This window comes from Pectinophora gossypiella, chromosome 21, assembly GCF_024362695.1.
Source record: "Pectinophora gossypiella chromosome 21, ilPecGoss1.1, whole genome shotgun sequence".
Lineage (NCBI taxonomy): Eukaryota > Metazoa > Arthropoda > Insecta > Lepidoptera > Gelechiidae > Pectinophora > Pectinophora gossypiella.
Window position 1 is genome coordinate 2207710 of NC_065424.1, and position 114035 is coordinate 2321744.

At 38.2% G+C, this 114035-nt stretch overlaps 5 protein-coding genes and 1 non-coding gene across 8 annotated transcripts in view; 1 reads left to right on the top strand and 5 right to left on the bottom strand.

The window, feature by feature from the left end:
- The window catches only part of LOC126376809 (uncharacterized), a 1902-nt gene extending 261 nt beyond the window's left edge, over nucleotides 1-1641 (bottom strand). Inside the window, exons 1-2 of the mRNA XM_050024356.1 lie at nucleotides 1235-1641; nucleotides 995-1084 (exon numbers count right to left, since the gene is read on the bottom strand). Coding sequence (XP_049880313.1) covers nucleotides 995-1084; nucleotides 1235-1366 — 222 coding nt within the window. The 5' untranslated portion in view covers nucleotides 1367-1641. The remainder of the gene's footprint in view (nucleotides 1-994; nucleotides 1085-1234) is intronic.
- Nucleotides 1642-16683: 15042 nt separating this feature from the next.
- On the bottom strand, nucleotides 16684-18188 carry LOC126376736 (uncharacterized). Its single transcript, XM_050024299.1, has 3 exons — nucleotides 18072-18188; nucleotides 17793-17882; nucleotides 16684-16857 (listed from the first exon to the last, which is right to left on the bottom strand). The coding sequence occupies exons 1-3, from the start codon at nucleotides 18183-18185 to the stop codon at nucleotides 16696-16698; spliced, it is 366 nt and encodes a 121-aa protein (XP_049880256.1). The 5' UTR covers nucleotides 18186-18188; the 3' UTR covers nucleotides 16684-16695.
- Nucleotides 18189-25101: 6913 nt separating this feature from the next.
- LOC126376810 (trypsin delta-like) lies at nucleotides 25102-32844 on the top strand. Its single transcript, XM_050024357.1, has 8 exons — nucleotides 25102-25118; nucleotides 25579-25653; nucleotides 29113-29189; nucleotides 30102-30263; nucleotides 31326-31419; nucleotides 31540-31698; nucleotides 32159-32229; nucleotides 32679-32844. The coding sequence occupies exons 2-8, from the start codon at nucleotides 25636-25638 to the stop codon at nucleotides 32842-32844; spliced, it is 747 nt and encodes a 248-aa protein (XP_049880314.1). The 5' UTR covers nucleotides 25102-25118; nucleotides 25579-25635.
- A 5173-nt stretch (nucleotides 32845-38017) lies between these two features.
- On the bottom strand, nucleotides 38018-96115 carry LOC126376528 (eyes absent homolog 2). 2 transcript variants are annotated; one of them, XM_050023980.1, is made up of 15 exons: nucleotides 95980-96115; nucleotides 73374-73639; nucleotides 63932-63975; nucleotides 53334-53656; nucleotides 52370-52481; nucleotides 50226-50330; nucleotides 49469-49619; nucleotides 48961-49114; nucleotides 47760-47862; nucleotides 42728-42878; nucleotides 41379-41468; nucleotides 40671-40882; nucleotides 40075-40197; nucleotides 39017-39138; nucleotides 38018-38413 (listed from the first exon to the last, which is right to left on the bottom strand). In XM_050023980.1, the coding sequence occupies exons 2-15, from the start codon at nucleotides 73446-73448 to the stop codon at nucleotides 38232-38234; spliced, it is 1947 nt and encodes a 648-aa protein (XP_049879937.1). In that variant the 5' UTR covers nucleotides 73449-73639; nucleotides 95980-96115; the 3' UTR covers nucleotides 38018-38231. The 2 variants fall into 2 exon arrangements, with proteins under 2 accessions (XP_049879937.1, XP_049879936.1); XM_050023979.1 differs by having other exon boundaries at nucleotides 42728-42899.
- Trnal-cag (transfer RNA leucine (anticodon CAG)) lies at nucleotides 41829-41900 on the bottom strand. The gene has a single exon. It is a non-coding gene; the product is annotated as a tRNA-Leu (tRNA).
- Nucleotides 95132-103034, bottom strand: LOC126376631 (ethanolaminephosphotransferase 1-like). Of its 2 annotated transcripts, none has more exons than XM_050024156.1 (9): nucleotides 102709-103034; nucleotides 102376-102444; nucleotides 101600-101758; nucleotides 100643-100796; nucleotides 100263-100371; nucleotides 99148-99305; nucleotides 98586-98766; nucleotides 97802-97978; nucleotides 95132-97066 (listed from the first exon to the last, which is right to left on the bottom strand). In XM_050024156.1, exons 2-9 carry the CDS (start codon nucleotides 102392-102394, stop codon nucleotides 97001-97003), a joined length of 1023 nt encoding a protein of 340 aa, XP_049880113.1. In that variant the 5' UTR covers nucleotides 102395-102444; nucleotides 102709-103034; the 3' UTR covers nucleotides 95132-97000. The 2 variants fall into 2 exon arrangements, with proteins under 2 accessions (XP_049880113.1, XP_049880112.1); XM_050024155.1 differs by having other exon boundaries at nucleotides 101600-101768.
- Nucleotides 103035-114035: the final 11001 nt, after the last annotated feature.

The following is a 114035-nucleotide window of genomic DNA, read 5'->3' on the forward strand; positions in this document are numbered from 1 at the left end:
CTCATGTAGCGATTACTCACTTACATCAGTAAAAAGTAACCGGGACCAACGGCTTAACGTGCCTTCCGAAGCACGGATTATCTTACTTTTGGATAATCAGGTGATCAGCCTGTAATGTCCTAACCAAACTAGGGGTAACAAAGTGATTTTTGTGATATCTCCCCACCGGGATCCGAACCCGGGGTCTCTGGATTGTGAGTCCAACGCTCAACCACTGGACCACAGAGGCCGTTTTATATATCATTAAATACAATAACGTCAGCGAAGAAAATTTGGTCTTACGGTCAAACGGGTTACGTTCAAGTGGTCATACTAACATAACGAAGCTAACAAGGCCACATTAAATCAATTCCTCTTCCATCCAGCAGACCGATTTTTTTATGGTGGTGTACCATTTTAAAAAATCGACCTGCTAACATGCACAACGTGATCAAATTTTGTCACTGTCATTTTATAGATTCTGACGATATAATTGTGTCGTTTTGTCTATTCGTGCTAATATGTGAAATCAAATAAGTCATGTCAAAATACGATCAAAATCACGTGCATGTTAGGGAAAAAACAATTGGTTTCGACATCATCATCACCAGCCCATTAACGTCCCCACTGCTGGGGCACGGGCCTTCCCTATGGATGGATGGGGAGATCGGGCCTTAAACCACCACGCGGGCCCAGTGCGGTTTGGTGGTTATTAACGACTGAGAATGCAGCCGGGACCAACGAATTAACGTACCTTCCGAAGCACGGAGAAGCTCGAGATGAAAACTTTTTCTTTTTTTTGTGGTCACCCATCCTAGGTCCGGCCTTTGCGAAAGTTGCTTAACTTCAACCCTCGCAGACCGAGCGCGTTAACCGCTGCGCCACCGAGCTCCTCAACATATTCGACATAATTTATTGAATTGATCGATAATTTTATCACATTGCGCATGTTTGCCAATGCGCATTCCTGTTTTGTTGTTCCAACGAAAGAGAATACGAGAAAATAATTACTTACTACAGGAGAGATGAACTGTTTCCTCAGTTGTCTGACCACGTGGTCTCGAGGTCCCCAATATGGCTCCGGTGTAAATAAAACCCTCCAATTCTGAAACAGATGGTGGTGGGCAGAGCCATAAGTAAGGAATATTGATGGAGGAATTTCATTTAGGAATAAAGTCACCTAATAATTGTTTTTTATTTATTTATAGGTAGGTAAGGTAGGTAAGGTAAGGTACTAAACGCCACCGCCACGAACCTTTTTCCGTATGCACATGTGTGTAACAACTGCGTACACGCAGCCGGCGAGCAGCGGCACCACTGGCACCACCCACGCCCACTCCACACACGAGTAGTCCATTGCTATGCTACTCTTCATCTCTTCAACCATATATCTATGGGATGTCGCGTCGTGTTGCAAGCGAAAATATATGCTAACGAATGTAGCATATAAGCCATACAATTTGTACTGAAAAAATAAATGTTTTTATTTAGTTCGCAATGGAGTAGTCTGGTGGAGCTTACTTTGAAAAGGCGAGGATTCGATCTACTAATATACAGGTTAGTGACATCGTAGCGAATACTGAGGGGATGATTCAGACCATGATTCTGGGTTAATATCAAGTGGAAAATTCCGTCGGAAAATTCACGAAAAGTTAAGTGACTTTTTCAGTTTCACACTTTTGCGACGGAAAATTTCACTTGATATCGGCTCAGAATCATGGTCTGACTCCTCCCTGAAAGTTTTCGTTACGATGTCACTAACACTCTGTATAGGTATGTCATTTTTTATCAAATCTGTCCAACTATTTTGACGTGAAGAACTATAATTTCTTGGTATGTTCCTCCAATAATAAAATTAAAACTGCTTCTTTTATGTAATATTTCGACCTTTGACAACGAGGAAACTTCCAGGCCATGTTCCCCAAAAATATATAGATGGCGCTGTATAAGCTCCCCGAAAAAAAATAAAATAACAATGCCTTCGTTTAACCTTCTAATTTCAAGGATAACAGACATATGCATTTTTTATCTTTGTTTTTTGGTATTAAATGATGACCCTTCTTATATTACTGGTTTTTTTTTATGTATTTATTTTGAGGAAGACTTAATTTTAAAGTGCCTCATTATACCTACCTATTCTAAAAACACATCTATTCTCTCCGGTTTAGAAGCCTTGACACCAGGCACTAGCGCACTCGGACACTTCGTACAAATAACCCTCGTTTTACACAGACACTACACATTGGCGTTATCGTACCCACGCATCTGTGTGTGTGATATCTGTGTGATATCTCATACGATTGGAGATTAAATTAAGACAGAGGAGGGTGAGGTAAACCTAGCGCTGGGGAGCGGAGAGTTGCTGTTCTATACGCAGTATTGTTCCTTATTCTAGGGAAGCGATTAGGGTCCTGTGAAACCATGCCGTGCAAGTGGGACCGGTTTACCAGCGAATACAAAGGCATTATCCTCAGCAGCCACTTGTGCACGGTGAGTGGCTGGACTCCGTAGTGGAATTCTATGTCCTCGAACAGCCGGCCGTTGGAATACAGCCAACAGACGACGGCCAGCTCTGTCATGCAGGTGATGGACGTCGTGAACACGTACAGGAAACGCTTCTCCTGGGAGTAGAATTAATTAATATTTATATCAGACAACAAAGCCTTAACCTCAAATATGTATAACTACATTTATTTATTTACTATAGTTATTCAAATACAAATTCAAAAATATCTTTATTCAGTAGGTAACATAGTTACACTTTAAATCGTCCATTTTTACATAACGTACGTCTCATCCGCCTAAAACTACTGCAGCTTCTTACAACCTGTATAGCCGGGGAAAAGAAGCTGCAAGAAAGACCGGGTGCTTCCCATAGCTCGTTCCACCGTCGATCTCTGCTTCACCTCGTGGAAGAATGAAGTCAAGAGCAATCCCATATTAATTAAAAAAAAAAAAAACAAATAAATAACCTCGTGTCTCAAAACAGTGCTGAGAGTCAGTCCTACAGCTGGTAGAACAACACATCCCATCCATCTGCGTATTATAGTCCACTCTGATATCACAACCTCGATGATTATTTGGAACGTTATAGTCTGAAAACAATGCAATATTTTTTTTTGGATGTTGGATTCAGTGATGTAGAAAATGGAGCTAATTCCTGTAAATATCATCTAATTTTATTTTAAGTTACCTGTCATTTTCTTATCCGCCGAAAAGGAAAGGGACGGGTAATCGACAAGCATAAAATTTATGAACACACGTCAATTTTAAGCACAATTCTAAAACAACGCCCACTGCTGGGCATAGGCCTCCCCCAAGGATCTCCACGACGATCGGTCCTGCGCTGCCCACATCCAGCGGCTTCCCGCGACCTTCACCAGATCGTCGGTCCACCTTGTAGCGGGCCTACCCACTGAGCGTCGTCCGACACGTGGTCGCCATTCGAGAACCTTTCCGCCCCAGCGGCCATCGGTTCTCCCCGCTATGTGTCCTGTCCACTGCCACTTCAGCTTGGCAATTCTCCGAGCTATATCGGTGACTTTAGTTCTCCTGCGGATCTCCTCATTTATGATTCTATCGAGCAGGGAAATACCGAGCATAGCTCTCTCCATTGCCCCATAGTAAGCGGCCACTCTCACTATGAGGTCGGAATTTCGAATCCCAGTACCAGTGATATTTTCGAGCTCATGTTTGGATCGTACATGAGTATCACGTCACGTGCTCTGCGGTGACGGAAAACATCGTGAGGAAACCTACCTTGTGGTCCAAGGCAGATTAATGTTGCTAAATTCTAGGCTAAAATTACACGCCACGAGCCCATTAGCAATGTCCATTAAAATATATAATAAGCTCCCTAAGTACTTAAGAGATGAAACTAAAACTAATTTATAAAAAATCTAAAAACAATGCTATTTAAAAAGAGCTATTATACATAATTAAAGCACATAATAACGGGTTCTTACCGCGTTTATATGGGGATAGAACCCGTTATTATGTGCTTTAATTATGATAATAACCGCGTAAACTTAAAACAAAGCTATTATACAGTAGACGAATTTTTTAATGATAATTTTTAATTTTAATGCGCACTTCCTCTCTTCCCTTCAACGTTGCTGTGCCCTACAGGGTCAATGTTATAGTTCCTATGCCTATGTAACACCCCATTATACTACATGGAATGCAATAAATAATTGAGAATTGGTATACCGGCTCAAACAGGGAGTACAGTCATGATCAATATCATGTACCCACTTTAGAACCCTGTCGCACTATCATATTTGACATTTAATGAGACTTACGGTTCAATTTGTCAAAAAAGTTAATGTGATATGGTTTCAAAGTGTATACATATTAGTACTCGTGACCGTACCGGTTCGAACCCCGGTATCGGACTTACACCAATGAGTTACTAATTTATCTTAAATGCAGTTTTTTGCTAACACAGTTGGCTCGACCATTAAAGAGGCTAACATTGGTCTAACAGATGACTCGATGAAGCGTGGGTAATTAGTTCATCTTGCGATGCATGTACTTTTGACTACGTGGACTTATGTAACAGCCTCCGTGGTCTAGTGGTTAGAGCGTTAGGCTCACGATCTGGAGGTCCGGGTTCGATTCCCGATGGGGACATTGTCGAAATCACTTTGTGAGACTGTCCTTTGTTTGGTAAGGACTTTTCAGGCTTGAATCACCTGATTGTCCGAAAAAGTAAGATGATTCCGTGCTTCGGAGGGCACGTTAAGCCGTTGGTCCCGGCTATTAGCCGTAAATACACCTCCACCAATCCGCATTGGAGCAGCGTGGTGGAGTATGCTCCATACCCCCTCCGGTTGATTGAGGGGAGGCCTGTGCCCAGCAGTGGGACGTATATAGGCTGTTGATGATAATGATGATGGGCTTATGTTATGTGTACAAATAAAGTAAAGTTATATTATTCCCTTATTGCATGAATTATGAAGATTGTATATAAAAAAATATTCTTTTGCGAAATGTGTTTATATATTTATTATTTGAAAAAAAAAACAAGACAATGTTTTTTATAGTTATTATTTATAAAAATAAATTGCAGAGCCTTATTTGGCTTCGTATGTGTTTAAGCGTTTGTCAAACGATGTTTTGTTAGGCCCTGCGCAGACGACAGACTATCCGTGACGCACTTTTTAGTCTGTGAAAATATAACCTATGCAATTATATGCAGTAACGCGCCGGACTTTTTGCGCGTCGTGTGCGTTACTGCATATAATTGCATAGGTTATATTTTCACAGACTAAAAAGTGCGTCACGGATAGTCTGTCGTCTGCGCAGGGCCTTAAGCAGTCAGTTTTAAAAATAATTTGATGGTATACTCACAAACAATATAAATTCTAACGTAAACGTCGTTAAGTAGAATATTCTCAGCGCAAGCGTGCCCAAGAACTTGTCATGGAAAAAAAGATTCCAAAACGTAAAAATTGGAAATGGATCTGCAATAATAAGGAACTAATTAAGAATAATTATGATCACGACCTCTGCATCCACCGTCAAGCAAGTAAGTAATTTCAAATATGAATCCATTGCTATTTGCGCTATTTTTAGGGGTGTTGTGCTCACGATCCGGAGGTCCCGGGTTGGAATCCCGGCGGGAACATATCACAAAAATCACTTTGTGATCCCTAGTTTGGTTAGGACATTACAGACTGATCACCTTATTGTCCAAAAGTAAGATGATCCGTGCTTCGGAAGGCACGTTAAGCCGTTGGTCCCGGTTATTACTTACTGATGTCAGTACGTAGTCGTTACATGAGTCATGTCAGGGGCCTATGGCGGCTCAGTAATAACCCTGACACCAGGTTCGATGGAGTTGGTAATCCACTACACAATCCAAACGATAAAAGAAGGGGAAAATAGGGCAGTAGTTTCCCTCTTGCCTTCTGCCCCGCTGTACTCTTTCTGACGCGAGTGGTTGCATGGAAAGGAATGCTACACCGACAAGAGCGTGGCTCTTAAATTAGTGGTGACTCATCATCATCAATTTAAGAGACACGCTCTTGTCGGCGCAGCATTTTCCATGCTACTTTTTTAGGGAAAAATAAGGCAGTGGTTTTCCTCTTGCCTTCCGCCCCGCTGTACTCTTTCTGACGCGAGTGGTTGCATGGAAAGGAATGCTACACCGACAAGAGCGTGGCTCTTAAATTAGTGGTGACTCATCATCATCAATTTAAGAGACACGCTCTTGTCGGTGCAGCATTTTCCATGCTACTTTTTTAGGGAAAAATAAGGCAGTGGTTTTCCTCTTGCCTTCCGCTACTCTGTCTGACGCAAGTGGGATGCCGCCCAGAGTAGTCTATTACAGTCATACTAGCACTCCTGTCCTCCGCCTCTGAATAGTACTGACAGTTACTGCTTTCGGCAAGGGTTCTACATTATACCTCGTAGGTCTGGGTCCCTATTCGAACTCAGCCACCATCTCATTCCGTCCTACTGAAGTAGTGGTAATTATTTACTCAATTTGGTTATTATAAAGTTAGTGATTATTTAGAAGATATGAATGCATGGGATTAACTGTCTGAGAACTGATATTAGGCAGCTAAATTACTCAATTGTATATCAATATTTAATGTTTATTTTTATTTTTTTTTAAAGAACGTCTAGGGCCCTATGCCGAGGTTTTTCTTGCAGCTTCTTTTCCCCGGCTATACAGGTTGTGAGAAGCTGCAGTAGTTTTAGGCGGATGAGACGTTCGTTATGTAAAAATTGACGATTCAAAGTGTAACTATGTTACCTACTGAATAAAGATATTTTTGAATTTGAATTTGAATTTGCAATACTCACTGAACCACGACAGAATCAACGGGATTCGTGTAAAGGATTCCACATATGTTTTAACCCTGTAATTGACGAATGATCTGAACAAGTAGAACAGGAGGTTTGAAGCCGTGATCACTAAGCTGTCTCGACCCGGCTGTGCCTGTAACGTGGTTGTCGATTAGCTTATTTTATACAGGGTGTTTAACCCACACGATAAGAAGACTATATACACGGTGTTAGTGACATCGTAACGAAAACTTTGAGAGTTGATTCAGACCATGATTCTCAGTTGATATCAAGTGGAATTTTCCGCCGCAAAAGTATGGAAATGAAAATAATTAATAAAAACAAAGAATTTTTTGAATTTTCCGACAGGAAATTCCACTTTATATCAACTCAGAATCATGGGTTGACATCCCCCTCAGTATTCGTTACGGTGTAACTAACACTCATACCTATTTGTATGGCTACCTGTGTAGGTACTTGGACGGGGTGTAAGTGACATCGTAACGAATACTAAGAGGGATGATTCAGCTCATTATTCTGAGTTAATATCAAGTGGAATTTTCCATCGCAAGAGTATTGAGTTGAAAATATTAAAAAAACAACAACAAAAAAACATCATTAATTTTGCAACGGAAAATTCCACTAATCATCCTCCTTAGTATTAGTTACGATATCACTAACACCCTGTATTGTTATAATAGATATAAGATTAGTTATTTTTTAATTTGCCGCCGTTTCTCTTGAACATCTTTCGCCAGCCAGACTCTATTTCCGAATCTATTGCCGAAAACGACTTCTAACTATATAACATCAGACTCAAATCATCACCTGTCTGCCAATCTTCCGTGACGTCAGCAGGTGCATCACTGGGGGACCAGTGACTGTGTCTGCCAGCATGTTGTAGTCCCACCCCTGCAATGTGGATAAAAACTAGAAGCTCAAAAGACGGCAGCATTATTGAGTGTCCCTAAATTTTGACAGTTCTCTTAATAATGTCCAGCTAAAATACGACACGTGATAAATTGCTTTAAAATGCTTAGAATGTAGGATACATTAGAACGTAGGTCTAAAGGATGAGTTACGAAAAAAAAGTTAGGTAGTTTTGATTGAAAATAAGAAAAAAAAATTCAAAAATATTTATTTTTCAAAATTGGCTTACAAAGTTAGCGCCTTTTAAACGTTAAAAATTAAATAACATATTTTGAAACTAGCTGTAAAACTATTACCACATCGGAATCTGTAACGCTGAGGGAAAGACGTGGCCAGAAAACCTCCCAGCACAGGGCCCTAGTCCTACTGTTTCATGTAATAAGTTTTTTATAGTCTTCTTATTTCCATTCTTTAGGGAATTAAAATATAACACTATGAATTTGCAGATAAACGCTTCGCAAAGGATTAGTGTGAATATATCACCAAAACAATTGTTTGTTTACTCAAATAGTTTATGGAACTGTCAAAATTTAAGTACACTCAACAGTAGCGACACCTGGTGGGAGAAACAGGCAGAGTTGAATCCCATTGGGTAGTTTCCATTTAGACACTGATCAGAAGAAAGAGGTTAGAAAGGGCCTAACTCACATTTTGTATGAGAACTGCTGTCGCCGGTTCAACCCCACTCTCATTTAAGTACCACTAATCTTGCAAACACGATAGCTCTATTGCTTCTCAAATTCCATAGCCACTTTCCCGACAATGTATATTTTATATGACATGCTGCAATGTTATCGTTACTTTTTGTAAGATACTGCATGCGTAATTTTGTTGCGTCGTAAAGTTGTGTTGAGTGGAGTGCAAAGGTATGAATTATTTGCTTTCTGTATGGCGCGCGTTTCGCGCTTACTTGTCCCTTCTAACCTCTTCCTTCCGTGCATTTGATCAACTCAGTTACGATTTCGGTATTTTTTGTTAGAGAACGTAGCCTGGAAAGACCATCATTACCTTAGCAAGACGCGCGTACATTCCGCTAAAATATATGCTATGTTGTTTATTGTAGGTGCCGGGGTCGGCACACACCACGACCAAACCAGTCACTAGATATATCAAGTTCATGAACATTTGAGCATAATTGAATACCTGAAACACAACTTGAACCAATGAGGTATTCATTTATCTTAAACGACCTCCGTGGTCCAGTGGTTGAGCGTTGGGCTCACGATCCGGAGGTCCTGGGTTCGATTCCCGGTGGGGACATATCACAAAAATCACTTTGTGGTCCCTAGTTTGGTAAGGACATTACAGTCTGATCACCTGATTGTCCAAAAGTAAGATAATCCGTGCTTCGGAAGGCACGTTAAGCCGTAGTCCCGGTTACTACTTGCTGATGTAAGTAAGTAGTCGCTGTCAGGGGCCTTTGGCGGCTCAATAGTAACCCTGACACAGGGTTGATGAGATTAGTACTCCACCTCACAACCCACACGATAGAAGAAGATCTTATATGCAGTTTTTACTGTTGGCTCGACCATTATATACAGCTCAACGCACCTATCACGTTGGTCTAACAGAAAACCGGTGAGCTGTCGGTACTTGGTTCATCTTGCGATGGTTGTACGTCTGACTACCCCAATTGGGATATAGTCGTTTCCCACTAGTCAAAAAAATAAAAGCATACAAAAACCAATGATAAAAAAAATGTCAAAGGAAGTCTAAGTATGAATACGCTAGTTGTATTTTTTTCAATATGCACTTGTTCAAACTTTAAAGAAGACATATACAATAAAATAACGCCTGTAATCCCTAATGGGTTGAGTTCATAGACGACCTAACTTATAGCTAATGTTGATACAAAGTCCTCAAAGGCTGTTAACTTTGATGAAGTAAGTATAAAGAAATAAGGGAGTTTTCGACCCGTAAAGTATTTAAAAAAAACTGCTGCATTTAATATCATTATCTCTCCTGTATAATAACCTGTATTATTTAGTAAGTGATATCGTCCTGAATACTGAGGATGAGGATGATTCAGACCGTGATTCTGAGTTAATATCAAGTAAAATTTTCGTCGCAAAATTCATGTTCTTTTGTGTTTTATTAAAATTATTTTGTAATCTATAATTTTGCGATGGAAAATTCCACTTGATATCAGAATTGAACTCAGAATAATGAGTCAAGTACGCAAGATTCTGAGTTGATAACAAGTGGAATCTCCTCCTTCCTTTTTAATTATTTTCAGTTCCATAATTTTGCGACGGAAAATGCCGCTTGATATCAACTCAAAAGCAATATCTGAATCACGCATTAAAATGTTTCCTTTACGATGTTACTAACACCACAGGGAGTTATTATTATCTATGATATAATGTGTACCTTCCAAATAGTAGTTTTAAATATAGCTTTATATAATAAAGCCGGTAATATCCACAACACTGCAAAATATATTATCCACTCATATGCGTTGTATGCTAGTACACTAGTTTTGACCCAATGGCGCCTGAAATAATAGAACACTGTTAGCCCATACCACGCTAATCTGTCTCTATCCCTCCCCCCACCATCATCTATCTATCTCTCTTCACCACAGCTATAGCTCATTTACCTATTTACATAATAACACACCCCTGACACTTCATACAAAATACCTCGTTTTACGCAGACACGCGCATCTGCGCATGTGACATCTGACGCCCATACGATTAAAGACTAAAGTAAGACCGAGGGGGGTGAGGAACCTAGGTAACACAGCCGCTGGTTGCGAGCGGATATTTGCCGTTCCATGCGTAGTATTCCTTTATCTATGCTAAAGCCAAACATATTGACTACGTTGCATTGCATACCCTTCGCGAAGAATCGAACTGTCTCTGATGAGTCAGATTGACACAGGGCTGTTTAGGAAAAGGCTCTGTGAAGAAAAAGGGTTGCAAGTCGAGTCAAAAGAAGTGACAGCCCATATACCTTCCACTGCTGGGGCACAAGTAAAATAATACTAGTATCATTCCTTATTTTTGATAATCATCATCATCAATTTAAGAGCCACGCTCTTGTCGGTGCATCATTTTCCATGCTAGTTTTTTAGGGAAAAATAGGGCAGTGGTTTCCCTCTTGCCTTCCGCTAATGCTCTTGCATTTTTATTAATAGCTACATGAAATCATATGCAATTTCATCATGCATCTAATCGCGCCGCGCAGCACGAACCGCATATTGCCGCAAAATGCAATGACTTGGGCGCATGCGGCTCCTGTGGCTTGGCGCGTCAAAGTGCGCGTTCACAACACGTCTCCTCTGGCGCTAATACGGTACTCCTACATGTTTACATTTGTCCGGCCAAGTAGTTAATGCCATCTGCGGCAAATCTACAATAACTCAGAAAAAAAAATCTCATTTATTTTTACGGCCTCCGTGGTCAAGTGGTTTGAGCATTCGGCTCATGATCCGAAGGTCCCGGGTTCAGATCCCGGTGGGGACATATCACGAAAATCACTTTGTCCGTAAGTAAGATGATCCGTGATTCGGAAGGCACGTTAAGCCGTTGGTCCCGGTTACTACTTACTGATGCAACTTAGTAGTAGTTACATGAGCCATGTCAGGGGCCTTTGGCGATTCAATAGTAACCCTGTCACCAGGATTGATGGGGTAATCCACTTCACAACCCACACGATAGAAGATTTCTCATTTGGTTATACCGGCAGTATTATATACAAAAAAATAATGAATAGAACCATTGGTACTCACAAGAAATATGACAGAGGTGCTGTTTGGAAAAATACTTGTCGGTTGTTGTTCATATAGATGTAATAATTGGTCTTAAAGTAGATTATCCTCTGAGCATTTTTTGGAATGTTAAAAAATGCGGCGTCTTTCGTTATGTTCAAAAATGCTGGTATATTGACACACTTAGCTCGAATGGTGTTAGGAGGAAGTATGTACGAAGCATGGGCGCATCTGTCGAAAAAAGAAATTAGGTATTAAATATCCTAAGTCAAAAGTAAATTATGAAAGATTGCTAAATAAAGACCCATCTAAAAACTGAAACATTTTCTTTTTCTATTTACTCAACTTATTTATGAAATTTTATCAAGAAAAATGATAATAAGTCCGACATTTTATCACGTTTTTCTATGACATCACAGTGTGCTTTTCCGTACAAAGTCTGTGTTTTGACGTTTAGTAAAAAGTAAATGATTTGACTAGTTTGAAACTAGCTTATTCTGTAGCATCTACGTAATTGAATGTGAATTATTTTACATAGGTTTACTGCAAAAAAACATGTAGGCTCACATGCATGACCGGATCTACCTATGGGCTGATTGGGCTGCAGCCCAGGGCCCCGGGGTCACAAGGGGCCCCCAGATCCCGCTAAAAAGTAAACCATAATTTGAAAAAAAAAATTTCTGTTAAAATATTTTTTGCTATTAGTTGAGTATTAAAATAGGCCCCCAAGTAGTTTCAGCCCAGGGCCCCACAAATTCACGATCCGGCCATGCTCACATGGGACGATTCAAGATACCTATCCATTAAGTAGTAGAGTCTTAGGAGCCACTGGCGACTTAGTAACAACCCTGGCACCAGGGTTGATGAGGTTGGTAATCCAACTCGTAACCCACAGGATAGAAAAAAGAATAGAAATAGTTATCAAAAGTGGCTGAAAGTTATCTTTCGAGAACGTCGGCTTCTAGCCGGCGGATTGACCGCCTCCATGGCTAATAATCGGATCAGGACCATAGTACGGTCACGAGCATTACTATGTATACACTTTGGTACCATGTCACATTAACTTTTTTGACAAATTGAACTGTAAGTCTCACGAAATGTCAAATATGTTAGTGCGACAGAGTCCTAAAGTGGGTACATTATATTGCTCTTGACTGTACATAATCTACGTACCTTAGCGTACCTACTATTAATCAGAACATCTAGTTCAGTACATTAGTGATTATTATTTACGAGTTAGATTTGTCAAAGTACAGAAGCCAGTGTTGTGACGTTCATTAGCATAGCGATGTATCAGTAGAGATTAGGCCGATCGATTCCATCTAACACTACTCACTTATTCCATGGACTTCGAAAGAAAAATCCGAAGATGGCATAATGAAGGAACAACGATAATATATCTGCACTGCTGACCAGTTGTAAAACACCACAGAGAATGACTTGCCAGCTGACACCTGGAAACAGAAACTAGTATAAGCGATTCCTCAGCACATGACTGATGATAAAAAATTGAATAACTGCTTACTTAGTACATTTTTTAGCTGTCCAGCAATGTAATGGTAGCGTTGCCGTTTGCCACGTGCTTCGAAATGGCAACTTTAGTCTACCAACTGCTTCGGAATGGCAACTTTAGTCTGCCACATACTTCGGAATGGCAACTTTAGTCTGCCACGCGCTTCGGAATGGCAACTTTAGTCTGCCACGTGCTTCGGAATGACAACTTTAGTCTGCCACGCGCTTCGGAATGACAACTTTAGTCTACCAACTGCTTCGGAATGGCAACTTTAGTCTGCCACGTGCTTCGGAATGGCAACTTTAGGCAAACTTGGACCAAAACCGTAGATTAGCTAATAGTTAGTTAGAATGATCGAATCTTTATAGTTGCTGATCGATGCTACGATGCACAGAAACTTCGTCTGTCAGATTGCTGGACAACTAAAAAAATAATAATTACACATTTTCTTAATGAAATTTTGAGAATACTCGCCTTTGCATATAGGAGCCATCTTTGAGGCAAACAGATGGTGATCTGGACTGTACACTCCAAGGAATATGTGCAAGTAGTTAACTGGGAGGGTTTTAAACACCACGTTAGTTATGTATAGCCACAGGAACCTAAAACGACATAATTCAACCACTTTTTATAACACTTTTGTACATAGTAATCGAACCATAATGTTCCTAAGTCTTCAAAATCTACACCTGATTGTGGAAACTAGTGTCTGGAATTGTAGGTTTGATTTTTAGCAGAGTTCATTCTATCTACTAGCTGGAAGTGGGGTGTAGAAGTTGATCGGCCCACTTAAAATCTTCGTTCAAAGCTCACAACTGGTCGAACGTCGTCGGGTGGTATCTCGAAACTATTAGTCAGATGTGTTGACAGAACCCGTCTTAGAGCTCCTCCCCACCAGCGGGTGACACTCCCCCCCCCCCCCCTCCACGGACATAGTTTAGTTTTTAATCATATGGCAACAGACGTCACACACACAGATGTGCGTGTACGATAACGTCAATGTGTAGTGTCTGTGTAAAACGAGGTGTTTTGTATGAAGTGTTCGGGGTGTGCTGGAGGTTGTGTCGGCGTGTTACTCACCCAGCGTAGTTATACTGTTGGAGATACACGATTTGGATCTTAAACGGTGACGTGGCGTAGCCGCGGAAGAAGGACAGCCTCTGGGCTTCTGTCGCTGGTATAGTCGGCTGGTTTGTTAGCGGGGCAGTCTTTACATGGAAAAAAGTAAAAAGGTATAAGCTAATAAGACAAACAAGCAAACAAAACACAAATACAACAAACGCTACAAATATCTACTATTTATTTTTTGTTCCTGGGATGCAGTAGTTATTTAACATTTTTGAATCTACGTCATTTCGCAAGGTATTATGGCTGACAAGAAACTCCAATAGCAACACATCTTTTCAAACATAATAACGAGTTCTTACCGCGTTTAAAATGGTCAGTCATCCCGTGATCATGGCACTTGCAACAGTGTCGAAATATCGGGAGTCTCATATCCCCATTTTAAACGCGGTAAGAACCCGTTATTATGTGTTTTAATTATACTAATAACCGCGTAAACTTAAAACAATGTACATCTTTTCAAATCAATATTTTCAATACATTACAAGTTACTGAATAACTAGAGGAACACATTTAATACCAGGCATTTTTATCTTTTTAAGCTTTCTTACATAAAGTAAGCTTCACGTGTGATTATGTTACTTAATGAATCGAGATATTTTTGAGTTTGAGTTTACTTGTAGATACTTATAATCGTTCAGCTCGCGCCAGGACTCCGAATTTTGATAATTACGTGACGCACCTTACCTTTTGCATCACTTGAAGAGTATAGTCCTTGTGTTTCATGTAGGCCCAGGACTCGACATCAAAAGACCTAGACGTGGTACTTGTTCCCATACTCCAAGTGCGGGACTTGGACCTGGTGGATGAAGGAGCATCTATCTTCACTTCTCTCATATCCTCATTCTCGGCCATATTTTCTTTTTTTCTTTAATTATTCTTTCGCACTAAAGTAAACGTAAGTATGAAGTAAAATACGTAACAAATAAATGCTTAAAATATACCGTATATTTTTATCTGAAATCTTCGTAAACTATGTCAAAACTATGGAACATTAAAACCATTACATTCTCTTTGATTAAAATTATTTATTCACTGCCAAAATAGTGACGGAATTATGTCATAAACATTTTTTTTTAATGGGAAAACCAAAGACCATGTGGGTAAAACCCATAAATTTACGATTTTTCATATAATGACCGCGGAGGTCCGTGTCCATTTATGGGACTTTTTGGCGGGAACGGGACGGTTGCATTCTTCATTGAATAATTTATCTTGTCTTGTTATTAATACGAAGTGGTGTTTTGTGGTTAATGATCGCATTAAGTTAGTCGGAAAACATTCGCGATAGTGTTATTATATCGGAATATTCAATAAACAAAGTGTTCCTATCTATTTCACTTCGTGCCAACAAGCCGCTTTATAACTTAAAAGTTTATGCGGAGGTTTGAGTTAATTCGTTTGGGGTTCAGAGTAGAAGTCTGCTCCGAGTATGGGGGCTTAGGTTTCATCATTCATCCTCATCACCTTTACCTTGCCCTTCGAAGAAAACCAAAATAAACAAAAAACTCTATGTGTATATCTCTTATCCACGCTGCGTTTATTTTCTCCGGGTAAGCGCAAAAATCGAAGTCTATGGGCAAACCGCAAATTTGACGTTATCGTACACGAGCATCTATGTGTATAATGTCTGACGCCCATACGATGGAAGATTAATAAGATCGAGAAAGGGTACGTTAAACCTAGCTCAGCCGCTGCTGGTGGAGAGCGGAGAATTCTATATGTAAGTATATAGTTATTATGAATTCCTTATTATATGATTGTACGTAGTAGGTAAAACTCGAGATGATATTAGGCCATGATCCCACCCCGTTTCCCACAACAAAAAAAAATCTTTAAAAAAATAAATATTATTTATTAGTTGTAACTACCGAAAAAATACTTTAAGTAATAATATAAGACATTCACCCCTATAAGTAATAAAAAGGAACTAAGTACGTACTACCCCAATTAGGATATAGTTGTGAGCATGTTTAAAAGACGTTTTTCCAGCTCTGCATTTAATTGATTCTGAGTTGATATCAATGTGAATTTTATAATCATGAGCCGAATCATCCCCCTCAGTATTCGTTGCGGTGTCACTAACACCCATACGTACTCGTACGGCTACCTGTACGTACTTGTACGAGGTATAAGTGACATCGCAACGAATACTGAGGGGGATGATTCAGCACATTATTCTGAGTTAATATTTAGTAGAATTTTCCATCGTAAAAGTAATAGAATTAAAAAGAATTTTCAAAAACAAAATAGAAACATGAATTTTGTCGACGGAAAATTCCACTTGATATTAACTCAGAATTATGAGCTGAATCATCCCCCTCAGTATTCGTTACGATGTCACTAACAGCCTGTATATGTATATATACATAAATAATTATTATATAACTATAACAATCCGTGCTTCGGAGGGCACGTTAAGCCGTTGGTCCCGGCTATTAGCCGTAAAAACACCTCCACCAACCCGCAGTGGAGCAGCGTGGTGGAGTATGCTCCATACCCCCTCCGGTGATTGAGGAGAGGCCTGTGCCCTGCAGTGGGACGTATATAGGCTGTTTATGTTATGTTAACTATAACAATACAGATTATCAATTGCAAAGCGATGAACTGATGATAAATTGCTTGATGATCTTTTTTTGTTTCAATCTGTTTCTCTGTCTCGTTTGTCTTCCACCTGCGGTTCTGCTGCGGCGGAGGGTCTTTCGGTTTCCGTCGCATATTTGACATCCAAACGATAAGTTTTAGTGTGCGCTTTCTCCAGCAAATGACGGCTCAAATACCGGGACGCCTGCGACCCCACATACTGCAAACAATTAAAAACAAAAAAAAAACATACAAAGGAGGAAGGAGAAGACGAAGATAAGCTTACATGGAACAGATTAAAGAGAAGGTGAACGTCGTGTCTTAGGGTGGTATTAATAAACTAATCTCAGCTGAGACTGCCCTCAAGATCATGCTCAAGTCCCTGTTTTTATATAAGAACTGTCACATTGACATGATCTTGAGAGCAGTCTCAAAGCTGAGATTAGTTTATTGATACCACCCTTATAATGAAGTAAAAGAATTGCGCTTTGATAGACAAGAATGGAGAATGTTACAATGTGCGAGTGGCTCTGAATTGCGCTTTGATAGACAAGAATGGAGAATGTTACACTGTGCGAGTGGTTGTGAATTGCGCTTTGATAGACAAGAATGGAGAATGTTACACTGTGCGAGTTGCTCTGGATTGCGCTTTGATAGACAAGAATGGAGAATGTTACACTGTGCGAGTGGTTCTGAATTGCGCTTTGATAGACAAGAATGGAGAATGTTACACTGTGCGAGTTGCTCTGGATTGCGCTTTGATAGACAAGAATGGAGAATGTTACACTGTGCGAGTGGTTCTGAATTGCGCTTTGATAGACAAGAATGGAGAATGTTACACCGTGCGCGTGGCTCTTAATGATGATCATTAAAAAATACATACAAATACACCTGTCACGTTGGTCTAAAACTGAGGTCTAAAAAGGTTGTTGAGATGTGTGTACTTACTATAGTTCATCTTGCGATGGATGTAAGTACCTCAGACTATACCAATTGTTCAAAAAGGTGCACTCCGGGTTTTGACACATAAAAAAACCCGTTACGTTGCACAGGGTTTGACCCTATATTAGAAATATCTTGTATAGATTTTTACGATCTGCTCGGGGGTGATAAAAGTTTTTTGGGACACTCTAAGACAGGAAATAGTACACATACTTCTCTAGCCTCAAATTGCTTCCTTAACTGTCGGATTACATGGTCAGATGGACCCCAGTCCGCTCTCGGCTTCACCAGTTCCCGCCAAGTCTGTAATAAATTCGTATTTACTTGTCTTTACACATAGTACTTGTCTTTAGCTTTTACCCTATCAAGGGGGGTTAATATTGCCACATTTAAGCTTCGATGTGGCCATATTAATCCCAGAATCATGGCCTGAATCATCCCCCTCAATATTCGTTACGATGTCACTAACACCTTGTATAGGTACTTACTTACCTGTTTTTGCATAAATATGTGTTTGATGACACCAAAAGCAGCTCCAAGAATCAGTGGTGCCGTTGCAACGATCCAAACCCACTTAGTCGACGAGTAACTCCATAAAATTTTCATTTTTTCTTCTGCATACAAAGTTGAATTATGTACTTTCAAATAATTATTTCTTGCGACAACGTCACTAAATGTAGCAATTAGCAAGTACAGTTTGTACTGAAAACAAAATCACTTGTTAGTCACTTATGGGTATAGGGACCCTAGTCTGATTCCTATATGTTACCTGGATGGCGTACGTATAGCGGATTCAGTGTAAAACGTAAATAAATTAATATCTTTTTCTATTTTATCATTATATCTGTGGCTTCATTTTATTTGTGCCACAAGAGGTAAAATAATAATATATATATTTTTTTCAAATCTTGATTCAATATATATTCCCATACAAAAGGATTTACTAAGTTTCTATAGTTCACGATCCGGAGGTCCCGGGTTTGAATCCCGGTAGGGACACATTCCAAAAATCGCTTTGTGATCCCTAGTTTGGTAAGGACATTATAGGCTGATCACCTCATTGTCTGAAAGTAAGATGATCCGTGCTTCGGAAGGCCCGTTAAGCCGTTGGTCCCGGTTACTACTTACTGATGTAAGTGAGTAATCGTTACATGAGCCATGTCAGGGGCCTTTGGCGGCGCAATAATAACCCTGACACCAGGGTTGCTGAGTCTGGAATTCCACCTCACAACCCACACGATAGAAGAAGAGTTAACAATTACTTCCGCACAATATCCCAGGAAGAGGAAATGACTGAAAACCAGCGGTGGATGGCGCCATAGCATGGCTCCATCACAGCACAAGCTGAGCCATTTCCTTTTGCCCGTATTCGTAATATTCATAATTACCTAGTTGTTATAACAAATGTAAATTGTTGCAATAAATTTATTTTATTCTTATTCTTAAGAAGACAAAACAATTGACGTTTAATTTTAATTTTAGGAATAAAGAACAACTTGCCATGGTCCAGCAGGGCATAATCACGAGGCTTAATTTGCGCCAATTGTTCGGCTTGGAGCCAAAATGGAAGTTCATGTCATCGAAGAGTCGACTGAGCGGATACAGCCAGCATACCACGGCCAGCTCCGCCGTACAGCTGATGGCCGTCGTGAACACGTAGAGATAGCGCTTCTCCTGCACATAAACGATGAAAAGAAATGAGCCGTGGTAGTCCAGTTGGTGGAATGCCCAGGTCGCAGGTCCAGGACACTTTGAGGTCGCAGGTTCGAATCCAGTAGGACCCTGATACCGACCCCGCCGGCGTGGTCGACGACTTCCCTCAATCAGTACTTATCGCTATTGACCCGTTAGGGTCGATTAATTCTTTCAAATAATTTTCCTCTCAGACGACGCCCTGAGGTTCGCCCCCAACTGGGCACCCTCAGGTTGTCTTAAACGTTGTACCGGGTGAGAGCCTTCATTGCTCCCAATTTGTCCGGCCAAGTAGTTAATGCCACCTGCGGCAAATCTACAATAAGTCACGTCAAAACAAAAGAGGCCAACCTACAATAAGCCACGTGAAAACAAAAGTCGTGAGAGCTACTACTAACTAACTAAACTAACTATTTATTATCGGGAAAATATTGAACTTAATAAAAATTAAACTCGTATAACATTTTACCAACCTCATTCGATAGAATGGTACTGAGTACTATCCCTACAATAGGGAGGACGACTGTCGCCACCCACCGTTTGATCACCTGCCACTCTATGGAAATCACTTCCACGATTATTTGGAATGTTATCATCTGAAACAGACACCACCTGAAGCTGTAAAGCATTTAAAGTGCTGGACGGTTCTGTAGCTATTTGAAAAATATTTGGCAAATTTTCATTTAGCAAAAAAATGTTGGCAAAATGACACTTTCCAAATATATACTTCGAGAAAATTTAAATCAAAAAATTTCTGACTCTGAAGGGTTTCTGACTCTAGCTTGTGAGTTTCCCTAAGCACGGGTAAGTGCTATAAAAATAAAAATCACATAAGTACTTAGTTCACTTGGCAAATCCATAAATAAGTACGCATAACTTCGTCAGGCACATTTTCATTGTGCCTGAATTTAATTAATCACTTGCCAAACTATCATATTTTTGTTAGGCATTAAGTTTTTGCGTGTTCATACAAACGCCAGATGTCAAATAAGAACAAAAATATGTATACCTACCTACTGATTATCTGTCAGTCAATTTAGTTGTGAAATGAAACAGATGACAAACATTATTATATGCGAAACATTTTGGGAAACGTTGTATGGGCAATGAATGCGAGCGCTATACCGCGCCTTAGATGGCGACCGGCATGCGGGAAGGGAAAGAGAAAGCACGAGTTCAAGTAACATTAGTTGCTGATAGGTACTTACGAATATTAAAAATTCCACAATGAACGTTGAAAGATAATACATTTTTAATAAAACAGTGCCCAGAAATAAGTCAGCAAAAAACATATTCCAAATGTAAAAATCAGGGTAACTATCTGTAATAATAAAGTCATTAGTGCGCATCAATTTATATTCATTATTATTATTCTTTATAATATATTACACACTGTTACAGTACCTACAATATGCGACAGAAAATAATTTAAAGAAACACAAACTTTTTCATTAATATTCCGACGGGACATTCCACTTGATATCAATTCAGAATCAGGGTCTGAGTCATCCCTTAAAGTTTTCGTTACGATTTCGCTAACACTGCTACTGCTACTTATCTATTTAATACTTACTAAAGATTGATACCATTACAAAAAAATTGTATTCTGCCTCGACGTGTTTTCGTATCATGTCGTATACTACATACTTGAACACGTGGTAAACCGCATTGGAAAAAACAATTAGAATGCTGTCGCGGCCCGGTTGAGTCTGCAAAGTGTACAGGTTATTAGTAACATCGTAACGAATACTGAGGGGGATGATTCAGACCATGAATTAAAAATAACAAAAATATTCATGAATTTTCCGATAGGAAAATCCACTTGGCAACAACTCAGAATCATGGTCTGAATCATCCCACTCAGTATTTGTTACGACGTCACTAACACCCTGTCTATTTTTGTGGCCATATGTATGTACTTGTACAGGGTTTACCTAAGTCACATCGTAACAAATACTGAGGGGGATGATTCAGCTCCTTATTCTGAGTTAATATCAAGTGCAAATTTCCATCGCAAATGAAAATATATCATATATCATTGAAAATTATTTCAAAAAATACTTACATGAATAATCCCACTTGATATTAACTCAGAATCATGGTCTGAATCATCCCCCTCAGTATTCCTTACGATGTCACTAACACCCGGTATAGGTTCATATTTGGTTCCAGTCAAGTGCCTAACTAGTGTTCGTTTAATGTCATCTTATTATAGGGGTTATTACACCAACCTGTCCATCAGGCTAGATGCGTCAAGGTCACGAATGGTTACCATGGTTACTCCCCACCAACTCCCATTTTCCGATCACATCGTGTAGTCTAATAGCAAATCGGCGGGGCGTAACTATGGTAACCACGATCTCGAGCGAGTTGTCATGGTAACCACCCGTGGCCTTGACGCATCTAACCTGTCGGACAGGTAGATGTAATAAGCCCTTATGTCATGTCATCACCTGGTCATTACTCCGCGCAGTCAACAATTGGACCACTGGGGGTCCGTGGATAGTATCCGATAGCCCGGTGAAGTCGAAACTCTGAAAATGACAATGGGCACATTTGTATGAAACTTGGGCCAAGAACCTCCACTGATGAGACTTATATGAAATGAAAGCATATGCTTTCTTTTTTTTTTCTTTCTTTTAATTTTTTTTTCTTCTTTTCTGATTTTGCATCCTTAACCAGACAAGTTTTTTTTTTCTTATTGTAGATTTGCCGCAGATGGCATTAACTGCTTGGCCGGACAAATGGGGAGCGCTGAAGGCTCTCACCCGGTACAACGTTTAAGACAACAGGCCTGAGGGTGCCCAGTTGGGCGCGAACCTCGGTTCAGGGCGTCGCCTGAGAGGAAAAATATTTGAAAGAATTAATCGACCCTAGTGGGTCGATAGCGATAAGCGCTGAATGAGGGAAATCGTCGAATACGCCGGCGGGGTCGGTATCGGGGACAACAACAAGTAAATAAAATAGATAACACTCCGATAGAGGCTGCGTAAGCTATGGACCTATTGGAAGACATTATGATACATAATTTTATTATTTATGTAGAGTTAGTTATTCAGCAACAAATTTTGCGTCGATTAATGATTTGTTGGTTTCTTCTCGAATTTTTTAAATTATCACCTTATTATCGGCTTATACCAGGTTTAACTATTCCTAGTATAGTCTAGAAATAAGGATGGTTTTTTTATTTGTAAGGCCGATAGTGTTGTAATCAAATGAACATTGCATCGTACCGTTATTAAATCCATGTCGTCTCCAATATATATTCTTGGATATGAAATGACTTGTTCCTCTTCAAACTTTGACAACCACAAGAAAACAGCGCTACAGATGAAAAATAAATTGAGGAACTGCTGTACACTACTAAATATCTGAAACACATCATAATGAGTTTGGTAGCCGTGGGAGCCCAGTTGAAAGAACGGTTGACTCTCACTGTGTAGTCACAGGTTCAATCATTCAATCAATCTTTATTGCATATAGACTACTAGCTTTTGCCAGCGACTTCGTCGCGTGGCGTGTTATAAAATAGAGATCTTTGTGTGTGTGGGAGTGCATGTCAAATTTCAAGCATCTAACTTATGCAGTTTAGATTTTTTTGATACAACATTTTTTTCCCGCTAACTCCCATTTTTCAAAATACAGCCATAACTAAACTTTATATTTACTAAGGTATGCATGCATGCGAGATTGAAAATGTCTACTCGTATCTTAGGCGGTTTAGATTTTTTCATACAAATGTTTTTTCCTGCTACCCCCCGTTTCCGTGGGAATTTTGCAATATCCTGTTGCAACTAATCATTAATATATTTATTTGCATGTATTTATTGGCAAGTTGTACCTGAAACCTTTATTTTTTTTACATTTTTCATCACCTTAGGGTTGTTTGGAAGAAATCGCTTTAAGCGATAAGGCCGCTATTTGCCATATACTTAGTTAAGACCCTTTTTGTAATTATTTCTTTTCATTTTGGTGCAATAAAGTGTATTTGTAGTGTATTGTATTGAGGATAAAAATAAATACACACCGTCCAAGTAACTCTTCTGAATATTCCTCTGTAGCATAGGGCTGGCAGTATCCACAAAACTACGAAATATGTTAACCATTGGTGTGATTTGTATATCAACACGCTTGTTTGTGTCCATTGGTGTCTGAAATCATGATCTTCTTCTTATCGTGTGGGTTGTGGAGGTGGAATACCACCCTCATCAACCGTCGTGTCAGGGTTATGATTGAGCCGCCAAAGGCCCCTGACTTTATCAAGTTATTTTGACATAACTTTTGCGCCTTTTTAGTACTTACTGGGAACATTTCCAAAGTGGAAACGTTCTGTAAACGACACGCGACGAATTAAGACGTACAACATGATTGAAAGAGAAAAAGAACAGAAAGACAAAAGCCACACTCACAAAAAGTACACTATAGGAGCCATTTGAAAATATATATTTTGCTTTGTTGTCGGATGTTTTCCATGCCAGTAGTTGGCCACTAAATAGAAATCGCGAATGTTGTGTTTTTTATTATACTCCGTAACGTTTTTAAACTCTGCCTTTTCAAAGCAATAACACAAGTGCGGGTTTGGTTTCAGATAAAATGTTTCACTCTGGCACCTGTCGATGAAGAAGGTTGCAGAATTAATTATTTATTTAGGTCTTTTTAAGGGTTCTTACAGACGAGCTGCAAGTTGTGAATGGCAGAGGCTACTTCAGCCGTTGCCGACAGGTGGCGACTTTTGCAGTTGCGACGTGTTTCGTCCGCAAGAGTTGTCGCCTGTCAGCCACGGCAAGGGCAACCGTTCCCGCCTCTCGGCAGCAGCCGTCGACGCATTGACCGCCGCCGCAAACGCGTCGACGGCAGCCATCGACGCATTGACCGCCGCCGCCAACGCGTCGACGGCAGCCATCGACAGGAGGCGACGGCTGAAGTAGCCTCTGTCGTTCACAACTTGCAGATCGTCTGTAAGAACCCTAACGTGTGGGTTGTGAGGTGGAATATCAACCTCATCAACCCTAGTGTCAGGGATATTATCGAGCTGCCATAGGCCCCTGACATGGCTCATGTAACGACTACGTACATACATCAGTAATCGCGCGATGAGGCGGTGCTGGTGCTTCAACAATCACAGGTTTACATACAAGCCAATATCTACCTTTTCGGCCAAGTATTTAGTGCTATTTGTGGCAAATCTACATTAATAGCTATCATATGTTAGTGACACCGCAACGAATACTGAGGGGGATGATTCAGACCATGATTATAATTTTGGTTATTTCAATTATTTTCCACCAACCCGCATTGGAGCAGCGTGGTGAAGTATGCTCCATAGCCCCTCCGGTTGATTGAGAGGAAGCCTGTGCCCAGCAGTAGGACGCACATGGGCTGTTTATGTTATGTTAAATTATTTTCAGTTTTATACTTTTGCGACGGAAAATTTTACTTGATATCAACTCAGAATCATCCCTCAAAGTTTTCGTTACGATGTCTTTAACATCGTGTATATTGTATGGGCCTTAGTTGCCTTAATTAGATAAATAATAATAATAAGTCACGTCAAAAAAAATGGCGATCGCTTCGGCGCCAACCGCGACCGCCTCGTGTGAGACCCGCCTAAGCCTTACTGTTCCGTGCTTCGGAATATACTTAAACCCCTTTGTCACACGGCAACTATCTTTTTATAAAACGATTGTGAACACGTACGTGTCCCATGGCGTTTTGGAAATGATCCCGTACACGTTGTAATGCAGGTACAATGACAACACGTCCATGCTGCAGACCAGCTGGAAGACCCCGCAGAGTACGATCTGCCAACTAACACCTGGGAAACACGGTCGTTGTAAATAATAATAAGTAAGTAAAATATTTATTAATAAATAAATATTATTTATTTTTTATTTATAATTAAAATTAATAAAATATACAATTATAATTTATTAAAAAATAAATATATATTAATTTATTATAATATATAATAATATATATTTTTTTAATAGATTTCATCATCTCCCGTTTTTCGCGGGGTCCTCTTACCTAGATAATTTGACAGGTCCGGTTTTATACAGAAGCGACAGCCTCTCTGACCTTCCAACCCACGAAGGGAAACCAGCTCAACCAGCCCAAATCAGGTTAGGTCCCGAGAAATGTGTTTCGGAGATATTTGACCTAATCTGTGTGGGGCTGGTTTTCCCTTCGTGGGTTGGAAGTCTTCTGTAAAAAACTGGACCTGACAAATCTTTAGGTTAGGTAAGCGGATTCTATGGAAACGGGATAACGCTAGGGAGATGATTCGTTTTTCTATAACTTTGTCTAGGCTCACCTGTACCCAGAGGTGCCATTTTAGCAGCAAACAGAGGTTCCGCTGGATTGTATGCCGCAAGGAATACGTGTAAGTAGTTGATAGGGATCGTCTTTAGCAGAAAGTTCTTAATGAACGTCCAGAAGTATCTGAAAACACGATTCTTTATTCAATACGAGGTCAATGTTCTTATAAAACCTTCTTTTTAAGTCCGCCCCTGAAAGGCGCCCTGTATTGGCCTACGAGTTCTAATCTATTCATCATCATCATCATTATCAGCCGTACGACGCCCACTGCTGGGCATAGGCCTCCCCCAAGGATCTTCACGACGATCGGTCCTGCGCTGCCCGCATCCAGCGGCTTCCCGCGACCTTCGCCAGATCGTCGGTTCACCTTGTAGCGGGCCTACCCACTGAGCGTCGTCCGACACGTGGTCGCCATTCGAGAACCTTTTCGCCCCAGCGGCCATCGTTTCTCCTCGCTATGTGTCCTGTCCACTGCCACTTCGGACTATTATAGCACTATTTCTAATCTATTATAGGTCAATTTTCAGTCAAATTACACGTGGTACTCCATACCATTCGTACAACGCGCCGTCTTAGGAAAATACGCGTGATCTTATCATTATCATCTTCCTAGCACTATCCCGTTTTTCACAGGATCCGCTTACCTAACTTGAAGATTTGACAGGTCTTGTTTTTTACAGAAGCCTAAGCTTCCAACCCACGAAGGGAAAACCAGCCCAACACAGGTTAGGTCACATGTATCCGAAACACATTTCTCGGGTCTGCCTGTCTAACCTTTTAACTCGCGAAGGAAAAACCAGCCCAATATTTTTTTTTTTGGCGTGACTTATTGTAGATTTGCCGCAAATGGCATTAACTACTTGGCCGGACAAATGGGGAGCGCTGAAGGCTCTCACCCGGTACAACGTTTAAGACAACAGGCCTGAGAGTGCTCACTTGGGCGTGAATCTCGACTCAGGGCGTCGTCTAAGAGCAGTAGTATGTTTGTATATAACAAGTACCGTGTTTTACTTACATTATCCAAATGAATATTTCTTATACTTACATAGAATATTGCCATAAATTCATGTATGTGATTTGTGTCTTGAAAGGAGATGTCACGTAACTTCTGAAGAAGGCCAACCTCTGGGCCTCTGTCGTGGGGATTGTGCCTACAATTCCTGTCTTGTCCTGGAAAAATATTACTAAGGTCACTCCCTGACCGCGACCGATTGATACTTACTTTAGACGTTAAAACATTGACATAGTAATTATATGAAGTAATCTCTGGAACTAGGATCCCAATACCGACCCCGCCGGCGTGGTCGACGATTTCCCTCAATCAGCGCTTATCGCTATCGACCCACTAAGGTCGATTAATTCTTTCAAATATTTTTCCTCTCAGACGACGCCCTGAGCCGAGGTTCGCGCCCAACTGGGCACCCTCAGGCCTGTTGTTTTAAACGTTGTACCGGGTGAGAGCCTTCAGCGCTTCCCATTTGTGCGGCCAAGTCGTTAGTGCCATCTGCGGCAAATCTACAATAAGTCACGTCAAAAAATCCTGCCTCTGGATTTTTGGAAAACGAAAAATACAGATCGACAGAGAATCTTTTCACAGTTCAAAGTCCGGGAACTTTTGGTTTTTGAGATAATAGCTTTTTGACAAAGTAACCTTCTGCAATATCTGAAGAGTGTAGTCCTTATGTTGGACGAAGGACCAGGACTCGAGTGCAAATGATCGAGATGTAGTGCTTGTACCCATGCTCCAAGTGCGGGCTTGCTTGTTTGGTTCCTGTGCCATGGTTTTACCACCAAAACAGTCCACTACACACTAAATTCACTTTATTATCTTAATCCTGTCAATAAACGTTATACAATATCTTTCACCTGAGTCTTTCGCTAGAAATATTTGACAGCCATTACGTGATACTGGCAGAATTTTGATCACATGACACAAAAGCATAGAGTAACACGGACGGTGAAGGTTTTATGTAACGTCGAGGAAGGGAGATAGGACTTAGAGAAGGGCTCTAAGCGATAGGAGCTCAGAGTTCATTGGGATTGGGAGCATTGACAAGAGCATCACGAACCTCTGGTGGAGCGGAATTGTATAATTATACGTATAACGTATAATAATTATACCTACTTATATAGTAGGAGAATAGGTAGATCTATTTTTCTACCGGGTGTTAATAACACCAATTGGGGGGATGATTCAATTCACGATTCTGAGTTAATTAATATACTTGAAGTGGAATTTTTCGTCACAAAATTAATCGATCTACAGTTACATAAAATATTATACATCAATGGATCTGAGGTATATCATATCCCTTGGTTCAATTTCATTAAGGCACCTATCGTTATTACATGTAGTTTTCAACATATCGCCAGAAAGACACTAGGCGTAAGTTTTATGGAACTACGCAACTTCTGATACGAAGTTTTAGGATACTACGGACAACTGTATCGAACAAAATCGTCGTAGAAACCTTTACATTTTAAGCCAATCAATGTACTCAAAGATAAAAAGGAATTTAAATATAACGTCTGTAATATCTGTTTTTGAAATTGGAAACTTATCGGTCAATTGCCAATGCCATCACAAAACTCGTAAAATTGCAGTAAAATAAATTCATTCCAATTTTTGTCGACATAACGTTAGATGTTGCAGCTATGAAACCATTGCTTCTGCTGATTTTTTGTATCTATTTAATAGACAATATTGTGTGCGTTGACGATGAGATGCTGCAAAAAGCTTCGCTTTTAGTGGAACCATCCCCAAAGAAGTATAGCGCTGTGTTGCAAAAGAATAAATTCCTCAACAGACGATATGAAAAGTCTACGACAGAAAGTCCTCGCACTAAGAAGAAGAGTATCGCAAACGCGTACACCGTGTTCCCAAACCATCTTCACAAGAAAGCTATGGACGTGCCCAGCAGCCTTTACTTCCCAGTAGAGAACCAAGACGAACCAAAACTGAGAGTTAAAAAAGTACTGCCTGATTTCTGGAACGAATCAATCAGAAAGAAAAGGTCTGCCGACAAATTAGATACACCAAAAGATGACAAAACAGATAACGCAAAAGCGTCTGCAGCAGCAAATCCTTCAAAACCTAAGCTTACAAAAGATGATGTACAAGAAAACTTACACTCGAAAAGGGATGTTGTGGAACCTATCAAAAAGTCCAAGAAAGGCGTTAAAAATGAGAAATCGGTATCAAGCCTTAAATCGCCTCGCACAAACCTCACAAGTGGCGCGAAACATAAGATAGGGAGGTCCGGCTCCAAGAAACTGAGACATGGAAAGAAGGGGAGTCATTCTCAGAAAGGTCAAGGAGCCAGAAGGTCGAAGAAATCCTATAGCATTGACGCGGCGGTGAAAAATCAGAAAGGTAAAATGTAATTGTAAATTGAGTAATAAAGGATGTAAAATTGATTTTTATAGTTTTATTTATCCCCATTTCCCAGTGAACGCAAGTCGGCGGCTCATAGCTGCGCGCGACGCGATTATTGAGAACTACCCGTATGCGGTGTCGATACAGAAGGATGGTGAACATTGGTGTACGGGCGCGCTGCTGAACCAGCGTCTGATCATCACCACAGCCAACTGCGTCTGGAAGTAAGCCACTTTATACTACCACTCTCAGGTACCAATGTTGCTTTTATTAACATCGATAAGGCGCATATACTCGTGTGTATACCTTGTATAATATGGAATACATAAAAAAAAATAATCCTTGATCTGAATTTAAACCGATAAAAGTACACGAAATATTTTATAACACGAATGTTCCGTAGCCAAATACGAGAAAGAAGGCTGTGTTTAATGACCATCACATAAACAGCCTTATACGTCCCACTACTGGGCACAGGCCTGCCGTCAATCAACCGGAGGGGGTATGGAGCATATTCCACCACGCTGCTCCAATGCGGGTTGGTGGAGGTGTTTTTTTACGGCTAATAGCCGGGACCAACGGCTTAACGTGCCCTCCGAAGCACGGAATCATCTTACTTTTTTCGGACAATCAGGTGATTCAAGCCTGAAAAGTCCTTACCAAACAAAAGACAGTCTCACAAAGTGATTTCGACAATGTACCCGTCGGGAATCGAACCCAGACCTCCAGATCGTGAGCCTAATCAACTAGCAATGTTATGTAATAATGTGTCTGTTTGCATGTCTTAAGCCAATTCTGTAATTCATCTTCATGGGGTCATGATGGCGATGTTAAATATATTTATTAGACCCATTTGTCATATATTATCATCATGAACATGCTACCAATCTACTGTAGCAGAGACCATAATAAGTGGTCCATCAACATTCTGCCTTACCGCAGAAGCCTTGAAGATTTAGGCTCTATCTCACTAGGACACCTTGGTGGCTCCACCACCGAAACATATGCAGTTGTACAAAGGAAACCTCGGTTACGCAACCAATTTGTTGCCGGCGACTGAATCCCGAATAATTTCCCTCTGGTGCAACCATGGCATCCTGGTGGGATCCCTTTAGATAAGTATCACTCTATAACAGATCCAACCGCATGAGCCGGTTAAAGATCCGCGCGGGGTCCAGGCACGTGCAGCAGGGGGGACAGGTGGCCGAGATCGCCGAGGTGATGAAGCACCCCAAGTGGAGCATCCGGAAGAACCCTGACAACGACGTCGCCTTACTGCTCACTGATCGGAACATCAAGTAATGTGTGCTAGATTATTTGACGGGGATTTTCATGTTCATGTACCTACAAAATTCCCCCGCTTTCATTAACACAGTTGGCTCGACCAGTATAGACGGCGAGACAGTTGGTCTAATAGAAAACTCGGTGAGGTGTGGGTACTTAGTTCATCTTATGATGGATGTACATCTGCCTACCGCAATATAGTCGTAAGCTTATGTTATGTTGTTATATGTGCTCAAGCTGCCCCGTCACACGCCTCGCAAAATGTGTGTATAGGTGTTCCAGAATTTCATGGTAAATGGCGAAATAAAATTTCTATAGTAAGCAACACTCGAGTAATTAGATGAAAACGTCTTGACGGACAATATGGACAGATGGACAGATTCTGGTAGACCTATAAGTACTCGCCTTTATATTCGTGGCGAGGCATTGTCTACGCACGTTTAACACACTTAGCAAGGCATGCGGCGGTTGGCGTGCGGGGCACGAAAGAAAATAATTAAAATTATCATTAAAATAAAATAATAAAAATGATCTTATTCAGTTTAGATACGTACCGTAGCTATCCTATTTGCTTATACCAACTTCAACACTTCGCAACTACAACATGTGCTTAATGTTTTTTTGAGTTGATACAATGTTGGATTTTGGCACGTGGTAGCCCAGTTAGTAGAACGCTTGCCTCTCACTTTGAGGTTGCAGGTTCGAATCCAGCACAGGCTTAAACCGAATGTCGAATCAGATTATCGAATTTGTTTTCGAATTCATGTTTGGATCATAAATGATTATCACGTGCTCAGCTGTGAAGGAAAACATCGTGATGAAACCCCGGGAATGTGGATTTCATCAGATCAGAAATGCATTTTTGGGGATGTGTGACCTAACCTGTATTAGGACTGGTTTTCCCTTCGCAGGTTAGAAGATCAGACAGGCAGTCGCTTCTGTAAAAAACCGGACCTGTCAAATCGTCAGGTTAGGTAAGCGGACCCTGTGAAAAATGGGATCAGGCTGGGGGGATGATGACAATGTTGGATTTGAGAGGGTAAATTCTTATTGTTAACATATCGTGTTATCGGCAGGTTCTCCCACTCATGCCACGCGGTAGACCTTCCAAATCGCGTCATGATGCCAGTGTTTGACGACGCATGGATCGTCAGCTGGGGTACAGAACGGGTAAGTATTTACTTTTTAATTATTTTGCCCCATTTACAATGTCATATTGTTTTCTTTTGTTTTCGATAACTGTCCGACAATAAAGAATGTTTCTTTCTTTACCTATAATTATGTTTCCAGCGCGATGGCATCTACGATAGGCAAGAAATGACACTGCAAGTATTCCACTCGCGGCTGATGAACCGTGACAAGTGTAACAACATTACCATGCGCTTCGGTGTGTTTGTATCGGACAACTTCATCTGTCTAGAGCAGACTGGACGGCGCGCGCCGTGCACGGTGAGATCCTTCTATTTCTGCAACCTTGGTACTTCATTCACCGGGTACTCCACTGGCGTCTGATAAACCGACGTCACTATTTGCGGTTCGGTGTTTTTGTATTCGATTCTCTTTGATTTCTGCGGCCCTGGTACTTTGTTCACCGGGCAAGAGCTCTCATCAGACGCCATTTGTCCGGTCAAGTATCACTATACCTTTTTTTCTATGTTAACTCACGTCTGATGAACAAAGATGACCAGTTGTTGGCAACCCCAACATTTCAGTTTCTAATTATTTTTTAACCATGGCAATACTGTAACATATACCCATTTTCTACTGGTGAACAATATGCGCGATTCCTAAAACTTCGGGCCTATGTATTATTTTAACCTGCACCCTACAACTAAATGATAAAAAAATATCCAGTATACTCATTTATAAAAAAAAATGTAGTACTTAGATACATTTTCGTAATGTTCAGAGAGACACTGGAGCGCCTGCAGTGAGTGATGGCGTGCTCTGGGGACTGGCGTCGTGGGGCATACGGAAGATGTAAGTATGCCTTCTTCTCTCGTATGAGTTGAGGTCAATGACCGAGCCGACAACCGAATGTTCATCCTATCAGGGTTATTTAGACCAGAAAGTCTCCCCTCACATTGGTCATATTGTAACGACTTTCAATAACTTTGGTTTTCTGTCGGAACACTTCATTTCGGATTCTAATTCTGAGAGAAACTTCAAACATAACTCTTTTTATAGCTTGCTGAGCGGGTTTTAGCTTGCGGATTAGACCCACTGTTAGTGTTCATATCTCGGGTCACCCTCTGCCGTCTTCTGTAAGTAAAGTATTTCCGAATGCATATAACCCGGATACCTTCTGGGCGAGCGAGCTCCATTTAGGCCTCGTCAGTGCCTTTGGGCAAGACTGAGGCCAAGAGCAAACCCATCAAAGGTGAAAAAAAAATGGTGAATCTACCGAGAATCTCTAACCATGATGTCAGGTGCGGCACGGAGCGGTTCCCGGCAATGTTCTCGTACATCGCGTCAGACAGCAACATGGACTTTATCATCAATGCGACACACTTCATGATGGCTGAAGAGCGGCTGTACCCCTTCCTGGACCGGTACCAGGCGCAATCTGACATACTCAGGCCCGTCAGACACTGAAAATAAATATATTACCAACACAACAGTGATATTTTTTTACAATTTATATCTGATACTTTTTTTACGTGGCTTGTTGCTGTTTTGACCCAAATGGCATTAACTACTTGGCCGGAGATTACTACAATCCTTAACGGCCTCCGTGGTCCAGTGGTTTGAGCGTTGGGCTCACGATACGGAGGTCCCGGGTTCAAATCCCGGTGGAGACACATCACGAAAATCACTTTGTGATCTCTAGTTTGGTTATAGGACATTACTGACTGATCACCTGATTGTCCGAAAGAAAGATGATCCGTGCTTCGGAAGGCACGTTAAGCCGTCGATCCGGTTACTACTTACTGATGTAAGTTAGTAGTCGTCACATGAGCTATATGGCCTTTGGCGGCTCAATAGTAACCTTGAAGGGGTTAGTAATCCACCTCACAACCCACACGATAAAAGAAGACTACAATCTTGTTTAGGGTTCCGAAACTCAAAATTAAAAGACGGAAGCTTTAGGGTCAAAGCACATGTTATATTCTGTCATCACCTCATCGCATTTTCATATGCCTCTTATCCTTCGGGTATTGAATGAGTTCCTCTAGTTATTAAATAACTTGTAATGTATACCCTCATTGATTTAAAAGATGTGTTGCTGTTGGAGTTTATAGTCATTTCTTCTCAGCCATAACTCCTTGCGAAATGACGAAAATAAAAAATGTGACATTGACCTTCAACAAGTTTATCCATGATAATTACGTTGAATAAAATGATTCTGATTTCTGTTTCTTATGAATAATAAATAGGATCACTTTGTTGTCCGCCCGCGTCGCGCGCTGTTGTTCAATGTTGCCATATATGATGAGCGTTATGTGTTGCGCGTTGTTGCCTAATGGATACGAGGCTTAAGTGTCATCTCAATAATATATTTACACAAAATAAAAGAAACGTTTTAAATTTGTCAAATAATATAATTTTATTTACAGTCGAATAAACCGTAACATTCGAATCTTTTATTTAGCATTACAATAGGCTATATTTCGTCTAGAATTTTCTATTTACACCTTTGTTATTGTGGCTATTTCTAATTCTCATTACTTTTAAAGATACAATATTGCTGGTGAACTATTTTATTTCAATGATATAATTATATTTTAGGTCTTTGTTTAACAATTTTGAAGTAAATATATCAAATATTGGCCAGAACGCAATACGTCTCATACAAATGACTCATGAAATTGATGACATAAAACAGAAGTACCTACTGGATAAAACGATAAGTATGAGGTATGTGCGCGTTACCAAAATGCTTGCGCAGTTAAAAACAAACCATTGTATGAGGTTTACGCGATTTATGGCCTTGATTTCAGCAGAGACCTCCTAATTTTAAGTTCTTACATTTTCTTATACGCCGAAACGGAAAGGGATGGATTATTGACAGCTGCTATTTTTAAAATTAATGAGTGAATGAATGAACTGGACCGATCAAACAGGCATCTCGCTAATGAGCAACCCTTTTGACGTCTACTGTCAACTTAATTCTGTCGGGTTATTGGCCTATGTAAAATTTTGAGAGAGTTGTTTTATCTGCCTAAAATAGACGAGTGTTCTTTAAATGTCAGGCTTGTCATCTCTTTCCTTTTCGGCGGATAAGAAAATGACAGGTATATCTTAAAATAAATTTAGGTGTACGCTGGAATTCGGGCCAATATTATCATTAAAACATATAATACGGTACGCGTTTACAAAAACCCAACATAAGCTGCCAATATTTGGAATACTCACTTTTATTTTGATGGCCTGAAACTGTCAATTTTCCTAAAGGATAGATACATAAATTACAGTGATACCAAAACAAAAATGTGCGAAAAAATTAATGTATCTCAGAATTACCTACTTACTAACCATCTCACGTGTACAGAACTTTAAAATCGACATACCGACCTGCACTTGAGCGAAAGTATTCACGAACTGGGGAGTTAAAAAATGCTACATCGAAGCATTTGTCACGATCAGTACTATAGTGACATAGCAGCATTGCTTTGTCACACCATCTAACACCATCTAATTTTATTTTAAGTAATATCTGTCATTTTCTTATCCGCCGAAAAGGAAAGGGACGGGTAATCAACAAGCATAAAATTTATGGAACACACGTCAATTTTAAGCACAAACAGTCTAAAAATTTTACATTGGCCAATAACTTGACAGAATTAAGTTGACAGCACACGTCAAACGGCAGCGAGATACCTTTTTGATTCGCCCGGGTTATTCATTCATTTATTCATTCTTCCTAAAATTAAGAGCTGTCAATCATCCGTCCCTTTCTTTTTCGGTGGATAAGAAAATGAAAGGTATAACTTAAAGTAAAATTAAGAGGTGTCTGCAGGAATCGGGACCAATATTGATCTAAATGAGCTATCGATATGCTATAGATGATTTTCAAGGTCATGTAGGAAGACCATAATTTCCTTGATACATGTGAGATGAGACAGTTCACAGTACGAGAAAAATTTGACACTCCACATTTATTGACACCCTGCAAAACGTAACATGATTAGTTAGAATAACATATTTTCCGTCCTCTCCGTACTAAGCTGTTCACCGTTAGTGCGAAAGAGACATTATCTCTTGTCTCTTTCACGCTAGGCGATGCACTATATTTTTGTCCTGTCGTATTAATCATGTCACGTTTTAAAGGGTATAAAAGAAGTTTTTCTATAAAACTAAATTAAACTGTACATTGTATAGAATATAAAACTTATGTAGTAGGAATGGACTTACAAATCGTACATTTATATGTAGATAGTTTCTACAATATGCTTTTTTTTTATTAATAAATATTTACAAAAAACTAGAATACATTTTTCCATAGATTTTGAGCTGACTTTGAGCTTTAAAACTAAATAATATAAACGTTACAAAATTTAAAATAAAATAGTTTGAGGCTCCGTGTTAACTTTAATATGAAAAAACTGTACTTAGAAGGAGCTTTACAATTTACTAACATTTGTATGTGTTGATATGGCTAGTTTCAAATCGGCTCCTTATAGTGAAAACCACATATTTTCGAAATACCACATTCCGATGTGATTTTTAACAAAACCTCTATAACTTTCAATTCATTTAAAGAGAAAAACGCAGCACTGGCGCCACTACGATTTTGTGCCCGTTGCTGTGGAGACCTTTGGCAGCTGGGGAGCAGACACCAGAATCCTCATTTCAGAGTTAGGTCGCTGCAAAAGTCCAATCAGTTTCTTGCAAAATAAAAATGGTTACATGTCGTTTCCGTAATACACCAAAAACACCTACAAAAACATAAATTTTATAATTATAACTAATGTTAACTTACGTTATCTATATATTTGTACTCTCTTGTGTAAGTTGTTTTTCTTGCGTGTTTTGATAGTAAGTTATGTGTTATTCCATGTTTTGTTTTATATTTGTTACTGTGGTGTCCCTTTATAATAAACGTTTCATTCTTTCTTTCAAATGGTTCATAAATTCACCACTTTTACAAATAATTCGCTGGGCTCAGTGACTGAACTTTTGCACTCTGATTGTACATCGATCGCAAGATCAACTAAGTACCCACACCTCACCGAGCTAATAAAAAAAACCCCCGGAATGAACTTCATTCCGAGTAATAATTGAGACTACAATTTTGTACCTGGATTGAAACAGTTGCGAGGTTTTGTTAACAAAAATCACCCCCGAATGTGTTTTCAAAGAGGCGCTTACGTGATTTTGTCTATAAGGCGACTACATATAACGAACAAGTTAAAAATTAAACTATTTTATACAAACTTACAAGTCGCTATTTACTGCTTTTTTGTGTTGTATTCCCTAGCAATGGTGGTAATTCCGTAACCATCTATTTTTTTTAAGTTATATCTGTCATTTTCTTATCCGCCGAAAAGAAAAGGGACGGATAATCGACAGGCATAAAACACACGTCAATTTTAGGCAAAAATCTAAACCAAACATCCAGAAATTTTACATTGACCAATAACCCGACAGAATTAAGTTGACAGCGGTTTGCATACTAGCGAGATACCTGTTTGATTCGCCCGGGTTACTCATTCATTACCTCGTTCTTTTTAAAATTAACAGCTGTCAATCACCCGTCCCTTTCCTTTCCAGCGGATAAGAAAATGACAGGTATAACTTAAAATTAGATGGTGTTTACAGGAATTAGCACCATTGTTCCTTTAAAAGTTGTCCCGACGGCTCGTGCCCGATCAATCGCGTAATGTAACAGGGCTTACTATCAGGGGAATGAATAACCAAATATCTTGAACTCTCAGCGAGCTCCCCGCAGTATTACTTTTTATTTGACAAATCCATGTTTTGATGAAACGAACATAACATCACGCCTGTATCTCCGAGGGGGTAAGCAGCGGTGTATAATATAAATTGTATACAATATACACACAGCTGAAAATGAGGTGAATATTTTTTACGACAACAAAAAATACTTCCATCGACAGTTTCAAAACGATTCTTAACAAAACTCCCATACTATGTGTAGGTACAGTTATGAGCAATAACATGTACCCACTTTAGAACCCTGTCACACTAACATATATTTGACATTTAATGAGACTTACGGTTTAATTAGTCAAAAAAGTTAATGTGACATGGTACCAAAGTGTAAATATATTAATGCTTGTGACCGTACACACGCGAAGCCACAGGGATGGGTTTTTTTAGTTTGAAACAATTTTCTAACTTGTTATATAGAACGTCTGTAGCTATGTCTCTTCCATAGAAATGAAACATGCACCCGCGGCACGGGTATCGGCCCATAGAACGATGTTTATCTACGTAGATAGCAGTCACTGTGTGTATTTGGACGAAGCTTGATCTCAGTATGCTTCCCCGTGCCCGTGGAGCAAGCGACCAGAAAAAAATTGAAGCTTCCTACAAAATTAGGACCAATTCTCTCTGTACCAAGACAACATGACAAACGAAGAGTTTACACTGTTTAGAGCGTTGTAATCAATGCCACATTCAAACAATTCATCAAAGCAATATTACTATGTATTTGACATTGCGCACAGATGTCAAATTGCAATATAACTTTTTAGACGAATTGTTTCAATCTGACCTTTCATGTGGCTTTCTGACGTATAAACGTAGTTGCTATAACTCACGTCACGGCCCCCCCCCCCAATCATACCCCCATCCCCCCCCAAACCCCCATCATACGGGTTTGGGTTGGGTTTGGGTATGGGTTTGGGGACCCTGATACCAGGATTGATGAGGTTGGTAATCCGCCTCGTAGCCCACACGATAGAAAAGTGTGACCTTTTAAACCCCCATCGTAGTCACTCAAAATGGACTTTTGACATAATTTTGAAGAAATTTCCTAAAATAGAGTGTATGCGAGGTACTAGGACAGCAGCAGATCATAAGAAGCCCATGTCGAGCGCGTTGTAGAGCGCGGCTATGTCGCTGTGGCCAGATATACGCCAGAATGGGTAATTCTTCGCCTTGGCCGCGGCTTCCTCGTCCTGCCCATCACCGATCACCACGTACGTGCACCGCTCGCCGAACCTCTGCTTTATCTTCTCGAAACATGTTTCTTTACCTGAAAAATACGATACATAACTGTAATAATCATCATAAGTCCACTGCTGGACATATGCTATTTAATGTCCTGTAACCCTCGTTAACAATTACTTCCGCATAATATCCCAGGAAGAGGAAATGACTGAAAACCAGCGCTGGATGGCGCCATAGCATGGCTCCATCGCAACACAGGCTGAACCATTTCCTTTTGCCCGTATTCGTAATATTCATAATTACCTATTTGTTATAGCAAATGTAAATTGTTACTGGCAATAAATTTATTTTATTCTTATTCATATGCCCAAGGCGCCACAAAGCCCTATCATCTGCCTTACGAATCCAGAGGCTTTCCTCCATCTTTTGCAAGTCTGCAAGTTAGTGACAGTGCGGCCTCTGCGGTCCAGTGGCTGAGCGTTGGTTTCCCGGGTTTGAATCCCGGTGGGGACATATCACAAAAATCACTTTGTGATCCCTAGTTTGGTTAGGACATTACAGGCTGATCACCTGATTGAGATTATTATATAGATATGAGAGAAGGGAGGCCTATGCCCAGCAGTGGAACGTATATAAGCTGTTAATGTAATGTTAATGTATGTGTGAATGATGCATGAATACAACGCACCAGTCTTGGTGGCGGAGTAGATGTTCTCGATGGGGAAGACCCCGCCGAGCCCGTACAACAACACCTTCACCAGCGCCGGCACCAGCTGCGTCGTCGTCACCAGCACGTTCACGCAGTTCTCCCTGCAATCACAGACACAGTTGGCATAAGTTTTTAATTACTATGTCACTCCTACTGTGTACTAATACCTACTTATACCTAAAATAAATGATTCTATCTATCTATCTATCTATCATTGGGGGCTTGACTACTTACGTACCTATCGTTATTTGTTCTAAGAATGGTTGGATACTATCAGTTACAGACGTGAAACGATGTGACTTAAGGTTTTAGAGGAAATGAAAGTTTATTGTCATAAATGTGGTAGGTACGGTCACGAGCATTAATATGTATACACTTTGGTACCATGTCACATGAACTTCTTTGACAAATTTAACTGTAAGTCTCACTAAATGTCAAATATGTTAGTGCGACAGAGTCCTAAAGTGGGTACATGACATTGCTCACGACTGTACCATGTCGCGACATTGTTAGCGAAATAACAAGATTAGATACACGAGTACTAATATGTATACACTTTGAAACCATGTCACATTAACTTTTTGACCAAATTAAACTGTAAGTCTCATTAAATGTCTAATACGACAGTGCAACAGGGTTCTAAAGTGGGTACATGATATTGCTCATGACTGTACCTTCATATCCATTCCATTCGGTCATTTTCTTATCCGACGAAAAGGAAGAAGCAGAAATTTAATAACCCTCCCAAAATGAGAACTAAATTATCAGAACACAAGATGCCTATTTATTCCGCCCGTGTGATCAATTCATTGACTCATTCATTTTACAATGAACATCCATCGCTTACCTTTATTTTATTACGGGAGTGTTTGCATGTTTCAAATCGAAGTACCAGGGCACCAAAAATTACGGAGAGACCATATTGAGACACTTGCGGGCGAGAGTAAACCTGTTGTTGGTGGTGGCTTGCTCGAGGTGTGCGCGCTACTGGCCACGCTGGTACCAGGGCGACATAAGTGACGTAGAGCTCGGCTTACCTGGAGTTGATCATGTTGAGGCACTTGCAGGCGAGCGTGAGCCAGTTGTCAGTAGCTTGTTCCAAATCCGCGCGCAGTTGCAGCCACAGCTCCCGCTTGGCCGGGCCAAGTAAACCGCCCACGCTGGTGACATAATGTACTAGAGTTAGGAAATGTAATGTAGGTATGTAGTGCGCGCTGGATTCGTAATCTTGAATAAATGATATCATCACAATACAGGTAGAAACTGTAATTATATGCATATTTTGACATCTGTCTGGTTAAAATGAAGACTAAACATTAACTAGATTTAAAATAAACTTTCGAATCTGTTACTAATACTAGGTTAAACTTTCTGTTACTAATATAATATGGACTAGTTTCCAAAATATTTAAAATTTGGATAAGAAATCCACAAAATGAAAAAAATCGACGGATTTTAATGAAAACTGACAAGTCATATGAAATCCTGTGCAGAAACTACGACAGTAGCGCCGCGGTCGCGGAACTTGATCGTCACACGGATCACATATTTAAAATATGTGTATATCTATTGTATATATTTGTTTTTTATTTTTATTTTATTTATTTCACATGAGTCTAAAAACATTCCTCACCTATTCCTATAATTATTGTATGTCTCCTTGATCTTCCGGTATCTGAAGGCCAGCTTCCTCATCCAGTCGACCCCGCCGCGCACCCCGGGCGCGCACAACCCCGCGTTAGGCGCTGCGCCTGCATGGAAGCCGTCCGCCGCGAAGTTGTACGCGGAGAGATCCTGTCCGTTGTCGTCAGCCGCCACTGCGTCTATGTGCTCCTGGTCGCAATCCTGAGAACATGGTGTTCATTGGCCAATTATTCAACCATGTATACATAATTTACAAACCCCCGACCAAAGCAAAGTACTCAATTATTATGACAAAAGGTTAAAAATGCCTATAAAAGTCCCCTAAAAAAGCAAAAAATTACTTATCCCACATATTTTATGCTTGCAAGCAAACTGAGCGTGTAACATTCCTATCACACTTAACAAACGACCTGATGATCTTGAAGACCTGAACCGATTTCCACCAAACATAGCTAAGAATACTCTCGACTGATATAACTTTCAAACAAAAAAAACCGCATTAAAATCGGATCATCCGTTTGGGAGCTACGATGCCACAGACAGACACATGTTTACACACACACACACACACACACAGACACATGAAACTTATAACACCCTGTCGTTTTTGCATCGGGGGTTAAAAAGACAGACACCATAACAAATCACGCAAGCGAATTCCCACCTTATAATGTTAAAGAATATGATTTGAACTCACCTCAACATCGTTATAGAAGAAATGCGTGTCAGACAGGCTGAATACCATCTCCTCCATTCTAAAACCTAATTGAAGTATTTGTTGTGTATCCTGAAACAAAATTATTAAAATTAAAGCTTCTGCTTGAATAAATAAAATCTATAAAGGTGTGTCAGTCATTCCAGATGTTAAGTGCTGAAGAAATCTGATAATTAATTCTTCTTCTTCTATCGTGTGGGTTGTGAGGTGAATTACCAACCTCATCAACCCTGGTGTCAGGGTTACTATTGAGCCGCCAAAGGCCCCTGACATGACTCATGTAACGACTACGTACTTACATCAGTAAGTAGTAACCGGGACCACCGGCTTAACGTGCCTTCCGAAGCATGGATCGTCTTACTTTCGGACAATCAGGTGATCAGTCTGTAATGTCCTAACCAAACTAGGGACCACAAAGTAATTTTTGTGATATGTCCCCACCGGGAATCGAACCCAGGACCTCCGGATCCTGAGCCCAACGCTCAACCACTGGACCACGGAGGCCGTTAATTACGGAGGCTGATAATTAATTGATGAATATAGAACCAGTGGCGACCCTACCAAATATTTAGGTGATGCGCGACCTTACCGTAGCTCCCCTCAAAATACAGTTTTTTTCGATTAGTTTCCGGCTTCTCTTCTTCTATCGTGTGGGTTGTGAGGTGGATTACCAACCCCATCAACCCTGGTGTCAGGGTTCTTACTGAGCTGCCATAGGCCCCTGACATGACTCATGTAACGACTACGTACTTAGATTAGTAAGTAGTAAGCGGGACCTACGGCTTAACGTGCCTTCCGAAGCACGGATCATCTTACTTACTTACTTTTGGACAATCAGGTGATCAGCCTGTAATGTCCTAACCAAACTAGGGATCACAAAGTGATATGTCCCCACCGGGATTCGAACCCGGGACCTTCGGATCGTGAGCACAACGCTCAACCACTGGACCATGGAGGTCGTTATGTGGCCTTAGGCGACTCAATGGTACTCCAACACAACCCACACGATAGAAGAAGAAGATCTAAAAAACAATATTGCTATTTGATATTTTGTTGACAAATTGCAATATTGCTGTTTTAGATGGATTGCAACAACGGGATTTAGACCCCTGGGGGGGTTAAAATGGCCACATCGACGCGATTCTTGTAAGAAAACAATATTGCTATTTGACATTTGTTTGCATTACGCACTTACTTTTATATGCGCAAATGGCCATTTTAGCCCCCTGTACTCAGCATTGCAGCGTAATAAGAAGTTTTATGCTTATATGGTATTTAATAATCCTGGCTTATGAGGGCTAATCTCATGGGGATCTTAATAGGATTCTTACCTTATTGTACTTAGTAGCGTATGTGCCGGTGAGCAGCGAGTGGAAGATGATGATGGTTTCATCTAGATCCCAGATGAAGACGCGGTCAGTGGCCGGCTCGGGCACGTGCTGCGCAGGCGACGACGACGTGTTGCGACGCCCGCGCCCGCGGCTGCGTGAGGAGGCGCTCTCACTAGATATACGTCATCGTGATGTTTAAATAAGGGAATTGGAGCAGTAGCTATGCGTAGTATTATTCTTTATTCTATGACAGTAGTATGTGGAAAGTTCTTCTCTGATTTCTTGTGGTTCTTTCCATCGAAGATCATGCAGTACAGAATAGACATAATCAGCCTATAAGTCCCGCTGCTGGGCACAACCCTCCCCTCAATCAACCGGAGCATATCAGAAATCTTAACAGACTAATTTTTACCTTTTTATTTATTTATTTATACCCTTTTTTCAGACACAAGTTACATTTTAAAGTTTTTCCTTAATCTATAATCTACAATAACCAATCTGTGTGCCTTCGGGCAAAGGCCGGGGAGGCCTTTGAGAAATGGGGATTTCTCTCCATTCTTTTTTCTTTATTCTTTTTTCTTTTTTTTTTTTAAAGAATTTTTACTTATCGCACCTTTAGAACTAAACTGACTTAACTCAAAATTTATATTTTTTGTGTTTTTGCATTAAAACGACATTTTAAAGCATAATTCATAACCCTACAAGATTAAAATGTCGTATTTCATAGTGTGAGTAAAAGAGACGCTAGTTCGGTCTCTTTATTTCGTCGCAAATTACTTTCGTCGCTTCAAATCAAAACCGACCAATTCAGTTGTCCGCCGACCGTGAGTGAGTGCACGCGTGTGTTAAGCTGCCGGATTTTGAGATGCGTCACTTTATTGCAAAAACTAAAGGTAAGTTTCATTAAGTATGTTTTAGTCGTAAAGTGAAACTTTATCGGTTTGAGTCACTTTATGTCTTAAATTTTGGAATCGTATAAAGGAGTTTTTAGTGATGCGTCGTTATTTTCTAAAATATATCGTTATGTTTTGTAGCCGTTTTTTGATTGTGGCAATTTTTTATAAAAATATGTTTATCAACGCGTGTCAATTCTTACGCTTCTTTTTGATTTTATTCAAACTCTTACCGTCCGTTATTATTCTGTTTTAGGTTAAGTCAAAAAGATGTCGAAGAAATTTGTACGAGCGAATAAAATATTCAAAGCCATGCACTTATCACCACCAAGTGTTAATACCGAACCTGAGCCTCCTCCTCTTCGTCCATTACCAAATAACATAACATTACATCGCGCATCTAAAACAATTGCTCCTTATCCTGAAAAAGCCGACTTTGACGAAAGACTGGAACCCGCTTCTCTCGTTTCTTTAGACCTCCAGCAACCTGCATCAAACACAAATATCTCAGATCCAGTACTAGCTACAAAGCATACGACGACGTCAACTCCTATGAAACAAGAAACGCCTGCTGCACGTGGGAACTCCATGAAATGCTCTTTGAATGTAACAGCTTTACGACCCGATCGTTTACCACTAAAAGTTTTTTCAAAGCTTGCCTCTGATCATCCGCTGATAATGAGTGAGCTGAAATCTTCGACGCATTCGCCTCCTACTAACACGCCTAAATCTTATTGTGACCCTGCAGAAATAACTCATCCCCAAGAACAGACCTCTCATAAGCATGCAAATGTCTCTCCTATATCTCCTACCTCAGGTCACCTGTCATCTATGCCTTCTGCTTCAGTGCAATTTACAGGATCGGTTCCCGCAACGAAATTTTCTTCGACAGTACCAAGTTTAATGTCAATAACCTTAAATAACATATTAAATAAAATTCCCGATAAACAAAATATATTAACTCCAATGGAACATTTTGGCAATAAAGAAAATACATGCCCAAATATTGGCGAAGTAGAAGACAGCTCGCCGTTAGACATTTCCGTTAAGATACCCTCCAAAAAACTACCAACGCAGCGCACATTAAGAAATCATTCTCGTTCTCCAGAATATAGAGTTTCACCTATAAATACAGATGAAAGCGATCCTGATTTAAGTGATGATGATCCTACTTACCTAAAATCGGAACCTGGACGAAAAAAATCACGTAAATACCTTATAAGATCAAGCAGTAGTAGTTCAGAAAGTACTTCTGAAAGTACCTCTTCTTCAGGTGATGGTTCTTCAAACACTGAGAACTCGGAAACCGAGTTCGCTGCTATCGATGTCAGTGCCAAAAGCAGGAAACGAAAACGTAACATGTCAAAATGGAAGCAAAATGCTGCTAAGATAGCTAAAAACACAGGAAAAGCTTATACTTCGTGTTCTAAAACAAAAAGGGAAATGCCAGCTCGTCGTGTGAAACCAGCGTGTCCTCAAAAGTGCAGACTGAAATGCGCTGAAAAAATTAATGAACAACAGAGAACAGAGATACATCAAAGGTTCTGGACACAAGGTAACATAAACATTCAACGTTCGTATATTCGCTCCTGTATGGTACCAGTCACTGCAAAATATAGATACACAAATGCAGAGAAACCCAGAGGCTGTAATTCTGCGTTTTATTTTACGGTTGACAATAACAAATTGCGTGTATGTAAGACATTTTTTATTAATACGTTAGATATTACTGACCGCATGATTCGGACGGTCAAAGATAAAACCGATGAGCATGGTTTTGTGGAAGATGACCGTCGTGGTAAACATCGAAACCACAAAACTACGAGCAGCGATTTAATTCAGGATATGATAGATCACATAAACTCAATACCTCGAATTGAATCCCATTACTTGAGAATGCAAACTTCTCGCGAGTACATCGATGGATCCAGAACTATAGCCGATATCTACAGGGATTTTCAAAAAAAACAAACAGAACAGAATAAGCCGTTTGGCAAATATTGCACTTTTTACGAAGTATTTACAACACGTTTCAATATAAGTTTTTTCACACCTAAAAAGGATCAGTGCGATCTTTGTTTGCAATTTCAACTTACCAATGACACTGCCCTTAAGAAGAAATATGATGCTCACCATGAAGAAAAAAAAAATTGTAGAAAAGAGAAACAGACTGATAGACTTAATATTGGCGAATGTACTGTTTGCGCTGTTTTTGACCTTCAAGCTGTCATGCAATGTCCCGTTGGCAACACCTCATCATTTTATTACAAATCTAAATTAAATTGTTTTAACTTGACCGTGGTAGAGCTTGACCAACCTAACAAAACTCGAGATGACTATTGCGCTTATAAAAACGTGCATTGTTACTTTTGGGATGAGACTCAAGGAAAAAGAGGGGCTATAGAAATAGGTTCATGCTTGTTCGATTTTCTTAAATCGGTTGATGAAAAATCAACGGACAAAAAAGTTGATGTAATATTATACTCAGATAATTGCGGAGGACAGAATAAAAACAAGTATATAGCCAGCTTACTCTCTTTTGCAGTTATTTACTTTCAAAACATTAAATCAATAACTCACAAATTTCTGATACAAGGCCACACACAGAACGAAGGCGATAATGCCCATAGTTTGATAGAAAAAGAAGTAAAGCGAAACCTAAGATCTGGTCCAATTTATAATCCATCGCAGTATGCGACTCTAATAAAAAGTGCAAAGAAAACAGGAACTCCTTTTAAAGTGCACGAAATCGATTATACTTTCTTTCTTGATTTAAAAGACTTACAGTACCAATGGGGCTATAACTTTAACGAAAACGAAAACAAGGAACACGTTACCTGGTGTGACATAAAATGTTTAAATTATTTAGAAGACGAACCATTTGTAGTATATTACAGAACTTCCTACTTAGAAACTGAATACAAAAAAATTTCGCTTCGTAATAAGAGGAAAAAGATGAGAAGTCTGGAAGACGTGGAGGTTGGAAAAGCCTATTCCCAACAGTTGGTACTGAGCGCCAATAAAAAGAAGGATCTCAAAGACCTCATTAATAAAAAATTAATACCACCATACTCTTCCAATTATTTTCTTAATATTTTAGACTAGTTATAAGCTAAAAGCCTAAGCCTAGTTTGTATAAGAATTTACATATAAAAAAAATGTTTTGATATTACTTTTTCAGAAGATACTCAATTTTTTTTTTTATTTAGTTAAGTAAAACTTAAGTTTTGATATTACTTTTTCAGAAGAAACTTTAGTTTAGTTGCTAGATTTTAAGATTTTCTACAAATTATTACTAAAATGTGACTGAGATAATAAAGACTGATTAATGATTATTCGTTGTTTTGTATTAAGTCGATAATCTCCTACTACCCAAAAATAATAAAGTGTCCCGAACTTAAAAAATACATAGTTCTTATACGTAGTTTTGATACTAAACTGACCTAACTTATATTCTGTCTAATAAAGTAATAAATGGTTTTCCAATAAATTGACCTAATTTGTATTGTGTCTAATGAAGTAAAAAGTGTTTTAGCAATAAAGTGACTCAATTTCGAACTGATCTTTAAAAAAAGAAAAAACGTACTAAAATAATCAATTAACAATCTACTTTAGTTGTTTTTATATACTTTATGAAGAAAATTACAATATACAAATAATCTATTTTGATAATTTCCAATATTTAAAAAAATAGTAGATCTCGAAAGTTGTACTGCAATTTTCCAGTACAGTGTTTGGCGTTTTCCCTAAAGTTGCATTTTTTGGATTACGTCAGTTTATTTTTAAGGGTGCGTTATGTCACATGAAACAATTGAATGAGTACTATTTTCAAAATCACTTTTAAGTTAGTAAAATATTTTTTGACATAAAACATAACTATACATAATTAATTAAGATATATATTTGGGCAACATAGACTCACTTCTAGTTACAATAACTTGTAAGCTGTCTAGTTTTATTTTTATTCACATATTTTTCGAACAAACCGACCCATAAGTTGGTTGTTTTGAACCAACAAAATCAATGGAGCACTATAGCGTAATGTTTAGAAAACGCCTAGCTACTTATTGAAGTATGAACTACAGGAGAAAATAAATTACAAATTATGTCAGAATTACAGTTCCGATATGACTTCTTACCCAGAATTCTCTCGACACCTCCGACTGGCTGCGTGAATTTCATTCTTAATAGGAGACAGCGGACTGGCATCATTTATGGCAGGGAGTATGGATGACGGAGATTCTGAAAGAAATATTACATTAAAATATTTAAAATGACAATTCTAAAGTTACATAAAACCACCGCTACATGACTTTTTCAACAAACATTTTATTTACTTTTTCTTTATGTTTCTGTTATGTCATTATGTGTATTTTTTTTTTATGTTTTTGTATTGTTACCTACTGTTGCATCCTCTAACAACAAATACTTTTTTCTTTCTAAAACCATTACCTTACTGTTTCTCGTAGAATAACAAAAATTGTGCTGAAAATTTCAATTACCTCAACATAACCTAACTTACTTGTTAACAAATTGAATATATTGTTTTTTTAGGAGTAGCTTAAAGAAGTAGAAGCTTGATATGATGATAGCTATTTTGAGATGTTTCTACCTATAAATATTCAATAGTATTTTACCAGACAATCAAAGAGTATTAAACGACGCACTCCCATAGCAAAACACAGTATAACTTTCATCTTTATAAGTAAGTAAGTAACTATAAACATCCGAAAGTATAACTAACAACTTTACAAGTTATATATTGTCATTAACCACGTACCGTTCTCGGCATCTGAATCAAATATGTCAGAATTATTGTCGGAATGCCTATCAGACTCATCAGCATCAAGTTTTTGCCGTTTCTTTGGAATATATTCTTTTTCCTCAGTCATTTCAGTAAAACACTATCAACCAATGGAAAATTTTAAATAATCGTCAACTTTACAACACATTCACGTCACTAAAGTTCACACAGATTGTTACAATGTTATAATTATATCAGTTTAATCGCCTTGTGAAGAAAGTTATCAAGTTTTTATGATGTTTGTAAACATTTTTCTTATAGGTATAGATAAATGTATAGATGCATGCATAGCAATTTTGACTTTGACAACTTTACTCTTTTCGACTGCGACTGATACTGTCACTGTCAGTCAGACAGTGGTGTCAAAATGTCGGAAGTATTCTTTGTGGTAATGTTGGTGTAATAAATTCGTTTTCATTACCGTAGTTTGTTCAAAAAGATACAAGATGGCAGTATGATAACTATTTTAATTTATTTATTTTCATTGTAATCTTTGTTATTCGAAATGGTATTATTTCATCATAATCATCGTTTACCTGACAGAGCGCCTCCTAAATGGTAGGACGTATGGCCCGCGCTCCCACTACTGCTGGGTGAGCTAACATAAGGCGAGTAACTGGGCGCTGCGTAGTATCCACTGTATTGCGCCGCCACATTGTGTTCCGCATAGCCGGCATAACTGCTGTATTCCTACAAAATATAATAATAGTTTATAAAACAATGAATATAAATCGGAAAAGATGGTTTCATAAACGTCTTAATGATTTTAATTTTACTACTGCCCACTAGATGGCGCTACTATGTAGGAATAATCATTTATATCACTATAAATAGGTATATTATGCACATTCCAAATTACTTTTTATTGATAAGAAAATTATAATATTACTTTAGTTGTCTTCATAAAAATCATGATAAATGATACAAATATTTAAAATAGCTATTCCCAAGGATTAACCTAGCTCAGCCGCTGGTTGGGAGCGTCGAGTTGCCGTTCGATACGTAGAAAATAATTCTTTATTGAATGGTTTTTAGTAAACTTACCTGTTGAGTAGCAGGGAACGACTGTGCCAGCCCCCCATTGTAGGAGGAGTAGGCGTAAGGCGATGGTTGCGTGCTGAACCCTCCGCCAGACACTGTGCCCACGCCGCCTACGCCGTAGCTTAGGTACGTCGGCGGCGCCTTGCACGATGACCTAATTGGGTTAAGAGTGATTTATTGCAGGTATTAGGGAAATATTATACTAAATTTAATTTGAGAGCGACGCTCTTGTTGTGTAGCATTCTCTATGTTGCTTTGTTAGGGAATAATAGGACAGTGGTTTCTCTCTTGTCTTCCGCGCCGCAGTACTATGTCCGACGCGAGTGGGCTTTGCATTAACTGTACCCACCTTAAATATTGGGTGCACCTGCTATAATAGTGATATAACTTAGACCACCTACAGGTAGCTGGTTTACTTATAAAAGTAATATGTGGTCGCCTTATAGTGTGATAACTAGGTAAGCGTCTTTCTGAAAAAATACATTCTGATGTGATATTTTTTTAGCAAAACCTCGATTTATTTAAATTAATTTCAATCTGAGTTTTAAAATTGAGACAAATTTTTGCTCGTTTATTATTTTTTAATTCTTAGACATTAAGGAGTAGGTAGCTTCTCGTCGGTCCTCAGTGTGCACGTGTTGTATGTTGCCAGGTGCAGTCGTAGCGCAAGACCGATTGTCGTGGAAATCCTTGGGGGAGGCCTATGCCCAGCAGTTGGCGTCGTACAGCTGATGATGATGATGAAGGAGTAGGTACTCACCTATTATTGGTGTTATGCGGAGCGGAGTACGCAGCGTAGGGCTGGTTGTAGAGAGACGAACTGACATACGAAGACGCCGTGCCGCCACCACCATACTGCTGCATACTGCCAACATAGAAATAAATTAGAATAATAAGAATATAATAAGAATAACAGCCTCCGTGGTCTAGTGGTTAGAGCGTTAGGCTCACGATCTGGAGGTCCGGGTTCGATTCCCGATGGGGACATTGTCGAAATCACTTTGTGAGACTGTCCTTTGTTTGGTAAGGATTTTTCAGGCTTGAATCACCTGATTGTCCCAAAAAGTAAGATGATTCCGTACTTCGGAGGGCACGTTAAGCCGTTGGTCCCGGCCATTAGCTGTAAAAAAACACCTCTACCAACCCGCATTGGAGCAGCGTGGTGGAGTATGCTCCATACCCCCCTCCGGTTGATTGAGGGAGGCTTGTGCCTAGCAGTGGGACGTATATAGGCTGTTTATGTTAAATAAAGTCACTTCTTTCACCCTAATGTTGCCTGGCAGAAATTGCTGTTTAGCAATAAGGCCGCCTATTGTGCTTATTTTTAATCGTATGTATATGTCCTGATGTTTTGTGCAATAGAGAGTTATTGATTGATTGTAAACTATTAATGATAACAAATATTTTTCATCATTTTAGGTAAGTAAGCAGCACTACTACAGCCTGGATTTCCTTTTCTATATAACCTTCTGTCACGTTATTCTCTCTCCCATAAAATGTAAGTTTTTAATATGAATGTATTCAAGTGTAGGTAAAAGAGTAAGATAATATAAGATGAACGAGTAAGAGAGAGACAGGTAAGTGAGACAGAGATGCAAGATACGTGTGTGAAAGACAAAAGATTTGAGTGAAGACGTATTCGGTTGAACAGAGTGGAAGAGTGAGAAGTATGAGATAAAAAGAGGTTAGAAAAGGAATGAACGGTAACGTGGTGCGCGTCGCTGAAGGCTTTTTTCATTTTCTCTAATTCGAATATTTATTCTGTGCTGTTAAAACATTTTAAGATAATATAGTGGGTTATGAAGACATAGTTCAGTGGCAATAGAGTTTTACAAATACAGCATAGATTGTAAATGAGTATTTACGTTTTTACGTCAATGCCCTCAATGTCAAGTCATAATAACGAAACTAATGTCTAAAAATAGTGAAAATACGTAGAAATTCACACATTAATCACCCGATACAATTAAGTACGCTCCTTATATTGGCTTCCCATAATCCTCGAGGGTTCGTCAACCCCACACGTGGACTAGGTCAACGAACTTGACCGGTGGAAGGCCACATCAATCACGTTATTGAACAATTAAAAGAAAATGGCATTAAGTAAATCTCACAAGACTGGAAGACAATAATCATTAGCAACCTAGAATATTATTTAGTCTTTTTGTAAACATGTACTATGGGTAGTACATGCCAAAATGTACTACCCACACCTCACCGAGCTTTCTGCATCTACCAACGTGATAGGTGGTGAACCGTAACGACATCTGTAAATGAAATTCAAAATCACTTATTTCGGATCTAATAGTAGTAAAGGTCGAGCCAACTGGGTTTGTGAAAAATGTCATAATATAATAATTTTAATATTAGCAGTAGGCAATGGACGTATTGCCGACTTGTGATGTTCTGAGAATTAAATTTTTATAAGCTGTTCAATGTTTCATTCCGTACTACTTTCGCTATCGCCCGCTAGATGGCGTAACAAGTTAGATTACAATTTAGAACCATGGGTAAAACCGTGTTTAATTTGTTTTATTTTAGATTGATTTAGGTACTTCAAATCTCAGTGAGTTTCATCGTTATTAAACACGATTTTAAATCACCATTTTGATTATGATAGACATTAAACATTGTTTAAAGTCAACAATACAATTTAATTATGTATAAATTCATGAATTATTTATCATTTTTCCGTAGACTTATTATATACAATTAAAATAGCGTGACACAAACACCTGATGAATATTAATGGTTTACTAATTAGGAATCTGCATGATTTTTTTGTATTTTATGGGTATTATATCGCGGTTCCGGGCGACATCGGCGGCACGAAATTTGGGTTTGTTAGGTTAGGTTAGGTAGGTTAATGTTATAGGTACTTACGTAGTCAACACAAGTCCTTACCTATTGTAGTATTGGTACGGCAAGGCGGTCTGGTCATACGGCAGGGTTTCTCCGTACAGCGCCACGTCTGCTTCGCACAACCCCGGGCTGCGCACCTCGCTCTTAACACCTCCTGTGGAAATATAGAGTAAATAAACTTCTATAACTTCATCATCATCTCATCTCAGGCCTTTACATCTTTATCAGATGATTCAAACAGCGTTTCTGTGGCAGCTTTTAAAATGGCTGTAAAGTCCGATGCGAGAGCGACAGTAGCGGCCGCACGACTGGCATTGTAGTTGAGGGTTATTAGATGGTGCAGGTGGTAAATCGGCCCTTTCATTTCTGTGTCGCCTCTCGCGCTTGTCGGCTATAACATCAGGCTGTTAGAAAAACAATTCACCAATATTGTTTAGGTATTTTGATGGTAAGTATCCCTTTGGAATCTGCCTCGTCATTATAGTAAAAGGATTCGCCTATCTGAATAAACTGTGTCGATATTTATTTATTTCTTCTTCTTATCGTGTCTATAGGTTGTGAGGTAGAATACCAGCCTCATCAACCCTGGTGTCAGGGTTATGATTGAGCTGCCAAAGGCCCCTGACATGGCTCACGTAACGATTACTCACTTACATCAGTAAATAGTAACCGGGATCAACGGCTTAACGTGCCTTCCGAAGCACGGACCACGGTGATCAGCCTGTAACTAGGGATCACAAAGTTATTTTTATGATATGTCCCCACCGGAATTCGAACCCGGGGCCTCCGGATCGTGAATCTCGCTCAACCACTGGACCACAGAGACGGTTAATATTTATTTACTTAATAGTTAATAGATACATTTATTCATCTGCATCTCTCTCTATTGAGGCTAGCGTTAGGTACCCGATATTTCTAAAGCCTTCGCCTTGCAAGACCCGTATGTATTTACCGTAGATACTTCTTAAATCTCAAGTACATTCTAGAAAAATCTTTGATAACTCACCCGCACTATCGTCATTCATCAACCAGGCGACCGCGGATGACGAGGAGGTGGAACAGAGCCCGCCGGATGACGTCAGAGGCAGAGCGAGTCCGCCGAGCGAGTTCGACGCGCATCCGTTCGGCAGCTCCACGTCTGAACTACCAGGCAAGCATAGGCTATCAACAGCTGACAGGCTCAGGTTACTCGTTGTTGGAGTGTTCTGGAAGAGCGTCGAGCTGCCAGACACTAGGAGCGCAGGGAGCGAAGCATCCTGCAGTAATGATGGCGGGGAGTTTGACGTTGATTCCGACTCGCACGGGCTTGTGTTGACTTCGCCTGATAGTCTGGAATGGGGAAATATTGGGTTGAATTCAGAGTTTCATACAAATACGTACACCTACTATGTATACCTATACATGTAAATACGGGTAGCCAAAAACACCCATAGAGTAAGTCAGCTTATTCCTAATAGAAATATCTAATAGCATACCTAAGATAGTAATGTTCAATAAAAAAGGCCAGAGTATAGAATCTATCATCCTAATCTATTTTAGTCGTTATCCGCCCACAGTTATCTAGTCATGACAAGTGAATCAAGTCTCATCTATAAGTAGTTTGTCGTACGTCACAATTCTATATGCAATCTAGCTAGAAGAATGAAAAAAAGAAAGGGTATTTAACGCTTAACGTAAATAATAAATGAAATTACATACATAGTATCTATCATAGTATCATAGTATCTCTATAAAATCGTGCCTTTTGTGAGGTACTCTACACCGAGAGAAAATAAATAAGTAGAGTCAGCAGGTAACCCTCAAAATGTAATTATTTTTGAGACCACTAGACATAATTCGCATCCTTTTAACCTCTTGAATGTTCGAGCATAGATTCATTCATACTAACAAAAAACATGAATCTATTGTCCGATATCTATTTAAGATAAGGTAAAGGTCCGTTTACATTACGCGATTGATCGGGATAAACCTACCACCGGAGCGTTGCCAGTGGTTGCGCGTTGGGCTCACGATCCGGAGGTCCCGGGTACGATTCCCGGTGGGGACATATCACAAAAATTACTTTGTGATCCCTAGTTTGGTTAGAAAATTAACTGGCTGATCACCAGATTGTCCGAAAATAAGATGGTCCGTGCTTCGGAAGGCACGTTAAGCCGTTGGTCCTGGTTACTAATTACTGATGTAAGTAAGTAGTCGTTACATGAGCCATGTCACGGGCCTTTGGCGGCTCAATAGTAAGCCTGATACCAGGGTTGATGAGGTTAGTACTCCACCTCACTACCCACACGATAGAAGAAGAAGAAGTAGGTAGTATTATTCCTTACTCTATAGCATCGCGTAATATGCCTCTAATATGCCCGATACTATAGTTCCTTCCTTCAAAATAAATGCTATACTTAGTGTAGCGTGTATGAAGACATAAAATGTTTAACAGCTCTCCAAGTGTTCCACCGCCGGCTGGTCACAAAGCATCCACAAACATTCTTATCCCGAATGTCTTCATCTCAGGCACGGGAAACAATTACACTCTGCCATTAAGTTTGATGCTTTATTTTTTTAATGGCGCTATTTTTGACCGGGTTTTCAATTTGATGGAATTGGTAATTATTGTGCGTTTGAAGTGCTTTGTTGGGAAAAGCGAAAACTGTAATGATAATGTTACTAATTCACCTTATAGTTATCTCCCCAGCGGCTGAGTAATCCTATTTTTCACGGGCTATGCTTGCCTAACCAAAGACCCAAACTAAAAACAGGTCCGGTTTTTTACAGAAGTCACTGCCTGTCTAACCGTCCAATCCGAGAGGAAAACATAAGTTCAATTATAGAACAAAGGGTCTTACCAAGGAATCGCGGAGGTCCGTATGGCTCTATAGGTCCTACCCTTAGTTGACTTTAACTTTCCGGTATGAAAATCTGTACAGGGCATTCAAATATTTACTTAGATAATTCTAATTTTTTTTTCTTTCTGTTAATGGCCATAACAGCCATTAAATCCATAAAAGTAAATGACACAAATGATCAAATAAATCATGAACCCAGCGAGTGAGTGAACACGACACGTCATAAAACATATTTCACCAATCATCCGACAATCAGATGTTTACACTAAATTACAAATTATAGTCATTTACATTAATGGACCAAATGTAGTGACACACACAACATGTGCCATCGTATTTGTGGGCTAGGGTTGCCTCTTCCGTTTAATATGATAACAACTAGTACACCTTCGGCCCGTGACTTCCTTACCGTCTAAGTAGGTATTATTTAATATTACAACTGCGGCAGTTATAGGCGGCTCCTCATAATAAATAAAAAAAAATATATATCTTAAACTCACGCCTGTAATCCCTAATGGGGTGGGCAGAGCCCCAAGTAATCAAACGCTACTTGCAACCCATGTTCATACGAAAAATATTTCAACCAAATAAAAATATTTTATATATTTGAATGCATTTCACTGGCGTGTTATACTTGCATATTGATAAGTAAAAAGTTAAATTCGGCTTTTATAAAATACACTTTTTTTGTAATGGCACTAGTGCTGCTTTGTGCCAATGACAAGTTTTAAAAGATTGGGAAACCAAAAGGAAGGAAAATAACATTCGGGAACGGAAATTTACACAAAAATAGGATCAGGTAAATGGGATGAAAAATAAATATGAGTCTATAAAATACACTTTGTGTGTTTGTATTGAAGCAATTGGATATTTGATATTCTGTCCTTGGTACAAAAAAAAATATAGACCACTAACTAAACATTTAAAGTACCAGGGCAACATAACTTGATAGCAACAGTTCAGCCCTATGTAAAGTTATCTAAATATGTGCATGTGTTCTGATTAATTTAAATCATTATCACTGGCAGTGAGTTCTGTGCAATGATGACGTCAGAGATGGGTGGTGTACTGATTAGCTGATGGTGAAATACTCAGTGAGGTTGGATGACAGGTTTCTAGGGAAATGTTATATTGCTGTTTTATCATAAACATTATGGAACTCTTATGAAATGATGTCAGTTCCTTTCCATTAGTTAATCGTTGCCGTAGTTTTTTTTTTACATAACCTATTTTCTGTAAACTATTCGAAGAGATATAGGAATTGGTGGCGCAACTCGCATTACTCAGTCGAATAAAATCAGAAAGGAAAAACTGTTATTGATTCTTCTTCTTCTATCGTGTGCATTGTAAGATGGATTACCAACCTCATCAACCCCGGTGTCAGGGTTATTATTGAGCCGCCAAAGGCCCTGACATGGCTCATGTAACGAATACATACTTACGTCAGTAAGAAGTAACCGGGACCAACGGTTTAACGTGCCTCCCAAGCACGGATCATCTTACTTTCGGACAATCAGGCAATTCACCTAGAAAACAATATTGTGCATATACGAAAGCAAGACCTAGAAAAATAATTCGTAATTTCAAACCTAGTTATCGTCGGCTTATAGTGAAAACCACAAGCGCTTTTGTGAAAATTCACGTCCCGATGGTATTTTCAGCAAAACGTTTTCAACAAAAAGATTTCATTCAATTTATTTCAATCCGGATAAAACTTGAGACTATAATTGTTTACCTACCTGGATTGAAAGTATTGAAACCAGCCAGTATATTGCGAGTATTTGCGAGGTTTTTGGTTACAAAAATCACATCCAATGTAATTTTTCAAAAAATTTCGTTTACATGGTTTTCACTATAAAGTGACGATATGTAGATTAATGAAACCCCAGGTGGCATTATGGCGTCACTCTCGTGCCTAATTTATAAAAAAAGCGAAGGCTAGTTTCATAATGAACGATATAATAATGTTAGAAGAATGGACGCGCCCAGATATTCATATTTTATAATAAAATTAATATAACTACTTCACTAATGAGGCAAAATATATGCTAATGATCGAATATGACAACTTCTTAACAACACCTGTTCGTGGAATTTTTGTTTTATTCCCAAATATGATTTAATAATATTTGTGATTCATAGTTTTTTTTTTCTTCAATAATTATTTGGCAATTTTGTCGTGTCAGACGTTTTAATTTTTTAAATTTGGAATGAGAGATAAGTAATTGGCGAAAAAATATAAGTATTTTAGACTGGGTCTAGAATCTAAATATATAAAAGGAGAAACTGACTGACTGACATATCAACGCACAGCCTAAACGGCTAAACGTAGGCACTTGAAATTTGGATGGAACGTAGCTTAGGTACCGTAGAGGTGCACTAAGAAAGGAATTCCCGAAATTCCCACGGGAATGGGAATTAGCGGGAAAATCCTTTTGTATGAAAAATAGTTCTCTTTTATAACACGCCACGTGGACGAAGTCGCGGGCAAAAGCTAGTGATTTATAAAATGCTAATTTAGAAATAGAAGCCAGTTCAGATGATTGAATGATTGTCATTTTTAATTTTGATTGACTTAGGAATTTTAATTACCTAAATAAAAGTTTGTACATTATGTCCGTCATACGGTATTTCTTATACAAACTCCATAGAAATTAACTAAAAAAGTATCTCATTTGACTAGGTAGTCCTTTTGCCTATTTAACCGGGCATGAAATAAGCTTACGGTCTATGTAATTGGGTACTTGAGTTTTCCGAAAACTATTTAAAAAATTACAAACGCTTATTTTAGGTATTTACTTATTAACAATATTTTATTTTCTTGAAACCCCTTTAAAATATTTATTAGAAAAATAAAACATATTTTCTTCATTATTAATTTCAAATTTCGCGCCACAAAAAAGGTTTCTGTGTGTTTCTCTACCAACTACAGACTGAATTAACTTACTGATTTAGTATTTATCTAATAGGATATCTTTTTATTTAACAGCAATAAAAATGTAAGTATTCGTAAGATATATACTACCATTCAACAAAATTACAACATCACAATTATCAACATTTGGCTAATTATAACATTATCATTACTAAAAAAACTGAAACATCAAACTAAAAATGTGACACTTGTCTATGAATCATCGTCACCATATGGCCGAAGACGGAATGACAACTGTTTTATTACTCTTTCTATCGGACGTTTGAAGTCTTTTGTTGGATGCATGCAGTAAACGATTTACGATGACTACTGAAAGTAAAAAGAGCTGAAAAAATGCTTTTGCTGGGTATTTTTTAGGATACGGTTCCGTAGGGTGAAAGTTGACGAATAATTTTGCATGTTAAACTTGCACGTTAATAAATTTATATAGATAGGTACCTACTTCTACTGTTTGATTTTGATACAGTCCATTAATCTAATAATATAGACCGTATAGGTAGATAGATAATCATATAAGTAACAAATTAAACAGACAAGAGCATTTACATAAAACTTCAGCAAAGGATATTCTTCTATCAAAGAAATATTTTCCAGACAAAAATGTGTGGATTAAAAAATACCACAACACATATTTTTCACAACTTCTTGTTATTTTTTCTTCAATTAAATTCTATAGGAAAAAATAATTTAATCACGATTTAAATTCCAAAATAATATTAAAAGGACACACATATTGTATTCTATTATTTTACTACGCAATCCTAGCACAGTAAAAGGCCACATTAAAAAGCTTTCAATTAAAAAGATAGCGACAATGGTGCCAACATTAAAAAAATAAAGCGTTCCTTTTGATATCCGATAACGTTGAACTGAAGGCGGCAAAAGTGACACTTGAAAATGGCGGGAACTAGTATAAACAAGGGTCCACTTTTTAAAACAAGGACTGGCTGTTATGAACGGTACGTTTGATAAATATTGTATTATTTATGCAAGTTGTAAATGTTGTATAGCTTGTTTCCTTTGTTAGTTTTAGTTTATAATTAATTACAGATTAAGTTAGTTACGATAAGAGTTTTTTGACACTTCATAATAATATTGAAGTAAGTACCGTACTGTTAAGTTCATTTATTTTTTTTGATTGCTTGTTAAACTTATTTTTTACCATTCTATTTCAGTATTTCGAACACAATTCTTGTAATTGTTATGCGAATAAATACTCATACTCATACTCATACTCATTATAATGCCTCTGCCGCCTTTCGAGCTTTTATTTTGACTTCAAATTAAATTTTCTTTAAAAATAAACTTGACCAAATTGAATGGAATTAAGTAAGTAATTGGTATAATTTTAAATCGCAATTTTTTTTCTTATTTATAAGATGTGTTTGTTTTGTTTTTAATTGTGCAATAAAGTCCCATATTGTGTTTTAAGCTGCATAGAATCGCAAATATATATTTTTTTTAACTTTCGAAAATATTCTCTACTTTTAAACGTCAATTTCATTGCTATCGAAAATGCAGTCGTTTTAAATATATTTGTGATTGAATAATTAATGATGGTTGAGGCGATACAGAGCTTTGGGATGACTGTACTAAAAGCGCATGGAGCGTCAATAAATGTAAAACTGTGGTAAGTAAAATGTTTTTAATTTTTAAAATCATATTTATGATTTCGTGACGTGATACACGTGGCCGGTGGCTTTAAACCCGTGCCTCGACAAGAACAATGAGTTCTCTCTGCCCTTCGCAAGGGCAACAGTCGGACCCGACTGATTCTAAATAGAATTAGAGCGGGTTCCGTATTACTTCAAGATGATGCTGAAGAACTTAAAATAATCGACATGATAGATTCCATATAACGGGAACATGTCATTAAAAGGCATGCCATTTTCGATGACATGGTCTCGTTTTTTTTTAGTCCTTCGTATCAAAAGTGGCCGAAGTTCTCGGATTTCTAGTTTTTCTGCTCACTGCATTAGTGATCACAGGCGCGAGTTTATGTATGTCTGTACACAACATGTATAGGTACTTATCCACTTAAATCGTAACTGCGTATAAAATAAGCCATTTTACTCTGATTTTTGCCGACAATTCGTATAGAGCTTACTTTTGTACTTTGAATGTACCTAATTTAGAGTCCGCGTTAAGTTAAACCAGATACTAGGTACTTAAAGAATCAAAACATAGCATCACGCCTATATCCCCGAAGGGGTAGGATAAAGTGTATAGTACAATCATGAGCAATATATAATGTACCCACTTTAGGACTCTGTCGCACTAACATATTTGACATTTAGTGAAACTTACAGTGCAATTTGTCAAAAAAGTTAATGTGACATGGTACCAAAGTGTATGCATATTTGAGGCTCGTTACCTTACACTATGCCAGCTATGTTTAAGTCCCATGTAAAAGGAGGCGAACATGAATTCAAACTCATCGAATTTAGTGGTTTAGGGCCCGACCCGGGCTATACGATACACATACTTCGATATTGTAAGAAATACCTACGAATGCATGGTAATCTCTTTTCCCAACTCGTAGGTTATTCTTTTTTGTGGTGTGTTGAAGTGTTGACCCCAAAACCAGGGATCCCCAAAAGGCCAGTAGGCGTATGCAACCGCCATTTGGACCCCACGTGTCAACCATGATGTAGATTTTTATTAATTGCTTGTTTTTGCCGCCAAAAGTGTGCTCGAAACATCACAGATGATCCGTCAAACGTGACAGTCGCGTCCTTGTGTCGAGGAATGTGCGATAAAAGGGTTAATAATACTTTCCGGTTGTGTTGTAACCAGTTTGATACTGTTTTTAATTAGTTTAGATACCTACATAGATGGAAAACATAAATATTTTTTTTAATATAAAAGTTGATGACTCTCGTAATTCGTAAAACAAATTGCGTTATTCTAAAATGATAAATGAAAGTTAAAGATTTTGATGACAATCTTAACGATATCCACATTATCATTAACCTTTAGAGATTTCTCTACCATTATGTATTTTAAAAAAATATGTCAATTCCGCTCGCGACAGTCAAAGAAACAAGACTAATCGTTTTCCATTCCAAAAACCGTTTCCATTTTGACTTATACCCGGGTTAATTAGTGTTAAACATGACTATTTTTTTTACTTAAGCAAGCCGTGAGTTTTAAAAATGGTCTAAAAATATTGCGTACCATGTTTTGAGTGGTATAAATCAGTTTTTTGACGCGATTCCGTTCCGTTACACGGTACGATTTCTTTAACTGTTTGACAGGCAGGATCTAAAGTATCGAATGTCGTTATAAATACGCGTTTTAGTTTTTTCTTCCATCCGTAGTTTGGTACGTAGTAAGTATTGTTTTTTTTTATAGTTCGGTTCTATATTTTTGCTGTTTATTGAAGGTGTGTTTTTGAATGCTTTATATAGGTATACATATTTATGATAAAGGTACGATAGTATCAAAAAGGAAAGTTACCTAGTAAAATATGAAAATGTAATCACAATACATTTTCTATTTTGCATCTAATTTACGGTTAAATAGCATTCCTTGTCTTGTCATATTTTATATAATCGTAGGTATTTTATATAATCATATCATATCTTCTCGTCTATATCCATAGTTTAAAAGGACCGATTTCGAACATTATATTGCCTACAACATTGCACCTAAAAGTGTATGTAATAAGATCTATCTGAAAATTCGCGTCTTCCATAAGTAAATCAATAAGAAATATTTGTCACCATTTCGTCGGATTAGCTGTCGAAGCGGGAAATATTTGAACATCTTGAATGGAGTCCCTCAAATGGTAACACTAAACCTATTGTGTGACATCCTTTGATCTGGGCGTGATAATTCGCGAAGCTCCCGATTGCAGGGGCGTTGTCAGGGTTGCAAACGTTAAAAATAATCTAAATTAATATTATAAATTGTTTTTTTTATTAAGTGTTACTTGTGTCAGTATCGGAAACTCTTAAACTAATTTAGAAGATAATTTGGTTTCTAAAGTTGTGGCAAATATTGTGGATACATATCTACTTAATTCCTATAACAAAGTAGATGTAACAACCCGCATATCACGCGAAATGCGATAGATGAGCCATAGCATTGGTTCACTTATGCGGTTGGCGTGTGACGGCTGCTGTTATATTATAATGGTTAAGTTATCTTGACCATCAAACCAAGATTCGATTCCTGAATTATGGAAACAAAAAATCCAATTTGACTCAGGCAGATCTGAGTGTCTCTTTAGCAACCTATAACTTCTAACAACCAATGGAGCAAATCACTAGTGGAACACGTCTCTAGCGACCCGTAAGAGTCCTCTTCTATCGTGTGGGTTGTGAGGACCTTAACCCTGGGTAATTTAGTGAGAGTTAATATTGATCTGCCAAAGGTTCCTGACAGGCGCATGTAAAGACTACGTAGGTACTTACATAAGTAAGTAGTAACCGGGACCAAACGGACCATCATACATCAGGTGATCCGCCTGTGATGTCCTCTCCACACTAGGGATTACAAAGTGATTTTTATGATATATCCTCACTGGGAATCCAGAACCTCCGGATCGTAAGCCCAACGCTCAACCACTGGGCCACGGAGGGCGTTAGAACCCCTAGTGGAGTATCGACAGCCCTAATATCGGTCCCGGGATTTTATTAAATAGCTCTTTTCACGGCAATTGTGTGCATACAATACCGGGATTACACGGGATTATGTCCCGTTTGGAGAGCCCTTGAATGTTTAGCAAACTTTAATTCAGTCCCGAAAAGGTACGGGATATGAAGTGGGTGTGCACCTTTATAAAAAACATTGAAGTGGGTGAAGTGGATAGTGAACTTTATGTGTAGGGGAGTCAAGAGTGCTTTATTGAATGAAATTAAAATATATTGATCGTAAACGTGATTAATTATTTATTTATTGTTTTGGGCACTCGCAAACTTCGTGTTGTTTGAAAAAGGTCGGTTGGATGATCTAAACTAGCGGCATGTATATAAATAAAGTACTCGTAGGTAGGTACGGTCACGAGCATTAATATGTATACACTTTGGTACCATGTCACATTAACTTTTTTGACAAATTGAACTGTAAGTCCCACTATATGTCAAATATGTTAGTGCGACAGAGTCCTAAAGGGGGTACATTATATTGCTCATGACTGTACCTACTGTTGCTGGCAACACAAGTTAAAAAAATATACAATTTAGAATATTTTTATATGACAATATCGAACAGAATTGAATGGCCGACGTCTCCCGCAAAAGTGTAATGTTTATAATAATTTAAATCAATAAATAAATAGTGACAAGGACCAAAATTTTATTAGTTTATTATTTTACTTGGCAAATTTTGCGCCAAACTTACTTGTATCCCATTGTCCACGGTTTCCCGAGATACAGGCTCCGTCTAGTTTAGGAACTTCTGTTCATTTTGTTAAACTTATAAAGTGCCCCTAACATATGCCTGATGAGGACCGATCACATTGGATCGCCATTGGATGGTCATCGACTCGCAAAGAAGAGAAGAATATATGCCTTCTTTCTTTTTGTATTATTTCTGATAATAAACACATTTTTGATTGTTTTTTATTTTAATGACATAAATGTTACATGCATGAGAGTTGCCATTAAATTGAATAAAATAAAATTGAATTACAAAAATTAATCAAAATGTATGTGTTGAGGTGTGCTATGGTCGTCAACATTCATTTAAGAGGCGTAGCATTCTCCATGTTACTTTTTTAGGGAAAATAGGGCAGTGGTTTCCCTATTCCCTTCCGCCCCTATACAAATGCTATTAGTAGCATAGAGTAACTAGTACTTAGTTAAAACTATAGAGTTGACTCACCGGTCCGAAGCATCAGGGTTAGTGTCTCCTCGTGCTCGTTTCGCCTGTAACAACAATAAATATATAATAATAAAATACATTAATTTAATGTAAATATTTAAAAGATGCACAACAAATAAAGCGACGTTTTATACCTCTAGGCCACTAGCAAGTATTTATACAATGGTGCTAATTCCTGTAAATACCATCTAATTTTATTTTAAGTTATATCTGTCATTTTCTTATCCGCCGAAAAGGAAAGGGACGGGTAATCGACAAGCATAAAATTTATGGAACACACGTCAATTTTAAGCACAAATCTAAAACAACCGTCTAAAAATTCGCCCGGGTTATTCATTCATTTAATCATTCTTCCTAAAATTAAGAGCTGTCAATCATCCGTCCCTTTCCTTTTCGGCGGATAAGAAAATGACAGGTATAACTTAAAGTAAAATTAAGAGATGTCTCCAGGAATCGGGGCCATTATAGTGTTATGAATGCTAATAAATATTGTGTTTATGTTAGGCATGTACAGTCATGAGCAATATAATGTACCCACTTTAGGACTCTGTCGCACTAACATATTAGACATTTAGCAAGACTTACAGTTCAATTTGTCAAAAAAGTTAATGTGACATGGTACCAAAGTGTATACACATTAATGCTCGTGACCGTATATTGCCAGTACTCCATCCTCTATCTATTACACTACTAAAACACATGCTAGATATAATAATACTACATATACACTACAAGCAAAATTATTGATGTGCTCAATTGGAAACTCATTATTACGAGTACTTACCTAAAACGCCAACTATTAATTGTATAATTTACATAGGTTTATAGCCCATAAACGTCCCATTGCTGGGCCTCTCAATTAACCGGAGGGGATATAGAGCATTCTCCACTACGCTGCTTTAGTGGGTTGTTGGAGGTGATGGCTAGTGCCCGGGACCAACGCGCCTTTCGAAGCCCGGAATCTTCTTACCTTTTCGTACAATCAGACACTGAATTAGAGTGAGAGATCAATTATTTATTTTAATGTAAGTAATTGATTTCGATAAGACATACACTAGAAGCTTACAGAAATTTAAGAACCACGTAGGAAAGAAGAATGCGAAGGAACATCTCACGCAGCTTGGTGAGAGCCCTCTACATTGCAGCCTTAATAACCGCATGACCACTTTGGGGCTAAAGGACTTTAAGTTGCGCAGATTCTGACGCAAGGAAACTGAAACCTCCCTTCACATACTAGGGGGTATGAGCTCCTGATGGGCAAGAGTTGTGTCATCTTTGGGGGATACGTAATGACTGAGGCGCTCAAATATCTAATACGTATAAGTCAGCGATCACAATAGATCTTACAGCTCGCAGTGATAAAGTGCATGAAAAACCAGCCAGCCAGCTTTAAAAAAAAGAAAACCCTGTATAGCAGGCGTTCGTTTGTGAATGTACTTATATATGGATGGATGTAACATTCAAACTCCTATGAAAGCGATTACTAGCCGCATCGCGCATTGAGCGACATATTTTTTCAAACATCTGTGTCCTTCTTAGAAACTCATTGTGTGTGGAGAATGGTCTTGCATTGTTGAACACACTCATTTGGGTAAACCATCTGATGAATCATTGGGAACCTTTTATTGCTTTTTAATTGATCTGTAGTTTTCACCTGTGGTCAAATTCAGTTCTTATTCAACGCCGAACTTGTCAAAAAAAAATAGGAATAGAATAGTATTATTTAAGTACTTGATTCGAATTGAAGTAAGAAAGATTTGAAACAGAAAATTTATTGGAGATTCAATTTCTGTAGTTCTAAATGTATAATCAAAATTGTTTATTTTCGATGTTGCTTCTATGCTGTTCTGGGAGCAAATAAAAAACATAGAAAACGTTCAGCTGCTTGTCTTCCCGGGCATGTCGTAAAAACCGACAGAGGGATTGTGTCATCTAACATGATGGACTAATGTTATGGGCGATAGGCTGATCCCTTATCACCATAAGGTTCATCACATCCAGCTTACGACATCGTATCAACAGTGGCTGCATTTTGTCCTTGATTACTTGTGGCTCTGCCCACCCCATTAGGGATTACGGGCGTGAGTTTATGTATGTATGTTATTTTCGATGTAGGGTCATAACAGATATATTTATAGTCAAGATTATCATCTCCCTGGCGTTATCCCGTTTTTACAAGGTCCGTTTACTTAACCTGAAGATTTGTCAGGTTCGGGTTTATTTTATTATTTTAGTTCCCTTATCCTACAAACACTACAACGTCGCTAGAATACCTACACGGCTGAGGTGGTAAAACGATGCAAAAACTCACAATTTAGTTTTGATAAAGTGACTTCGGTGATTATAATATGCTATTTAGTCGTTACACTGTGCTTGGACAAGCATAGAAAGTACAATACCTATCGAAGCTAAATAAAGGCTTATTATTTTAATCATTATACATACAAGATGTTAGTGAGACCGTACCGAATACTCAGGGTTATGATTCGGCTAATAATTCTCAGTTAATATCAAGTGGAATTTTCTTGTTAATTATTTGTAGTTCTATACTTTTACGACGGAAAATTACACTTGATATCAACCTAAGTTGAGTTGAGTTGTTGTGTTGTTGTTGAGTTGTTGGTTGTTGAGTTGATGATTCTAAAATCATGATCTGAATCATGCCTCAAAGGTTTCGTTACAGTGTCACTAACATCCTGTATACCTTTGCACAATAAGTAGTTCCAAAGGTAGATCGTAGGTCTAGAGTAGAGTGGGCGTAATCGTTAAGTGAGTGACTCACAGCTCACAGGCTTTGTGTAAACATTCTGTTATCAATAAACAAGAGATTTTATGCGATTTCTAACGATACCGCGCAAAATGCACATCGCTATAACTCTTATTGACAGTTAAAGTTTGAACTTGGAACAGTCTTTTCAATAAACGAATAAATTATTTGTCAATGGAATCCTACCAAAAACATTTTCATGAAAAATTTTGCCCAGGCGAGATCATATCGATCGCAATATCAAAAAGTTATCAGGGGAGTTGAAAAGGCCACATTAAAGCAAATCATCTTAAGAAGCAATATTGACCTTTCGTTTTGATATTGACGGTGTAATTTGACGTTAACGCTTATAAAAGTAAGTAGAGCCAACTTTCTAACTCTACACGCCCTAACTACACAAGCCAATTCTACATTGTGTTTTTACAAATGGACACTATCTGACATATCGAGAAATCGGCCGTCAGGAAACTAGCTGATCTAAACATTATTACTGATAAATATTATGATATTATCATTTATAACAGTGCATCTTTATAATAGACTAGAGGAGAGCCTAATATAGTCAAAGGAGATATTTTTTACGAAACGTCGAAACGATACATTTCTATGCAGTGTGTGTGAAAATATACACATATGATGTCATTAATGGTCAAACGTCGTACTTTTTGAAATTCGTAAATCAGTCAAAAAGAGAAATGAGATTGAATTTTCATCGTCTTCGACTGGCTACTTCTAAGATTAATATTTTATAATTCTTTGACCCAGTCTAGACTATTGTGTGTACATGGTGCTAGTGACACCGTATATGAATACTCAGGGTTATGATTCGTCTTAGACTTCTAATATTAATATTTTATAATTTACCTTTGTCCCAGTGTAGACTATTGTGTGCTTGTGTGTTTGTAAAAATTGAATGGTTACATCGATTTTTAGCGATGTCTAACGATTGCTGTGAAAATAACCAGCAATCGATAACTATCGTTGTTTCATTTTTATTTGTTTAGGTTGGCAAGTTGTTTAGCGCTATTGGCACTTATCTTGTATATTTATCTTGTAAATTCGATCCCACCCGATCTAATGACTTCTTTGTCTATTTATATAATTGTAGGGATTATTTTCAAACTGCGTTTTATAGTTTTACTACGATGAGTATTGTAAGATGATAATTATTCGATTTTGCTTTTTAGTTGCAATCGAAAACATTTTACCGATAATTATTTTTACTTGTAAAGAGATCTCAGTTTAAAATACGGTAACAAAAGTAAGCTTTTTTTTTAAATGTTTATTTTTGTTAGTAAGTAGTTACTAGTTACATGACATAATAAAAATGTCAGAGTGTCTGACTTAATTTAATGCTGTATTCAAATCACGAATGTCGTCAAGTCTAGCGGGGTTATGTGTCTCGCGCTTCGCGTCTCAATTTCTGAATGGCGATAAATTTTATATGTCCACCGATTTGAGAATCGACCCCGACGGAATCGTGATTATGTACAGATTTTACGCTTGTTACATTTGATTAGGTTGGCTGCTCGTAATTTATGTTTTCCTAGTAGATACGTTTAAATATGTGGATTAAAAAAAGTATATAACGAATATTCCCTTTATGTTTTTTTTAAAATTGTTTTACATGTTAGAATTTCAAGAAAAAATTAATGTGTTAAAAAATGGTAATCTAACCACGGTCGTAAGTAGATACCTACCTAGAATAATGTGTGTGTGTGTGTGTGTGTGTGTGTGTGTGTGTAGTAATCATGCGCCTAGAGTAGGTATATTTAACAGTATAAAAATATCAATTCAAAATACCTATTAATTAGACTTTAAAGAATTTCTTATTAGTAAAGGGGGCTTAGATACTATCAACTTTTAGCGCGATCGTGTAGATATCTATATAGATTATACACATAGCTGCTTAGCTTATAATATCATTAAAGCGTTTGAGCAATCTGACAGTGGGCGTTCAGCTCAAAAATAATTACAAATCCCCGGTACTACGATACATATTTTATGAGACTACTCCGATCAAACTCTTCTATCTCGAAACAAGCCTACCAAAATGCCAGAACGTTATATTGTAACGGTCACCAATCCCAAGAGATTCCAGATAAAACACACGTATAAATAATAAGACTCCTAAACGTCCAAGATATAAAGATTAAGGCAACAACATTAATAAAATCGACTCAAATTTATTTAACGGCTCGAAAATGGCGCCTCCTCGTCTGATTGATATACGGACTTGGGGTAAAGATCTCTATGTTATTAGGTGCTTGTTAATCGGTTGTTAATTAGGGAGCATTTTAATAATGCGTGTTTCGAGTTAATTATCAGTAAGTAGTGTCATTATTGGAAGATCTATTTAAAAAAAAAGTGTCATTGTTTCGTCGTAACGTAAGTGTTCTGAACCTTCAGAAAGTCATGTACTCCTGGTATTTTTCATACAACCACTTGTTAATAATGTTGCCTTGTCAACAACCTCGATAACTATTGTAAAGTTCATATAGTACCAGGGTAGCAGAATTTGTTTGGAAGTTCCCCAAAAAATATTTAAGTATTTTTCTCATACTATAGATTCCGACAGGAGTTTGGAATGGGCAGCTGGGCAGAATTTGAAGTCTCCTGAAGTCAACTCGCTGCTGTTTGTGTTCCCTTTTATGTATCCTATAAAGTCTATCACGTTAGATGACAGTTAGGACTAGTCGATGCTATGCCATCCTTTGTATTGGAACTTCGTATGATTTATTTACTTACTACTTACATTACTGTACCTATTAATAGATATCAACCGATTAGTTAAAGTGTACCCAAAATAATAATAAGTACCTACATTCCATACGATCTACCTCCTAGCATCCTAGAACACCAATTACAGGGGGATCCGACATTACCAGGAAAGCATAAGCTTTGCAGCGCACATGAGAAAGAGCGTAAATCACAAGGCGCATTCCATTCGAGGTGTGAGGCCGGCCGATCTCGCGATAGCGCGCTTAATTTATACGTTTTACGCGGCGACAACGCGCTTGCGCGGTTTGGGATCGTTTGTAACACAGGCTGTTTTAATTCACGTCCATTCTTTTATGTTATGGTTAAGTATATTAGACCCTCTGAGCTCTTGGTTCTTTCTCTATTTAGTTATTCATCGACCTGCAAGTCCTGAAGGACGATCAGTTATTTTCGTTTTAGAATTTGTCTTTGTGTTGTTTGTTCGTATGACAGTGGTTGTCTGTTGCATAACATACCTGGTCTAGTTGTTGTGCATTCAATTGTTCAAAAAAATAAAAATCCTTTTTAGCTAATGTACCTAGTCACCTATTTGTTTTTTCAAAGCCTCTATAAGTTTCTTTTATCATCAATGTGTTAGCAACTGCGCATTGTTTATGACTACAAGTTTTAATGTGACAACTTGACAAGTAATAAAGTGAAATTAGAACAGCCTGTATCCCCTAAACACGCAACGAGACAAAACGTTCCTTTTATTTATCTGTAATTCGTTTATTGTTTTATCTCACTTTATATTTATGGCCAGGGACTCCTGCCTCGCCCCGTCCTGCTCCTTTACGAAATAAATTTTCAAATTTATCGTCAGCCATATTTATGGTCCCCCGGTTATCGTTGATAATACCAAAGATACTCCCATATTGGTGTGATATTAATTCGATTGGTAGTTTTTTTGAGTCATCGCGTGAAATGTCAATTTTAATAGTGATTTATTTTAATGGCGCTACACATTTTTTATTGTTTTACTTTAACATGTTTGTAATTTGTCTCATGCGATGCAGTTTTGTTTTGTACGTGTGTTTTGTTTTTAAATCACGATAACTTCGAATAAATGTGAGAAACACCTTTACAATGTTTTAAATTCCTTTTGTCACTTCTTTGAAATGTCACTTAGGTCTTTTTAGCTGACACTTGCAACGCGAATTACCAGGGCGACATGAAACATGAGGAGTATAGCTCTGATAAAGTGCACTGTCGCCTGAAGAACACGACTATATCTATCCTTATCTAGCGCGAATGAACTGTATATCTTTATCCTCATTTCAGTTTTCAGATAACAAACGATTGTAATCACTTATTTGCCTTCGAAAAAGGCGGGAATAATAAGTATGTTTTCGTTGGCAGATTGGCATTGACTTTTGAGTTAAGACTTAAGACCTATAGCAGTTGTAAGGGCTTACAATTTAAGGTGTATCAACAGAGACATCTTGGTCGATAAATCGCATCGTGTTAGCTATCAAGTTGAACAAATTCGTTTTATTGCTGTTAGCCCTGGGTGGCTTCATGTTTTCCATACCTTTACTTTCTTTTTTAAACGCTTGTTGTTGTTTTGTAATAGTGCCTATTACTGTTGATATTTATTTTATCATTGTAAGCGAAACTGTAAGTTAGTGACAGCCATTTTATTATAAGTAGTTATTTAACGTTAGAGTTTTATTTAATACCTGAAAATGGACATAAGATTGATAATATACTATAAAATATACTATACACCCTCCTCTGCCTACCCCTTCGGGGATACAGGCGTAATGTTATACTAATGTAGTAGACGAGATTAATGAGCATTGTATCAGTATGTTTAAATACCTTCTTTTTTCATTTAAAAAGGCAATTTCACTAATCAACACGTTTATCTATCCAGACACATCAAACTTTGCACTTCTAAATTGACACAATCACGAGATTGTTCACACAACCTTTTTTATCTACGCACATTGTTCCCGCTCGCACTAATTATTATTTAATCTGTGGCCGCATTCCAAATTTGAACGATGGACGTTCCTCGCCTGAAAACGAACTCTTCACGATTATGATAGCTTGGTATCAGGTGGCTAACGACGCTCTGTCCCGTAGGTACGCCATGACACCAACTCAATGTATTACGACTTTTTAATGGCCCCTAAAGATTAACGTATGAATGGGTAACCCGAGCCCGAGCTCCGTTCAGCATGGAAAACATAAACAGTTTGTCCGTACGTATGTTTGTGTGTTCGAACGATAAAATTTGGTGTTAGTTACGATGGACACCTCGAGTAATTGGTATGGTCTGCGATTGATGTGGCGAAATTACTTTGAGTAAGCATTCTGCAGACAGCTGTTTTATTTGGTATTATGTAACGATCCTAACACGGGTGTATTTTAATAGTTATCTCAGTTACTTATGGTTTAAATTAAATTAAAGCGTTCAACACTTTAAGACTTTTTTGAAGTCGTACGCATTGAATATGAACAATATTTTGTTTAATTTTGTATGGAACTGTGCATCTACCAATATATTGATCGATGTTTAGGTATTATCAAAAATACTATAAAAGTAAATACTACATTAGCCAAAAACAGAATGCTAATAAAAAGGATACTTTTGGTGAATAATTCTATTTTCCTATTATGGGCCGTCAGCATTGCGAACGTCATTGTGATTCATAATATGAAAATTTCTCATTTTGAAAGTTTGCTAAGGAGATGTCAAGTAAATGTTTAGTAGCAGAATTGGTTTTAATTTTTAATTAAATGATTCAATGTGGCCTCTTTTGACAACCTGACCTTTATTTTATTTATTAATCCTATATATTATTAAACAGAACGACTAGGGGGATTAAAATGGCCACATCTAAGAAAGCAATGTTGCAATTTGACATTTGCGCATATAAAAGTAAGTGCGCAATGCAAACAAATGTCAAATAGCAATATTGCTCTCTTAGTTGAATTGCTTCGATGTGGCCATTTTACTCCCCAGTTCAGTACAATTAGTGATTATATTTCAATAAGATAACATTTTACAATCGTCTCAATCCGCGGTAAGAATTAGATCTCTCAAATTACGTAAGCTAGTGTTGTGACGTTTATGAGCATAGTGATGTATCAGTCGATATTAGGTCGATCGAGTCTTTTCTATCTTACAATATGAATGGTAAGAAGGTTCTTAGTGTTGTTGTAACTATCAACCTTGTTACCATTTAAACGGTATACACACGGGAACAGAAACTTAAAAGTACATGCAAAACGTGCAATATTGGAAGGAATGCACACAACCATGCAATTATGACAGTCATGCGTGAACAAAGGGTGCACTGGTGCTACTACTCAAGGTGCATTTTGTGCTGGGGTTAACACTTCAATCACAAAGTTTCTTGAACAGTGGTTTGTTCGGAAATGGCTATGAAAATTTGAACTCTTTCTAAAGGCTTATTATCTGTACTGATATTTTCAATATTCTTTTATATAGTTTTCTACCTCACCTTTTGGTTTTTGTTAGAATATATATTATGTATCTATTTATGGAGAGAAAAAGCCTATGTACACCCTGTATTTGACCACCTATTGGACTACTTGGCCGGACAAAAGAGGGGGGTTCTGGCGCTGATGGCTCTCACCCGGTTAATTATATGACCATGTTCTAGCAAATAAACATACCTTACAAAATCCTGTTGTCATTTAGTTCAGTTATTTACGGAGTTAATAAAAATGAGAGAATAGTTCCGATTCTCTGTCAAAAGGAAATCGCGTACCTATTAATAAATGAAAAGAAGTTTCAGAAACTTGTGACTACATTGTTTATGTGCTTTAACTTGTGACTAGATTTAGGTATTTAAATGTATGAGTGAAAGACACTTTATCTTCAGAAGAAAGAGTTCAAATTCATAGCATTATGTGTGATTGAGGGCATTTCAATATTCTGACCTTAGGCTCGGCGTGGTCCAAGCTGCAGCGTGGCGAAGTGCCACCGAGGTAGCTACACGGCATTAGTGTCACCATGTCGCTCCGGCGCCGACCATTCCGAACGCACTCACACTCCACACGCCAATCTCACTTTGACAGTTCTTTGAGCGGGAAAATCTTTTCGAACGGCCATTTTGCGCTTATCGTTTCGTCTTTGAGCGGCGCAACGCGTTTGCGTGTTTCGATTTTTTATGCAATGTGGCTTCACAATCCATAGTTTTCACGACCTAGTAAAAAAAGTATCAAAATTGAACAAGCCACTTCGGCTTTGACTTCGCAGAAAACAAAAAGATACACTTTTAATTTTGACCGTCAAAAACGTTTATTACGCTACGCTGGTGGCTAGTTATTGAAAGCTTGTTAGTCATCGCCCTATGGCGGACGAAAAAATAAAAACAAAATAAAAAATTTACAAGTCCGACGGACCACCCACATGGATCCGTCAAATTCGAATGTCGAAGCAAGAACGTGTTCATCAAGTTGTCAAATCGACTTTGACGTAATTGAGAACGAACCGTTTTTTGTGCGTCACAGCTAGTTTAGACCTTGCCGCTTCTGTTGCTCCGGTAACTTCCTTTAATAACAATATTTATTTATATCCTATCATTATGCAATACAAATAACTAAGCAATTAGCATTGTTAAGTTTTGTGCAATAGAGTATATTTTATTTGGTTTGATTAAAGACATAACTACATTTACAAGGAAAGCGAATACTTCCTTTTCTAAAAAGGGGACATTACTGTCAATACTGTTGTACAAAAACGCAGGAAGAAAAAGTATACGAAAATGCATATCCTCCCGCTTTTGCAACTAGTTTACCGAAATTTGTAGAAACTTAAATAGGTATGCAAATGTCAATCTATTTCCAACCTGTGTGTTATGCTAATTCCAGCGTAAATTAGTGGCCAGTTATCCATGTGTGCGAGTTGCCACCTAACCCACTCAGACGCAAACCCACTCGCTTTCTTCCCTTGGTGAATAATGTGCTATTGTACGTTATCATAGCCATTATAGTGATACCTACTAAACATAGCTTCTGCCAAAAATGACAAATTATCCAATATACTTAGTTTTTTTAGATGAATTGCTTCAATGTGGCCTTTTTAAACCGTCTGTACCTTTTATCGACGCCAGATTTGATAACTGTGATATTTTATATTTTACCCAGTGAATGAATTTGGTAAACTCAATGTAAGATTTTATTAAACTAATGAAGTCTAACGTTATTGTGTAACCATTTTGAATTTATTCGAACAAAAAATACTTGCTTCTGTGTACTAGTGAGCTACTTTTTACAACTTGGAAGCCACACTGTCCATTTCAATTAACCGAGTCAAATAAGAAGAAATAAAAATTGAATTTAGAACGTGACGTTAACGTTCCATTCCACGCTACCATATTAAGAAGAGAGTTACAAAATAAAATGGGGAACATAAACAAGTGTTTGTTTTTGGGCTGGCAGGGGGTTATAGTCATTTTGTTTCATTTGTGCCCAGAATGTAAACAAACGACAAAATCACTGAAATCTCGCAATCTTTTTACTTTTTCGCGACTAACCTGACATATATAGCTATAAAATAAACAATATTTTACGGTCACACGCAAAAACTATGAAATATTCACAAAATTACACCAAATTAATGATTTTTTTCGGAACACTAGAAAAGTGAGGTTATCTGTCAAGCATTTTTTTTTTAAATTTTATCGTATTCGTAGCGCTTTCAATGCATTTAGCTCATAGTTCATTTCACAAAATTGAGTGAGTCATTCATTATATTCAGATTGGTGTTGTGGATGATAAATTTATAGGACTGACATGTTAGGTAGACTTTAAAACAGATTTTATAAGGCGCGGTGTCTACTTTTCTTTCTCAAATCAGAACACAATGAAGAACGTATTATTAACGTATTTTTTTTTGGTCCGAGTCAAATGTACGTTTTATAAGACATTCCGCTATTTTTTAAATATTTTTTGAAGATTGTTTCGAAAACGATTATGCCCTGTGATAAAAAAATACATTTTAATAATTCATTACGTTCTATAATATGAGAAAAAAATAGGCACTTTATACCTAAAATTTGATCGAAGTCTAGGGATTATAAATCATGTCATGACAGTCCTACTAATTTATCATCCAAACCTATCTGAATTTATAATGAATGATTCACTCACGTAAGTGGAATGAACTAAGAGCATTGGAACCACTACGAATTCAATTAAATTTAAAAATAAGTTGTTTTTTTTTGTACATGTGTCTTATGAATTTAATAGATAAATGAATCAGTTCCTTTAGAAAGAAATCTAAAACTTTCCCATCCTTAGTTATGTCACAAACGTCACTGGCGGCCATATTGTTTATATTCTGGGCACAAATGAAACAAAACGACTATAAACAGTAGCGTTGGCTGCGCTGCGTGATACGGAACGGAGGGTGCCCACAAATTAGGGAACTTATTATGAAGTTGATTCGGCAAATGACTAATGATGATTGTATTGTAGGTACCAAAAACACACACTACACGTTACATTAGGTAATTTCAAAACACAAATACCTACCAATCACTGCTTTGTAAAATAGTTAAATTGCTTCCGCTTAATAAAATAACATTAGGTACTTATAGTTATCGTTAACTTTGTACGTACATTATGTCGTAATCATTGAGCCTTACATTGTATTTATTATGGTTATGGCCTACAAAGCAACAAATTACCTACACAAAACAAATTCCTTATTATCTACCAGAATTCTCCATCATTCGCATAACAAGTCGAAGGCTCGCAATAATTTCCGTATTTTACAGAGTAATTTTCATAACTGTACGTAACAGAATCACGACCGAACTACCAGGAGTGCATAAAATAATGGAAGTGATGTCCCAAATATGACAGGTAAGAGTTGCCACCTTATTCTATGGCCGGGTCCTGCGCAGTGGGTGGTGGCGCAACATCGAAAATATTAGATTAGGTATGCATGAGAAGGAACTTTATGTGCGAATGGGAACCACCTATATAAACTACCGATCGGATGGAAAGAGATAACAAATTAAATTTAGGCGTACTTTTCCAAAGAAGTAAGCTGTTTTCAATTTCAAAAAGGTTAGTAGAGTAAGGATTACTTATTGTTAAAGAAACATTAATTTTAGTGACTATCAACTTGGCGTATATAATTCATTGGTAGGTGATAATTTTATAAAACAAAAAATAATCCGTGTGCGACGTGCCATTCCGTTGTAAAAGATCTATCTATCTATATCAGCCTAAATTTATATCCAATTTTGGACGTAGGCCTCTTCCATGTTTTTCCATTTCCGACGATCCTGGGCTATCGACATCCAGCCATATCCTGCGTGCCGGACAATGTCGTCCTTCCATCTCATTGGTGGTCTTCCTCTCGGTCTTGTGAATGCTCGTGGGCGCCACTCTAACAATCTCCGGGTCCATCTTTCCTTGCTCATTCGAGCAATGTGTCCCGCCCATCTCCACTTGCGTTCGGCAATTACTTTTACCACATCCCTAACCTTGGTTTTAGATCGAACCCAAGTATTTCTCTTCCGGTCCCGTAAGGAAATGCCGAGCATAGCTCTTTCCATTGCTCTTTGAGCAACACGGAGATTCTCTGCGGATTTCTCAGTTAGGGTCATGGTCTCGGCTCCGTATACGAATACTGGCAGAACACATTGCTCAAAGACTCTTCGTTTTAAGTGCATTGACATCTTGCTACGTAATATACTTGCGTTGGCGCCGAAGGATGCCCACGCCCGAGCGACTCGTTTCTCCACTTCTGCGGTTTGGTTTTCGCTGCCTAGCGTGATCTTATGCCCCAGGTAGATATACTCCGACGTGACCTCAACCGGTAGACAATACTGGTGGGTAAGGATATTGGTCATGATTTTAGTTTTGCTCTCATTGATTTTTAGCCCAACTTTAGCTGATTCCTTTTGCAAAGAATTGAGCATGACCAACATATCTGGTATATTACTTGAGAATATCACCAAATCATCTGCGAAGCGTAAATTGGTAAGGTTTTCTCCATCCACGTTTATGCCCATATTGTCCCAGGCTAGATTTTTGAAGACGTTTTCAAGTGCGGCATTAAACAGTTTTGGGGAGATAGTGTCCCCTTGGCGTACTCCTCTACCCAGCCTGAACTGTTGGGTCTTCTTGTGCAGACTCACACATGCTGTAGCGTTGCTCTGTAGATGTTTCATTAGGGAAATGTATTGTTCATCGATTCTACAATCCGCAAGGGCTTTTTCGACCGCCCAAGGTTCGACAGAGTCGAATGCCTTTTCGTAGTCGATGAATGCAATGATGATCGGGATCTGGTACTCATTACACTTTTCAATCATTGTTTTAAGAGCTTGGAGATGATCGCATGTACTGTAGCCACTTCGAAAACCAGCCTGTTCTCTCGGTTGATAGCCATCTAGTTTGTTTTTTAACCTGTTCACTACTATCCGCGTGAAGAGCTTGTAGACGTGCGATAGCAGGCTGATCGGTCTGTAGTTCTCAAGCCGTCGTATATCACCTTTCTTATGTAGTAGGGTAATGACAGCATTATTCCAGGACTGTGGTACTGTTGCTTCCATTAAACACTTTGTGAATAGTGAGGCAAGAGCAGATTTGAAAGTGTCCGTTGTGCTCTTTATCATCTCTGGAATAACTCCGTCCTCACCAGGGGCTTTGCGGTTTTTCATCTGGCTTAGCGCCAGGTGTACCTCGTCTAGTGTGATGTCGGGGATATCCTCAGAACCAACATTTGATATTGATGGTCTTTCCTGGTGTTCTGGTCTAGTTGACGGACTCTGAGCTTTGCTTTTATAGAGGTTTTCATAGAAATTTTGAACTACCTCTAAGAGCTCGTTACGGTTGTTGACAATATCTCCGTTCTCATTAAAGAGTTTGAAGATTTGCTTCCGCCCAATACTCAGTGTTGCTTTCATCACTCCTCTGCTTTTGTTCTTCTCGATAGTATCTTCGATAACACTTTCTTCGTAATTCCTTAAGTCCCGTTTTACAAGTTTCTTTACGCGACGCTGTATCTGGTGGTATTCAGGTGTATCGATTTTACCTTCAGTTCTGTGTTGCCTTCCCTGTTCTATAAGCAATAATGTCTCTGCAGTGAGTTTCTGATTTTTCGCGCAAGGAGTATTCGGAGTAATCCTTCCAGCAGCTAGGGTCATTATTCCGATTAGATGATCGTTGAGTTCATCTATGGTCATGTGTTCAGTAGAATTTGTTTGCAGCTGTGTGTCGATATAGTCCTTGTAGTGAACGGTGTTTTGCCTTAGTATCTCTATCTTATCTTCGTTTGGTGTTTTCTTCTTAAATATGAGATTTCGCCTTTCCTTTTTGATGTTAAAGGTGCAGAAGGCCCGAACCAATCGATGATCACTGCCCGTTGAAAATTGGTTTAGCACAGTTACATCCCTAATAATTCCCATTTTATCGGTAATGATGTAATCATATTCGTTCTTGTTTACACCATTTGGGTGTCGCCATGTCCACTTCCGTTGTGGTTTCTTAGCATAGAAAGTGTTCATAGCAAACAGGTTGTTGTTCTGCAGAAAATTTAGTAGAGTTTCTCCGCGAGGGTTTCTTATGCCTAGACCATAGTTTCCAATACTCGTTTCCTGATCACATGTCTTTTCCCCTAGTCTAGCATTGAAGTCTCCGATCAACATTGTGTAATGTGTCTTCACTTTATTAAGTACACTGGATATATCCTCATAGAAGGTCTCGACTTCCTCATAATTATCTTTTTTCATGGTAGGTGCATAGGCCTGGATAACCTTCAGTTCGTGTTTAGATGACAAACGTAATCTCAGATATGCAACACGATTCGACACGCTATTCATTTCTATGACCTGGTCTGTAAGTCTTTCATTAACAAGGAACCCTATACCTCCCACGCCAGTTTTATGGCCTTCCTTATAATAAAATAGGTTTCCGGACTTCAGTTTGAGGGTTTCTTCACCTTGTCTTCTAATTTCACAGATTCCTAGGATGTCCCATTTGATTTTTGCCAATTCGTACTCTAAATAGGTCAACATATCGTTATTCGATAGCGATTGGATATTATAAGTCGCAATGTATAATTGTTTGCGGCAGTTAGTCAACTCCCAGTGATTACTTTTCGCACCCCTGCTCCGTTTCAACTGGTTACTGCTCGAACCAGAGAGTGACGGTGCGCTGGGAACTCGGGGTCGCTTGCTTGTTTTGTCGGTCATTTGTACTTTGGAAGGGTTTGTAGCAAATAATCACCACGACTGCAACGACGGGTTGGTGATCGCAGTGCCACAGCCAGTGGTAACAGTTTCCGTTGCCGCCTATGGGTATTCTCCTTCTTCAGCCATTTTCCTCACCGCGAGGTCCGCCTGATGAAGGGCTGGCAGGCTGCTTCCCTCTGCCAGGGCTAAGCACTTATTTAATGGCGGTGCTAGCTCGCCATGTCACAGGGTCGTCATTGGATATAGTGCGAGTTTTCCTGGAGATACCTGTGCCAATAGATACCCCGCCCGCATCCTGATAGCCCTGCCGCCTCGGTCCGGGACTGCTTATTCGGTATTCACCTTATTCGCAGCTATCCTACATACTATAGGAGTATTCCACTATCCGCCACCTGTGGACCCGGTAGTTAGCTGAGACTCGCCACTACCTAGCCTACCTTTTACCTAGTTGTAAAAGATAAAAAATATTAATTATTTTAACGACGAATTGAGAACCTACTTCATTAATAAATCGTATTAAATACGTCCTAAATCATCTCTTCACATATTTTTCATCAAATATTTAATTTAAAACCGAATTGTTTAATAAAAGCGTTAAAAATAAAACCAGCCAGTACACACAGGCAGTGTAGGGACGTCAAATCGATTCACAAAATCGATAATGTGATTGTGTTTACGAGCAAATTAAAATCAATTGCTTGTACGATTGGAATGGTGCCTCGTTCAGATCAATTTATAACAGTAGGTACCTAATGCTGCCGATGTGAATTAAAATTCTTAATTTAATAATCAGTACTTAATGCCACTATAATGCTACTAAGTATAACAGTCTTATCCTCAACACGAATTACATAACAATTGATAAAAACACTCTTATGAAATCTCTTGAAAACATTTTTTCATTTAAGAGCGAATGCGTACTGGCTTAAAAACAACATTAATTACAAAATACGTATGTAACTCTACGTTCATAATTTAATAATTTATGAGTATTTTAAATATCTTGCCTAAACGAGGCACAGTACGGGACGCCTCGAACCGGTCGCTTCGACAAAACGATCGGAAGATAAAATCGATAAAATCCAGAGCTCGCGATGTTAGGCATAAATTAATCGATTAATCGAATGTACGAGTAGTTTGTCGCGTAACATTATTTTGTGATTGAATTAAGAAAAATCTTTACTTTGTATGTAGTAGAAATACATCCACCAACCCGCACTGGACTAGCGTGGTGGAGTATGTTACGTACCCCTTTCGGTTGCTTAAGGGGAGGCCAATGCCCAGCATTCGTATACCCACTGTGCCCTGAAACCTGCACGCAGGAGGACTTGATGAGCGCTTCCGCACGTGCTATTGCCGTGGCAGCATATTGGGCTGATAAATTACGTTGTTCGAATTGTCATCCACACGAAAGAAGAATGACCAGCATTGGGAGATACAAGTATGATCTGTTTAGTCGCAAGCTTTCAAGACAATTAAGTACTATTGTTTTTCTCTTTGTTATACGGTTATAACTAGGCTTCTTATTTTATTAACTAGCTTTCTTAATAATGTGATAAAGAATTACCTAATATTAGCTAAAACATTGCGTATAGTCACTTATGTTCTTCGCAGTCCATCATCTCCCTACCGATATCACGTTTTCACAAGTTCCGCTTACCTAACCTGAAGATTTGTCACGCTCAGTATTTTACAGAAGCAACTGCCTGTCTAACCTTTCAACCTGCGAAAAGCAGCCCAATAATTAGGTCTTATACCTCCAAAACACACTTCTCAGGGGTGGGTTTCCTCACCATGTTTTACTTCACCGCTGAACACATGATAATCAATCTACATAGTTAAAAGTAGCTACTATTATGCGTAGTATTCAATTTGGAGTAGCCAAACCCATAATCATCCGATACGGTCAAATATTTGTGGTCAATTTTCCAATCAAATTGACTTGTTGCCCAAATTCGATACAATGTCAATGCCGGTACCAAGGTCGCATAAGCAGCAAAAAGTACTCATGTTTTGACTGGCGCGATATCGGATCGAATGATACCGTATCGACGTTTCATCGTTAACAGCTTTAGGTACGTACCTATATAGTTAGTTATATCATGGAGTTATTTAGGTCACGATACTACTTTGTTGTCTGTCTTGGTGGTTTCGGTAAATTATGCTGATGTAATTTTTCAAGTACTTACAATAATGCTTTTTTATCAACCAATCGTAGTTTGTTGACACTATATTATATAAATGTTGCGTCAAACAATGCAAGATACTAATTAGATAGTTACCTACCCATTATATCAGGCTAAATACACATAGAACCTCTTAACATTCCAAATTTCACATTTCAGTTTCAATTGTTTATTTTTGTGAATTTCTATCTACAATATATTTATGTTATACACTAGGTAATAGCGATAGATACTGTATTAAAAAAGCAATTGATTTACCAAGGCTCTAGCTACCTACAGAACTATCCCACACAAATATAAAATGTCTATCATTATACGCCCCCATTATAAAAGACCTTGGTACAAAAAAAACATCACTATTAAATACCCTAAAATTAAAAAAAAAACAACATAAAAGCTCGCGGAATAAATTAAAAAAAATGGAGCATCCGCGAGCAGATGTAAAATTTTGAATTGGGAACGCGATGTCCTATCTCCCTCTTAGCGCCGCCCAGCTGATGCCACGCCCCTTCCGCCCGCCAAACTGATTCGAAATTCGTAGGTTACTATCATTGCCGAACTCACTATTATTCAAGCATGAAATTAACGCAATACAACGCCTTTAGGCTTTAGGGCGAGAAAATCGTGAGTAAGTACTGTGTGTGTACATCAGATAGGTACGTTCAGAAAAATATCTCGCTGGAAGGAAAATTTTCACATTTCCAATTATCCAGGCTTTTTACTCTCTTTCTTTAATTTTTACGTCAATTTCTAAATATTGTCGAAACTACATGAGATGGAAGAAAATTCCAAACATAATATTTAATTTTTCATGCATGTACCTACCGGGCTAAAATGGATTATTGATATCCTGGGAAAAAATGCTAATATAGGTACCTTAACAATACTTTCTCCGTCCGTCCTTTTTCTAACTACTTACTTATTGAATAATATCGTAGGTGTCTACCTATTATATTCTTCTTTTTTCTATCGTGTGGGTTTTCAGGTGGAGTACTAACCTCATCCACCCTGGTGTCAGGGTTATTTTATTGTAATGTTTGTGTTGAAAGTTACATTTTGGGCATTATTTTTTTTAGTATTGTAAAGACTTATAAAAACATAAAAATAACACCAAGTACAGAATGAAAACAGATAGTACCAAGTAATTTGAGAAGGCGGAATATAAACTGTTCCAATCAGACAACTTCCCCAGGGTTGATTGTACAAACAATTCCTACAAGTCTCTTAACTCGGACCAATTAAATCTAAAACAGTGATTTAAAACCAAACAACTTTCTTTGAAACAAAATAATCTCCAAATTGTTCAAGTTTTCTGTCTAGTTTGTTAAATTATGGTGCTATTTAATTAAGAGTACATGAAAGGTAGAACAGTCTATTTATTTAAGATACACCATCGGTAAAAAAATACATAAATAAAATTCAACGGACAATGAACGTATGTTACACCATTGCAGGCGTATCAACATTCAAGTAAAAATTTTAAACAAATAATACAACACGTACACGTGTTTGAGGTAAAGAGCTAGAAGTCGAATAATAATTATAACAAGTTGACAAACAAAACGCTATTAAGCTCGCTGTATAGGTATAATATAGAGACGGCTTCGGGTGCATCCAGCGCGACGGTACTGAAAAGTATCGGCGTCCGAAAGACGTCATATAGGATCCCGACGACCCGATTACTCTAGCCATAGAGGCAGCCAAATAACTCGCGACACCAAACACTTCAGGACCCCGATACCGACCCCGCCGGCGTGTCGACGATTTCCCTCAATCAGCGCTTATCGCCAACGACCCACTAGGGTCGATTAATTCTTTCAAATATTTTTCCTCTCAGACGACGCCCTGAGCCGAGAGTGCGAACTGGGCACCCTCAGGCCTGTTGTCTTAATCGTTGTACCGGGTGAGCGCTCCCCATTTGTCCGGCCAAGTAGTTAATGCCATCTGCGGCAAATCTTACAATAAGTCACGTCAAAAAAAAATGTATCGATCGAAACCCCGATATTATAATTCTCGCCGCGTGTGGCGCAGACCGTACTGGGGTATCATAAGTAATGTAAGTATTGTCTCGTTAGACTGGATAGGCAAGCCACAGTCTAGGAACATCGACATAAATTCACTTGCTAAATGGTTATCGATCTGCTCCATCTACTAGGACATCAAAGATAATAATGATCTTATCTTAGCCAAAGATGAGCTAGGTAAACGGGCTCAAGACACAAGGTATGCATTAAACGTTCCGTGTTTAAAGTGCAATGTATTTTACATGCAAAACAGTTTGAAGTGTCAAAACACATTTGGACTTGTGAAATGTGTTATGTTCTTATTTGTACAAGTTACTTTGTGGAACAAAATGCTGTATAATCTGCATTTTTTAATTTGGGTAAATAGGTACCATGAATTTACTTACAAATAGTAAATAATACAAACGACTTCTTTACAATAAGTAAGTCTTTATGGCACAGACCAATGACAATACGATATAAATGTAGAGGCGGCTTCGGAAAGTTCGGGAGCGAGGTATGTAATATCCAACTCCACCAAGAAATCGGCAATGAAGGAAAGGCCTGCTAAGAATTCAGAAAAAAGTTAAAATAATACTTATTTTATTTTTTTGGCGAATCTGTTTTTCACCTTTTGCTATTGTCCATAAGACACAAAGTATTTCAGTCAGTCAGCCTCGATTTATCCTATAATAAACATAATGGGTACCTATATTTTATTTATTTCGAGTAATTAATTTGATTTTAAATATGTGATATTATGTAACTTAATGCAATGTAATTGTAATTTTAAATTTATTTATTTCAATGTAATGATATTTATTATGGAAAGTTTGAAAGTTTGAATTTGAAACACTAGTTTTAATTGTCAGGTTCATCCGTTAAGTTAGGCTTCCAGTAATACTATCTAATCTATATTTATTTTCATTAACACTCCGAGAAACTATCTTATGAGACGTCTTGGGACCATTATACATAGCTAATACAATATGCAAGCGAATCTGCATGTGGTCACAACGTAAGCGCATTTTTGAAAAACCACATTCCGATGTGATTATCATCGACAAAACCTTGATTTCTTTCAATTAATTTCATTCCGGGAGAAAATTGAGACCACAATTTTCTACCTGGATTGAAACTAGCTTGTCTATTCTCTTCTTATCGTGTCGATGGTAAACTAAATAGTCATCATCACCAGCCCAATAACGTCCCCACTGCAGGGGCACGGGCCTTCCCTATGGATGGATAAGGAGATCGGGCCATAAACCACCACGCGGGCCCAGTGCAGATTGGTGGTTATTAACGACTGCTAATGCAGCCGGGACCAACGGCTTTACGTGCCTTCCTCGAGATGAAAACTTTTTTTTGTGGTCACCCATCCTATGACCGGCCTTTGCGAAAGTTGCTTAACTTCAACAATCGCAGACCGAGCGCGTTTACCGCTGCGCCACCGAGCTCCTCCTCTACTAAATAGTATCGGCCCAAAACTTGGCAACAAGTATGGCGCTATCTGCAGCGCTCATCAGATCCTCCTGCGTGCAGGTGTTCGGGCACGCAGGACACGATGTAAGATGTTCCATCGTTTGGGGAACAGTGCCGCACTTGCACTTGCTTGTCTATTGAGAGGTTTTGTTAACAATAATCACACACATCCTAATGAGACTTTTGTAAAAGACGCTTGCGTGGTTTTCACTATAAGCACACCCCGGACACTTCATACAAACAACCTCGTTTTACACAGACACTACACATTGACGGTATTGTACACACGCATCTGTGTGTGTGACGTATGACGCCCATACGATTCAAGTCTAAACTGTGTTCGAGAGGGGGTGAGGTAAACCTAGCTCAGACGCTGGTGGGGAGCGGAGAGTTGCCATTCTATACGTAGTATTATTCCTTATTTTATAATATAAGGCAACTTTTCGAGATTTCGTTTTAGTTCTTAAAAATAATGTAAAGGATGCTTGAAAACTGTGAAACTGCTTGTTTGTGATAGAAAACTCTATTATTCAATAGTCCCGGATTCGATTTCCGGTGGGGACATATCACTAAAACCACTTTGTGATCCCTAATTTGGTTAGGAATTAAGGATATGGCAGGCTGCTCAACCGATTGTCCAAAAATGATGCGTGGGTTACGGCTTCTACCTCTATATACCTAAATAAGTATGTAGTCGTCATATGAGCCATGTGACGACTACATACTCAATAGTTATTTTGACCCCAGGGTTGACGAAATCAGTCATTTATCACACAACCCATACAAGAAAAGAATAATTGGTCACCATTCGCAATTATGGTCACCAGTCCTAGGGTTACCATGTCAACCATGCGAGTACCTACAAATTATTTCATCGTGATCATTTTGTGTATTTCTATTTTTCTATTTTGTACCCGAGATGATATACATTTACTATAATACTTATTTTTTTGGGGTTCAACCCTAATCGATCATGCATTATAAAACCTAAGAACCTATTACAATATAAAATGCATGTTATTTGAAAAAAGACGTAAGTACCTTCTTGGAATCATACTGTCCTCGTCGACTGAACATGACTCTATGTCTTAGTAGAATGTCGGTGTGGTTTGAAATACAACTACTTATAAAAACAATGCTGCATATCTATTTATGTACTTAATAAACAATTTTCCGTATGTTGTTGTTGCCTATTACACGTGACAGGATTTTGTTAGGCATTTAATTTTAGGAACGATAATATTTTTGTAATTCGAATACGGTTACTTCCAACTTAAATAGAAATAAAAACTCTATGGTTGTAAAGAAAATGAATAAAGAAAGAATTCGATTAAAATGACTTAAAACAAATATTCGTTTGTGTTTTGTTTTAGGTTCTTTTCAGTACAAACTAATATTTCATTATTTTTTTTAGGAAATAATTATATTATGCTAACTTTGATACCCTAATACCATCCGCCATGGCTTTTGGGGAAGGTGGCAACTTTATTGGATTCTCATTTATGGATAAGTAATATAAAAAAATCTAAGTACCTAATTAAAACTTTAAAGTCTCTTAATAATGGTATGGCGATGATTTCATCATAGTTGACGACCACCAGGCGCGCAGAAAAACGAGGTGTCCGCTCGATATGGGCGCTATGTAAACAACGACGCAATCGCACGGATAACCCGAGCAAGTGGAATGCACTTTGATTTCTATAGTCTGCCCATAGGTCGTGCTGTATTGCGGCAAAAGTAAGGTAAATTTGGAGGGATTAAATGCGCTACAGTTATTTCACTAAGGTGACAAAGTCACCTCTCGTTTCTTCTTATACCTTAGTATCAATAATTAAAACTTTACGAGATTTTATGTTTGCGTAGCATGATTAAAATAACTAAAATGTAGCATGTTGGACTATAAAAGACAGACACGTAGAACATACATACTTTACTTATGTAATGTAGCTTATGTAGGTACATTAATTTATATACAGATCATAATTTTCATGACAATGTTTGTTATATTATCCCCTGATATTATCGCTGTTTACAAGTTTACATTGTATTTAGAGGTATATGCCTACCTATAGGTCCAGTCGTATCATTACCTATGTACTTATACAGGCTAACAATAGATAAAGAAAGATACGATTATCGATTCGATTGAAACAAACAGCAATGCCACTAACTCCTTCCAACAACACATTCATCTGCCTAATTTCATTGTAATCTGGACATAATCTATGTAACCTTTACAAACAAAATAGATCGTGGTACCAGGACACTAGCGCACAAAAAATGTTGAAGGCATGGCCGTGATGCTACGATAAGCAAGCATGTTGAAAGGGACTGATCGTAATCAGCTGGCCAGTCGCCTCTTACACATTTTTGGGAGCCTGGTACACTATATGAATTTATAATTATTATTGTGTTACAAAATTCTTTTGAATATTATCAGTTTGACGACGTAAGCTACGCTCACTATCTTGTTCTTTGTAATTTGCGAAAAGATAAAACTTAATCGTACTTATATCAAAACTCAGGCAGATAACGTTAGATGCTTATTTTGTTCAAATCCTAAACACTTAGGTAGGTTAGTACTTACTCCTTTTTATAACTATTATGAAATATGCATAAGATATTGTATGCTCGAATGGTAAGATAGACTAAACATCCGACCTACCTATTAGCGATAAGGAATAATATAATACGTATATGTATAGAACGGTAACTCTCCGCTCCCCACTACCGTCTAAAGTAGGGTTACCTCACCCCCCCTCGAACATAGTTTAGACTTGAATCGTATGGTGTCAGACGTCATACACACAGATACGCGTGTACGATAATGTCAATGTGTGGTGTCTGTGTAAAATAAGGTTGTTTGTAACAGCAGGTCAAATTTCGAATTAGGTAAGTAATGTATCCGAATGACGTCTTCTTCTACCTATCGTGTGGGTTGTGAGATGGATTACCAACCCCATCAACCCTGGTGTCAGGGTCACTATTGAGCCGCCAAAGGCCCCTGACATGACTCGTGTAACGACTACGTACTTACATCAGTAAGTAGTAACCGGGACCAACGGCTTAACGTGCCTTCCGAAGCATGGATCGTCTTATTTTCGGACAATCAGGTGATCAGCCTGTAATGTCCTAACCAAACTAGAATGACGAATGAACGAAGGGATGACGTGAAATTCGAATATTTCGAATGCTGTGTACGGTGTCCCTTCTGTGCAATATAAAATTGTGTATTTTATTCTATGCCATCGATAATTCGACACTAAGAAAAATAAAAGATTGTCAGTTAATAACCGAATCAAAATTTGATGACAAAATTGACCTCACAAAATTACGCCCGTTATCTCTAATTGCGCAGAGTAGTCAGTGAATCAATGGCGCAGAGCCACAAGGCACAACACAAATGATCAGAACACACATGTCAAACACCTTTGTCAGATACGAATTCCTAAACTCATCCATGTGATTCCAAATTGGACAGAGCAACAAATCAGAGGATCGTTTACTATGTCAAAGATAAATTATGAAATTCTGATTAACTACTAAATAAAGAAAGTCTAAAAGTGACAAAAAATGCCATCTAAAAGTTTTAACAAATGAAAAAGTTTTGCACTGTTGAAGTGTGAAAAGTTTTTTTAAAGAAATTATCAATTCTACCTAACAATTCTTAAATATTTAAATATTTTTACAGTTTTTAAAAGCACTTTTTGTTTTTTGACGTGACTTATTGTAGATTTGCTGTATATGGCTTTAACTACTTGTTTGGACAAATGGGGATCGCTTATGTTTCTCACGGGGTAGGTTCTTAGGGCAAAATTTAATTATGAAATTCTGATTAAGTACTAAATAAAGACAGATCTAAAGGTAACAAAAAGATTTATTTTTTCTATTTAACTTATTTAAGAATTTTAATAAAGAAAAATCGAATAATAAGTACGACATTTTGACACGGTTTTCTATGACACCACAGGTTGCTTTTTCATACAAATTCCATAGTATTTTCGTGTTTTGACGTTTAGTAAAAAGAAACTTATTTGACTATTTGGAAACTAACGTATTCATCTAAAGAAAGCAATATTGCAATTAGACATTTAACGCATATAATAGACAAAACAGATTCTCAGAAGAAATCTTCAAAAAGACAGAAGTTCTATAAGCAGAAGAAAAGAAATGTGGTATAACTTATTACTGCTTGCTACTCTAGCAAAGAAGTTACGGTGACAGTAGTCTGTTTATGTCGAAATTTCCTATACACACATACATAAACTCACGCCCGTAATCCCTAATGGGGTGGGCAGAGCCACAAGTAATCAAAAAAAAAAAAAAAATTCCAAATTTCCTATACCTACATAATATACATAAACTCACGCCTATTTCCCACCGGGATACGCAGAGACTATGGAATCCCAGAAATAGAAAACATAGACATATAGACATGTAATTCACATTTTTTCATTTTGGAGGCATATGAATTTCATTCCTATGTCTAATTCTAGGAATAACAAAGTATCGCCCTTCAGTATAGTATAGTAACCTTTAATTTGTAATAATTGTTCGCACTTTAACGGATGTGTTTGTTTAAACTCAATCGGTATTTGGTCGACGACATGACGTTATTTTCGTGAGTAACGACTATAAACATTTTTTTTTTTAATATTTTTTCACTTCCTTTCTATCTAGCTGGTCACGGATATGTCATAGGTGAAGAGTACCTAGGTACACAGTAGATCGCATATTGTTATTAAAAGATCGAAATATTACGAAAGCTCAAATGAGCCTTCTCAATGAGCCGAGGTTAGCAAGTGAGTTTAAAAATAAAATATACAACATAACTTAAGCTCGTCATAGAGCTTCAGAGGTAAATACGTCGCAAGATGAACTAAGTACTAACACCTCACCGAGCTTTCAGTTTGGCCAACGTGATAGTTGGTGAGCCGTATCGCCGTCTATGATGGTCGAGCCAACTGTGTTAGTGAAAACTGCACTTAAGATAAATTAATAACTCATTGGTGTAAGTCCGGTACCAGGGTTCCGGAGTGAAAATAAAGTAGCATCTAGATATACCTGACTAATGATTATGCTTGAATGTAATCTGTGGAAGTGGCCCGGGTAGTTATTAGAACCTTTTAGGTCCTCCTGCTAGAAGAGAGAGGTGCGGTCAGTTGTACTATTCAAGTGTACTGATCACAATGCCTTGGTGTGCGGTCACGAGTACTAATATGGACCATCTATAGTAGACCGTACTAAACCTTTTCTAATGACATCCCCATTTTGGTCAACGCCTTGCAGACACTGCTTAAATCGTCTACAGTAGACAGACGAGGCCTATGATGATGGGTTTACCACTTTGAAACAATGTCACATTAAGTTTTTTGACAAATTAAACCTCAAAGTCTCATTAACCTCTCATATGCCGAGATACCAGACACAATAGATTTTACATTGTGTCTGGTCGAGATCCGCGTTCCGGCGTTTAAGGGGTTAAATGTCAAATATAACCCCTTATAGATAGTGATAGTGCGACAGGGTTCTAAAGGGGGTACATGATATTGCTCATGACTGTACTCACTACTGAGCCGATAGCATAGTACCTCGTCCCCACATTCTCTCTGCAGATTCAATCTTTCTCATAACTAGAGTGAATGCATTTGCTATGTAAGCATGTGCCGCCTTCCCTGGATGCCTGGTTCCAGGTTTTGGAGGATCGGGGAAGACATGGGAGTGGTTTAACTCCATCCACCGCAACTTTTCCTGCCGAGAATGCACTTGCCGCTCCCTTATTGAACTATACAGTCACGAACTAAAATGCCTCGCAGACATACATACACTCACGCCTATTTCCTATTGCTTCGATCCTGACACAGTTCTCTTGCTACCTCCACATTCATCAATCGTTTCAACCATGCACGCCCATTCATAGTAGACTGTACTAAACCTTTTCTAATGACATCCCCATTTTGGTCAATGCTTTGCAGACACTCCTTGAATCGTCTACAGTAGACGGATGAGGCCAATGATGATGGGTGTACCATCCTAGACCACATCTTCAGTTACAATCAGGTGGTGGTAAGATTGTGGCCAAAAACAAACTTATTCTCCGCTATCTGAAGACGTTCCGCTCACTTCAAAAGGAATAACCCTCAAAAGGACAACCCTGTATGCCTTCAGACTTATCTGTCATAGTCCCCCACGCACCTTACAAATCGACTCGCGCAGTCATATCTCATCCAATTCTCAGATTCGATACCAGACCCATAACGACCCACATAAACAAGTAGGAGACAACATATTAATTAAAATAACACCCAGTCTCAAAATAAAAGAGCTGAAACACCAGAAAGATTGACCGTAAGGTCCAAGGACAATCGCCACCATCTCCACATGTGGCCACAGATTAACGAAAAGAAAAACAAAATTAATATCCATCATCCCTCTCACTTTGTCGCACTCGAAATTGGAATGTGTATCTCTTTCTTTCGCTCAACGAAATCATTCTTGGAAGTGGCGGCGCACGCGCATACAATGCGGGTGTTGTGCGCACGAATACCAAATCCGAAAAAAAAGTATGCGGCCGACGGCTTGCGCGGTAAATCGCATGCGCGGGATTTGTGTATACAGAATCTGTATTGAGAGGTTTTTAAACTTTGACCACTGCTCTGAACGGAGAAAGACGAAAAGCTTACTATCGTTATAGTTTCTTTTTTTCATTTTTGTTTAAACCGCTTACTAACTATAAGAAATGAAATTGACGATTTTTATCATAAATCATAAATAGGTCCCACTACTGCTGTGCACAGGTCTCCCTTTAACCAACCGGAATCATTCTGTTCCACTGCGGGTTGGCGAAGGTGTTTTACGGCTAATACCCGGGACATCAGGCATCTTTATGTTCATAAATCCATATTAATATATCGTACCATAAGTCGTTGCTAGATAGGCTATGGCCACCCCATTAGAAATTAAGCGCGTGATGCGTAAGTATGCATGAATTAATAACCGTTCCTGTTCGCCGTAGTCAGAAAAAAAAAATACCTACTCCTTCTTTTTTAAGTCGGTTCAAGAGTGCGCACGTCCAGGGTCGATCCCCGGTCGGTAAGCTAGACAGGTCACCAATGAAGCCTGTAACACTATCCGAGTGGAAGACAAAGAGAGGGACTGTAGGATATTTAACTTTTATTATTAAGTGTCCTCTCCACACGCGCCGGGTAGTGGTGGGAAACTGATCATATCGATTATCGATATAATGGACTCACGTAATGCGCTCACGTGGTGGTGGCTTGTGGTAGAATGCGCTGTCGATACTTTCTCAGTCGAGTTAGTAGTTACTTATACGATTGTGACAACCGTGAACTTTTTCCACGATGTATTAACTAATCGAATGTCTTGACAACCTAGTCAAATGAGATACTTTCTACGAAACGTCAAAACGGAAGTTTTCTTTGGAGTTTGTATGTAAATACCATCCTGTGACGTCATCAAAAAGCGCTCAAACGTCGTACTCATTGTTACTTAATTAAAATTCGAGAATAAGTCGAAAAGTAAAATGAGATTGATTTTTGAACATTATAGACTGGATTCTATTTCTAGATTAAAATTTCATAATTTATCTTTGATGCAGTCAAATACCTAATTAGTCCAGAATGTGGTTTGTTGCGTGCGTAAAATGTTAAAAGCTTCATATCTTTTTTCGCGAAAGATTTAAAAGACTTACGCACCAGGAACAGAAGATTTTTTCCTCACATACCTACCTCACGTCACTTACTTCCACCGCTTACACACCATTAAATTATTAAAACTTTCTAATAATGCCTTCCCTTTCGTTCTGTACTAAATGGTTCGCTGCATCGCTTTTCGCTTCTAACTCAGCTCGACTTTTTTAAATATCGATATGTCGCATCCCATCCCTAGGCACCCCGCGCTACGCTTGACTAAACTAAACAATCTCGACGGGTGCTAAGACTAAAAAGACTCAAGACTAAAGACCTGAGGGCTAAAACTAAAGGCTTAAAGGGTTTTAAGTCTAAACGTGCCATTTTCGCGGAACACCGCGCGTCGGCACACGATCACTTAGCAGGCTTTGTTTAAAATATTAAAATATACAATACAATACGATACATTTTATTGCACAAATAAAATAATGGTAATACGCTACAAAATATACAGTGCTTAGGAAAAGGAATTTGTTCAAGAGAAGTGAAAGAATAGCACTTAGATTGCTTGGCTATTGAGCCAAGTTTAGTTGTACCGTCGCACGCTGCGAATAAGTTGGACTCAGAAAGTCAGCAATGTGAAAGTTGTCTAAAGCGTCGGTAAGTCCCTTAAATTGATGCAAACCAACAAAAAAACAGTAAGTAGCGTATTTGGGGCATGTTCTTAGGAATGAAATATATCCATCCCTTCCCGTAAATTTTGCCGATCATAATTATCATTAGAGCAGCTGGGGGGTTAAAATGGCCACATCGAAGCAATTCATCTAAGAAAGCAATATTGCATTGTGACATTAGCGCATATAAAAAGTACCTAAGTGCGCAATGCAAACAAATGTCAAATTGCAATATTGCTTTGTTTGATGAATTGCTGCGATGTGGCCATTTTAACCCCCCAGCTGCTCCAATTAATTATGATGGGCAAAATTTACGGGAAGGGATGGATATATTTAATTCCCAAGAACCGGGGATAAGAAGCTGCAAGACAAACTTCGGCACAGGGCCCTAGACGTTCTTTAAAAAAATAAATAAACATAAAATATTGCTATGCAATTGAGTAATTTAAATATATACTTAATTCTTTATAATGTACTTAATTCTTTATTACAGCGATACGGTCATCAACTATCACGTTGGTCAAACAGAAAGCTTGGTGAAGCGAGGTTACTAAGGCTTTGTTCATCTTCCGATGGAATTACCTTTGACTCCACTAATATAGTCGTAAGCGTATGTTCTTGTTCTCTACTGTATAATGCTTTATTGCAGGTAAATAAGATAAGAATCGAACCACCGGGAATCGAACCCAAGACCTCCGGATCTTGAGCCTAACATTCAACCACTGGACCACGGATGACGTTACTTACGTATATTCTCAGTTAACATTTTTACGTTGGTACCTACTTAATTTGACCGATGAGTGTTCTAGTGTAAAATTAATGTAAAAGTTGAAATAATCGGCCGACATAATGTTTACAAATCGATGTCGAATGTTTTACTTTTCACATGTCTACGATGTACCGATTCCAAAATATTGAGGTATTTCATAAACATAATAGTTTCTGTTCGATTCTACACGGTGAAAGAATTATGTAAAGCGAATAATACAAATTAATTTAGTGATTAACAGCCTCTAGTGGTCTATTGGTTAAAGAGTTAGGCTCACGATCTGGAGGTCCGGGTTCGAATCCCGGTGGGGACATATCCCAAAAATCACTTTGTGATCCCTAGTTTGGTACATTACAGGCTGATCACCTGGTTGTCCAAAAAGTAAGATGATCCGTGCTTCGAAAGGCACGTTAAGCCGTTGGTCCCGGTTACTACTTACTGATGTAAGTAAGTAGTCGTTACATAAGCCAAGTCAGGGGCCTTTAGCGGCTCAATAATAACCCTGACACCAGGGTTGAAGAGGTTGGTAATCCACCACACAACCCACACGATAGAAGAAGATCAAAGAGTTAATTCAACAGGAATATTCAGACTTTGGGGATATTCCCGGGAATGGCACATCACTGGTCATGAGTACTCTAAACCGGAGAACATGCATAAAGTCTGATGAGACTGGAGGAAGCGAAAGTAGTGTGTCAGGATCTTAGTAAGTGAAATTCCAAGTGTTTTTTTTTATTATTATTTTTTACGGAAAGTTACATCCTAATTTACAAATTATTAAAATAAATTAATTGAATACAAAATTAACAAGTTCTTAGTTTGAATTTAGCGGTCTATTATAGGTATTTATTTTTACTTTTTAAATTAAGAATAATTGGTAAATAAATAGGTAAACGTTATAAGTAGATTGGTTTAGGTAGGTACAGTCATGTGCAATATAATGTACCCACTTTAGTACTCTGTCGCACTAACATATTTGACATTTAGTGAGACTTACAGTTCAATTTGTCAAAAAAGTTAATGTGACATGGTACCAAAGTGTATACATATTAATGCTCGTCACCGTACCTACATCCCTTTAGTCAAATGTTGGCTGGAGAGAATGCCGTCATTCGTTAAAAGGTTTTAAAATCATTTTGTGTATAACTAATTTAATTTTATATGAAAAATAAAGTGTCAATCTATTCAATTCGTCTGTGAGCTTACCTAAAAAGGGTTTTAAATAAGAATCTTACAACATCCTTAAGAAAATGATCTCCGACGGATCCTAAACGACGGCACGCAAAACAATTTAATTTTTATATCAACATAATTAGGTAGATTTTAATTTAAAATATATTTCTTAAAGTAAAATGTTCGTAATGATACCATGGTACCGTAAAATTAATCTTAAAAGTTACTTTTTCAGTAATTTTGCAAAGCCACCTCAATTTGTTTTCAATTATTTTTGTATAAATCATCCAATCCAATGCATGCGTTTGATTTTCAAAATCGACTCATGCCAATATCCACACCACCACAAAATTTCATGTTACGGTTAATTTCAAATTTCGGTCAAACACCACACTTACCTAAATTATATTTTTTTACGTCTTCATAACAATACACGCAAACGAAAAATAAAATTTGAGCGATTTTTAACGTAACACAAACCACTATAAAAGTCACACTGTTTGTAAAAAGTCTCCCAAGTCCACTTTTCTTAAGTTTTATAGTTTTAAAAGTATTTTTAAAGGTTATTTAAGAATACAATAGATCGCGTCCAGTATTTAAAAGTTCAAATTTTCGAACGTCGCGTTTAATTTCAAACAGATCCGGTTTACAATTTTTCATACATGATAATAGCCGCGTAGAAAAAAAATACGGTAAACAATTGGACAACTAACAAAGCAGCGCTTCGTAGCTATCCGAAGCTGTACTGAAATTCTAAACCCCGACTTCGGTGTCCATGTCTTGCACCCCCCATTACTAAATTTCTCAACGAATTTGAAACGCCCTAACTCGCAACATCAGCCAAACGACAATATACGAACAATACTACGACATAAAGTTAAAAATGCGACAGGGCGTAACATAACATCCGCCCTTCTACAAAACGTCCGAAGCGCTACAAGGCTATGAGAACGTATAATTTAAAGACGGAGTTGTGTACAGCGCTTGTACAAATATAGCTGTCTCTCTTGCACTTGTAGCGGAGGCTGCGCAGCTTTTCGCGTTGCGATGTTGGATTGCTCATTTTTTCGCTATCCTATATTAAATTACGTATTATTTTGTGAATTAGATTGTGTCGTGGTGTCATATTTTCGCTGAGTACCTGAATGTTTTTTTAACAGGATAGTTGGGAAGACAGGTTCGCAAATACTTGTGCTTTGTAAGGTATTTGGAAGTGCCTTTTAAATTATATTAGTAGGTACATTAGAATAATTGAAATATTTGCTAAAAATTGTACAAAATTTTATTATTATTAAAGTTGAACTAAATGGCTTTACATTTAAACTACAATAAATTTTAAATTAATACATGTTGAAATTTATGCCTAATTAAAACGATTACTTATAAATAAATATTTAATAATGTTTACAAACTGAAATTTTATTTTGTTTTTGCTTTAGGAACTGTGAAACAGCTGACATTGGAGTGTTCACATAGTTGGCGAACCTGTGAAATAAAAAAAAAAACATAGGATAAGCAACGCAACTGTGACGCAATATTGTCTAACATCTTTATCTATTTATATACTTATCTATAATTTTTTAACAATAATAAGAAAGAAGAACGATAAACTAAGTTAAATCTCTATTTTATAAAATAAAGTATTTTAATATTATTTATTAGTCTTGTCTCCCCATTTTCCTGGCCAAGTAGATAGTTAATACTATTCGCGGCAAATCCACAATAAGTGACATCAAAACGAATATCAGTCTTGCGATGGATTTGAGCTTATGGTATGATATAAGTCTAATTGGAAGTATTTAGAATACTTAGTGTGCTTTGAAAATGCCATTGCGTAAACGTTGTACCTAATCTTTAACCCTTAAATAAATAGACTTGATCGAAATTATTAAGACAAGTAGAAATTTGTCTTGAAAAAATAAATATTAGGTAGGTACGCTTTTAGCATTATATTTACCACGATAGCGATTAATGTGCAGATCTGTTTCTGAAACTCTACATTCACCGCATATTTTATGTGCCAAGCTAGTCAGTACTGTCATTAACAATACTAAAATCAAATTCATTAAAACTAAGGGTATAAGCCACTGTCTATATCAACTATCTGATAAATTATCTGTCTAGTAAATATCTGATACCTGCCAGATAAGATCTAGATAGGCAATCGAACGATCAGGAAACAAGCGTTAAAAATCAAATCCAATTAGAAATGAAACTTACGATACAAACGCCGTAGTGCACATGCGCGAGAAGAGAGGCACCCAGCAGAGAATAAAGGACAGAGAGCTCCAATTGTGGGTGGTAGAGTGAGATGGCAACACCGACGAGCAGCGGCCAGGCTACCGGGCAGAACACGGAACAGCGTTGTCCGTTCATCTCGCACACTATCAGGCGACTCTGAAAATATGAAAATCAAAAATCAGATCAAAAGAACCGCACACTATACGAAAGATCCATGAAAACGTACACAAAAATATAATTTATGATTTAGATTGTTAATGTCACTATTTTGGCAATATTGAATTTTTAACTCTACCTAACGGGTGACGAACCTGCAATGTTACGAGAAAATTGTAAAAGAGTATAATAATTACTTTTTTATTCTATAATTTTAAAGAGGCTTATTTTTACAATAATTTATAAAATAAATGGTAGGTGTTTTTTAACTTATTGAAAGCAGCACGAAATTAAATGATGTTATTTGTAAATACATTTTGAATTTAATAAATTATTTTTTAAGGATTATATTTTGGGGTTACATAGGCATTTGACATTTGTTTGCATTGCGCACTTACTTTTATATGCGCAAATGTCGAATTGTAATATTGCTTTTTTGGATGAATTGCTTTGATGTAGCCTTTGTAACTCCCAAAATATAATCCTTTAAAAAATAATTTATTAAATTCAAAATTCGTGGCCTTTTTAACCCCCCTAATGTCGAAATGACACCTAGCAGTGACCACACACCATAAATACCAGTGTTCGGTTAATGTAAAATACTTACAGAAATGTGGCTGAACAAGGTGCCATACAGTAACAGGAAGGCTTTCATGTCGTATTCCAGCACGTTGTTGGGCGACCACACCGCCCACGTGGTGATGGCTACTATTAACATGAGCATCGACCACGCTGGGCGCAGCGCTTCTAGCAGAGGGTACAACTTACCTGTACGGGCTTTGTAAGATCTGAGGAAAGTAGATGAAGAAGTGTCGATTAAGTGATGGCGGTTGTGGTACATTGTATAATTGCAGTGTAAGTTGAGTAGGTGCACTTACCATTATGGCTTAAAGGACCAAAGTCCTTTTAAAATCGAAACCTCATTGTTTACCTATTATGTCTAGAAATCTGGATCGTAGGAGGATATACAGCACAATAATTTTCCGTTATGTCCGAAACAATAAACAGTTGAGCGCATCAATATTTCTGTTAGCAACATCCAACAGATTATTTTTCGAGATTGACAATTTACATGATTTATACAATAGCGACATACCTACATTAGAAAATACTTTTATTTCTTTCGTGTGAGTTGTAAGACTAATGACTCTAAACTACAAAATACTCACAAGTAAACATTATACACGGCTATAGGTAGTGTGGTGAGGAAGCCAGTGGCGTGGATGACCACCTCGAAGACCTGAATGAAGGTGACATCACCGATGACGTAGAACTTGAACGCGTCAGTGCCACATTCGCCTGCGATGACGAATAGTATTGATGATACCTGGTGAGAATATAGTGTAGTGATGATGAAGATTGCTTCACTCCGACGTTCATGTGCTCACATGTAGCTTATATAACCAATATTCTTGGGAAAGATCCTCGCACATAGCGGGCATGTGAGCACACCATTTAAATATGTATGTACCTATAATAGATTGCCGCTGGTGAGGGGGTTTCGAAGGATAATATGATTCGTTTTCATTAGGCACTGATGTATGGCAATCCTGTGCAGTACACAGTTTAAGAGTTTTACATACACAATGCCAGACATGAGAGATTCCTAGAGAAACTGATAGGGGAGAGAGGTCCTGGCAGTGTGAATGTGGCCGTACATTCACTGCTAAGATCGGTTACGTCAGCCATATGAGAGCGCATCTTAGGCGTTCCTAGATTGGAGACTTGTCGCCATGGCCGAATACGGCTGGAAGGATATATATACTTCCTCAAAACTAGAGTGTATAGGCATTTACTAGGTAAGCGTGTACCTTCTTAGGCCACATCGTCAGGTCATTGGGTGAAATTGTGGTCAAACGCAAACCTATTTTTAATAAAAAAAAATAGGTAACAGGTGTAGAGTTTCTTTATTTTTTCTTAAACAATTTGGTCTTAGCAAATGCTTATGCACTTTAGCGTTAAAATCTCCAATATCTCTGGGAATTCTGGGAAAGATACACTGCAATGCAACAGATGGTAACATTGTATTATTATTTTTTTCAATTAAGTCTTAATCTAGCCTATAAGATCTTATTGCTGGGTAAAGATGCCCCCTTCCTCTTTCCATTTTTCACGGTCCTGTGCGTACTCCGGCCAGTTCCTACAGCAAGCGAAAGTCAACCCAGCCAAGCCAAGTCGTTATGCCTTCTCCTTCGAGGCCTGTACCCGTCCCTTTCTCTGTACCCTCCTATGAGGCACCCGATTAAGTAAATAAATTAAAACTAGATTTGTTTTACACACATACCCACATACTGAGGTCGTACCCCCACGGCAGGTACAAAGTCCCAGTGTTGTACTTCTCACAGTGACTCACATAGAAATTCAGGGTTATGCTCATTATTACTAGGAAACCTCTGGAAAGTGAAACAACATTACTTTTATTAATAAACAAAATATATAAATATGTATATACATAAATATATAAAAAAATAAAAATTTAATAAATTAGAAACGCAAAAATTTTAAAATACATAATGTAAAAATTCAAAATGTAAAAATTCTAATTGTGACGGTAACATTATACCCAGTGATGTGCCGTTTCAGGGAATATTCCCACTTTAGGAACGTTGGGGAAAAAAACTATTCTCCATCTTCTTTCTACTCATCTATGCTACTTTCTCTTACCTGAGTGGTGGCAGCGAAAATTCATCCCTCCCGAAGATAGAAGCCAGGCAGTAGGGGATAAAGAAGACCACATAAGAGTCCAGGCCGTGGTCGAACATCTCCCCCAGAGGGCCAGAAACCCCGATCTTGCGAGCTTGCTTGCCGTCTATACCGTCTGGATATGAAAAGGAAATAACTCAAAACTTATTTGCTTACACAGAACAGCGTCTGTGGTGTAGTGGTTAGAGCGTTAGACTCACGATCTGGTCCGGGTTCGATTTGTTGAAATCACGTAGGGAGACTGTCCTTTGTTCGATAAGGACTTTGCAGGCTTGAATCACCTGTACGAAAAAGTAAGATGATTCCGTGCTTCGGAGGGCTTTAAGCCGTTGGTCTCAGTTATTAACCGTAAAACACCAAAGGAACCCGCTTTGGAGCAACTTGGTTAAGTATGCTCCATAGCCCCTCCGGATGATTGTGGGGATATCTGTGCCATGCAGTAAGAGGAAGTAGGAGGGTTTATGTTACTTCATCATCACCAATTTGAACACATAATAACGGGTTCTTACCTCGTTTAAAATGGGGATATGAGACTCCCGATATTTCGACACTGTTGCAAGTGCCATGATCACGGGATGACTGATGAGATTGGAGTGGAGTAGGTAGATCCATAATTTTCTACGGGCAGACACATCTGTCTACCCTCTTTCTTTGCCGCTTGTTTATGTTTTTGATATCGGAATATTCGGAACCATCTGAACTCGCACCAAACTCACTACGACATTTTTTTTTTTGACGTGACTTATTGTAGATTTGCCGCTGATGACATTAACTACTTGGCCGGAAACACTACGACAAACCGCGACCGCGCGTGATAATAACCGCGTAAACTTAAAACAATATATCACCAATTTGGCCAAGAACCTTCCTCTCCGTCGCAAAACTCGAAGAGAAAGTACCAGGGTACAATAAACTCACCGAGATTATAAGCCAGGAACAGCAAGGTCCCACACATAGTGAACACCCACCCAGGTACATTGCTCCCTGTGCCGTCATAGTCCAACCAGGTGAGCACGGCTACATCTGCCACCATGAAGAGGAACCCGACGAACGTTATCAGGTTCGGAGCTATGCTGTCTGGAATGAACTATGGACATCATAATATACTTTTTATTAACATAACATAAACATTGAAATAGCTTAATTTATATTCAGTGATGTAGTGTTCCCACTTTGGGAACGTTCCCGGCAGTAAAGGCGCAAAAGTTACGTAAAAAGAGCTTTATTACGGAACCTTTAGGCAAATAATAAATATTTTAGATTATTTAAGCTTATTACACTACTAATAAACTATCTTCTTCTTACCGTGTGAGCTGAGAGGTGGAATACCAACCTCATCAACCCTGGTGTCAGGGTTATTACTAAGCTGCCAAAGTCCCCTGACATTGCTCATGTCACGACTACATATGGCTTACATATAACGGCTTAACGTGCCTTCCGAAGCAAGGATCATTTTACTTTCTAGCCAAACTAGTGATCACAAAGTGATTAAACTATCTGATATCTGAAGCATATCTGCTGGATAAAATATCAAGTGCTTGTCAATAATAAACGTTCAGATGAGAGTAGCATTAGTAGGTACTTTCTGTCAGTAAAGTTAAACTCTATTCACAAGGTAAATGGCCTTTGTGTGGCTAGACATAAGAAAAGTTGTCACTTTAGCAAGAGCTTAATATTAATTTTACACTACTTACTTTTACAGCTGTATTCCATGACGGATGCATTAAATATTGGCTTAGGGGACTGGTATCTATTGCACTGTACTGAAAAAATAAAAAGATAAAATCTAAATCAAACCCTGTAATGGTTATCTCCTAGTACGGCTTTCAAATAGACTACTTTGGGCGCCATCCCACTCGCGTCAGACAGAGTAGAGTACCTCTGAATAGTAGGTACTGACAGTTACTGTTGCCCTCTGTCCGGTAATTAAGGAAGACAGTATGTCTAAATGTATTCAATTAAAAATAATTTCAAATGTATTCAATGTGAAATAATTCCAAAAGTATTTAATGTGAAATAATTCTTACTTTATATTTACTAAATCCTTTCAAATCCTGTTTTGATAAATACTTATATTTAAACACTTTCGATACGAACCCTAACATTTTTATCAACTTTATTTGTCACTCTTATTGTAAATTCACTCAATAAGTACACTGTTAAAATTTTTTGTAAACAATTTCAACCACACATAACAACCTTACATACATCATTTAATATTATTTCAAACCTTACGACATAGGGACTTATTTTAGAATAACCTTCATAGCTATTAATACTTTTTTAAATTTTAATATGTGGAATTTAAAAATAAAACGCGTTATGGTTCTGTCCGGTTATTCGTACGACTGATTACTACAGAAGATAAGAAGTAAGTAATAATATTGATAAAATTTGCTCCCTAATGAATGACATTTATGTTTGTATGTGAAGTCATGTTTAATATTAAGTAAGCTTAGATATAATAGTGCTGAATCCAATACACACCATCTAATTTTATTTTATGTTATACCTGTCATTTTCTTATCCGCCGAAAAGGAAATAAGGATAATTGACAGGCATAAAATTTATGGAAAACACGTCAAATTTAGGCACAAATCTAAAACAACCGTCTAAAAATTTTACATTGGCCAACAACCCGATCTAATTAAGTTGACAGCACACATCAAACGGTTTGCACACCAACAATATACCTCTTTGATTCGTTCAGTTTATTCATTCAAACACTCATTTATTTTAAAATTAACAGTTGTCAATAACCCGTCCCTTTCCTTTTCGGCGGATAAGAATGATGGGTATAACTTAAAATAAAATTAGGAAGTGTCTGCAGGAATCGGGGCCAATATGTGGTTATGTCATATAATAATAATAAAATAACCGTTTATTTCAGGCAACTAAGCCCATAGAATAAATAATTTAATCAACTTTTTCTTCTTTCTTATTTTTTAATCTACTGATATAATTTTAAGCACAAACACGCAGACGCGTGGTGGATTATGCCCCATAGTCGTGAGCGTATGTTATGTTGTTCTGTAACTTAAGGTAGTCCATACTTGCAAATGAATACCTAACCTATTACCCAGATCACAAATTACTTAACAGTTATTAAGTATCGCGATGTAAAAGAAAGTTATAAAATTATTTTGATAACCAGTTGCAATAATAAAAAGTCTAATCGGTTTATTGACTTGATATCATATCTTGTACCTATCTATCGAGGTTATACTCGCATTCACTCCGTAACACGGTTTTAAACATATTCTTATTTATAGTAAGTAGGTATTTTAATACATAACATAGTAGGAAATAGGAAATCTAATACCTACCTATTATGTAAGTCATAGATACGAATTGATAATAAAATATTGATATTTGTCTTTATAGCACTTACTCTTGCTTAAGGAAACTCACAAGGCCGGTCAAGTAGTTAATTCCATCGGCGGCAAATCTACATTAAGTCACGTAAAAAAAAAGAAGGAAACTCACAAAGAGAAATTTTAAATCGAAAAAGAAGTGACTCGGACGGGGCTTGAACCTGCGTTTAATAATATTAGTAAGTACTCAATATTCTAGATAGTAGGCGCAGGAGTCGGCTTAATGACGATACATAGATCGAATAATTTCGCATGGACAGGAGGAGGACCGGGTGGTGTAATGGTTAACACGCTCGTCCCGGCTTGACAAGAGCTGCGGGTTCAAGTCACGTCCGAATTAAAAAAAAACGATTTTAAATTTTCTCAGTCAGCAGACATCCCTAATTTTATTTTAAGTTATATAACTGTCATTTTTTTGTCCGCCGAAAAGGAAAGGGACAGGTAAATGATAGCTATTTGTGCCGTTAATTTGTCACCATTCCATCTTAGGACGAGGAGTTGCTACGGATTATCTTATTGACAACAGATTCTGCCCACCCGGTTTCGGATTATAGGCCTGACTTTATGTGTATATCATTTTTATCAACGAAACTCACATGTGACTTAAGTCTATTTACTTATGTTCATTGCATTAAATCAATAATGTATACAAACTACAGCCGTTTGCCAATGTAGAGGGTTATATAAGTAGAAACCCGCTTAGATAAAAAAAGTCTCTACCTACCCCAAAAACCCCAATAGCGGGTTAAGCGTGCATATGAGTGGAATTCTCTGCCGTCTTCTGTATTCGAATCCGAATGCATGTAACCCAGGTGCTTTCAATGCCAGAGTGAACAGGCACCTTCTGGGCGAGCTTGCTCCATCTTAAGCCTCGTCAATGCCTTCGGGCAAGTCTGATAAAAAAAAATATGAGTATTTGATGTACGTACCTCTAGTTTCTCATCTTTCACCAGATTACTTTTACACCCTCATTCAAGTTCCAGAATATTTGAAAAAGCTGTGAAACAGTAACCTCCTCTGCAGTAGGGTAATTGGCCATATTGTGTGCCATTTGGCGCAGCAAGAATTAATTGGTGCAATAATTGTGGCGGTAATTGGGTCCCGCGGGTGCATGCCGGCCGGGAATGGCTCGTGGTTGTCCGCATGTTAGACGGGTTTTAATTTATTTTAACTACCAACATTACAATGTTATATTGGATTATGGGAAGAAATATTATTAGGTTGAAATCCAGTACCTTTGATAGAATCAGTTATGTTTTATCAACGTTTAGGTCGATGTTTTATAGATTAAAAAAAATACGAAATACTCAGAAAGTTCGGTAAGGTTACTTAGTTATTGGTACTTAGTTATTCTTGTGATGGATTGACTTCTGACTACCCCAACTTGGATACAGTAGTGAGCTTATGTTATGTTTTTTTTTTATGTTATTAATATTACAGAATTTACCTTTTCTAGAGATTCGGAGGATATTGTACAGATCACTGAATATACTTATTAAAAGGAGTAATCAAATCTCACATTTAAGATTATAAATTCCTTAATTTTAATGGCCACAACTCCTGCTACCCTCTTTTCAAACACAATTATAATTATCAGTGCAACTTTAATACTGGCGCAAACAGGTCCATCCACCCTACGCATGATTTACGACCTGTAAAAATAGACAGCTGCTAATTGTACGCAATGTGCGCTGTAGTTTATTGCGCAATTGGACTCCGTGCGCAAACGCGCATACTTACAATAACACGCGTTTTTGTTTTAGGTAGCCTTAATTCATTTAATGAGAGTAAGTAAGAGAAAGATTTACGGCGTTTTCTAGAATAAATAAGTAGATTTAAGTAGGTAAGTATGGAAATTGGTGAACAACTAGTCATCAGAAGACTTCTTTCAGTCAGGCTCGGTAAACATTAGACAAGTCACACACATACATACACACAAACACACACACACATTTTCAAAGTTTTTTATATTTTAAATTTTTTATACGAGTGTTATTTATTACGTGTCGTGTTACTCCAGATACCTATAAGTACATAATATTAAAAAAAAACGAAATGTGGGTCGTGGTTCTTCTGCATACGGTCCCAATTTGAATATTATTTTTATTTGTATTGTAGTTTATAAGATTGTTTGTAGAAGAAGAACTAAACTTTTTTTAAGTACCTAACTTAGGACTACCGACCAAGAAAGCAAGCCTAGGTTTTTTCATATTCTGACAGTCAACTTTCTATTAAGTACCTGTAAATATATACGTATATACCCAAGTGCAATAAAGGAATTATTAAGTTAAACATAAATACAATTCATGTTGTAAAAACTTAACGATTATGTCCTCCTTCCCTCTTTCTCTCTCTCCAACATTGTATTGAAATTAAGTAGGAAACCCATTGGGCGATAGGCTGGACGCAGATTCTGTGCCCATACTGTTCATCATATCCACCTTCGTTAGTGTTTCTTTTGACTCTACCCACCCAACTAAGTCATATAATACTAATCATCGACTGGCATTCCTATTTGCATATGCTGATCACTGGGAAGTCATAAATAGATAGAGCCACTGGAAACAATCAGAACAACCAAACACAGGAAACCCCTTAATTATCCAAAAAGACATCAATCTCATTCGAAATTACACGTAATTTTGTCTGAAATAGGCACGCGCCCGAACTGGCAACAGACATTATCGGCGCGGTTCGAATTTCAAATTACGCGGCGGTGTCGAATGGCGCCCTCCGAGCGTCGCCTGGCAACGCACAGGTGTCGTATCGATCTCCTGCGGCGTTATAGGCGCCTGGTACTTTCGTGGGTTTGGGGGTTACGCCACGGTTTTGATTTGGTGAGTTTTATGACTGACATGGACTCCCATTATGGTTATTCACATTCACAGACTATAAACGACATCTTCTTCATGAGATCACATTTTGCTCCACGTTTTACAATAATATCTTAGCTGGACAGTATGGAGAACTGTCAAAATTTAGGAACACTTAATTAACAGTGCTGCCACCTGCGTTTGAACTTCTAGTTTTTATCCTCATTGGTCCTGTAAGTATTTCATTTACTGTAAATGTCGTTGAAGTTGTCGTCATTGGTCTATTTACCGGCAGGAAATAGAACAACTTCCGATCTCTACAGATCAATGGCCAGTCATGTCTTACCGATTGACATTATTGATACAGTTTATTATATAGATAAAACGTAGGTTAGGTACCAAAAATGGTTGTAGTTTTGTCTTCTAATCTAACGATTAATGGATAAATAGATCTAAGTGCGCAAGTTTGTTTGTATTTATGAGTGAATATGTCGTCTATTTTACCCAAATACTTATTGATGTCGTAGGCTATTATTGTCTCCAAAACATCTAATGGTATTGCTTAGTGAAGGTTGTTTTCAAGTTGAAAACAATGAAAATGCTGTCACCAAAGCTTTCAATGAACTTTTGTCTCCATCGACATTCGTCACCGGTCTAACTCGCCTCTTAACAACTTAGTGGAAAATTAATTACACGAAGAATTCATATTTCAGTCTATTTATACAGCGAGTTAGTTCTACCTGTCACAGTAGCATGTCTTGTTAGCGTTTCAAAGGGAGTGAATTAGCGGCGACAACCTTGCCAGCGGCAAATTACCCGCAGGAAATGGAAACAAGATTAATAAGACAACTTCCGATCTCTGCTAGCCTGGTATTAGTTTGAATGTTGTCACTTCGTATTAGATAGACATTTATTGAAGGACGATGGAATCTTGCACTAGCTTTACATTTTATGCGTTCTTAGTAGTAAATTCCCCCCACATCGAGTATCATTGATCTTTTTAAATAATAAAAAATAAAAAAAGTATATAAAGCGAAGAAAACTTTCTGACAATATTGAGGCTTGTTCATTTTTTATTATTTAAAGTCAAACCAAAAAGGACCGTAAAATTGACGATAATAGCAATAACACAAGAATAATAAACACATCAAACAAAAAACAACAGCGTACAAACATGCTATATTTGCGCTCAATACAAAGCAATCACGGTTTCTCTAAATAATGCCAAGAGCAACACGACAGCAAGCTAATTTGTTTATTTAAACAGTAATTGACCTACAATGTAGACTAGGGTTGACAGGAACAAACATTCTCGGGTATTTTAAAGAGACATTGTCAAAACAATTGGTTTAAATTCCTCTTGAAGATAGAAGAATAGTCTTCCCAAGTAACGGACATACCAACATAATACTTTACCTCTATTACCGTATTTTCTGCACTAGATTAAAGAGAAAACATAATTTATATTCCTTTTTTTTACCGTGACTTATTGTAGATTTACCGCAGATGGCATTAACTACTTGGCTGGACAAATGGGGAGCGCTGAAGGCTCTCACCCGGAATTATCCGGGTAAAGTATCTTATGAAAGATTTATGTACAGATTTAGTCTAAGGTTATGGATGAGATAGTTTATCGTTATAGTTTATTATAGATGATAAAAACTACGGATTATGTCATCCATAACCTTAGACTGAATCTGTACATAAATCTTTCATAAGATACTTTTAGATTTGTCGACGTCTAATTTACATTCTTAAAGCTTTATTTGCATTGGGATATATTTTTCTTTTTAAACATCATATACACGTTCTAAAAGGTTTCATTGGAAAATAACGAAAGGAATATCATGCATATCCATATTACAATAATTCAAGAGAGCTCTATCTCCTCTCAGTCTACCCCAAAAGATGGTATATTAGAAAATAATAGAAGTTAAACACATTTATTTACTCTAAAGTACCAGGGCGCCATAAAACAATCAGCCCTGTTCAGAACATGAACTTGTTATCGCTAACACCCGATCCGGCGATATTTTCGGACCTAGACACAATACTGATCGGTACCGACTAATAAACAACAGTGCTCTCGACTTATTGCGTTGCAGCCTGTGATGTTTTCACAGCTTACTTATGTTCGCCTGGTCACTTGTAAATAATTACTTGTCATATGAATAAATTACAATTGAGTTACTAACATTTACTGCGTACGTGAAACTGATACCTACTCCTGTATAAAACACAACGTTAGTCAAACTCTAATTTATTATTTTCTTCATGTAGAAATCAACAAAATGACGTCGAATTTTATTATGATTTCGAATCTTGTCTTTTATAGTGATATATAACAAAAGGCAAAGGCTGTAGAGCGAAGTGCCTTATTATATAGCAAGCATATCTCCAGCAGCAGTCACCATCATCGTCTCCCTAGCGTGTTTTTCAAGTCTGCTAAAAATCCTAAAGATTTGATAGGTCCGGTTTTTTACAGAAGCGACTGCCTGTCTGACTTTCTAAGGTGCGAAAGGAAAACCAGCCCGATACAGGTTAGGTTACATACACCCAATCTCCAACAGCAGATGCTCCACTCCTACAGACAAACCGAGAAATTGGTTTGTGGGGTTTTTATTGTATCAATATTTTTTGTGTCTTTATAAAATATAAACATTTTACTTACTTACTTCTACTATACAACTGATCTATGTCAGGTGCCTTTGGCGTCTCAATAGTAACCAGGGTTGATGAAGTTGGTAATTCTCCTCACAACCCACACGATAGAACCAATGCTAAACCAATGAATCGCTACCAAAGAGGTGAGGCCTACCTCGTATTCATTGGTTTTTTTTATTCATTGGATTCATTGGTTTAGCCAAATTAGATACAAAACCCATTCTGAAGTAAATCAGAAGTCAGAATCCTTTCACTCCATAAGTGCCTTTGACGCTCTTAGTAGCCGTAGGTTATATGTTTGGTCCCGGGTTCGATTCCCGATGAAGACATATCACAAAAGATACTTTGTGGTCCCTAGTTTGGTTAGGACATTACTGGCTGATCCCCAGATAGTATATATGTAGTAATGTAATGTCCGAAAGTAACATGATCTGTGCTTCGGAAGGCACGTTAAGCTGTTGGTCCCGGTTACTACTTACGGATGTAAGTAAGTATTCGTTGCACGAGCCATGTCAGGGGCCTTTGGCGGCTCAATAGTAACACTGACATCAGGGTTGATGAGGTTGGTACTCCACCTCGCAACCCACAAGATAGAAGAAGAAGTATCCATAAATACTTACAAATATGTTAACAATAGTAGGAAGTCATCAACCGAACAGTACTCTCCTAGCAATGACATCATTCTGCAGCGGTTAATTGCAATTAATTGCATACGAGAGGCGGTGCACACGCCCGATGGAAATTAATTTATTATTCGCGTCTGTTGCAACAGATGGAATGTATTCTTTAACCTTGTTTTTACAGTGAATTACTTAAAGTTAATATACATAAACGTAACATAAACAACCTTATATAGATCCCACTGCTGGGCACAGGCCTCCTCTCAGTCAACCGAATGAAAGATGGAACTCCACCGCGCTGCTACTGGTAAAGCTCAACCGGCTGCAGCTGAAAATCAGCGTCATAGTCTAGCTACTGCTGCTAGGCTGTGACATTTGCTGAGCTGAAAAAGTTTGGACATTAAATATAATAAATATTAAGTAATTTAATTACCTAAGTAATTTATGTTATAAATGCCGAATAAATATTTTTTCTTTCTTTTTTCTAGAGTTTGTGGTCCGTAACGCCATAGAGACAACAACTAATCAGCTCGCGACACCAAACACTTCAGGACCCCGATACCGACCCCGCCGGCGTGGTCGACGATTTCCCTCAACCAGGACTTATCACTATCGACCCACTAGGGTTGATTAATTCTTTCAAATATTTTTCCTCTCCGACGACGCCCTGAGCCGAGATTCGCGCCCAACTAGGCACCCTCAGGCCTGTTGTCTTAAACGTTGTACCGGGTGAGAGCCTTCAGCGCTCCCCATTTGTCCGGCCAAGTAGTTAATGTCATCTGCGGCAAATCTACAATAAGTCACGTCAAAGGAAAAAAAATGTGGTTAAAATGGCCACATATAAAAGCAATTCATGTAAAAAAATAATATTGCTATTTGACATTTGTTTGCATTGCGCAGTTACTTTTATTTGCGCAAATGTCCAATTGCAGTATTGCTTTTTTAGATGAATTGCTTCGATGTAGCCTTTTTAGTCCCCCTGTGGGCCCTGAAGTAAGGCAATGCGGCGGTTGACACCTGCTTTTTTTTACAAGAATGAGATTTCGTCGACTAGCGCGCGTCAATGCGCTTTTTGACGGACGTCATAGCCCAGGCCTATTTACGATTTCCGGCATCAAAGTTCACAGTAAGTGCACACTGTGAGCAGTTTACTACGCAAACAATTTTATGTATATTATTATTTGTAAATAATTTTTCATAATTTAATAATTCTTCCTCTTCTATCGTGTGGGTTGTGAGGTGGATCGCCAACCTCATCCACCCTGGTGTCAGGGTTACTATGAAGCCTCCAAAGTACTTAATTAAAATTTGGTAACCATTCCGCTACTGATTTTTTACATTGATAAATGTTTAATGGGTAATTTTAATTATCTCTATTTACATTTGTTTGGATAAAGAAATAACACGGGATATTTTAAATACCTTTACTCCTTATATTTAACAAAATCCTCTCCCCACAGACATCCTACCATAGACTCGCCTTTCTTACTTTTTAAACTGCCTTACGTCCCATTCATTAACCATTCTCCTTTCATACCATAAACAATCAAATTCCCATTCATTATCCTTCCATAGTATTCTCACTTTCCTACATTTGTTATAAAGGTAAGATGCTAGAAACAACATCTTTTTGCAAGAGCCATTTTAAACAATCTAGGACAGATCAAGTCATGTCTTACGCTAAATGCTAATGTAAGTAGGTACATAAGGTAATTATTTTAAGTATAGTACGTTTTGGACAAGTATCTTACTATCTATCTATCTTACTATCTAGTTACTATCTCAAGATTGAGTAACCAGGCGCTCAGATGCAGTAAGTGTTTAGTTTGACTGGACCAGGAGCGCAGACGCCGGAGGAAGCGTAAATAGGTGTGAGACTGAGACCATCCGGCCCGACGGGCTAATGGTACTGGCGCGGGCCGATTCACGAGTGAACAGCGGATCATGACCGTATAGTTATTATGCTACCCTTGTTTGGCGATTGTAATCGAATAGCAAATGGTGGGCGTAACCATGGTAACCACGGTCTCGAGCTATTTCTGATCTTCTTCTTAACGTGTGGGTTGTGAGGTGAAATACCAACCCCATCAACCTCGGTGTCTGGGTTATTCCCCTGACATGGCTCATGTAACGACTACATACTTACATCAGTAAGTAGTAACCGGGACCAACGGCTTAACGGTCTTTCGAAGTGCGGATCGTTTTGATTTCGGACAATCAGGTGATCAGCCTGTAATGTCTTAACCAAACTAGGGATCGCAAAGTGATTTAGGTGATATGTCCCCACCGGAATTCGAACCCGGGCCACGCTGATGCCCGTGGCCTTGACGCATCGCGTAGGAAAGGATGGATTGAATAGTCTAATAAGCGCTTATACCGAACATAGATACAAATTAACACACTTTGAAGAGTCTCAACACAGGTAGTACCTCCTAAAGGTACGTACAGCCTGGTACAGCCTCATTTTCATATTTTTAAATCTTCAGGAAATAAGTAAAATTCCAGCCATCTGGTCCAAACTACAAAAGTCACGTCAAGAATGTCATTGAAATCTCCAAAAAAAAACTTAAAAAATAAAAAACATTTATTTCAGACAAATAGTCCATATTAAATTCATTAAACACTGCTAAAAACAATAAAATAATAAATAATAATAAAATAAAACCAGCGTCTGAGCTAGGTACTTCACCCCTCTCGGTCTTACTTTAGTCTTCAATCATATGGGCGTCAGACGTCACACACACAGATGCGCGTGTACGATAACGTCAATGTGTTATGTCTGTGTCAAACGAGGTGTTTAGTTTAAAGTGTCCGGACTAATAAACTAAGAATCATAATTCTTTGACAGAGGTTACCCTTTGTAACAATCTACCACCAGCGGGCCTAGCGCCATAAGCACGCGGCTCTTTCTCGCCGCGACGGAGATCATCTGTCTCTTTCTGTGCAGTACTGTGAGAGAGTGACGGGTGACGTATCCTGCCGAGAGCTCCCGCTTCCTCTTTTGCCCGAAACTATAGTTGTAGACAAATTAATCGTGCGCCTGATGAGGCGACTAGACGGCTCAACAGACAGTCACGCGCCATGCAAATGGAAACGGCCTTACGGTTCTAATTCAAACTAATGTTCAGCTATTTTACTACTGGTACTAGGAGCGCAGACACGTGATGTGATTGTTCTTTACTTATATACGTACTTACAGTATATAAATCCCACCGGGGTAACAGAGACCATGAAATCCCATTTGCTTCGATCCTGACACAAATCTCTTGCTTCCTCTACATTCATCAATCGTTTCATACACGCATAATATGCCGGTTTAGAATAGAGTACTGAACCTAAGGACATCTCCAATTTGGTCAATGTACGTTCTTCTTGGTCTTCCTCTGCCAGCCCTAACACGCCAGGAATCCCCAATCTTGTTGGCAGAGCCACAAACAAACGGGTGTGACGGGTAATATTAGATTTATCCAAGTGTAAGTCATATCCGCATAATTATAATACACACATACATAAGTTCACGACTATACTCCAACTGGGGTAGTCAGAGGTACATCCATCGTGAGATCAACTACCTAAGTGCCCACACCTCACCGAGCTTTTTATTAAGCCATCGTGGTGAGCCGCGTCGTCGTGTATAATAGTGGAACCAACTGTGTTAATGAAAATTGCACTTATGATAAAATTAAAAGCATTAGTTAATATTTCCCAACGCGTATTTCCCAACGGCGTAAGCAGAGACTATAGAATTCCATTTGCTGCGATCCTGATACACTATCTTGCTTCCTCCACATTCATAAAGGCTAGGCAAGTCGTAAACATTTTTTTACCATTACATAAAAAAAATAACAACAGTAGTTATATGATATCAGCATTTTAAGATTTG

What these genes read in the sequence shown, in the direction of transcription:
- LOC126376736 (XM_050024299.1), bottom strand. Translation starts at nt 18,185, where the DNA reads ATGAAAATTTTATGGAGTTACTCGTCGACTAAGTGGGTTTGGATCGTT. An exon ending in ACATATTTATGCAAAAACAG is followed by an intron (nt 17,883 to 18,071) that starts GTAAGTAAGTAC and finishes AATTTATTACAG; the next exon opens with ACTTGGCGGGAACTGGTGAA. An exon ending in AGCAATTTGAGGCTAGAGAA is followed by an intron (nt 16,858 to 17,792) that starts GTATGTGTACTA and finishes AATTGTTTGCAG; the next exon opens with TATGTGGGGTCGCAGGCGTC.
- LOC126376810 (XM_050024357.1), top strand. An exon ending in TCAGCTGGGGTACAGAACGG is followed by an intron (nt 31,420 to 31,539) that starts GTAAGTATTTAC and finishes TTATGTTTCCAG; the next exon opens with CGCGATGGCATCTACGATAG. An exon ending in TCGTGGGGCATACGGAAGAT is followed by an intron (nt 32,230 to 32,678) that starts GTAAGTATGCCT and finishes CCATGATGTCAG; the next exon opens with GTGCGGCACGGAGCGGTTCC.
- LOC126376528 (XM_050023979.1), bottom strand. Translation starts at nt 73,448, where the DNA reads ATGGTGACACTAATGCCGTGTAGCTACCTCGGTGGCACTTCGCCACGC. An exon ending in CCGTACCAATACTACAATAG is followed by an intron (nt 50,331 to 52,369) that starts GTAAGGACTTGT and finishes CTATGTTGGCAG; the next exon opens with TATGCAGCAGTATGGTGGTG. An exon ending in CCGCATAACACCAATAATAG is followed by an intron (nt 49,620 to 50,225) that starts GTGAGTACCTAC and finishes TAACCCAATTAG; the next exon opens with GTCATCGTGCAAGGCGCCGC.
- LOC126376631 (XM_050024155.1), bottom strand. Translation starts at nt 102,786, where the DNA reads ATGTTAGGGTTCGTATCGAAAGTGTTTAAATATAAGTATTTATCAAAA. An exon ending in AAGGATTTAGTAAATATAAA is followed by an intron (nt 102,445 to 102,708) that starts GTAAGAATTATT and finishes TTATTTTTTCAG; the next exon opens with TACAGTGCAATAGATACCAG. An exon ending in GGTACGACCTCAGTATGTGG is followed by an intron (nt 99,306 to 100,262) that starts GTATGTGTGTAA and finishes TATTCTCACCAG; the next exon opens with GTATCATCAATACTATTCGT.